This window comes from Ambystoma mexicanum, chromosome 5q, assembly GCF_040938575.1.
Source record: "Ambystoma mexicanum isolate Mex_15411 chromosome 5q, UKY_AmexF1_1, whole genome shotgun sequence".
NCBI classification, from domain to species: domain Eukaryota; kingdom Metazoa; phylum Chordata; class Amphibia; order Caudata; family Ambystomatidae; genus Ambystoma; species Ambystoma mexicanum.
Genome location: NC_090933.1, coordinates 1,035,536,663 through 1,035,680,841, shown reverse-complemented (window position 1 = coordinate 1,035,680,841; position 144,179 = coordinate 1,035,536,663).

Genomic DNA, 144,179 nt, shown 5'->3' with positions numbered 1-144,179 from the left:
ACACACTTCCTCCTTTGGGCACAAATCTCGGGTTCTTAGCCCACACACAATCACCAACCTTCACTCCAATTAAATGTATGGGTGGCTGGGTGTGCATGTCGAGTGTATGGTGAAAGGATGCACACTTAAATGCATGGGTGGTTGCCTGGGTGTGCCTGAATGATGAAAGGATGCAGACTTAAATGTATAGGTGGCTGCCTATGTGAGTGTATGGTGAAAGGGTGCAGACTTAAATGTATGGGTGCCTGCCTGGGTGTGCCTGTATGGTGAAAGGGTGCACACTTAAATGTATGGGTGGCTGCCTGGGTGTGCCTGTATGGTGAAAGAGTACACACTTAAATGAATGGGTGGCTGGGTGTTCATGTGTGTGTGTGGTGTATGGTGACATACATTTTGATGGAGCACTAACAGTGAAATGCTTTACATTAGTAATTGCTGGGCCTTTTTTAATAGCGAAACCCATGTGCTGTTTAACATCTGTGTTCTGCTCTGTCCGGCAACGGCTCTGTAGGTCAGCCAGGTCGAGTCAACATAGCCCTAAATTTCAAGGGGGAGGTGGGATGGGCAAGAGCTGAAGCCCAGTCAGCTCAATGATGTTGCGCCACTACTTGTGTTTAATCCCTTGGTTGCTTATTGGTAATTGTCATTACTCAGAGCCCTATTCTTCCTCGTCCCAGTACTTCTGTATGAGGCACTTTGACTCATACGCAAGTACTGGGATGAGGTAGAGGGACATGGAGGTAATGCCTGGCTTAGTTACTTGTGATCGTAATTACTCCTAGTTCCACCCTTTCTCATCCCAGTACTTACATACGTAAGCACTGGGACAACGAAAAGGGATGTGGAGGTAATTCTGGGCCAAGAGGCTGATTTTGGGGAAGGGGGTGGGAGGGAGAGGGGATGTGTGAGGGGTGGGATGGATGGGGATTGTGTGATAAATCGTAATGGTCATCCATGTCCAGGCTAATCAGGCATGATATGTGGTATTAGTGGCTAGAGAGGCATTTTGGTGCAGCCAGTCAAGTAATTTGTTAGTTTGGCTTGATAAAATTGTTTTAACTGGGCATCTCTGATAAAGCAGTCCTGCTAACTGTAATTACCTGGCTAGACTGGCATTTAGGTGCTGCCAGTATAGCCATTTCTTACTGCAGCATTGTATATTTTTCTGGGCATCTGTGATAAAATAACTGTGATAAGTGTTATTGCTTTGACTGGCATTTTGGTGCAACCAGTCTAGGAATGTATAATTGTGGCCAGGCATGCATTACTTTAATATGTTATTACGTGTCTACAGTGGTCTACATTGCGCAGCCAGTTGGGCATGACATTTTTAATAGCAAAGCATTATATTAATTAAAGCATTCATGTTCATGTGCACTGTTGGTGACTTGCATGTATAGGATCTTTGGATTGGTGTTATCCCACAAAAATAATTGCAAACGCTCTGGCCTTTTTGCCAATCTTTCTCAGAATGTGTGCTGTATAATGCATGTATATCTTTCTGCTAGTGCAGTGTGTGGCGTACCCAAGCAGCAGCACATATGTGTGTATTGCGCAAACATAGTAATCTAGGCCGGCCCGCAGAGTGACGCGACCCGTAATTTTTTGCTTAGTTGGGGGGAGGAGGGCACCTCAGCATGGCTCGCAGTGGGGGGTCCACATTTTTTGTTATGCCACTGCCCACACGCCTAGTAGTGGACCATCAGTACTGCTGTGCCGACCTTCATTGCTGGGTAATTTTCTGTGTACCTACACTCTATATCATCTTCAACCCTCACTGTTCCTTCATTCTTGTAGCACAATGCTTGTTTCTTCAGAGGTGTTATGGTCATCGACCCAGGTTCATTGTCTACCCAAGTGAGCAATTTGGCACTTGCATCCCATTCTTTTAGGAACTTATCATTCTCTCCTTGTACTGTGTTAACTGGTGATTGTACTAGGGTGTGTGTTTTTCTTCCTAATACTCCATCTTTCCATTCTTCCTTTGTGTATACTTGACCATACACAAGCGTCTGTGGTCTTTCACAACATCCTGGTTCTCCTCCTATTTCTTTCACCCCCCTCTTCGGGCAGGGTCATTTCTTCTGTGTTATTGTTTTTGTCTCTCCTTTCTGCTGACCCTCAGTTATGTATTGTATAGCTTGGTCTAACTGCCAATAATTATTCATCATGTCAAGAGTCTTTATGTAACTTTCCTCATAGGGAAATGCTGTTTGAGACATCCATCTCAGAGTTGCTGTTTTCCCTTGAAATTTTCCTCGGGTTGTAACCATGGATAGGTATATAAGGCAGTGTGCTCTTGCTGCTGGTATTTCAGTTGCTATAACTATTCTGGAGGCACTCATGGCATAGGGGATTCTTGAGCAGATATAACAGCTCTCACCAGTGGTTTCTTTGCCTACTTTGGTCATGTGTTTATACCACATGTTGTTAGGCACTCAAGCAGTGTCAGTGAGATATAGGTCTACTCCCCACATGGCTGTGTCAGCACTGCGCTTACTTCTCCTTACCGTGCTTACAGTGCTTTCCTGTCCCCCTGACATGGTCGTTCCACCTGCTGGGGCTGGGGTAACGTTAGTAGAGGGTCCTTGTGCAGCTTGAAGATATCAGTTGCCCGCCTGAAATGTGCAAAAAACTGTGCGTTTATAGATCAGTGGAGTATTAGGTTTAAGCCCCGTGGATCATGTAGTCAGACATTGCAAAGATAAACAGCTGTTCCCACACCGTTCTAATTCTAGAGTCTCTGAGTACTGTGAGGGCAAATGGGTTGCCTCGAATTGTGGGTAAGTTTGGGCAGAACATGCTACACAAATGTGGTAGTACACACTAGGAGGACATGCTCGGAATCTGTTGGACCGTCTAATGAAGAGGACAAATTGGCTCTGAAAAGTGTCAGGTTGTGAATCATTGGGCAGCATGAAAAATGATGCAATGAAACAGTAGCACTTGCACGAAGAATGTATGTACAGAGAAAAATAATAAACAGACAGTGTTTCCTCACTCTGGATGTATAGGAAATCTTTGCCCTAACTCTGCTGCCCGTGAGTGAGTAACCATTGTGTGTCCTCTACTCAGCAGTGCTGGTTGGTTCCAAATGATCTTCTTGCTGACGGTCGTTGGCCCTGTCGATCCCGTTGCCACAGCTTTGTAGGACTTGATGTCGTTGATGTGACAAGACTGTTTCCAGACTGTATTCCCCCTCGAGCCTCACTGCTCTCTCAGTCGCTGCTTCTACAATAATATGGGGACTCATACATCTGGGTGCGTCCCAGCGCCGGGTGAAATTGCGGGGGAGAACACTGTCCCCAGGCAATACAGGTGGCTGCTTAAGTAAGTCCCTTGTGTTGTTGGCACTGTCGCTTCCCCTGCCGGCTTCGGGGCCACCCTGGTGTTGTTGTATCTGGCGAGAGATAAAAGAAGCACTAGCAATCAAGGAAGTAATATAATCATACATTTACTGACCCAAAATATTTGCAGTACTCTGCGCATCTTTGATCACCTTAGTGGCAGGAGTCAGGGGAAGTTGCATGCGCTGTCCTGTCATCACCTTGTGTGGGGTTAAATGGTGGCTGGACCCAGGCTTGTTGGGCAATGTGAACAGGGCTAGAGGCAAACAATGTAGCCAATTCTTATTGATACACTTTTTAGTTTTGGCTATTGATTCTTTCAGGAGGCCATTGAGGCGTTCACGCATCCGGTTTGCTTGTGGGTAATAAGCACAGGAGAATGTGTGTTGGATTCCCAGCAATGTTGCAATTTATTTATTTATTTATTTATTTATGAGTATAGTTATATTTTAGTTCATAGAACTTTAACAACTGTAACATCAAATAAAACATTTACAAAATTACTCAGTAATCATACATACATCATATTCATTATTGTCTAAAAAAATACATTGCTACTAATTTACTAATTTTTCATGATTTCATCGCACAAAACAAACATAATAGCTCTTGAATAAAAACGAAATAACATCACAATACATTATTAAACATATAAATACTATTACACTCAAAAACTATAGAATTCATTAATTTGGTGATATTATCACTTTTAAATAGTACTAAATATTAATACTATTCTCATGATCTCATAAGTTAATAATTAGAAGCAACTTTTACTTTATAATTTTCCAATGCAATTCAGCCACAGACCAAATCCCTTAAAGTGCAATATGTAAAGAGTTCATTGGAGAGTTTACGCAAAATTGCCAGAAATGGACAGTGGCTATAGTAGAGTGAAGGTATACATATTTGTCATACAAATTGTGATACAAATTCTCTATCTCAGGGCAGTTTGTAAGGATGTGCTGAATAGTTTCAAGAGATTCCTGTTCATTGCACATCCTATAAAAACGTTGATTAACATCAAGTTTCCATTGGGAGCCGTATGTAGCTCTATCGGGAAGTTGATAAGTTTGCATCATAAGTCTAAAATGACGCACTGCAGGATTAGGGCATCTGATTAAATATATTTGAGGCTTTAGATATGTGTACACTATGCCTTCGATATATTGACTATTACGAAGGCCTTTCCTGTATTTGAAATTTCTGAACCAATCGATCTTCTGCAGTTTCTTTTTAAAGACAAACTTGATGTCCTGAAAATAGCCTCTTCTAGCAGTGTCTATAGTCCAATTCATTTCATCAAAAAGCTCTCTACATTTAAGATCATAGATACTAGGGGTGTCCTTGTTCTGAATTTGAAAGATGTCAGTCGCAAAATGAACAAAATCAAGCTCACAGGGTGGCATAAGGCTTTCAGGACAAAGAGACCACGTTGTTGAAGAATAATACCCTTCAAGGAGGTCAGGCTAATTTCGATGTGAATGTACTGAATTGGGCATGATCGGGGTAGATGGAGAACAATGCGCCAAAAATATCCTTCAATCTGGTTAAGCCAATCAAAGTTTTTAATAGTGAGAGCTTCTAACCCATAGGCAACAACAGGAATGAGCCATTGGGAATAGGGCATTATGATGCCTCTCAAAGAATAACCAGCATAATGAAGAACAAAGCTGCAAACAAGCATAGAAATTTGTTCGGCTTGTCGAATCTTCTTAGTTATTAAGGTCTCATATCCTTTATCATAGTCAATTTCTACACCCAGCTATTAAGGTATAGAAGTATATTCAATATACCCCAACTAAGGGACATTCTAGGGCGATTCACTTGTTGTAATTTGGCGAAGTGTGGGCCATTGTCAGACTGCAGGACCTCACATACGCCCCATCGTGGGAGCACTTTACGGGCCAGAAATGTCACCACTGTGAGGGCGTCAGTATGAGGTCAGGGGCCCGCCTCAATCCACCAGAAATATGGGCATACAACCACTATCATGTAGCGGCATCCTTGACAGAAATGGATCATGTTGACATAGGCGACGTGGAGGTATTGAAATGGATCAACTGGGCGAGGTATGGCTCCTCTCTCAACTCTCAATGTATGCCCTGCAGTAAACTGTTTGCAAGTCAAACAGTAACTCATGAATTCAGCCATGTGTTCTGCAAAGTTAGGACAGAACCATGCTTCTCCAATATGGGCGACAAGCACCTCCTTTCCTGTATGTGTTGTATAATGTAGCTGTTGTGTTGCTGTGTGCAACACTGCGAGTGGCATAACCACTTTCCCTGTGTAATTCTGCCACCATAGGGCATCTGTTGGGGATATTGTAAATCTCCTCCTACGCCACATGTCCTTTGCCTCCCTGGTTGCAGCTCCCTGCAACTCCATCATTAGTGCTTCTGGCAATAAATTGTACCCCTCCTTAAGTATCATTGTTCTTGCATAGTCACAGGCATGTGATGGGGCCTTGTTTACAAGAGCTCTCCAAAATATGCGGCGCAATTTGCTTCTGCGTCTGCTGCTTCATTCCCTCTTGAGACAGGATCCTTCCCTCGTGTGTGTGCTGGGGATAATGTATGATGTCCACTAGTCTGTCCAATCGTGAAAGTTCTGAATGTGCTGGGGATGTCACGTAGGCTGAATCTGAGTAAATCGTCACCTGCCTTTTACTGCTGCGTTCTAATGCCAATATTAAGGACACTAGTTCTGCTGCCTGTGCTGAATAATGTGACAGCAATCATGCACTGACCACTACCTCGCTGGTTCTGTCCTCCCTTATTGCTTACCACTGATGTCCCTGAATGTCTGACCCCATCTACCTGGTCAATTGTTGACAACCCGTCAATCTAGAGCACGTCTCCCCCCTCAAGTGCATCTTCCTGTACCATGCGAGTGTCACTGAATTCTTGTAAGTTTGCTGTGCAGTCATGTGCGTAGGCGTTGGCGAGAAAGGTCAACAGATTGACAAGTCTACACCTCACTATCGTGAGAGCTGGATTTGATAGTAACACCTCATACCCTGATACTCTTTGTGTTGTCAGTGTGCACTTTGGTCTCTCCAGTATTGCAAAGAGGGCATGCTCCACATAAGAGTGCTACTGCACTCCATGGTAATACTTGCTGACTTGTCCACTACGAATGTGGCTGCAGCCAAAGCTTGTTTGCACAGATAATGCCCTCTCATTACTGGGTATAGCTTGCCACTGTAATATGCTAGTGGCTTGTGCCCCAAGATTGTCTTCTGGGTCAGTACTGCTGTCATCACTACCCCATCAGAGTGTGAGAACAAAATTAATGCCTTTTTATAGTCAGGGTTCCCCAAAACTGGAGCTGTGCATATCGCTTCCTTCAGCTCATTGAATGTTTCAGTCATTTGTCCACTGTAATATCTTACCCCCTTTTTGTGCTTCCTTCAGTGCACTCAATAGAGGCCTGGTGTAAGTGCGGTAGTCGAAGACTCATGCCCCACAGTAATTGCATAACCACAAGAACTGCTACATCTCTCTGACTGTAGTGGGTGTTGCTGTCCTGCGTATTGCCTCTGCCCTTTCTGGAGTCACCTGTCAGCCATTTTGCGAAATCATCTGTCCAATGTAAAGCGCTTCTTTCTGACAGTACTGTAGTTTTGCCTTGCATCCCTTGTCAGCTAACACTGTCAGCATGTGTACTGAGTCATTTCTACTCTGTTCTTCAGTCGTGCTGCAGATCAATGTGTCATCTACATACTGTGTGACCGGGCTCTCCATCTGTATATTACCTGAGTCCATCTGGAGTACCCTATTGAATATGGAGGGTGATTCACAGTACCCTTGAGGAAGTCTTGCATAGTTCCACTTTTTATTTCTGTATAGAAAATAAGTCATGTCTGGGTGTAGTGGTATAGAGAAGAAAGCATTCTTCAAGTCTATGACTATGAAACAGACAGCTTCTGCTGGAAAGCTGCTCAAAAGTGTCACTGGATTCTAAACTAAAGGATATTCTGCTTCTACAATATGATTAAGAGGGCGCAAGTCCTGTATAAAATGCCACAAACCCCCTATTACTTTCTTGATGGGGTACACAGCCGTGTTGCATGGTGATTCTGATGGCACTAGGATGCCCTGCTTCACTAATGCTGCAATTGTCTCATAGATGCCCTCACCCGCCTCCCTTGAGAGTGGGTATTGTTTGACTTGGGGTAAAAATACTCCTGGCTTCAGCTTGATCCTCACTGCTGCCACCCACTTCAGAAGTCCCACATCATAGGGACTAATGGTCCATAAGATGCTGGGTACCTTGGCCAGATCCTCCTCAAGAAAGGTCGGTGGTGCCATCAGCGCCATCTCCATGCTCTGTAGTACCTCTCTATAATGTATCTTCACTGCTCGCCATGGTCGTCCCGTGTCATCTGTCCTCACCACTTGTCTCCCACAATCTCTGCCTCCAATTCTAGTGGCACTATCGTCTCTTCCACTTCATCCAATGGTATCTCTGGCCTGAACAAGTACTCATTTGGAATGCACCACATCTTCCCTTGGATCCCTGGGAGCCATGCTATTGCAATCTCAGTCCAATATTGGAACTGTTTCTCATCCACTGGTACCCCCTCTGTCCCCTTCACCCACAATAGACTTGAATGATTTCCCGTACGATGAGAAAATGTCTCCCTGGTTTGGAGCACACTATTCCCTTGTCTATGAATGAAATGGTCATGTTAAGTCTGCTCATAATGTCCCTCCCAAGTATGTTTACAGGTGTCTGCCGGGAGTAAAGTAGAGGCAGGGATAGATCATGGTCCCCTGTTGAAAGTGAAATATTGTCTGTGCAAGGAACCACTTCCGTAGCCCCAGAAAATTCTTGAGTATTCATGACATCAACTGACAACCTATATCTCCCCTCCCGAATGCAGGATTTAGTGGCCCCTGTGTCTACAAGAAAGGAACATTTTTGTCACCTACCGTCACCCCTATGCATGGTTCCTCCACAGGGTTGGGTGTAATCGACAGGATGGAACACATCAATTCCGTCTGTGGGCTGTCCTGTTGAGGGTATAGAGACATCCCATTCCCTGAAAATTGAGTTTTCCCTACCATGGTGACCCCTCCCAGGTTCCTAATGGGGGCTGCTGCTATGGAGTCGGTGTGTGCCACTGTCCTGTAGTTTGGCTGTATGCTATTCTGTGTCTGGACCCCTGCTGTATGTTACCTTGAATCTGGGGCATCTGTAGTGACTGCAAATATTGCAGTATAGGTGCTTGTATCTATGATGTCTGTGACATGGGTTGATGTGGCTGTGGGTATGTGCTTGGTGCCGGTCCTTGTTGTTGTGCTTGGTCCTGTGTGAAATACTCATCTTTTTCCCCTTGGTATGCTGGCTGGTATTACATCCCCCCATTCTGTTGCACCCCCCTGCTCCTGTACATCCTCAAAATGTACCATATCTGTCTGCACACCCAGCACTGTGGTGGCTCCCTCCCCTGCCCTTGGAAAGCCCCAGAAAACTCCCCAGGGCCATGCTGCACCTGCTGCCCATATCCTCGAAACCCCCCTAGAAATCTCCTTTGATTGTGATGTATCTGTGCCCCATACCTGCATCCTCTAGGTGGTCCCCTCTCCCTCAAAACCTGTGCAGCATGTTCCCCCACCCTATGAATCCTCCCCCTGCAGGTGGCGGTGCGCATTGTGGCTGCGGTGTCCCCTATCCTCCCATTCTCGTCAGTACTGCCCCTTCCATGGCATATTTGGATAACTTCCTCTGCGCTAACTTCGCTTCCTCTTGCTTTCTTTCCTCATGCTTTTTCCTCACTTTTTCTTGCAGTAGCCTGCAAGGGTGTACTATCGTGAGCTGTATTTCCGGCCATGTTTTTGCCTCCTTGCCTACCAGTTTCTTAAGCTGCTTCTGTACCGGTTCAGGCAATCCATGGCACAATGAGTTGTAAAATAATGCTACTGTTTTATCCCATGGTTCTCGCGTTTCAAGGCACCAGCGCTCTTGAATCGTCTGAATATAGTGTAAGAGGTCTTTGTCTACCCCCATCTTGCGTGCCATAATCGCACTAATGTCTGATGTGTCTGGGTATTGTGTCCTTAGAGCTTGTCATATGGCTGCTTGGCAGTTTGCAAATAGTGAACCATCGTGCAGCGTGTCCTGGGTGGTTACTCCTGGGTACCCCACCCTTCTCCATACATCATCAACTGACTCCCCAAGGATTGCTACTAGTAGTGCCTTTACATTCACCACTGCTAATTTCTGCCCTGCTGTCATTCTTTCCCTTTTGTATACTCATATCCCCCGCACCCATGGTTAACAAGGGTACCCTACACCTCAAGGTTTCCTTGTCTATGTGTTTCCATGGTATATATTGTGGTTGCCCCCCTCCATTTTCCAACAAGGGCAGCCATGTGAACCATCTCTTCCTGTTCGGTCCTCGTGTCACTCTTGCACATCTATCCGATCCCCCAGTGGTCTTAGTGTTAGTACATGCTATGACCGTCTCCCCCTTTGCACCGTCCTGGGAGATCCCTAAGTCTCTCAAACTATGGGAGCAGGTTGTCAGAGTTGTGTGACGTGTCTCTGGTCCGTGGCATCTGATCGTCCCTATCATTCTTAGCCGTCTCTGTACTCCTTCCCCCTTCCCATGCCATGCTTCTCTCTGCGCTTTCTTCCGGAGACATGTGCTTAGATTGCCCTCTTTCCTTGTCCCCAATTTCCCCTCCATCCTCTTCCGAGTCAGTTTCCATATCTCTACAAAAAATAGTCCACAAAGCTCAGTCTCCTAGAGGTTGTGTCTTCCCTGGAGTTCCCTCTAGAGTTGATCAAGTCCATGTCACCCCTGTCCCCGGAGGACCCCATACCCATTCTGTCTGATACTGCAGAAGTCCTGATAAGCGTGGTTGTGCTGCCTGGCTCAGCTCACCTACCTCCTCTCCCTTTGCCATCTCCAGTGCCCATTTCCCATTGTGCCCTTATGTCTCTCGTTGCATGCTCCTCCTCCACCTTCTGATTGCGCTCTCGCATAAGCCGCTCTATTTGCCACTTCCTCCGTTCCCTGTCCACTAACTCTTGCTTTGCCTTCTCATCTGCTTCCCTTCATTTCTCAACCGATCCTTGCTCCTTCCTTCTCCTCTCCCGCTGTTCCTGCTCTTTCTCTTCCTCCTTTGTCTGTCTCTGCGCGCTCTCGCGCGTCTCTCTTCTGCTTCCCTCTCTCTTCGGTCTACTTCTTCCATTATTTCTGCCAAGTCCTTTGCTTCACTGCTTCCCTTAAAACCTCCCATTTCTTTGGTTGCCCCTACTGCCTCGCTTGTTGTCTTCCCATCTAGCTTCAGGGGAATCTGCCCCCTTACCCACTAGTTTGTGACTATGCGCTCTGGCCCCTCCTTCGTGTGCTACAGCACTTCATTGCTTGTTCCCTTTCTGCTAGTCACTTGCCCAATCCCTTTCTGCTCCCTCCTTCTTGGTCTATGGTGGTGGTTGAAATAATGGGTTTTAATACCCCTCAGCTGCTTTTAACTCCCGTAGTGGGTAAAGCCCTTGTTCATCGTCTGTGTCCTCTGCTTTTTCGCTCACAGCAGAGGGTGGAGGTGCGGAGGGTGGGGGTGCTGCCCCCGGTGCCTCCTGTTGGTTCAGCATCCACTGACGCCTCACTACTTCCTCCTCACCATCCTGAAACATCTGCAACAGCTCGAATATTGCTGTGCGGTTAGTTAACTTCTTCACCTTAAAAGTGTCCTTTAAGTGTGTCAGTAGTGATTGCTGCACATTCTTGAAGAAACGTCCAGAATGTGGCCATGGTTTAGTCAATTTACCCTTGGTGTTTTTTGTCCATTCCGTGCTATATTTACAAATCTTATCCTTATAGGATGGAAGGGTCTTACATAAATGATGTAGGGGCGAGTCACCCCTGCACTTCCCTTAATACATTGTGTTTATTCTTACTTGACCTCAAGTCGAGGTTTTCGACAATCCGCAGTTAGGAAAAAAACACAATACAGTGGCAATTCTTTCAATTTTCTTTGAGCTTCTCTGGCCCCATAGCAATCTATCAGGCTTGTTCCACACACCGCCCTTCCACAATTCTCTACCTCCTCAGGCACACCCACCAATCATGCGCATTTGCCTTCGGCGCATTGCACTGGACAACCTCCTCTGTCAATCTAAGGGCTCTGAACACTGTGTCCACAACACCTTGTGCTTTCCAAGTCCTATGCAAAATCCTAACGGGTGCCGTCACCAACTTACTGAACAAGGTAATGCTAAAGATCACTTTCAGTGCCTACAATGCTAAGGTCTCACTTACATGAACATTTATAAAGAAAACCCCACATAAACCCATAGCTGTCTTCCTGCCTCCTAACAGGGGATACCAATATTCTGTTATGTTTGATCTGTACCTACAGCGTCACCTTGTAGATAAATGCCTTTGCAAGACTTTACCAGACGTATCACCTTCCGCAATCTGGTCCAGCTCCTTTTGCTAAACCTTACGGGGATACCACCATCTATGACCGAGCTAAAACACCCAACCCACAGGAAATCCAATATTCACATAATTTTATCATCTGTGCCCTTGAGTCAATAACCTAGGTTATTTTCCAGAACCTTTTACCTCAAAACCGTATGTGCCCTAACCACAAAAATAAGATCTACCTCCGCTCCTGTCCCTACTAAATTTGCTGGACAATACGATACTCAACAACACTCAATTCCACCCTAGCACCTCCCATTACTTTCCTGTTCCCCTCAATTGCTGTGTGCTGAATCAATACTTACACTCTGTGATCTTCTGACGCTGCTCGGCTGGCGCGTCTCCCAAAGCTGCTGCACCATCTGTCTGGTCTGCTGGACTCCTTACAGAGTGCAGGCAGGTTATTTCCCAGGCTGGCTCCTGAAGGCCTTTGCACAGGACGTGCCTTCCCCAACTTATCGAAAGCCGCAAGGCATCCCGCAGCCCTCCAGGTGGTATCACGGGAGAGTCAGCTTCATGCCGGTCTGACATAGCCCACCCCAATCCTCTGCTGCCAACTTGTTTGGGAGGAAACCAGGTATACCAGAGGCCTGGGGATTGCTCTCCTGAGGGCCTCACAACCATCCCCCAGAATAACGGAGGACTCAGCCAAAGGAAAATCAAGTTGTAATTTATTACAGAAAACCGTCAGGGAACATACAAGATAATCACAATTCTACAGTACTTCTCCACTCCCCAAGATGTGCCCCACAGTTTTGACCTCAAATGACATAATCACATGCAAGGGCCATATAGAGGTTATTCTACTGGCCCTCGCATGTCAGGTGACTGACCTGCCCCGTCCCCAAGAAACAATCTATTAAATTGTTGCAGGGTCATAGACTTACTATTGGCCCATGCCCTCTGCCATCCACCCCTGTATTTCTGTCTTGTGATTGGTTAGACCTGGTCTCCCCAGGCCTGGGACCCAGTTCGGTTCTCAGCCCTCTGTGCACCTCTTCAAGGTGGTGTGAAATGACTATGTGTCTCAATTGTATCTGGTAGTAGACCACCTTTGCCCATGAGAGTGTGCTCCTCGTTGCAACATTTGTTTCACTTCTCGCTTGGGTTGATTACTTGTCTTCTCACCAGGGGTGAATGCCCATTGTCTACTGCGGCTGCATCACGTGGTTGTGGACCACAAAATGGATCTCTTTGGGTCTGCATTTATGAGGATTTATTCAGTTTTCCTGCAGCTGGCCCCTTGTCGTTTGGAGCTTGGAATGCACTTGTTTTATCTCTGTCCTTAGCTGTGAGCTTGGCCTTCCCGCTTGGTGCAGCCTGGCCTGCTTCTCTTGTCCAAAGTCCTGTAGCTGAGGCCTTATGTGATTTTCCTTAGACTCATAATGTGATATCTACATGCTCATGCTCTTCTGTGTTTCCTATATGTTAGTCGCACATGGTCCTTCCAGGCTCCATATTTACTCCTGTAGTCCCAAAAGGTTAGTTGCCATAAGCATCTGCAAGCTTGCTCAGGATCTCTTGTCACCTTGCGTTTCAGTGTTACTGCATTTGGCTAATGAGAAAAATAATAAAAGCTTTGGCAGTATGTATATGTATCTGTCCTCTATCGACAGAACTGTGTAAGCATCTTCTTCGTGTATACACGTGTGTGTTTGTGTGATGCGGTGCACGGCAGCGAGTGTGCTTCAAGACTAACGCTGCTATGTCATGGTGTCACTAATGACATCGGACTAGTGTTTTCTTGGCATTTAATCAATGCAGTCCATTATAGTGTTCGGATCCACGATCTCCATCGAGTCCCCTGGATCTGGAAGGATATGCACTGGATTTGTTTGGAATGGCTGTCTGAGGGGATACCTCTCTGCATACGTGCCAGTCAGTGGTGCACTTGGGGTTTGTCCAAAAAATGAGTGACTTTGAGCGTTCTTGACTCTTCGACACGTCATGTTCATGGGGGGTGAGGAGGGGCATTCCTGGGCCCCTCTCTTCACTAGGCTCTGGGGCCATCCTGACAGATAAAACCATCCCACAGGATCAAAGTGATGATGACAGAAATCCCCCCCACGGCACAGGCCACCAGTAAGAAGACCATGAATGCCACAGGGCGATGGGCTGTGGTGATACACAGGCCCACATGGCAAACAGGGCCATCTATAGAAGGAACAATATGGAGGTGTGCAGTGTGATGGGTCACCCCATGTGGTGAACAAGGCCACCCAAAGAACAACATGCAAGGGGGACAGACAGACTGGGTTAAGAACAGTTTTTTGCATCAGATGCAGATCCCCATCCATCAACAGACAGCACCCACATGTATTGAAAAGGGGTGGCTGACTGCAGCAGTCACCCATGTGTGCTATGACATGATTTTTATTCCATTGTTTGTCCAATGTTTACATGTATATGTATAAGTGTGTCTATAGGTGATAGGTATAGGTGTTTATAGTTATTCATATATAGTGCATGTATCAAGATTGAGTTGTGCAATGACCTTGTTCTGTTGCAGGACCTGTAGAATTTACTAGCAGCCCGAGAAACACTCAAGATGCTGAGTTTTACAGAGCCTTGAGGGTAATACAGGACACAAGTCAGGGAAAAACCCTTTTTATGCAGAAAAAACCCTGTTCAGAGAATTTGCCAGTGTCTGGAGGTGAAGGGCGGATCCTGTAGTGAAGAGAAGACTACACAGGCTGAGGATTCTCATACAATGCAACTTCAATGAGGTAGGGACTGTTCACAGTCTTCAGACAGCCCGCAGTGGCTGGAATCAGTGATGAGGTATACGTGCAAAGCAACAGGACAGGAGAAGGAGCAAGCCAGGAGATAAATAAGGATAGAACCGTTAATAAGGCAAGCTATAAGAGAACCGAAAGAGCTGTTTGTAAACATTCTGTCAGAACGGGGGCTCAAAAGAGCAGCCCATCACTCAAGCGCATATACAGGCATGTGGAGCGGCAGTGCCGAAGGAGCCGGGTGCTTCGGAGACAAAGCACCGAGAGGATGGAAGGCTGTGGGAGAGGGCTGCCGTACAAAGAGGAAGCCAACCTGGAACAAAATAGAAGGGGCAGGGAAGAGAACTCAGAAAGAAAGAAGGAATAAATTGAATTATACAGCGTCAATGCATCCAAGAAAGAAGTGATGCATTCGCTTACCGTGCCACTGGCATGTCACAATCTGAGAAACCAGCCGAAGTGCCATCTGGAGGCAGGAATAGTCTGCCAACTGCAGAGCAAAATGGTGGAATAGATGAATGCCATCTTGCGAGGGATCGAACAGTATATCTCTGATGTTCTTTCCATCTCCATCAGGAGGGTGCAGAGTTCCTGACAGCATGTCCGTAGTTAAGTAGGGGGATTAGGCCTGGGTAGTGGGTAAAGCAGGAGAATGAATATAGTGTGAGTAGTTGTTTAGATAAAGGAGGAGGGAAGGACCATGGAAGTGCTATCCTGGCGTGAGGCAGTTAAGAAAAGTGACAGCCTGCCAGAGGTCGCCTAGTGGGTAGGACTGCCTACTGATGACATCTACTGGACTCTATCTTCGGTGGGTGAAGACAGGTAGAGGTTAGGGTTCTGTTACATCAAGCCCCCCTATGGGTCTTCCTGTGACCCTTCTAAGGGAGGATGGGCTAACGAGGTAGATCCCTCAGAAATAAATCACCTGGGGAACAGAAAATAAGGTTATTGATAGGATTAAGAGTTTAGAGAATAAGGTTATTGTGAATATGAGGTGTTTAGGGAATGTTCACTGTGAAATGGCATTTTATGTTTTTATAAGTAGTGAGGGGCCCTCATTGGGATCTATAAAATCCACTTTGGTATCTGTATCCCATTGGTGCACCCCTTTCTAACCAGCTGGTCTGGGTGGTGGTGGTGATTGGATCCTGTGGGGACTGCCCCTGGCCTGGGGTGAGGCCGATGTGAACCTTTCCCTGGACCAGGGCATGAAAACAGGTGTTACACACGATGAAATGTTTCTCATAAAACTCGCCCCTCCTTTGAAACTGGTTATACATATCTACAAGAATGGAACTATTATGTTCCATGGAACCCATAAATATCGCATTGCCTTCGACTCTTCCCTCGCCACCTTGCCTTATTTCCCAACCATGGACCTGCCCCTCCCCTACCCACTAAAATACACCCACCACCACATCTCTTCAAAGATGTCTCACATAGCCTTTTTTCAGCTGCGTACTAGCCCCCTGTAGTCACCCCATCTCCTCGGCACAGCACAATCTTTCAGCCAAAGAACCCCACGAAACCCAAGGGTTGCTTCAACATAGGAACTTGCAATGCTAGATCTTCCAACAAACACACCACTAGCATTCACAATGTCTTGAATAATTAGGTCCTGGACTTCCTCGCCATAGCTGAAACCTTGTTTACAGACAACAGATATCAACACCTCTCGTTACAATTTGGAGAGGTACTCCCAAATATCTAGTAGAGTTCCATAGTTGGCTCATTGAAATGGATGTGAATTTAAAATTTACAAAAAGTCAAGACACATGGGCACTTCCTTTCCTAGATATCTGGGTATAAGAATCAGAAGGAAAACTCATCACCAGACTGTATAAAAAGCCCACTGACAGAAACAGTGTCCTGCATTTTGAGAGTTTCCATCCACAGGCCCTTACGAATAATTTACCCTATGGAAAATTCCTACGGATTAGAAGAAACTATTTGGTGAAAAAAGACTTTATAGTTGAATCAACATGACTGGAGTCCAACTTGATCTTCAGAGGATATCCGAAGAAGACAGTCAAACAGTGTCGTAAAAGGGCATACAACACCAGTAGAAATGACTGTCTCCAACAATGCCTATGAGAAGAACAGGACAAACTAGTATGCGTAACCACATGCAGCCCATTGAGTAATCTCATTAGAAAAGAATAAGAACAAATTGGAATGTTCTCCAAATGACAGAAAAAAACGAGCTTTGCTTTCAAGAAAAACATCAACATTAGTCAAAAACTAGCCAAAGTGGAACACAGCAAGCAGAAAAATTTGAAGGAACAACCCCTTTGGGGTGTGCCGCCAGTAGTTGGGCATTTCAAATGCGGACAATCTTCTGTATGCAGTGCAACAAAAAACCTTAAAAACATAGAGATCATTGGAATGACCTGGCAATGCAAGTCGTTTTCTAATTGCAAAAGCAGGTATGTCATATGGCATTAAGTGTCCATGCAATCTTGTATGTAAAGGGAAGAATAAATGGGAGGTTCAACAAAGATTTGTGAACACTGGTCCTGTGTCAAAAACAAGGTGGCTGACAAACCATTAGTGCAACATAATCAGGCAAAGAACCATGGTTTGGAAAATAAAAACGGATGAAGGAAGGAATCAGGAAAGCTTGCTTCAGAAGACTAATAAAAAAATGTGACACTGTGCAGAACGGTTTAAACATATGCATTGAGTGGGGCCATTTAAGTGGATCCAAATAACAATGATTAGCTGAGCAGGTAGGGGTCGCAAAAAGGGCTGACATTCACTCAGCAAATTACTAGACTCTGAATAGGGCACGTCACAATATACCAGTGATGGACACATTCAGCTTAGGTATACATGGAGTGATATGGTACAATCTATGTTTTGTTTTTAACACTGTATGTAAACAGCATCTGATAGCCCATGCAAGCAGCCTGGTAACAGGTCGTTGACTCTCCTTAGGGAAGAGTGACCGGCTGTGGTGTGCGGTTGTCTAGGTTGCTTGTTGCCGATACGGAAAGGGGGGTGACTCCCCTTGGGGAACTAGATACAGCGGACATCTATAATCGAATAAATCGACTTGCTCCACGGAACTGAGCCATAGGTTCACCATCGTTACCATTAGTTCCCGTGGAATTGGCGGTCTAACAGCAACAATGGAGGTGAGCACATCCCACCATGCTCTGTAGAACGGGAGCTCACGATTTGACAGATTGTTTCCAGTGGTTACCCTGGCATTCCGTGAATCTCACGCGTACGATGCAGATGAGAGGAATCAAGGTGCAGCTGCGCAGACTTCCTTGCAGTCGACACAGAAGGCAAGAGGAGTTCACCGGCGAAGTCTGATTAGTTCAATGACCAGGTAACAGTGACACATCTCTAGCCGTAGAATGTACAAGAACAGAGTGATGCAGGAGTAGACAGATCACAGCCTCATTCCACAAACACGGTTTGTGTTTCTTCTGATTTTGCGCAAAAGATAAATGGGAACTGGATGCTTGTAGCAGAAGTGGAGAAATAGGGACAACTCTGTATCCAGTACCTAGAAACAGCAGGTGCAGGCACGCTATTAGTAGACCGGGTAGGCACAGAGTTCTGGAAGTTTGCCCTTGTTCTAAATTAATAGCGTGTGTTCTCTGACAATGGGAGACAGGCACCACATGGGGCAAAATGCGACCACAAGTAATAAGAAAAATGGGTGAGGTTAATACATCAAACCCCACAGCAAGTGTTGCTATCCACATGTGTACTAATTCAGATATGATGGAGTGAGGCACAACTGGGTGGGAGACATCCACAAGAGTCTGTGTGTTTGGACCACTGGCCAGAGTTGTGAGGTAAAACAACGTGCACATAGGCCTCGGCAAAATAAATCCACAAAGGCAATGGGCCTCATTACGACCCTGGCGGAAAGTGACTGACCGGACCGCAACAGCGTAAATAGCGTTTCCGCCATTGCACGAAGGAGCAAAGTGCGGCTAATCACGACCCATCGGGCACGAGCATTACGCCATGGCGGAATCCGAAAGGCTGCGATGGCGGAAATGACCCCAAAACGGCCCTTACCGCCGCCGTACGCTGCACCAGGTGCAATACCGCCACCCATCTTAGCGGTCACCGTAATGAGCGGTCACCGTAACGAGCGGGCACCGCAAATTACGGCCACCGTAAATATACGGAAACGGAAGTAAAAGCATGTGGCCGGAACGGGAAACAGCACGCCGCACAACTATAAAAACCGAATCCCAACACAACCATTAAAAATCCGGCCCTGACACACATCCCAACCCGTTAGCAACCCCAGTTAAAAAAATAAATATGGGAAAGGTAGCCAAGAAAGCGTGTGACCGCAAGCGGCAGGTACACTTCTCCCGAGAGGAACTGACCGTGCTCACCGAGACCCTCCAGGAAAATGCCGCCGTCGTCTTCTCCAGTCAAATGACCAGGACGGCCCTTGCCAACAAGAAGGCCATATGGGCCCTGGTGGCACAGCGCGTAAGTGCGGTGGGGACAACACCCCGCACGCCACAGCAATGTCGCAAGCGGTGGGACGACCTGCGGATCCGCGTACGCAGCATACTTTCTGCGAACAGGAACATCGCCACAGCTACCGGGGGGGGATCAGAGTCGCCCATCAAGTTGACCCCCTGGGAGGATATCTGCGCCTCCACCATAGGAATGGAGAGCATAGAGGGAGTCGGAGGGATGGAGAAAGGAGTGCCGACATCCGGAGAATCAGGTAGGTTGGCCAAGAGAAACAATGCGAAATCCACAAACCACGAACATGTGCAGTACCATGTGACCCCATAGTGCAATACATACTTTGCCCTGACAGCGCCCTCTAAAAGTCAGAATGAATAAACTAATCAATCAAGATGCCATAAACAACCCCTACATGTGCAGCATGCACCCCTTAACTGCAGGCAGCCAAATGAATGCATCCTCAATCCACACGAAAATGAGACCACCTCCAAGGCCCAGTCCCAAATCAGCCTCATGTACCACCCCAATGCATTTGATACGTTGCCATTCCAAATCCGACAGACCCATAACTAACGCTCGCCCCTCTTTACTCCACCACAGGGTCCGATACCAACGACGAGCTGCAGGACACCCCTACCAGCACGCCTGCAAAGAGGGCCAGGACCAACGTCCCAAGAGCCTCCACCTCAGGTGCAAGGATCAAGACACGGCAGCAGCAGGAATCAAGTTGCAGCACACTGGAGGGGACTGCAACAGGCACCCCAGCAGCCAGCAAGTCCACAACCCCAGCACCACAGGTCCCCCCAAAGAACGTATCTGATGGCACTGCCTCTGGTGGTAGCAGCACCATAGGTGACACAGCTGTCATGCCAGCATGCTCCGACACGGAAAACAGTGCTGGCGACGTAGATACCATCCATGACCTTTCCCAATCCCCCTGCATGTCCCATCCCCTACACCATGACGAAACCACGCAGGGGCACCCTGAAGACGACGACTGGCCAACCCCCACAAGTCCTGTGCCAAGGCAACATGTGTTGAGCAGCCCCCCTGTCACACCACCGCAAATGTCCATGGCCCAGCAGAGGCAACAGTCCCTCGACCTGCTGATCGAGCAACAGCAGGAAGTGTCCACGCTACTCAAGGACCATGCAAATGAATGCGGGGGTTCCAGGGCAGCCATGGAAACATCCACCGAGACACTCAGGGCACAAATAGAGAAAAGTAGTGAGAGCCTCAGGGGAGAAATGGAGAGAAGCACCGAGAGCCTGAGAGCACAAATGGAGAGAAGCACCGAGAGCCTGAGAGCACAAATGGAGAAAAGCACCGAGAGCCTGAGAGCACAAATGGAGAAAAGCACCGAGAGCCTGAGGGGGGAACTGCATGCGACGTCCAAAGACGTTTGTGCTGAACTTGCTGCTGTGCGCCGTGTGCTCTCGGAGCTCTCACAAACCCTCAGAGACATGCATGGACGCGAGCAGGCAGAGACATCATCCGTGGCAAGTTCCGTCCAGGGCAGCCCCCAACGCAGATCTGGCAGGAACCTGCGCTCCACGGGCAGGGGTGCCCCTGATACCCGTAGAGGGGGCTTGCAATAGCGTCCAACCACGGACAGCATGCATATTTGGACACTGGTGTTGGGGGGGGAGGTAGTAGGGTGGAGGGGGTGTGTTGGGCTTCACTGGGTGGCGGGTCCTTAGGGTGTATAAATCAAATCACATTAACAATACAGCATCTCATAATCATCCAATGACATGTGTGGACATTGATATTTGCGTACGAGGCCTCCATAGGCGTACAGTCCACAATGTGCCTGTACTACACACACACAGTGCCACAGGTCCCCTTTCCGTGTAATGGGTACCATGCGTGGTTGCTAGAAGCATGCATCTATGATGCTCTGTCGGATTGCACGTGCATCCTGTGCCTCATGGACTCCTTGAGGTGCCTCCACATCCCCACCCTCATCATCATCATCATCTTCAGGTGCATGCAGTACAGCGTCAGGGGGCATGGGCACATTCCTACGTATGCACATGTTGTGCAGCATGACACATGCCATGACCATCTTAGAAACCTTCTCATGGCTGTACATGAGTGCCCCGCCAGACCTGCTGAGGCTGCGGAAACGAGCCTTCAGTAGGCCGAATGCCTGTTCAATGACCACACGGGTACGTGAGTGGGCATGGTTGTAGTCCTCCTCATGCTCGTTCTGGGGGTTCCGGATTGGTGTAAGGAGCCATCTCTTCAGTGGATACCCGGCATCACCTGTATGAGACGAATAAAGGGTGTCAGTGGAATGATAGTGCTAAGTAGCCCCCCCCCCCTCCTGCAAGGTCATTGACGCATCAAATGGGCCACGTTGTCATGCATGGAATGAGACTCACCGAGTAGCCAGGATCTGTGCCCTGCGTGTCGCTCCATGTAGCGTGGTATTCTTGTGTTCCTCAGGACCATAGAATCATGGGTAGATCCTGGAAATCTGGCACAACAATGCGTAAATATCTTGTTGGAGTCACACACCATTTGCACATTGATTGAATGAAATTGTTTCCGGTTGCGGTACTGGACCTCCATGGCATGTGGGACAACCAATTCAACATGGGTGCAGTCGATGGCACCAATGCAACCCGGGATGCCGCCAAGTGCATGGAATCCCACTTTTGCGTTGGTAATCTCCTGGTACGTGCGTGGTAGTGTGATGTGGTCGTCGGCGTGCTTCAGGAGGGCATCGTGCACTTGGAAGAGTGTCCGTGAGAACAGTGGCTGTGAAATGCCATGCAACTGTCCCACTGTGTGCTGGTAGGTGCCTGTGGCCAGGAAGTGGAGTGCAGACACCACCTTCAGTAGGGGTGGGATGGCGGTTGGGCTATCTATCATGCTCACGAGGTCAGCATGTGTCATGTCCACAATGGCGATTATGGTGTCCCGGTCCAAACGGTAGAGGGTGTGGATCTGCTCAGCAGTGAGGTTGAACGGATCGGCTCGGAGGCGTGGGATTGCGGGCCGCCTGCGTGGTGGTAGTGGCAGTGCTTGTGGGGCTTGCTGACCCTGCCTTGCCCTCCTCCTCCTCCTTCTCCTCCGTCTCCCCTGTGCGCCCGGTTGTTGTACCTGTTGTTGTTCGTCGTCTTCTTGTAGTTGTAGCACTTGCAGTGCTATCTGGTCCCCCAGGCCCAACATCGCTAGTCCTGCCGGTAGCATTTTGGAGTGGGAGTGGTTGTGGGAGGGGTTTGGGTCTGCAATATATGTGCTGTCGGCCTGTATGGCCTCCACCTGTGCTGATTGAATGAATCTGTGGCAGATGCTATCCCTTCTGGCCGAGCACGTCCCGCACGTAAGGCTGCATTTGGCCGCATGGCATCTTGGGATTGGAATCATGTATCAAATCCCGATGGCAGTGTGATGTACTTTGACTGATTTTCATGCTATGCTCCCATTGTTACACATGCTACGATTGCAGCCGCTTACATACCTGTGAAGAGTCAGTGGTATGTAGGGCTCGATCGATGGCCGACCCTCATGCAGCACAGTAACGTACTTCACCGACGGGCGTGGCGTCCCATTTGTGATTGCAGCCAGTTAGCATTATGACACACAGCCGCACCACATTGATGTAATTGTGAATGCAAGCGTTCACAGAAGCCTTTTCGACGTAATGTTGCAAGTGAGGAATTCGAAGGCCAGCATTTTTGGTTTTGAAGTAGCGGCGAGGATACGCCCACAGGTCTGGCTGGAAATGTAACGTTCTATTGTAGAATGTCCTTGGGACATGGCCCATAACGAGCAGGCAATGAATGATATGAATTGAATGGGATGCGCAATAGCGTAGTGGACGATAAGGCAGGACGTTCCCAAATCCATCTTGCTTCACAACACTACAGATCCGGCCAGGGGCACAGTGGTTTTTGCGGACTGCATTACGCACAGACGCGATGGAAGTTTCACATATAATGTGAGTGAATATTCATGCGTTTTCATTGCGGGATGAGGGAATGATGAATGGATGCATGGACTGATGATTCCGTTTAGGGTCTGCCATGTACATGGGTTTTTTGAATCACTCCCCTTCCCCTGCGCTATGTGATGCAAGGCTGCCATAGTGGGACATTCGTCTATCTGCCCTTGTCGGATCCTCCCTGTCTCGACGCGCCTTCATACACTTGTCTCTAGGCACGTTACTAATCCCATGTCATGGGTTCTATCTTGACGGACGCATGCACAGTAACCGACGTTGCCAATGGTGTATTTAGCTCGATTGATTTCGTTATGATTCGATACTGATTTAGGGTTGTGTATATTCCTTTGGAGTGGGCTAGCATGCATATGGGTGTGGATTTGGTGTGTTGAATGAAGATTGTAATGCATCATGAGTCCCGTAATGCAATCGGTTAATTTGTGTTTCTTTTGGGTGACAGGTATCTCCTGCCCTATTGCAGATGCCATCTCTACGCCACTCCTCCAGATGGTTTTTACTCTCGACTCCTGCAGCTTCGGGTGAATCAGTGGAGCACCATTTCGATCTTATGGGACGATCGCCAATGGGCCACATGCCCTTACGCTGTACTGGTGGCTAGGTGCAACATTTCGGCCTTTCAGCTCGACTAGTGCCTGCCTCATGGGACGGACCTGCGGTTCTTGCCGCTTCCATGTTGCCTTTTGGAACGTTGATGTAGGCCCTGTGTGCCATGATGGTACAGGGCGTCACACAAGTGGAAGCTGGTCAATTATTGCAGATGCAGCCCTCGGTGATGATGGTTGTTTTGGTGTTATTTTGCAAATTGCTGTGGGGCCTTTGTCATTTGGATGTGCATTTAAATTGTATTCCGATATTTGTCGTGTTGCGTTGTTCTTTGCAGGTGATGTGGCGATTTTCGCTTTGTGGCGGTATGTATTGCGAGATGATCTGCATTGTGTTCCGCCTTCTGAGTTGAGTTGTGTGGTACAGTACTGGCCGCGTTTGCCTACGTAGCACAGTATGGTCACGGATAGGGGCTGCCATTGTGACTGTTTACATGATGTGCTGTTCAGGGGCGGGGGATTGGATTTTGGCCGACTGGTGCCTGTCAGCCAGGTCGATTGGTGGAATGATGGGATGTTCAGAATGTGGCTGGTCACAGGTGACTGTGTTTGCGTGCGTTTGTTGGAGGGGGACTGGGGTCATGTCCATTGGAATAGCTTCTGTATTGATGCCATCTGTGCCCTGCAGCTCCCATCGGCCCCTCTTGGGATGAGCCTGGCTGCTCAGTCACTCTGCCAACTTGTGTGGTACATGCTTCTGCTGATGGTTGGTTTGTTTACTGGCAAGAGTACAGGGCTGGTGCAATCCCCCTCAGGATGCTGTTTTGGATGTTGCCTTGCGCTGGTGGCAAGCGATGGGGGACTACTGTTGTTTTGTGTCATGTGTTCTTGATTTTCATTTTGATGTATTGTACCTTCACATGCCTGTGCTGCGTCAGTACGGCTATGGTGACATGCCGTACATGGATGCCCACTCACGGGGCGCTTTGAGCCCCTGCATGCTTTTCTACGTTGGCATGCATGGGTGATTTGTAGATTTCACTGGTTGCATAGTGTGGGTACATTGCGCCTGCCAGGAGTTGTGCAATGTGGCCAGGGAGTGGAGTACAGGCACTCAGTGGGCCATTTACGGTTGGTTCACGATGCCGTATTTCTCGCCATGGCGGAATGGTACTTTACGACGTGCTTGATGGCGTTCAGTACATGTCCGCTAGGGTCAGAATTCGCGTACCGTTGCGCCATGGCGGTGATTCCGGTTTTGCAAGGCGCGCGTGCGCGTACTTGGTGCAGTTAGCGTTGCCGTTCACTGCGGTGTCGCTAATGGCATCGTACTTTACGGTGACGGGTCATGATCGCAACGAGCGGTGTTCGATGGCGGTATTGCATTTCCGCCATCATTTTTCCATTTCCGCAAGGGTCGTAATGAGGCCCAATATGTTTAACCACTGCGCTACAGATAAAAAATATTTTTCTCTCTAGATTCATTCCATGATGAGAAACACTAAACAAGATGAATCACACAGATATAATTAACATATAAAGCCTTTGAAAGGACTCACAGTGTGGAGTCCCAAGTAAGTTTTTTTTTTACCATTTGAAGGCAAACAGGAGTTGGTTGGAGTGATTGAGTGTTGAAACTGATCAGTTTGTTTTCTTGCAGGAAAAGATTGTGAACAAAAGGACCCATCCGTGCTAGAAAGTGAGATTTCACCATGGAGCGCATTTTGTCCTGATGAAGGCCTAATCAAATTATGGGGTGAGTGAGGTAAAACCACTGCATGAAAGGCCAAGACACACGTTTGTCAACATTGTTCTGTTTTATGTAGACACAGTGCATTAAGACCAACAATGTGGTCTGAGACGAAGCACGTGACAGTAAAATCATGTTGTCACAGTGACGCTAGTTACATTAGTTACAAAGGGTAACTTATCAATTTCAAATGGCTGTATGAAGAATTGAAATCAGAGGCTATTCGTCATAGAAAAGTGTTTTGTGTTTATCCATATAGTTTTTAATATTGTGTTCATATGAGTCACTTTTTTAATATCCCCCAACATGTTGATCTGTGGAAAATTCCTCCACCTAGAGTGGATGTGAGATTGCTGAGACTATTCTCTATTTTACTTTTTTTATACAATTAAAAATCTATTTTTCAAGCACGGAAGTTAGTGTTTCCCTTTCCTGCAAGATTGAGTTTTGGAGAGTGGAGCAAGAGAATGAATGCCTGAATGACACATACAGACGGTTTTACTTTGAAGTGTCTCCCATAGGAGCTTTTTTGGGTAGACTTTTTCATCCCGATAGAGGGAGAATCTAGTTTGGTCCCCACCTATGTTAGGGACACCCTTTGTGACATAATGACTATTGCTCAGTAATAATAATAATAAAGGGGAGAGTGATGAAGCTGAATAAGGCACCCAAAGGAACTATATACCTCTTCCGCCTCTAAGAAAGCAGGGATGAGGGCAGGCAACCTGCTGCGGGGATGTGCGCCTCAGTATGGACGCATCCAAACAACACAGTCGTGTCAGAATAAAATGAGTGTTCACAGTCAAAATAACAGATCAAGTGAAAAGTACGGCTTTGTGCTGATGACTCGGTTTATGAATGACAGGAAGGGAAGATAAACAACAGAACTGCAGAAATTCAAAATGATTACTTTCTGAATGTCTTATAAGGTAGGGAATGATGCCCTAACTGTCTCTACGGCACAGGTATTTTGGCTAGTGAGTAGAACCTTGAAAAGCCTCTTTACCGCCATTCAGCACATTCAGACACTACCTTAGTCGTTTTGTTTTATAGGGCTCGAGTCTTGGTTCGAAGAGGTGTGCAGCTCAGCTGGGTTCCAGCACTGTTCATGGGTAGATCAAGTAGCTTGACTGTGCCCAAATGCAGGCGGCACCAATCCCAATTGTAGGAGCTTGCTAGACCAACGGTTGACTCGAAGTTGAAGAAGTGGTGATTGGATCACACACAATAAATCAGCTTTGTCTGGCATTAGAGCTGTAATTAAATCTAAGGCTCTTTGCCTGACCCATAAAGTCCTGTACAATGAAGGACTGTTATGGTAATACATGCACAAGTCTCTTTAGAACCTCGTGCATGTATATTCCATTTGAGAGTGTTTTCGCCAGTTGGTGCCTCCACTGTGACTACCCCGGGGGCCTCGAATAAAGCTCTTACTCACCTCCATTAAAGTGTGCCTCTTTATTACAATGGCGACGAGGCACCGTACCCCGAGGCCCCCGGGAGTGTATCATGCCACCTGACTGCGAGCACAGCCCCCCCCCTTCCGCTGCCGCCGACTTCTGCTGACAGCTGACAGGCAGGCCGCTGTGGGCGCCACCAAGAGAGGCCTCGACATCCTTTCCCCCCACCTTCAGTTCTACACTGAAAAGGGTGCCGCTCCTCCCCGCTGGGAGTTCAGAGCGGCGCACATTGCACTCCTGCCCTACTCCAAAAGTGTTTCAGACAGCAGGAGCTGTCCACCTATCAGGTCAGAGGAGGGGGGAGGACGAAGTGAAACTTACACTTTCCTTTCATCGGGCATTTTATTTGTAAAACGGACGAGGTGAAACGTGCGCTTTTCTTTTGCTGGCATTTGTTTTGTGTAAAACCCTCACCGCTGCCCTGAGCAGAACCCTGCATCGTTTTCAAAAGCTGCTAGCTGTTGCCCAGCAACGCACACACAGCATTAGCAGTCTTCATTCTCTCAATGGCTACCCTGACCTTCTGGGACTAATCACTCACTACCTTGGTCCACTGTGACATCACAACTGAACATTCCATCAGGTCTTCCCCGAACCAGCCAGCCTGCGCTCCCAGCCCATTGTGAGGTCACAATCTGTACTAAGGACCATCCATCTCTGAAGCCTAAAGACTCTGCAGTACAGATACACCTGGGCATTTTCTGAATGGGGTCCCACCCTGCCATTCTAGCAATTCTATAAAGACTGTATCCCAGCGCCTCCTTGCTAACTGCCAAGAGTACTGCAAACCTCTGCCTATCACTACAGCAACGGGTGCCACTCAACGCCATTCCTCACCACTTACTGGCCAGTGGTCGAAGTGTATGAAAAGAAGTAGTGGAACTATGTTACCTGCTGGCTTATGCCCGCTCCACACAAACTCCATCGCCATGCCCCATCACACGCATAATCCAAACCCGCAAACAGATACACCTGCTGTGTAAGGGAATTCTGAGTGCAGTGCATTGAGCTGCAAGTTTGAACTTCTTCCTACACTTTTACTTTAAAATTAAACCATTCCAGAACAGTTTCTTTTTTTTTTTTAAAGTATAGGTACAGGAACACTTTTTTTCAAAAGTAGAGGCGAACCGCTCCTACCCACTTCGACCACTGCTACTGGCCAATTCCAAATACTGCCAAAAATAACTAGCTCCCATACAGGCAGCAGAAGTTCCCCTTTCCTAGTCAGAGGGATATGGAATTATTTGCCATTATATTCAAACACCAGAACAGACCTTCTACGTTTTCAGAGATCGGTAAAAACCAGGATCTGTATCCCATTATCAGCTGACCTCATGACTCTGGCACAGATGCTATACAGCCTTGCCTAAGCACCTAGTAGCCACAAGGTGAATGTTTGTGCTCTACAAAATAGTGTGAATAAATAAATATCAATTATGCACACATCTATTCTGGGCTCCAGAAATCGAAATGATTAACATTTGGGCATCTGCTTCTCTGGATGGTAAACGGAGAGGCGGCGGTCGTGCTGTTGTTCTGAGACCTAGCAGGACGTTTGCTGCTAAAGACCATTCCACTCTTCTTGGGAAACTGGACACACTGGGAAGATTGTATGCCTCTATGATGTGGAAGTTCCAGAATCATCTTACTCAGCTTCATGATGTTCTAATCTACTTCCAATTCCATGATGTGTCTGATGCCACAGAGGTTTCCACTTTGCCCAGTAATATTTAATGATTACATAAAACCCTTGTACAAGATAATTTCAGAGTTTAACATCAAGATGCATCTATATGCTGACAATGTACAGATTATTCTACATGCCTCTACTATCCCTGACAAACTGAAACCTTGTGGTTTGACTTCCAGTGCCAGCAAAACAGACACCGGGAGGATAGCTCAGGGGCAACTTGCTCGCATTGGAAGCAAGACAACATGGAGCACCAAAGGTTTGATCCTCGGGTCTGCACTTAGAAACCTCTGGGTATTAAGCGAGTTATAAATAACCTATCATCATCACCTCATCTTGCACGATAGTAGAAGCCATTAATTATCAGCCAATCAGTGTACCGCCTGCCTGTAGGGGATTTTATTTTGATAGCAAGCAAAGTTTGGAAGTGCATAAGGATCTGTTTTAAAAGGGATCATTTGTTGTGAATTTAATAATGAGAGTAAATATTTATCAACATTTTTGATTATTACTATTTATTACTATTGCTTCATACTCCCTTTTTAAATTTAATTGCTTTATATTTTATGGTTTCTCCATTATCGGTATTGTACAAAAACACTGAAACTTCAATTGCGCTATCACAGGGTCATTCAGATGATGAACCTCATGAGAAAATAATGCAAAAACTGTAGATGGGTTACAATACTGCCATTGGAGGGTTGGCCTAAGGGGGTACCATGTAGGCTGTACCTACTCTAAGGAAGGCATGGTATCAAAATAAGACAGGCACAATTGATCACAGTTCAAAGTTGTTTATTGAACGTTTATCAGGTGTGTGAAAAACGCCTATCTAAACCTTCTTAGATGGATGCAAGCTACAACCATCAAATAATAATAATACAGTCTTAGTGGAGTCAAGTCAAATAAAAAGGGCCTATACTAAAAAAAAACTATTGCCAATCCTTACTGCTATGCTATATAATAGTGTGGGATAATGTTCACAAAAAGAAAGAAGTGTCCACAAAATGATAAGTCAGGATGCTTAGGCCGTGGGCCTCCTTGCCCATCTATTTAGCACAGGACAAGTCAGTCACTTGAGCAAAGGACACTCTTATTTTTATTTTTTTATTAGTTTTTATAGCCAGCAGTTCGCAAGCATCAGGGCACTGACATGAAGACGTAGGGACAAAAACACATAAAATCACAATTCAAGGTTATCAGGGGTATCAGTTTCCTAGGACCGGTTTATCATTTGAACAAATGAGTCTTGAATTATCTCTGGAAACTTGTGTATTTCTGTTCTAGTCTTAAAGAGATGCATAGGTTGTTCCACATTGTGGCTGCTTTAATATGGAAGGCTTTCCCGAGTCCGTTGGCCTTTTTGAATCTGGCAATTTCGATTTGACCTTTTGAGTCCAACCTGAGTGCCCGTTTTGGTACGTTTGTGACCAGTTTGCTTTTCAGGTAGGACGGGGAGTCCCGTGGATGCTTCTGTGTGTCAGCATCATAGCCTTAAATGCGATTCTTTCCTCGACGGCTAACCAGTGTAGATTCCTTCTATCCTTTCTTATGTGTTCCTTTTTGGACTTCCTTTTTATAATCCTTACTGCATTATTTTGGATAGTTTAGCATTTGGCAATATGACCCTTATTTGCTCCCAGAACAAGAGCATTGCCGTAATCCAGCCTTGATAGCATGGTGGCTCTGGCTATTGCTGAACAATTGTCTTCGCTCAGATAGGGGTGGATTGACTTTAGGAGACGAAGGTGGTATCCACAGTTTTTATTTCATTAGAGAACATGGGCTTTGGCACTCATGGACAAATCCATGTACATCCCTAATGTTTTTACTCTGTCTACCACCTTGATTTGGATGTTGTTTATTGATATGAGCTGTTAAGTTTGGCTCTGCCATGACTTGGACCGAAGACCACTAGCTCTGTATTATTTGCATTTAGACATAACCAGTTGTTATTCATCCAGTTCTCTATGGATTTGTAGACTTCTTCCACCCTTGTGCTACCCTGTTCGTAGTTCCTGCTCAATTCCACCACCAGCTGAGTGTCGTTGGCGTAGTTGGTGAAAAAGGCACCCAATTTGTCAAGCACCAGTCATACAAATCTTATGTACAGATTAAAGAGTAGTGGAGACAGACAGGCTCCTTGAGGCAAGCCGCAGCCAATTGTCTCCATGAATGAAAAGTTGTTACCCCAATGAACCCTAGATTTTTTGTCTGACAAGAAGGAGTCTAGCCAGTTAATTGCTTCAGGGGAGCAATTAGCGACCTTCGCTAAAGCCGATTTGAGTTGATTATGGTCTAATAGATCGAAGGCTGCACTAAGCCGGTCTGATAGCATAGCGAGTAGAGCACTCGCATTGACATCTGTGCAGCCCCTTGCTGACGTAGGTTCGAATCCCGGCAGGGCCAAACTCAGCCTTTCATCCTTCTGAGGTTGATAAATGAGCACCACACACTGTGGGTAATAATAAGAAGCACTCAGATACCTGAGGGTTTGTAGCACTATTTAAATGCTAAATTATTATTATTATTAAGGTCTAGCAGCATGAGGAGACCAGTGTTCCCCTTTTACGAGATCAGAGTTCCTTTACCAACATCAGGGCATTCTGTGCCCAAGTCGTTCTCCTGCAAACTCTCTTGCTTCAGAGGGCCGGATTCACCATAAACAACAAAGAACAGTTCCTTCCTTAATATTCATGTTGGGCAATTTACTCTTCACCCTGGATCCCCCTCTTCTGGTGTCAAATCCCCAATATTCACAATTTGGAGCTCAGACCAATTTCAGTTCATAGGCATCCCTCGTTCGGGTTCACAGTTGCCACAACAATATCTTTTTGAGTGAGTTTACTATTCACCCCGGATGCCCCACTTCCTGGTTCAGATCCTTCTTTCACAATTAGTCCCCCTCAGCCAGGCTGAGACCAACTTTAATTTGCAGGCATCCCTCAGTCGGGTTCACATTTGCCACAACAATATCTTCGCGGGTGAGTTCTACTGTTCACCCTGGTTCCCCCTCTGCCGGGCTCAGATCCCCTTTTGCACAATTAGTCCCCCTCAGCCGGGCTCAGAACAATTTCAGTCCATAGGCATCACCTGGTCGGGCTCACAGAGTTGCCACAACAATATCTTCTTAGGTAAGTTTACTATTCACCCTGTATCCTCCTCTTCCTGGTGCAGATACTTCTTTCACAATTAGTCCTCCTCAGCCGGGCTCACACCAACTTTAATTTGCAGCCATCCCTCAGTTGGATTTACATTTGCCACAACAATATCTTTGCGGGTGAGTTCGATTGTTTACTCTTGGATCCCCCTCTTCTGAGCTCAGATCCCCTTTTGACAATGAATCCACCTCAGCCGCGCTCAGACCAATTTCAGTTCATAGGCAATCAAAGACTTTCAAATGCACACAGGCTTCCACTTAACCTGCTGCAGGACCACTTCGATTTCACTGTTCAATTATCTTTTACTGGGGGGTACCAAACAGAGACCATCAAGTGAGCACCCACGTGGCACCAGGCCACTCTGTATCTGGTACCTATTTGAAATTTCAAAGTTCAATTGCACACAAGTTCTTTGTTCCTACAATTTTGCTGCTTGCAACCTTGAGCATCACGTGTCCGGTCTGTTATCAGTTTCTCCCGACTCACCGTCTGTGCTAAACTCGTTGACATTGCTTTTCTGGTGGAGCAAATGACAGTACCACGGAGGCAATTGCTTCTCCCCGCCTTAGCTATCAATGCGGGAGGGCCCTCTATACCTTTGGCACACGCTACACCGTCAGCTGTAATTCCTGGTCTTATATGACTTTTCGTTGAGGCTTCTAGAAAGTCACAATCCTTTCTTGAAAAGGGCAAGGGTAATTCCCTCCTTGTCATCCTCTCTGGTCTCGCCGCCTTTCTCCTCAGTCTAAACTACCATCACGTAATAGCTGCTTCCTAGTGTATTTGGCCTTGCTCAGAGTGTGCTTTCCTGCTACGCCTTTTATCCATGTGGGGAAGTGTGATGGAAGTCAGGTGTGTGTAGTTATGTTAGGAATCACCGCCAAGGAGGACTCGACTTGGGGGGGAGAGCCGAATCAAGAACGCCCGAACAGTAGCTGAAGAATTCGTCCCCGTATTGTAACCCTCTGCTGTAAGTGATAAATAGACAGAGGGATCTAGTAGGTGGAAGAGGAGACACACGCCCACGAATCAACGGCTGTAAGGATGAAGAAAGAATTATCATACAACTGGATGTCAATTGAGGAACCCTGCCTCCCATACAGAGACAACCCACCTCAAACTGTGGAAGGTAGGCTAGGCTGGTATATTAGGTGGGCGGTATATGATGGTAGGTCCCCAATCTTATCCCAAGGGGTATCTAAGGGATCAAGAACAAGCAAAAACACAGACAGGATGATGAAAAAATAGTGTGAAGAGAAACAGAAAACAGAACGCTTCTTACCAAGACACCAGAAGGGCGAGGGAGTAGTCCAGTATCCAAGAAGTTCCAGACTCCTATCCCGGCGGCACGAAGATGCCTGAAAGAGTTACAATGGCACGAGTCAAGAAATTCAGGAGGCCTATCCTGACGGCATGAGGACGCCTATTTGGAGAATGGCACACTCAGCAAGCATCTCTAGTCCCTGTGCCTTCAGTGTGCAGTTACACTGAGAAATGTTCCGGGATAATAGCAGGCAAAGCAGAAGCAATCCAAAAAGCAAACCAACTTGTGCAATTGGAACGTTAGGCGCTACCAGTCCGGGAAGCAGACCAGGTTTGTTAACGTGCGAGCAATGACAAGTATTGGAACGTTAGGCAGTTGCAATCCAGGAAGCAGACCGGGTTTGTTTAACATGCTGGCAATGACAGGTATTGGAACGTTAGGCAGTTGCAATCCGGGAAGCAGACCGGGTTTGTTTAACATGCTGGCAATGACAGGTATTGGAGCGTTAGGCAGTAGCAGTCCGGGAAGCAGACCTGGTTTGTTAACGTGGGGGCAATGATCAGGTATTGGAAACTTAATGTGGAGAGGTTCAAGAAGCGGACCGGATCAAGGCCAGAAACAAGGAATCAGAGGCGAATTACAAGGGGGCAGGCAGACAATCCAAGAAACAGGCAGAAGTCAAAGAATATACTTGGCAAACCAAAGCTATGAACATGGACGTCCAGGTTACCTCAATCAGAAGCATTGGTAGTGGCGTGTGGGCAGGCTTTATCCTTTTGGTGGACGTCTCTTTGTTGTCACATGTGTAGAACAGCCACGCTTTCTTCTCCCTGCAAGGTGACGCGCAGGGAGACACGTGCACCGTCGCCATGGTAGCAAGTACCGTGAGAGGAACGGCGACCGCCTTTGCAGCAAGGAAGCCGGTGATCCACTTCTGTACACCGAACTTTGTCGGCAGCAGCGATTCCTGACAAGTTATAAGTAATTGCCTGACTCTGCCTGTGCCTGGCCCTTGTGTTGGCACATGTCAGGTATACGGCTCTGGTGTTAGTCCGTTGTCGCTCACGATGAACTGTCCGTGAGAAAGTATTTGTGTCGGAAAGAGGAGGGTTTCATTTTCTAGATATCCTACATGGTGGGATGGGAAAAAGGTGTCATAAGGAAGGGGATACCGCGTCTCACCCTTTGGTGTCCCACCTCCCCTCCTTGAAGGCCCCCCATCCAGGTGATCCTCCCGCACTGATCCACCCCAGGAACTGGATCCAATAGCAATGACCGTTTCCTCGCCACCTGGATGAAAGATCCCCAGGGACTAGTGGGTCAGATATCTTCAGGTTTCTCACGCTCCCGCTTTGGTCAGTGCTTCCAGAGGTGATATTCCAGATCTACGTCCAGCTTCTGACAATAAACAGTATCATAGGGGTGAGAAACTCCGGTGCACAAACTGGTGTATCAGCAAAGCTTCCCGACTGCCCAGGCTCCCACCAAACATCTGAAGGATTGCCTTCTGGTAGGGATGTAGAAACCCTAGCTTTTTTATTTTTCTAAAATAATTAAATGATGTGGGTAATTCATCTCAGAAAGTGTGGTCAGTTAATCAGAACCCTATCTTAAAAGTCGATGCCAAAAGCATAGTACCCACATGTGCCCTGATGCATCAGTCTCCAGATCGGCTGTGCATGACCTTTTGTTGTGCAGAGCAGGTTCAGAGGTCATATGTGCCCTTTTTGACAGCTGCTGTACATCAGATTAAAATGTTTGATAATTGTGCACCTATCTGTCTGGTGGCAGGGTAATCTCTAATAATAATCATTGCCTGGTTTTGGTATGATGGCTGATGCTGTACACAATTATTAAAGCCAACCAAATTGGTATCATAAGTTATTTGCACATTGGAGTGTTTAATTAAAAGTATATGCATGTTTATAGAACCTTAATTGGACATTCCATTATTTTGGGGTCTTGTACTATTGCTGTTTGGGTTGCTCATGTCATCACATTCACACTCCTCCTAAGAGAATATCCTGCCCATGGCCCACGTTCCCACAAAGGCAAAGCCAGTTTATCTCTTGACTGGGATTGTTTCAACTTTATAATTAGGATCACTATTAGTAGTGTGAGTGTTAAGTAGGTAGTTTAGCCACTACTCACCCTTGCACACCTGTAGAGCAGTAGTCATTTCTTCACAGGCTCGGGGCACCTTGGGAGCCTTGTAAGAGGCTGCCTGTACTACACTGACAGGGCACAGTCTCGTATTTAGAGTGTACCTGTCTGTCTTGGAGCGACAACTTGAGGTCAGGGGACTGTGGCAAAATGAGCCTATCTCAGAGGCTACAGCACGTATCGCCCCCTGCTGAATCAAACATTCCTGTTCCACGCGGCCCATGTAACTCCCAGTATAGAGTTGTGTTTCCGGACTCCTGCTCATGCTTGAGACCCCCGGGTGTCTGGCATCCCCGGAGTTGAGTTTTTCAGAGGAGTGTGCATGTGTATTTGGGGCCTTTGAGGGGTGTCTACACCCTCCTCTTAATAGGCGTGGTTTTGTTTTGATTTACAAATCTGCAAACTTAAAAAGGTAGAATAAACTGCCTCTGGGAACAGATTGAAAAACTTTGTTTATAGAATAGGATTAAATGAAATTAAGTAAAAAGATAACTTTCAAGGGTTTTCTGAAGGAGTGAAAGTCAGGTAAAACCTTGGAGTTGAAAGTGAGGATAATTTCACAATTGGGAGCCAAGGACCACACACCGTCTGTACCCTTGTATCTTGCTGCAAGAAAGGAAGAGCACTTTTTGGGTGGCTTATAACTTTGCTCTCCCTGGACGAATCCTCAAGCAGGAATAGACACTTTATAAAACTATGGCAGGATTGGTAGTATGGACGTAATTAAGAGTGTTATCAGCATACAAATGATATTTAAGAATATGCTAGGTAAAGAATGAAATAAGAGTTTGGATATTTATATTGAACAAGAACAGTAAAAAAAAGAGTCAAGTGGGTGATCCCACAAAAGGTCAGGGTAGGATTGGCAAGAGAGGAAACAATCTTGACAATCTGAGATCTCTCTTCCAAGCAAGAGCAGAATCAAACTTGGCCTTGATCAGAAACTCCAGCTATCAAAACAACAAGTTAATGTTATAGGCAACAGTATCAAAGGCTGCAGATATGTCTAATATGACGAATAATGAAAAATGGCCCTCATCTACATTACTGAAAATATTATCCTAGACCTAACAAGTGCTGTTTCAGTACAAGGCATATCACAAAGCCAAATTTAAGTGAGTGAAAGATCTGATATCATCCGACATGATTCTGCAGCTGTACAGTCACCACCTGCTCCAGTATTTTGGCCTATCATGGAACTATGGGAATAGTGTGAAAGTTGTTTAAAGCATCAGGGTCAAGTGATGGCAACTCTTACAAAGAGGAGTAACAGTCAAAGCATTCAAAGACAAGGGAACACAACTGTGGAATAAATTAAGATTTATGAAGGTAGTGAAGGATGAGACACAGAATTGAAACAGGAAAGAGTGACGCTGGCAAGCAAGGCAACACATTTGTGACTTGTAGGTTTTAAAGCTAATAGCAAGGTGGTAACTGTATGAAGGCCCACAGGTTGAAAGTTACACTTGGCCCTAGCAGAAACAGGGACGGTGATGCAAGACGAGGTTCCCAGAGAAGAATTACAACAAATGGCAATTTTGTTTTGACCACAAAAATTGTTTCACGTCATTTAGCAGATTATCAGAAGGCACAAGGGATGAAATTAAACTCGGCACATTGATAAAGATTTAATGGAGATAAAAAGGATTGTGTAGGTTTATTAAGAGCTGGAGCAATATATTCTGAAGAAAAAACTATTTAGCTTAGAAGATTGCCTTCTTGTAGCTGTCTCTGTAGAAATGTGGGAGGAGGGATCCCTTGATTTTCTCCAGATTTTCTCTTTCTTACAATATTCCCAACATTTGATGAGACGAGGAAAACCTGGTTTTGCAATACTTACTATATAGAAAGAAGCCTAGAGGAGCAAACAATCACATACCATGTGAACATTTGCAATACATATGTCAAGATAGTGCTCACAAGGCATATCCGTCACAAACCTTGGAAGCACACTCAGAGGATCTTCAGCAGAGATCTCTTTTAAGTCTTTTTTGCTACATAACAATCACTGAATGGAGAAAGATTGAGAACCAGTAAGGTGTATCCACAAAGGTAAAAGCAAAAAGCCTAACAAAATGACAGTGCAGGAAACAGGTATTGTATTTATACGTTTAATTTATTGTCCACTGACCAGCATGAAACCCAGGCAATATCCTAACTTAAGTCGTTAATGATGAAAGATCATAGTAGCCTACCCTCCTTTGTGCCCTCTTTGCTTGAGTGTCATTAAAATAACAAGAGAGATGCATGATGCCATAGAGTGGCTCAAGCTTTAAACTTTGTATTTCTTTTATAGGTTCCGATCTTAAGTACCTTGGATGACATTTCCCATAGCATCAATATGCTTAATTTCTTCAGCCAAGTGGTTCAACTGACTACGCTCATGTTTGGTGTCAATCAGTCTATATGTTAACACTTCCCTGGGTGAATCAAGAGTATCACACAACATATTATTTTACATGTTCGAACCAAGATGGGCTTCTTCCTTCCCTCTTGAACTACAGTGCTAAGGCAAGACTGCATGACTGATTTACAGTAGATAAGGTACACAAATATGCAGGTCCAATCACAGCGGGCTCACAAAGTAGTGACTATCCTCTCACTCATGAATGTGTGTTAGGAAAGATTCTATTTTTGGTGCTTTCCCTCCATTGACAGCAAAGGGACACCCACATTTTTGGTATTGTTTTGAACCTGATCTGCCTTTTGGAGGCCAGTGAAGCGTTTTGACATCACTGGCCTTGCAAAGCTAATCCGGTCAATATGCTTATCAGTGCAGGAGAACACTGTTTTCCATAGTAAAATTATGTTTGTTTTTCTCTGCACACATAACCTACTGTGAAGTGCGCTGAGGACACTTTGTGCACATGTACTTTGTTAATTGTAACATTTTGGCAACACACATGGTGTGTAAAGGGTGGGCTGGTGGCAGCAGATATTCTTCTACCATTTACTATTTAGTGGTCTGATACACTTTGGCCATCTTGTACTTTGGCATTTTTTTAGCACTTCCGGGGCTGGCTCACCATATATGGTAACGGGGGAAAGCTCCAGCTTTCGCAGACAAAGTGGCAGTTCATGTGTGTGGCTGAATGTGGGTTGTTGTGACTTTTTGGTCAAAGTCCACATGCACGCCAAAGCGTGTTTGTAACTAAGAAGATGTGTTAGCCAGAGGCTGTCCATAATTGGACAGCCCCTGCCATTTTGAATGGTCCAGATGCTTAACATTGGTGAGCTCGGGGACAACTCCAGATTGAATCCCTGGATAAAAGGGGGACTTCTGCCGCTTTTCTTGTTGTCCTGTTTGAGGACCCTGCCCTTGGATTCTGTCAGAAGCATCCCAAAACCATCCTGTAGGCTGACCAGTTACAAATTGCGGTACCTCGCTGCATTCGTCATCGTCCTTAAACCTTGGGACGCTGTAGATCCTCGACTTATGAAACAAGAGGCATATCCCTGTAATTGCAGCTCTCCACCAAGAAGAGGGTCCTAGTAGGGGCTGTTTTATATGTTTTCCCTAACGGATCGACCTCCACCATTTCTTTGAAATGGACATCAATGCTTGAAGCCTCCATCATTTCCTGCGCATCATCTGAAGTCGTTGATAGCATGGGGGACCTTTCTTGAGTCCAGTGAAGCTGTCTAGTATCCAAAATGGATTAATTGGAGCACATAACCGCAAACTAGCCGGGCCCAAAAACCTGACGCTGTAAGTGACCTCTGCACCCGAGACCCTGAGTTCAACAGAACCAAGGTATGAGACAAGGGGATCCAGTGATGTCAGAAACGTCTAAATCATTCCCTGAGTGAATCATAATGCAGTGGGTGAGGAAACATACCTGTCCCCCTACCTACATAGGGGTTAACAATCATAAGGTCCTTACCCTCCCGCTCCCTTGCCTCAAAATGAAGGGTGGTACCCTGGTCAGGAATCCTCCCCTGGACTTCCCCTAATGTGGTTGGATTGGGAGAGGACCTGCTAAGAACTTTTCTTCAATTGTTATCTAACTTTGGGACACTTACAAACTGCCTGTTGGCTTGGCCAACTCTTGTGCAGACTTTTAAAAGTATTCACAGCCTGCTGAGGAGAACTGTATTGGCACTAGGGCACTAAGTCCTGTCTTTTCTAGTCAGAGTAGGGCCTTTTAAGGTGCAGTGCTCCATTTTACAAGGTATTGTATGGTGTTTCTAACTCCTGCATTTCCAACATATTAGTTATCTAGATGGTGGATACTTATCTGGTTCTTTTTTATTCACTTGCTTTACTATTCTACAATATTCTAAAACTGCTTTTACTGTAATCTAAAAAGGTGAAGTGCTAGTTCTCTTAGCAGAGCATGCCACACTGAACGTCTATGTAGTAGTATTGAATGTTTTAGTTTGTTTCTTACCTGTGTTTTTTTCATTTCTAAGAATATATCTAAGGCCTAAGTAAATAACTGTATTGTGTCTAATGAAAGAGTGCTCTGTGTTTGTTTAACTGAACCATCACCACTCACACACTCCAGAAGTCTAAGCCTTGGTGCTCAGTCACATTACCCAAAAAGAGTCTGACTAGACATACGTTTTGAGAAAAGATCCTTGGGGTGCCAATGGGGATTTAGGCCTGATACACCAATAAACCCTGTTATGGGGAACATTAGTTGTTTATGTTTAACATCCTCAAGATGGTCCGTTTTGTGCCCTACATTTCTGAGCTTGGCCAGCCCAGACCAAGGTGTCGATTCATGGAATTAATGTGCGCCGAAAATTCCCGCGCAGAGGTGCCAAAACGTGCGAATCGCAGTAAAAGTGCGAAAATCGCAGTGCAAGTGCGAAAATCGCAGGGAAACCAGCGCACATCGATTCATGGAAGTCCATGCGCGAGAAAAACATTGGATGAGCGCTGAAAAAGTGCGCCCCGCACGCCGGCGCACAGGTCATCCAACAGCGTGCGCTACGGCCACTGTGAAATCGCACATAGCGCGGCGCACATCACAAAAGTAGGCGTAACACGGGGCGTAACACTCGGAATGGGGAACAACGCGTGAAAATATGGGCGTCACAAGGGAAGTACAGGAGGCAAGTGCGCGGAACGCCCACACGCTCGCCTACAACTCGTATTCATGGAATCGAATAGGAGAAACCAGCGCACGGTGAAAGACGCGCACAGGGCCAAACAAGTATGCCACAAGAAAGCAGGCGGTAGCGTCCCTGCGCCTGAAATAAATGTGCGCCAAAATGTGCGCTAACAAAAAGCACCCATATACAGCCATGATGAATGGTCCATACAGTGGCCCTCTAGGACAAATGAGGTGCAAAGGGGTACCGACAAACACGGACACCCGCTGTGTGAAAAATAGCGTGTGCGTGTGTTTCTGGGTGCGCGGGAAGTTCCACACGCGATTGGCCTGGGTACGTGTGTTTCGGGGTGCGCGGGAAGTTCCACACGCGATTGGCCTGAGTACGTGTACTTCGGAATGCGCGGGAAGTTCCACACGCGATTGGCCTGGGTACGTGTACTTCGGGTGCGTGGGAAGTTCCACACACGATTGGCCTGGGTACGTGTGTTTCGGGATGCGCGGGAAGTTCCACACGCGATTGGCCTGGGTACGTGTACTTCTGGGTGCTCGGGAAGTCCCACACGCGATTTCAGTAGGGTACGTGTATTAAGAGGTGCGTGGGAAGATTCACACGCAATTTCAGCAGGGTACGTGTATTTCGGTGGTGCCGGGGAATGCTACACGTGATTTGGCCATGTGGGTCCTCCCAGGTGTTCCCTCTACACCCTCCACGGCCCCTGCAGGCAGCCCACACCACAGGGGACTACCCTGCACACCTGCTCATGTCCCACAGGCAACCCATCCACCATGGCCATGCCCCCCAGCCAACCCACATGTCACCTTGCACTACTGATCACCAACACATGTCTCCCAGCACCCCCAACCCCCAGCACTGTGGGGCACCCTCCACCAGGCCCCCACTCATGTCCAACTCATGTGTCCCATCACCCCCACCCACCAGCATCCAGGGGCACCCTCCACCAGGCCCCCACTCATGTCTCCCATCACCCCCACCCCCCAGCAGTGCAGGGCACCCTCCACCAGGCCCCCACACATGTCCCCCTGCACCCCCATCCCCCAGCATCCAGGGGCACCCTCCACCAGGCCCCCACTCATGTCCCCCTGCACCCCCGCCCACCAGCATCCAGGGGCACCCTCCACCAGGCCCCCACTCATGTCTCCCAGCACCCCCACCCACCAGCATCCAGGGGCACCCTCCACCAGGCCCCCACTCATGTCCAACTCATGTCTCCCGGCACCCCCACCCCCAGCATCCAGGGGAACCCTCCACCAGGCCCCCACTCATGTCTCCCATTACCCCCACCCCCCAGCATCTAGGGGCACCCTCCAGCAGGCCCCCACTCATGTCTCCCATCACCCCCACCCCCCCAGCAGTGCAGGGAACCCTCCACCAGGCCCCCACTCATGTCCAACTCATGTCTCCCAGCACCCCCACCCCCCAGCATCCAGGGGCACCCTCCACCAGGCCCCCACTCATGTCTCCCATCACCCCCACCCCCCAGCATCAAGGGGCACCCTCCACCAGGCCCCCACTCATGTCTCCCATCACCCCCACCCACAAGCAGTGCAGGGCACCCTCCACCAGTCCCCCACTCATGTCCAACTCATGTCTCCCATCACCCCCACCCCCCAGCATCTAGGGGCACCCTCCAGCAGGCCCCCACTCATGTCTCCCATCACCCCCACCCCCCAGCAGTGCAAGGCACCCTCCACCAGGCCCCCACATATGTCCCCCTGCACCCCCACCCCCCAGCATCCTGGGGCACCCTCCACCAGGCCCCCACTCATGTCCAACTCATGTGTCCCATCACCCCCACCCACCAGCATCCAGGGGCAGCCTCCACCAGGCCCCCACTCATGTCTCCCATCACCCCCACCCCCCAGCAGTGCAGGGCACCCTCCACCAGGCCCCCACACATGTCCCCCTGCACCCCCACCCCCCAGCATCCAGGGGCACCCTCCACCAGGCCCCCACTCATGTCCCCCTGCACCCCCGCCCACCAGCATCCAGGGGCACCCTCCACCAGGCCCCCACTCATGTCTCCCAGCACCCCCACCCACCAGCATCCAGGAGCACCCTCCACCAGGCCCCCACTCATGTCCAACTCATGTCTCCCGGCACCCCCACCCCCAGCATCCAGGGGAACCCTCCACCAGGCCCCCACTCATGTCTCCCATTACCCCCACCCCCCAGCATCTAGGGGCACCCTCCAGCAGGCCCCCACTCATGTCTCCCATCACCCCCACCCCCCCAGCAGTGCAGGGAACCCTCCACCAGGCCCCCACTCATGTCCAACTCATGTCTCCCAGCACCCCCACCCCCCAGCATCCAGGGGCACCCTCCACCAGGCCCCCACTCATGTCTCCCATCACCCCCACCCCCCAGCATCAAGGGGCACCCTCCACCAGGCCCCCACTCATGTCTCCCATCACCCCCACCCACAAGCAGTGCAGGGCACCCTCCACCAGTCCCCCACTCATGCCCAACTCATGTCTCCCATCACCCCCACCCCCCAGCATCTAGGGGCACCCTCCAGCAGGCCCCCACTCATGTCTCCCATCACCCCCACCCCCCAGCAGTGCAAGGCACCCTCCACCAGGCCCCCACATATGTCCCCCTGCACCCCCACCCCCCAGCATCCTGGGGCACCCTCCACCAGGCCCCCACTCATGTCCAACTCATGTGTCCCATCACCCCCACCCACCAGCATCCAGGGGCAGCCTCCACCAGGCCCCCACTCATATCTCCCATCACCCCCACCCCCCAGCAGTGCAGGGCACCCTCCACCAGGCCCCCACACATGTCTCCCTGCACCCCCACCCCCCAGCATCCAGGGGCACCCTCCACCAGGCCCCCACTCATGTCTCCCTGCACCCCCACCCCCCAGCAGTGCAGAGCACCGTCCACCAGGCCCCCACACATGTCTCCAATCACCCCCACCCACCAGCATCCAGGGGCACCCTCCACCAGGCCCCCACTCATGTCCCCCTGCACCCCCACCCCCTAGCATCCAGGGGCACCCTCCATCAGGCCCCCACTCATGTCTCCCATCACCCCCACCCCCCAGCAGTGCAGGGCACCCTCCACCAGGCCCCCACACATGTCCCCCTGCACCCCCACCCCCAGCATCTAGAGGCACCCTCCACCAGGCCCCCAATCATGTCTCCCATCACCCCCACCCCCCAGCAGTGCAGGGCACCCTCCACCAGGCCCCCACTCATGTCCAACTCATGTCTCCCATCACCTCCAACCCCCAGGATCTAGGGGCACCCTCCACCAGGCCCCCACTCATGTCCCCCTGCACCCCCACCACCCAGCAGTGCAGGGCACCCTCCACCAGGCCCCCACACATGTCTCCCAGCACCCCCACCCCCCAGCAGTGCAGGGCACCCTCCACCAGGCCCCCACTCATGTCCAACTCATGTGTCCCATCACCCCCACCCACCAGCATCCAGGGGCACCCTCCACCAGGCCCCCACGCATGTCTCCCATCAACCCCCACCCCCCAGCAGTGCAGGGCACCCTCCACCAGGCCCCCACACATGTCCCCCTGCACCCCCACCACCCAGCATCCAGGGGCACCTTCCACCAGGCCCCCACTCATGTCCCCCTGCACCCCCACCCACCAGCATCCAGGGGCACCCTCCACCAGGCCCCCACTCATGTCTCCCATCACCCCACCCCCCAGCATCTAGGGGCACCCTCCACCAGGCCCCCACTCATGTCTCCCATCACCCCCACCCCCCAGCAGTGCAGGGCACCCTCCACCAGGCCCCCACTCATGTCCAACTCATGTCTCCCAGCACCCCCACCCCCCAGCATCCAGGGGCACTCTCCACCAGGCCCCCACTCATGTCTCCCATCACCCCACCCCCCAGCATCTAGGGGCACCCTCCACCAGGCCCCCACTCATGTCTCCCATCACCCCCACCCCCCAGCAGTGCAGGGCACCCTCCACCAGGCCCCCACTCATGTCCAACTAATGTCTCCCAGCACCCCCAGCCACCAGCGTCCAGGGGCACCCTCCACCAGGCCCCCACTCATGTCTCCCATCACCCCCACCCCCCAGCATCTAGGGGCACCCTCCACCAGGTCCCAACTCATGTCTCCCAGCACCCCCACCCCCCAGCATCCAGGGGCACCCTCCACCAGGCCCCCACTGATGTCTCCCATCACCCCCACCCCCCAGCAGTGCAAGGCACCCTCTACCAGGCCCCCACACATGTCCCCCTGCACCCCCCGGCATCCAGGGGCACCCTCCACCAGGCCCCCACTCATGTCCAACTCATGGGTCCCATCACCCCCGCCCACCAGCATTCAGGGGCACCCTCCACCAGGCCCCCACTCATGTCCCCCTGCAACCCCACCCCCCAGCATCTAGGGGCACCCTCCACCAGGCCCCCACTAACTACTCCCATCACCCCCACCCCCCAGCATCCAGGGGCACCCTCCACCAGGCCCCCACTCATGTCTCCCATCACCCCACCCCCCAGCATCTAGGGGCACCCTCCACCAGGCCCCCACTCATGTCTCCCATCACCCCCACCCCCCAGCAGTGCAGGGCACCCTCCACCAGGCCCCCACTCATGTCCAACTCATGTCTCCCATCACCTCCACCCCCCAGCATCTAGGAGCACCCTCCACCAGGCCCCCACTCATGTCCCCCTGCACCCCCACCCCCCAGCAGTGCAGGGCACCCTCCACCAGGCCCCCACTCATGTCCAACTCATGTGTCCCATGACCCCCACCCACCAGCATCCAGGGGCACCCTCCACCAGGCCCCCACGCATGTCTCCCATCACCCCCACCCCCCAGCAGTGCAGGGCACCCTCCACCAGGCCCCCACACATGTCCCCCTGCACCCCCACCCCCCAGCATCCAGGGGCACCCTCCACCAGGCCCCCACTCATGTCCCCCTGCACTCCCACCCACCAGCATCCAGGGGCACCCTCCACCAGGCCCCCACTCATGTCTCCCAGCACCCCCACCCACCAGCATCCAGGGGCACCCTCCACCAGGCCCCCACTCATGTCCAACTTATGTCTCCCAGCACCCCCACCCCCCAGCATCCAGGGGCACTCTCCACCAGGCCCCCACTCATGTCTCCCATCACCCCACCCCCCAGCATCTAGGGGCACCCTCCACCAGGCCCCCACTCATGTCTCCCATCACCCCCACCCCCCAGCAGTGCAGGGCACCCTCCACCAGGCCCCCACTCATGTCCAACTCATGTCTCCCAGCACCCCCACCCCCCAGCATCCAGGGGCACCCTCCACCAGGCCCCCACTCATGTCTCCCATCACCCCCACCCCCCAGCATCTAGGGGCACCCTCCACCAGGCCCCAACTCATGTCTCCCAGCACCCCCACCCCCCAGCATCCAGGGGCACCCTCCACCAGGCCCCCACTCATGTCTCCCATCACCCCCACCCCCCAGCAGTGCAGGGCACCCTCCACCAGGCCCCCACACATGTCCCCCTGCACCCCCACCCCCCGGCATCCAGGGGCACCCTCCACCAGGCCCCCACTCATGTCCAACTCATGTATCCCATCACCCCCGCCCACCAGCATTCAGGGGCACCCTCCACCAGGCCCCCACTCATGTCCCCCTGCAACCCCACCCTCCAGCATCTAGGGGCACCCTCCACCAGGCCCCCACTAATTACTCCCATCACCCCCACCCCCCAGCATCCAGGGGCACCCTCCACCAGGCCCCCACTCATGTCTTCCATCACCCCCACCCCCCAGCATCTAGGGGCACCCTCCACCAGGCCCCCACTCATGTCCCCCTGCACCCCCCCCCCCCAGCATCCAGGGGCACCCTCCACCAGGCCCCCACTCATGTCCCCCTGCACCCCCACCCCCCAGCAGTGCAGGGCACCCTCCACCAGGCCCCCACACATGTCTCCCAGCACCCCCACCCCCCAGCAGTGCAGGGCACCCTCCGTCAGGCCCCCACTCATGTCCAACTCATGTGTCCCATCACCCCCACCCACCAGCATCCAGGGGAACCCTCCACCAGGCCCCCACTCATGTCCCCCTGCACCCCTACACCCCAGCAGTGCAGGGAACCCTCCACCAGGCCCCCACACATGTCCCCCTGCACCTCCACCCCACAGCATCCAGGGGCACCCTCCACCAGGCCTCCACTCATGTCCCCCTGCACCCCCACCCACCAGCATCCAGGGGCACCCTCCACCAGGCCCCCACTCATGTCTCCCAGCACCCCCACCCACCAGCATCCAGGGGCACCCTCCACCAGGCCCCCACTCATGTCCAACTCATGTCTCCCAGCACCCCCACCCCCCAGCATCCAGGGGCACTCTCCACCAGGCCCCCACTCATGTCTCCCATCACCCCACCCCCCAGCATCTAGGGGCACCCTCCACCAGGCCCCCACTCATGTCTCCCATCACCCCCACCCCCCAGCAGTGCAAGGCACCCTCCACCAGGCCCCCACTCATGTCCAACTCATGTCTCCCAGCACCCCCACCCCCCAGCATCCAGGGGCACCCTCCACCAGGCCCCCACTCATGTCTCCCATCACCCCCACCCCCCAGCATCTAGGGGCACCCTCCACCAGGCCCCAACTCATGTCTCCCAGCACCCCCACCCCCCAGCATCCAGGGGCACCCTCCACCAGGCCCCCACTCATGTCTCCCATCACCCCCACCCCCCAGCAGTGCAGGGCACCCTCCACCAGGCCCCCACACATGTCCCCCTGCACCCTCACCCCCCGGCATCCAGGGGCACCCTCCACCAGGCCCCCACTCATGTCCAACTCATGTGTCCCATCACCCCCGCCCACCAGCATTCAGGGGCACCCTCCACCAGGCCCCCACTCATGTCCCCCTGCAACCCCACCCTCCAGCATCTAGGGGCACCCTCCACCAGGCCCCCACTAATTACTCCCATCACCCCCACCCCCCAGCATCCAGGGGCACCCTCCACCAGGCCCCCACTCATGTCTTCCATCACCCCTACCCCCCAGCATCTAGGGGCACCCTCCACCAGGCCCCCACTCATGTCCCCCTGCACCCCCACCCCCCAGCATCCAGGGGCACCCTCCACCAGGCCCCCACTCATGTCCCCCTGCACCCCCACCCCCCAGCAGTGCATGGCACCCTCCACCAGGCCCCCACACATGTCTCCCAGCACCCCCACCCCCCAGCAGTGCAGGGCACCCTCCACCAGGCCCCCACTCATGTCCAACTCATGTGTCCCATCACCCCCACCCACCAGCATCCAGGGGCACCCTCCACCAGGCCCCCGCTCATGCCCCCCTGCACCCCCACCCCCCAGCATCTAGGGGCACCCTCCACCAGGCCCCCACTCATGTCTCCCATCACCCCACCCCCCAGCAGTGCAGGGCACCCTCCACCAGGCCCACACACATGTCTCCCAGCACACCCACCCCCCAGCAGTGCAGGGCACCCTCCACCAGGCCCCCACTTATGTCCAACTCATGTCTCCCAGCACCCCCACCCCCCAGCACCCAGGGGCACCCTCCACCAGGCCCCCACACATGTCCCCCTGCACCTCCACCCCCCAGCATCCAGGGGCACCCTCCACTAGGCCCCCACTCATGTCCAACTCATGTCTCCCGGCACCCCCACCCCCCAGCATCCAGGGGCACCCTCCACCAGGCCCCCACTCATGTCTCCCATTACCCCCACCCCCCAGCATCTAGGGGCACCCTCCACCAGGCCCCCACTCATGTCTCCCATCACCCCCACCCCCCCAGCAGTGCAGGGCACCCTCCACCAGGCCCCCACTCATGTCCAACTCATGTCTCCCAGCACCCCCACCCCCCAGCATCCAGGGGCACCCTCCACCAGGCCCCCACTCATGTCTCCCATCACCCCCACCCCCCAGCAGTGTAAGGCACACTCCACCAGGCCCCCACATATGTCCCCCTGCACCCCCACCCCCCAGCATCCAGGGGCACCCTCCACCAGGCCCCCTCTCATGTCCAACTCATGTGTCCCATCACCCCCACCCACCAGCATCCAGGGGCAGCCTCCACCAGGCCCCCACTCATGTCTCCCATCACCCCCACCCCCCAGCAGTACAGGGCACCCTCCACCAGGCCCCCACACATGTCCCCCTGCACCCCCACCCCCCAGCATCCAGGGGCACCCTCCACCAGGCCCCCACTCATGTCCCCCTGCACCCCCACCCCCCAGCAGTGCAGGGCACCCTCCACCAGGCCCCCACAGATGTCTCCAATCACCCCCACCCACCAGCATCCAGGGGCACCCTCCACCAGGCCCCCACTCATGTCCCCCTGCACCCCCACCCCCCAGCATCCAGGGGCACCCTCCACCAGGCCCCCACTCATGTCTCCCATCACCCCCACCCCCCAGCAGTGCAGGGCACCCTCCAGCAGGCCCCCACTCATGTCCAACTCATGTCTCCCATCATCTCTACCCCCCAGCATCTAGGGGCACCCTCCACCAGGCCCCCACACATGTCTCCCAGCACCCCCACCCCCCAGCAGTGCAGGGCCCCCTCCACCAGGCCCCCACTCATGTCCAACTCATGTGTCCCATCACCCCCACCTACCAGCATCCAGGGGCACCCTCCACCAGGCCCCCACGCATGTCTCCCATCACCCCCACCCCCAGCAGTGCAGGGCACCCTCCACCAGGCCCCCACACATGTCCCCCTGCACCCCCACCCCCCAGCATCCAGGGGCACCCTCCACCAGGCCCCCACTCATGTCCCCCTGCACCCCCACCCACCAGCATCCAGGGGCACCCTCCACCAGGCCCCGACTCATGTCCAACTCATGTCTCCCAGCACCCCCACCCCCCATAATCCAGGGGCACCCTCCACCAGGCCCCCACTCATGTCTCCCATCACCCCACCCCCCAGCATCTAGGGGCACCCTCCACCAGGCCCCCACTCATGTCTCCCATCACCCCCACCCCCCAGCAGTGCAGGGAACCCTCCACCAGGCCCCCACTCATGTCTCCCATTACCCCCACCCCCAGCAGTGCAGGGCACCCTCCACCAGGCCCCCACACATGTCCTCCTGCACCCCCACCCCCCAGCATCCAGGGGCACCCTCCACCAGGCCCCCACTCATGTCCCCCTGCACCCCCACCCACCAGCATCCTGGGGCACCCTCCATCAGGCCCCCACTCATGTCCAACTCATGTCTCCCAGCACCCCCACCCCCCAGCATCCAGGGGCACCCTCCACCAGGCCCCCACTCATGTCTCCCATCACCCCCACCCCCCAGCATCAAGGGGCACCCTCCACTAGGCCCCCACTCATGTCTCCCATCACCCCCACCCACAAGCAGTGCAGGGCACCCTCCACCTGTCCCCCACTCATGTCCAACTCATGTCTCCCATCACCCCCACCCCCCAGCATCTATGGGCACCCTCGAGCAGGCCCCCACTCATGTCTCCCATCACCCCCACCCCCCAGCAGTGCAAGGGACACTCCACCAGGCCCCCACATATGTCCCCCTGCACTCCCACCCCCCAGCATCCAGGGGCACCCTCCACCAGGCCCCCTCTCATGTCCAACTCATGTGTCCCATCACCCCCACCCACCAGCATCCAGGGGCAGCCTCCACCAGGCCCCCACTCATGTCTCCCATCACCCCCACCCCCCAGCAGTGCAGGGCACCCTCCACCAGGCCCCCACACATGTCCCCCTGCACCCCCACCCCCCAGCATCCAGGGGCACCCTCCACCAGGCCCCCACTCATGTCCCCCTGCACCCCCACCCCCCAGCAGTGCAGGACACCCTCCACCAGTCCCCCACACATGTCTCCAATCACCCCCACCCACCAGCATCCAGGGGCACCCTCCACCAGGCCCCCACTCATGTCCCCCTGCACCCCCACCCCCCAGCATCTGGGGGCACCCTCCACCAGGCCCCCTCTCATGTCCAACTCATGTGTCCCATCACCCCCACCCACCAGCATCCAGGGGCAGCCTCCACCAGGCCCCCACTCATGTCTCCCATCACCCCCATCCCCCAGCAGTGCAGGGCACCCCCACCAGGCCCCCACACATGTCCCCCTGCACCCCCACCCCCCAGCATCCAGGGGCACCCTCCACCAGGCCCCCACTCATCTCCCCCTGCACCCCCACCCCCCAGCAGTGCAGGGCACCCTCCACCAGTCCCCCACACATGTCTCCAATCACCCCCACCCACCAGCATCCAGGGGCACCCTCCACCAGGCCCCCACTCATGTCCCCCTGCACCCCCACCCCCCAGGATCCAGGGGCACCCTCCACCAGGCCCTCACTCATGTCTCCCATCACCCCCACCCCCCAGCAGTGCAGGGCACCCTCCACCAGGCCCCCACACATGTCCCCCTGCACCCCCACCCCCAGCATCTAGAGGCACCCTCCACCAGGCCCCCACTCATGTCTCCCATCACCCCCACCCCCCAGCAGTGCAGGGCACCCTCCAGCAAGCCGCCACTCATGTCCAACTCATGTCTCCCATCACCTCCACCCCCCAGCATCTAGGGGCACCCTCCACCAGGCCCCCACTCATGTCCCCCTGCACCCCCACCACCCAGCAGTGCAGGGCACCCTCCACCAGGCCCCCACACATGTCTCCCAGCACCCCCACCCCCCAGCAGTGCAGGGCACCCTCCACCAGGCCCCCACTCATGTCCAACTCATGTGTCCCATCACCCCCACCCACCAGCATCCAGGGGCACCCTCCACCAGGCCCCCACGCATGTCTCCCATCACCCCCACCCCCAGCAGTGCAGTGCACCCTCCACCAGGCCCCCACACATGTCCCCCTGCACCCCCACCCCCCAGCATCCAGGGGCACCCTCCACCAGGCCCCCACTCATGTCCCCCTGCACCCCCACCCACCAGCATCCAGGTGCACCCTCCACCAGGCCCCCACTCATGTCCAACTCATGTCTCCCAGCACCCCCACCCCCCAGCATCCAGGGGCACCCTCCACCAGGCCCCCACTCATGTCTCCCATCACCCCACCCCCCAGCATCTAGGGGCACCCTCCACCAGGCCCCCACTCATGTCTCCCATCACCCCCACCTCCCAGCAGTGCAGGGCACCCTCCACCAGGCCCCCACTCATGTCTCCCATCACCCCCACCCCCAGCAGTGCAGGGCACCCTCCACCAGGCCCCCACACATGTCCCCCTGCACCCCCACCCCCCAGCATCCAGGGGCACCCTCCACCAGGCCCCCACTCATGTCCCCCTGCACCCCCACCCACCAGCATCCAGGGGCACCCTCCACCAGGCCCCCACTCATGTCCAACTCATGTCTCCCAGCACCCCCACCCCCCAGCATCCAGGGGCACCCTCCACCAGGCCCCCACTCATGTCGCCCATCACCCCCACCCCCCAGCAGTGCAGGGCACCCTCCACCAGGCCCCCACTCATGTCCAACTCATGTCTCCCAGCACCCCCACCCCCCAGCATCTAGGGGCACCCTCCACCAGGCCCCCACTCATGTCTCCCATCACCCCCACCCCCCAGCATCTAGGGGCACCCTCCACCAGGCCCCAACTCATATCTCCCAGCACCCCCACCCCCCAGCATCCAGGGGCACCCTCCACCAGGCCCCCACTCATGTCTCCCATCACCCCCACCCCCCAGCAGTGCAGGGCACCCTCCACCAGGCCCCCACACATGTCCCCCTGCACCCGCACCCCCCGGCATCCAGGGGCACCCTCCACCAGGCCCCCACTCATGTCCAACTCATGTGTCCCATCACCCCCGCCCACCAGCATTCAGGGGCACCCTCCACCAGGCCCCCACTCATGTCCCCCTGCAACCCCACCCCCCCAGCATCTAGGGGCACCCTCCACCAGGCCCCCACTCATGTCTCCCATCACCCCCACCCCCCAGCATCCAGGGGCACCCTCCACCAGGCCCCCACTCATGTCTCCCATCACCCCCACCCCCCAGCATCTAGGGCCACCCTCCACCAGGCCCCCACTCATGTCCCCCTGCACCCCCACCCCCCAGCATCCAGGGGCACCCTCCACCAGGCCCCCACTCATGTCCCCCTGCACCCCCACCCCCCAGCAGTGCAGGGCACCCTCCACCAGGCCCCCACACATGTCTCCCAGCACCCCCACCCCCCAGCAGTGCAGGGCACCCTCCACCAGGCCCCCACTCATGTCCAACTCATGTGTCCCATCACCCCCACCCCCAGCAGTGCAGGGCACCCTCCACCAGGCCCCCACACATGTCCCCCTGCACCCCCACCCCCCGGCATCCAGGGGTACCCTCCACCAGGCCCCCACTCATGTCCAACTCATGTGTCCCATCACCCCCTCCCACCAGCATCCAGGGGCACCCTCCACCAGGCCCCCACCCATGTCCCCCTGCACCCCCACACCCCAGCATCCAGGGGCACCCTCCACCAGGCCCCCACTCATGTCTCCCATCACCCCCACCCCCCAGCAGTGCAGGGCACCCTCCACCAGGCCCCCACACATGTCTCCCAGCACACCCACCCCCCAGCAGTGCAGGGCACCCTCCACCAGGCCCCCACTTATGTCCAACTCATGTCTCCCAGCACCCCCACCCACCAGCATCCAGGGGCACCCTCCACCAGGCCCCCACACATGTCCCCCTGCACCCCCCCAGCATCCAGGGGCACCCTCCACCAGGCCCCCACTCATGTCCCCCTGCATCCCCACCCACCAGCATCCAGGGGCACCCTCCACCAGGCCCCCACTCATGTCTCCCAGCACCCCCACCCACCAGCATCCAGGGGCACCCTCCACCAGGCCCCCACTCATGTCCAACTCATGTCTCCCAGCACCCCCACCCCCCAGCATCCAGGGGCACCCTCCACCAGACCCCCACTCATGTCTCCCATCTCCCCCACCCCCCGAGCATCTAGGGGCACCCTCCACCAGGCCCCCACTCATGTCCCCCTGCACCCCCACCCCCCAGCATCCAGGGGCACCCTCCACCAGGCCCCCACTCATGCCCCCCTGCACCCCCACCCCCCAGCAGTGCAGGGCACCCTCCACCAGGCCCCCACACATGTCTCCCAGCACCGCCACCCCCCAGCAGTGCAGGGCACCCTCCACCAGGCCCCCACTCATGTCCAACTCATGTGTCCCATCACCCCCACCCACCAGCATCCAGGGTCACCCTCCACCAGGCCCCCACTCATGTCTCCCATCACCCCCACCCCCCAGCAGTGCAGGGCACCCTCCACCAGGCCCCCACACATGTCCCCCTGCACCCCCACTCCCCAGCATCCAGGGGCACCCTCCACCAGGCCCCCACTCATGTCCAACTCATGTCTCCCAGCACCCCCACCCCCAGCATCCAGGGGCACCCTCCACCAGGCCCCCACTCATGTCTCCCAGCACCCCCACCACCCAGCAGTGCACGGCACCCTCCACCAGGCCCCCACACATGTCCCCCTGCACCCCCACCCCCCAGCATCCAGGGGCACCCTCCACCAGGCCCCCACTCATGTCCCCCTGCACCCCCACCCACCAGCATCCAGGGGCACCCTCCACCAGGCCCCCACTCATGTCTCCCATCACCCCCACCCCCCAGCAGTGCAGGGGCACCCTCCACCAGGCCCCCACACATGTCCCCCTGCACCCCCACCCCCCAGCATCCAGGGGCACCGTCCACCAGGCCCGCACTCATGTCCCCCAGCAGCCCCACCCCCCAGCATCCAGGGGCACCCTCCACCAGGCCCCCACTCATGTCCCCCTGCACCCCCACCCACCAGCATCCCGGGGCACCCTCCACCAGGCCCCCACTCATGTCTCCCTTCACCCCCACCCCCCAGCCGTGCGATTTGCCTGGGTACGTGTATTCCTGGGGTGCACGGGTAGTCTCCCACGTGATACCAGCAGGCTAAGTGTATTTTTTTTTATTTTATTTTATTTTGATATAGCTGAAGAATTCAACTTTTCAAAATCACTAACAAAATAATATAACAATTTCATTTAACACAATAAAATCAATCATGATACAGAAGGAAAAAGTTTACAAAAATGGGACACATAAAATAAGATAAAAAAGATAAAACGGAGCAATTAATGTACAGCTAACATGGTTAAAAGAAACGAAACAAAACAACAAAACAAGACAAGGCCAAGGTATTGATGATTAGTTTAGGATTTAGCAACCACTCTATGCTATACTAGCGATATGGCAGAATTTGGTATGTATCTCATCAGGTAATACAGCTTCTAAAAAATGTACCAAGGCCTTTATAACTGAAAATCTGACACTCTTGAATAAAATGCTCCATATTTCATTATCATCCTTTTCCATATACAAACTCAACAAATTATTACAAAATTTCTCTCGAATAGCCTTTAGATTGGGGCATGACACAATTATGTGTTGCAAAGTTTCCTTTACAGTTTGATTCTCACAGAAGCGACAGAAGTTAAAGTCAGCATCAATAATTTTACGCCTGACCAGCACTTCTCTCGTCAACCATAGGTTTAGCCTCATCCGCAGCAATTTGTTACGAACGTTTGCAGATGGACATTTCAAGAGATAGCTAGCCACTTGACCCAAACATTTTGTTCCAAAAAGATTGACATGAAAATCTCTGTATGTCATACACCGATCATAGTTTGTGATCCAATCCCAGTCATAGAACTTTTTTTTTGCACGAACCGGATTTTCAATGAGGAGCTGGAAAGAGATGTTGGCTTCAACTAGGGTGTCCAAAACAAAATTTCGCCATTTTGAAGGAAAAGCAGCAGGGGAGGCAGACAGATGGCGGGCTACCGTGCTCAAAATGTTATTATTGGCCAGTACAAGGAGGCTTTTACGAAAAAAGGAGCACATTCTCCATTTAAGTCTGCTATGCAGAGAGTTCAAACCCAACTCGAACCATAATATGGGCAGGGGCGAACAATTCGGAAGACGCAGAACCCTTTTCCAAAAAGTAGCCTCCAATCTATTCCAAGTGCTGTCATTCGAGTATAACTTGGCTTCAGCACCATAGAGTAGAATGGGAACAACCTTCTGCTCATAAAACATCAAAATATGTATTAGCGTGAATTTCCCATACTTATGCATCAGAATTTTGGCTTGGGATATCAGACTCATTAATTTTGAATATAACATGTGCAGAGACTTGCCATCACAAACTGTGTTCTGAATAAAAACGCCCAGATATTTGTATTCACAGACAATTTCCATAGTTTCTTGTTGCAGAGACCATAACCCTTTGTAAGTTTTGCAAATACCAAATGGCCTGCAGACCAGGATCTGGGATTTGGACAAATTTACTGTTAAATGATTTATCTCAGCATAATCTGATAAGGCAATTAACAAATTCTGTAAGCCTCTAGGAGTCTGAGAAGCCAAAACCAAGTCATCGGCATAAAGCACCCACAGGATGCGCTGGCCATCCAGCTCTGGAGCGTCAGCTGTGATTCCCAAGAATGATAAACCCATATCAAGAATGAACAGGTTGAACAATATGGAAGCCAGTATACAACCCTGCTTAAGTCCCACAAATGTCGGAAAAGAGGCAGACAAAAGGCCTTCGAGTGTAAGCCTGACTCTCATTGTGGTGTCCGTATGTAAATGAATGATTAAGGCCAAAAGTGAGGATGGACAACCAAGTGTTTTTAACTTAGAGAAAAGAAGATCGCGATTTATGGAGTCGAAAGCTGACCTGAAATCAATAAACGCAAAATATAGAGTTTGCTTCCTTGAGGCATATTGAGACTTGAGCATATTAATGGTAATTATGTTGGGGATCGTGCCCAGACCACTAACAAACCCAGATGAAGAGGGTCTCGTTTGAAATGATTCTTTGTCCAATTGTTCAGTTCTCTTAGAATGAGACGACAAAAGATCTTTCCCGAGACATCAAGTAATGAAATGGGTCTATAGCTGGCCGGGTCGGCACGGTCACCCTTCTTATAAATCGGAATGATAATTGACTGCTTCCATGATATCGGGATTTTTTGCGAGGTGTTAATCGATTCAAACATAAGATGTAAAATGTCAGCCCAGATATCCGGGAATTGCTTCAAATGCACATTCGAGAGGCCATCAGGGCCAGGTGCCCTAGAGTTGCTAGCTTGATTGATGAAATATAAAATGTCTTCTTTCTCAAAGCATAGATGGAACGGTAGCTCAGATTTCGAAACAGGAGCAGGAGAATGTGCTCGAGGGATAGCGAATAGGTCAGAATAATACCGTACCCACATATCCTCCGACACATCATTTGTTTGAATGGCTACCTGGTGGCCTGATATTGCTCTATTTATAATATGCCAAGACTTGGAAGAGTTTTTAGATGCCAAAGATGTTAACATGTGACTCCCATCAGTTTGGAATAATTTGGCCTTCATACCTCTAGCCCAGTTCCTATAGTGAGTTTGTATGCGAGACAGGGCAGCTTGACATTGGTCTGGAGGAAGCTTTAAGGCTTTCCTTTTTTCAGCCCGAACCATAGATTTTTTGAGTCTGATTTCATGATCAGTAATGTGCAAATGCGGTGTTTGTCTCTGTTTATGTTTAGTAGAGCTAGGTCGAAATAGCTGCATTAGATCGTAATACACCATATCTGACGGAAGGTCATTCGCTACGTTACTCTTTAATTCAGTATGATAGCGTAGCCTAAATGTTTCCAGGGAATTTTCAGACCACATTAGGCGATTTCTAGTAGGATTTACCTCATGGGACCCCTTGAGATAGGACAGTTGAGCATTGGGTCTAGTCATATTAGAACAGCAGATTGTGTGCAAAATGTTGTGATCACTTGCTTTTGATTCAATAATTTGAAACGATGTAACCATATTTAACATATGCGTATTGACATATGTAAAATCAATAATCCCCTGGCTACGTGCACGATGCCAGATAGGTCTAGGTGGAATGTCTTGTGGAAAGGCACAATTTAACATGTAAAGATTGCGTGATTTGGTGAAAGTAGACCACATGTCAAGGCGTTTTTGCTCAGATTTAGAGTGAGGACCCAAACAGTGTAAGTTTAAATCACCCGCTAGGTAAATCAAATCTATACGCCCATCTAAGGTGATGATATCGAAGGCCTTGTTTGTCGATTCCATAAAACAGTCATCAGAAATGCCCATAGGGTTCCAATAGATGTTAATTACGGCACATAAAAGGCTTACCCCCACAATTCTGGACATTTGTACAAAATCGTTTGGACAGAACCACGGAGCAATTTTTAGACCAGAAGACTGCTTGACAGCTGTTAACAAGCCAGAGGATGGACGTCCCGATTGGTGCTTCACTGCAGGTACTAAACAAACTCCAAAATTGTTCCAAGAAGGTGGACTGGACAACCAGGATTCTTGGAGTAAAATCACATCATGATCTGACAAATGCAAAATACAATTGTTCAATAAGTGTCGATTTCCTCTGGAATTCCAGCTGACAATGGACAGATCTGATGTTAAAGGATTTAATAGCTAACGTTATTTGCTCTGACAGTCACAACTGCAGGGTTGTACAGCTCGAACTTGGGACTTATTTGGATGTTGGCTCGGGTGTGCATCCTGCTGATGCATAGATGATCTAAGTGATGCGTCAGGCGTAGGTAGTAGGGTAAAGCCAAGATCAACAAATTGGGACTTCACGGCCAAAATTGCATTTACCACCACCCTCGAGTTGATCCATAGATTAACAGAGGACCGATTTAATGGGTCTACAAACTCAACGAGTTCTATATCTATGGTGCCAATGTCATCGAGCTCAGGGATCTCACGAAAAATCGACAACACAGAGGCCCGATTAAGATTATACTGTTTGGCAGGCAAAGGTTGACAGCTAAGGGTCAAGGAATGTACCGCTGGGCGCTTAAAACGTGCGGTGGAAGGTTTCTGTTTGGATGATGATGGTAATTCATTTGGGTTTGGATGAGAAATGTTACATGCTTTCAACTGTGGGGCAGATTTAGAGGCGGAAGATGCTTCCAAAAACTTACTCAACATTGTATGTAGGAGTCTTTCCATGTCATCAGAAGTGACAGGGTTAGAGACGTTAGCAAATTTTCCCTTCTGTGAAGGCGCCAGAGACCCAGCAAACACTGCATCAGTCAAAACCTGCACACTGGCTTTCTTCAAGATCGGAACCACGGGGGGTGATGGTTTATGGGAAACTACAGGAGCCAGCGATGCAAACGTTAGATTTTTGGAAACAGATTTAGAGGATAGATATTCATCAACAGCCTTTCTTATTTCTTTGCAACGATTTTCTCCGTTTAGTAAGCTCTGAGTCATAGAGGCATTAAAATTGAAACAATTTGCTGGTGGATTACAGGTACTGGACGCATTAAAGGAGGGGCAGCTTGTAGTTGACTTGATGGAAGTTTTTTGAGACATCTGGTCAACACTTATCAATTTGCTCAAAGGGCTGTAAGCCATAACAGGATTAGTAGGAGCAGGACATATCTTGGCTTTTTTTGCCTTCATTTGTTGGGAATATTTTCTTGTGATCGCTTGAGAGGCCAAAGCAGTGGGAGTAATTGTAGTTGAAAGCTTATTTACAAAGGCTTTAGTTTGAGAAGTGCGGTTAGATACTGATTTGATATTTTTCGTTTTCTTTTTCTGATTTACCAAGGGAGTATTTTTGGGAACAAAACCACCCTTAACGGAAAGGGAGGACTTTGCCTCAAAAAGAGAGTAAGTGGGTTTCTTCTGCGGGTCAGATTTTGTTTCAAGTGCATTATCCATAATGTCAATTATAGGATCAGGTATGAAGGGTATGGGCTGATAAGTTTGTATAGACGGGACAGCCAAAAGGGATGTCTGGGAAAATACAGACTTTTTGCTAATTGATACTGCTTCTGGGGGACTCAGGCTCTCAAGTCTATTCGAAATTATAAATTGGTTAGCAAGTAACTGGTCAAGCTGATTAGAATGAACTTCAGCCTTTATAACTAATACTTCAAACAGCTTAGCCAGTGCTAGGATGGCATTATTCATAGATGTGAGGGCAATACTAGCCCTCACAGTCTGGGATTCAGTGCCACCCACATCAGTGGAGCATTTTACAACCACTTTTCTCGGGGTCAGAGCAGTAAAGGACAAGTTCGTGACAGAATTAACAGCACTAACATTTGTAAAAAGTGTGGGCGATTTAGACAAATTTTCGGAGATGGTGTGAGGTGAGAAAGCCGAGGCATTTGTGTCTAAATCAATTACAGGTATGTCCTGAAGAACAGGACTGAGAGATGTATTAGCAATGGATGTAACACTTACCATTGAGACAGAACTATTGAGTGCATCAGAGGGCGGGACCGGAACACCAGTTAAAATATTTGTTAGTATGATGCTATCCGTAAGGGAAACATTTTCTTTTGCAAAAGTAACTGCAGGACCAGTCATTCTCACAGATTTTGAAATTGCGCCGTTTGTGCCCTCTATCGCAGCATCTTGGGGCAATTTTTGACCACTTATATCTTTCCCAAACATGCTGGTTTTTGTGGCAGATCCATGCAAAGAGTCTTTTAACTCCGTAGCTGCCAAGACCGGATGTCCAAGAGTTGAAGCTGAAGGATTTCCAGTAGTTCGTGGGATGCTTTCTACACGAGTAGAGTCCTTACAAAAGGAGCGAATATCCATTCCTAACAGTAGCTCTGCTCTGCTCTTTTTGGAACTTATGGCGCTTGAGCGCGGGGTAGAGCTGAGACGTTGTTTTTTTGTAGCTGCAGGAGAAAAGGTTTGGGAACTGCTCATAGCATTTGTGCTATGTAACGCCGTTACCGCCGGCATTCAAGCTTTCAAAGAGTTTATGCCTCGTTTCATGGCTGGGAGAGTGAAAATATAATCTTAGTGCTCTAAGAGCTCAAAATAATACCAGTGATACAAAGGGAAACAACCTACACCGCTTTGCCGCGACGAGCGCAGCGAAGCGGCAAAGCGGGACTTAGACCGGGACTTGCTCCGGTGCGCGCGCGCGGTGCGCGCGATGGCGATTATATGGAGCCGCCCACAGGAGATTGCCTGCAATGCCTAAGAAAAGAAAATTACTGTGAATACAAAGTCCATATGCAATCGTGGTATACTTGTAGTATACTGATAATTAAGGTCACCTTCTGGTCACTGTGGTGCAAAAGTCCAAAGTCCACAAGAGATCCAAAATTCAGCGTGCACGAAGTACAAAACACGCAGAAATCACCAGCAACAACAACAGCGTGAGCGGCAAAGCGGGACTTAGACCGGGACTTGCTCCAGTGTGCGCACGCGGTGCGCGCGCGATGGCGATTATATGGAGCTGCCCACAGGAGATTGCCTGCAATGCCTTCTGGTCACTGTGGTGCAAAAGTCCAAAGTCCACAAGAGGTCCAAAATTCAGCCTGCACGAAGTATAAAACACGCAGAAATCACCAGCAACAGCAACAGCGTGAGTGGCAAAGCGGGACTTAGACCGGGACTTGCTCCGGTGCGCGTAGGCTACGTGTATTACGGGGTTGGCGGGAAGTTCCACACGCGATTACCCTGGGTACGTGTATTTCGGGGTGCGTGTGAAGTTTCACACGCGATTTTGCAGGGTGCGTGTATTTCGGTGTGCGCGTGAACTTCCACACGCGACTGGGCCAGTGAAAGTGGGGTACATGTATTCCAGGGGTGGCCGGGAATATTTACTCACGACTGGACCTCGGAGAGCGTGTTACGTGTATTCCTGGGGTGGGCGGGAAGATTCACACAGTCGCCTACAACGTGCCGAAAAATAAATGGTCCAATCCTGAAACACGTACGCCAGCATGAAGCAGGCGTACATCGACCCGCGCAGCATAAAAGTGCACGCAAGCAACAAACAAGCTCAGACGCCAGAATGAATATACCGTTCCTAGCAGCAGTGGCCGTGGGTTACCAAAGGAGAAGGAGGAGGATAGTGAGGGCCCGAATTTTCACTCCCAGAACCAGCCTTTTTGGAATGCCTGATGACCAGGTGTATGGGAGGTACAGGTTTCCACCACACATAATACTGGACCTGGTCAGTGAGTGGGAGGATGACCTCACATCACCCACCCTGTGCTCCCAAGCACTCAGCCCCCTGGAGAAGGTCCTTAATGTACTGCACTTCTTGGCCACTGGACCATTTCAGCGGACAAGTGCCATAGTGGGTGGGGTGTCACAGGCCACGCAGTCACGCTGCCTACACCAGGTCTTGAACATCATCACTGCACGCCCATCAGTCCGCAGGCACATATACCTGCCCAGGACACCTGCAGAAAGGCAGGCTGCTGCCCTGGATTTCTATGTGTGGCACAATTCCCCAAAGTGCTAGGTGCCATTGACTGCACCCATGTGGCACTACGTCCCCCCAGGGCATCTGAGCACATCTATAGGAACCACAAGCACTGGCATTCCATGAACGTGCAGGTAGTATGTAATGCCAAGGGAATCATCACCTCAGTATATGCCAACTATCCAGGCCACCCACGACAGCTTCATTTACCGAATGTCTACCCTAAGCTGGGACCTAGAAGCTGGGCGGCATGGCGATACATGGCTGCTTGGTGAGTATGAATGCCACTGCACATGCATGCATGTCAGATGCAGAGTTATGTCACTACCAAACTAATGATACCCATCACCTCCTCACCAGGGGACAGTGCCTACCCTCTGAGCACCCACATGATGACGCCAATTCGGAACCCCATCACGCCTCCCGAGGTAAGATACAACAAAGCCCATATTGCAACCCGGGGCATAGTGGAGCGCACATTCGGAGTGCTCAAGTCATGCTTTCACTCCCTTGACCGTTCTGACGGGCAGCTGTTATATGCGCCCCCAGTAGTGTGCAGGATCATAGTGGCAGCATGTGTCCTGCACAATGTTGCAACACGCCGGGGCCTGGCCGTGGACATGGTGGTGCCCCCACATCCCCAACCACATGCACGCCTGCTGCGCATGGGAGGGGGAAAGGGCACGGGATGAGGCAGCCCGTACGCAGCTGGTGGCTAATTACTTCACATAGAAATCACACCCCTGTGGAGTGCACACAGCCCTGGCACATACCATCTGATAAGCAATGATGACTCGACCTGACAATTATGACGAACAAAGGGACAGTCAACTGTCAGAACCATAGCAGCCTGAGATTGTTCATGTGGAAGTGTCACAATGTGTGCATCCCTACCTACACAAACACCACCAATGCAGTGTCATCAAAAGACACACTTCCATGCTGCAGAAATGAATACCCACTTGCAAAATACTACATGAGAACAGTGCCATGTCCCCCAACCCCTCCCCGGCACGGCCACACAACACAACATGGAATGTCATGCAATGTGAGAGGAAACAAATTAATCCCCACAACATGCCCCAAGTGTCACCAACTACAGTGTCCCTAATGGAAACTGGCCACACATGAAATGCTCACAGTAATGCAGGACCTACAACACACATTACCAAATACTTACCAAGAATACCAATCACCTACACAACCTCCAACCTACCTTAAACATGATATTACAGACTTATAAAATTGGTAGCCTCGCTACCTAATAATGCCAGCACTTCGAACACTTCCAAGTATACAGTGTTAGCGCCACGCAAGAGTGTAGGTGCACTGCTTACAACATGGACTCCAGTTCCAAGGTAGACCGCCTTGTGAAGACATGAGAAATGGACCTGCAAATTAGGAGGATGAGATGGATGCAGAGGCACATATCAATACACGATGCAGTGTACAAAACAACAACAATATGCACTATGAATGTATACACAGTATTGACTACAGACTGCCCACACATCAAATGGGAGTCCAACGTCACCATGTACGTCACTGTCACTTGGGCACACCCTTTGCAAGCCCATGGAAACGGGAAGCAGGAGGGGTGTGTATCACACAAACCCAAGCATCTGAACCAAATTCATGACAAGCCTGCATGTGCCCAGCCACAATACAGCGTATGCCCACGGGAGCCACACAAGGCAACACACTGTCCAAAAAACAAAAATAAAAAAAATAAATTAAAAAAAAATCAAAATCTAAAATGGCCATGAATGGGCTCGGGGGGGTGGGGAGGCCACCCAGGAGGTCCGAGGACAGGGTGCACCCCAAAACCCACCTGTGTGGATCTTGCGAAAAAAAAACACCCCCATGGGCTCATGGCCTGCACGGCTACCCTATTGTGAGAGAATCACTGCTGTCACTCTCCTCACCCTCTGCAGCTGCAACAGGAGGTGGTGGCACTATGGGAGGCAGCCCACGCAAAGCCCTAGTCTGGTCCTCCATGGCAGCAAGCATGCGGGTGTGTAAGGTCTCGTTCTGGAGGATAATTGTGCGTAGGTCCCCATGCAACAACTCACGGGATGCCAGGACCTCCGCCCTAGTTGCCTGCATCTCAGCTGAGAGCGTACGTGTGAGACGCTCCAGCTGCTGTTCTGTCCTTCTGTTTGTTGAAGCCTCAAGCTCAACAAGAGTCGTCCTGAGGTGAAGGAGTTCCACCCTCAGGGCTTCCCTGTGGCCCTGGGACTCTATGGAAATGGCTTCCCGCAGAGTCGCCAGTGCCGCCCGCCTGTCCCTGTCAGACGCCAACATGTCCTCCCTGTGTGACTGGCAGATGGAGTCTGTTGCCTGCTGTAGTCGCTCCATAAGCCTTTCGGGGGGGACAATGGAAATGGCCACCCTATGCATGGCCTGAGCCATCATCTCTGATGATGCTGCCTGTTGGGTTGCCATACCGTATATGGATTGCTCCCATGCGGTATTACCAGGTGGTGTACGGCCACCACGTCGGCGGGCACCACACCTGTCTGGGGCAAGGCGAACTGCGCCTTGCTGTGCCGGCACTGCCTGAGGCTGCAGGACTGCATTCCCCCTCTGATCTGCTGGCCCAGGAACAGGATCAGATGTTGCGGAGTGTGACCCTGCATCCGTAACCACCAAAGACGTACCTGCCAACACTGACATCCCCATTGAGGGTTCTAACCCTGGTGCAGGTGGGTCGGACAGAACAGAATCCCTCCCAGGAACCATCACCTGCGACGGTACATAGGTCTCATCATCCGAATCAACACCTGAATACAGCTCGGGGGAGGTGCAGCCAGAGACACCCCTTGAGAGCACGACCTGCAGCAGTTGTGGATTCTCACCCACCACCACACCACGTCCCTCACTGGTGGTCGGTCGGGCCTGAGACCCCTCCTGGGTCTGCACCATCTCCACAACCCCAGCAGTATCAAGTGCATCATCCCCTGCAAAGACATGAAAGAAAACAAATGGAAACAGGCATTAGCACTATGGCACGCAATTAGGGCTGAGAAGCTACAGAAACAGTACTTGATCGACACATGTCCCACATGACTAAAACCCTCCCATGCATGCACCGTCACTGCGTGTGAAGGGGAGGCAGATGGCACACATTGATGACACCAAGTTGGAAGATGAACACATTTGCTGCATGCTGCCTAGCAGTGGCATCACACATTGGCCTGTGATTGGCAGTACAAATACACATGCCATCACACAGATGGCATGTCCCCTAGCCATAAAGTGAAGAGGGAGAGGAGGGCACCAATTGTTCATTCAGTCTAGTTTGCTCATGAAATTGATTTTTTCATTGAAATGGTTCAAATGTTTAACCTGGAGCTGCCAGTCCAAAATGGTCCTATAGCACAGTGACCTGTCTAAACAAATCATGTCCAGGAAACAAAGCCAGTCCACTGTACCATAGCCATGTCAGACATGTGACAATAGGACTGAGAAATGCCTAGTAAAAGTGGTGGTATGCAAACAATCTGCCTGAATAAACAGGAAAATAAGCAACAATGTTGTGGCAAGATGACACTTCAAGGGCAACTGGCGTGGTGTTGGGCTGGATGTCTAATGTTGGCAGAAGGGATACTGCTATACCCAAATGCTGGTGCGCAGAATGTATTGGATGAGGCACATGGGTGACCCATACCACTCAGGCACAAACACCCTCACCTGGCACCCAAACAGAAGCCCTCACACACACACCATGCACATGGATGACACACATATGCATGTGCACTCACCGGACAATGCCTCGTAATCTGCCAGTTCTCCCACGCCTTGGATCTGTTCCTCCGTGACGTAGGTCCCAGCAACCTGCTCATGTGGAGTGAGTTCTATGTCCTCTGCTGGAGACCCACCTCCAGTCACTAGAGTAGCGGCATGACTTGAGACCAGCTTATTCTTTGCCCTGCGCTTCAGGTCATTCCAGCGCTTGTAGCATTCAGTAGCTGTGCGCCTCACGATTCCAAGGGCACTTATGATGTCCACAATGGTCTGCCAGTGTGCCTGACGTTGTGCAGGTGTTGTCTTGGATCCTGCAACAATCACCATTTCACGGTCATGTGCGGACACATACTCTACAAGTGCATTCAGTTCGTCCTCATTGAAGCTGGGCTTCCTTGACAGGCCGGACTGTGTAGCCGTGTCTGGGGCATCAGCCTCTACTGGACGAGCACTCTTCCTCTTCCGCTTGGAAGGTGGTTGGGATCCTGATTGTCCTACGCTGCTCTGGACACTAGGGGCAGGAGCCCCGGTGGTCTCTGTACTAGGAGTGTGGGATTGCACACTCAGCATGGGAGTTGGTGCAGGCATTAGCTCAAGTGTGATGGTGTCAGGGGGAATGTCAGCAGGATGGACTTGGACCGACACTGTCCTGGCTGGGTGTGTGAGAGGTGGGGTGGATGGAGCCGCAGCTGCCCCTGCAGCCTCCCCAACCTGCCTACGCAGGGCAGCAGATGACCTAGCTGCCCCTGATCCACATGGCCTGATGACACCAACGTGCACCGGCGCACGTGGCCTAGACCTGCTGACCTGGAAGTCAGCCATGGAGTCACCCTGTGCCAGATCTGGTTCCACAGTGGGCTGGTCCAACAAGGGATGGATGGTGTCAGCCATGTTACCCTCAACCAGGCGGGGGGGGCATGGGTGTCCCTGACTGCTCCTCCACACATGGGGGGTTAGGGGCACCCTGCAGGTCACGGCCACATCCCCTACCGGATCCACCACGGCCACCACTTGGGGCTCGGCCACCTTTGCCACCCTTACGGCTTGTTCGCCTCCCAGCCATGGCACTGATGTTATTATGCGTATGGGAGTCGCTGTGAACTATTGTCCTGGGCAATTGGGGGTCAAAGGGGTTTGGTACCAGATTGTAATCGTACCCTAGTGCTCTAGCAAGGCTGTATGTCACCCCTGGGGAAAGATGACGGGTCACGCAATGCACAGGCACCCCAAAAAAGGGAAGTAAGGTGCACACAACCCCTCCTAGACCACGTGTGTGGAAAAATTAAACCTGCACTACACTGTGGCACCCAGAAACACAAGAATGAACGTATGCGTGTCACACGCAACCTAGAATGACCTCTGAAGGGGTATGCGACACACGGGGCAAGCACAGCTGTTAAATACGTGCGCGACTCACCGTCTGCCAGGAACAAAAGCGTGAAAAATATGCGCGTGTGCGCGTTGGCAACACCCCCGCCAAAAGAAGAATTGTACGCTGTCTGAGGAGACAGGACAACAGTAGAAGGGAACGCTGTTTGAGGAAACAGGCCCAGGAAAAAGAGGAAAAGAGAAAAAGCTGTCAGAGGTAACAGGGAGTACGAACTTGAAACGCCGTGAAGTAAATCGCGAGTGAACCAACAAGAAGTACAGATTTCACCCCACGCTCTCCACGAAAAGCACATACAAGGAAATGGCGTTCTACACGTACCTTTTATACACACGTCACAGACACGCATACGCGATGAGGCCATTTCCACCAATTACACGCTTTGACACTCGGACGTGTATATTTTTTTTTACACGCGCCATTCTCTACGGCCATGCGCGTGATGTCATAGCTGCGCATGGGGGCCTTTGGGCCAATAAAATCGCGTATGCTGCAGACGCGCTTACGCGCTAAGGGCCTTTCCTCAAATTACATGCAGACGTGCAGGATTTTCACGTGCCAAATCACTCCGTATCAAGCTGGCCACGCGTAAGCACACGGAAGACCACGCTCCTGCCCAGAGAGCCGATTTACTGCCCCCCAAAGCCCCGAGCATGCTCCCACCTGCCATCTGCTGCTGCCTGACTGCCTGCTGCCCACTTGCCCTGCCATTTGCTGCCTGCACATCAACCAGGGGTGCTGTTGCTGTGACCACCCCTGCTGGAACCGAAGACTCCCGACTGGGATTCCATCGCTCCACAGCCCAGCCCCAGGACCCAGTTGCCCACCCACTCCTGCCTCTGGGGTTGTCATGTCGGGCACTGCAACATCTGGCACCACTGATAACCCCCGGCCAGAGAGGCAGAGGGGCACCAGCTTCAGTGGCAGGGAAGTTGGTGTCCTGGTGGAGCAAGTCCTGGGGCAGTATGATGCCCTCTTCGGAAGTGTGCGCACCGACAAGGAAGGACAGACTCGGATCTGGATGGACATCGTGACTGCCATCAACGTGGAGGGGGTGGCAGTCCGCGACTTCCTACATGTCAAGAAGCGCTGGGAGGACTTCAGGTCCAGGACCCTCAACAAGGGGCCACTTGTCGGAAGATCAGATGAGGGTCCTGGAACGCATATCCCCAGCGCTCCACGTCCAGGTCCTTGAGAGGCAGACCCGTCTGGAGTCGAGCGGTAAGTGTGCATGCATCATGATTGTAAGCTGTGCGTGTGGTGATGTGCCAGTAGTGTGCAGGTTGCACATCTGTTTGTATGGGGCAGAGTATGGGTGGGGATGTAGAGGGCGGTGAGGCTAACACATGCGAGGGCTGTCATGTGTGAGACATGGATGGTGCTTGTGTGTGTAGGCTTGCATGCCAAATGTAGTTGTGTGGGCACACATGTTTGGGTGAATGTGTATGTAAGTAGGCATGTTCATGATGTCACGCATGTATGTTGTTTTCAGCTGCATGTATCAGCACTGTGTACATGTGCATGTGTGTGTATTTGACAAGGGTGCAACAGTGATGCAACATGGATGCATGTGACAGCAGGATGTGGAAGCCTGATTGGCAGATGTGACATGGATGCCCATCTGAACACTGCGACAGTTGGCTGAGGTGTACACATGCATGCAAGTGTGGTGGTGTGGGTGCATGTGTAGTGCACTCCCTGTGTTGCATGTGATGTCTGGCTCACCTTTGCCTGCTCATGCTGTTGTATGTGTATGGATGGTGCTGGCAGTTGCGATATGGCTGTGGTATGGCTCATGTGTGCAAGTTGAAATTACATGTGTGTTGCCAATTGTGATGCCATGTCTGAGGTTTGCCAATGCCACTCATGTGCAACTGTCATGTGTGTATGTGTCCATTGTACAGTGCCCTTATGCCTGTGTTTTATTTCTCCCTGTCTGCAGCGTCAACTGATGAAGAGGGCGGAGAAGGTGCTGTGGAGCACAGCGGCGGGGATCGCACCTCCAGCCGGAGACACAAGGCCCGGCTCCCCTCCCAGGTTGTGATCTCGTCGGGGAGTGAGGAGTCCAGTGCCGCGTCCCAGGCCGCAGCTGCTGGGGGGAGGTCCAAGAGGCGGAGGTCGGAGTTGGACTCCTCGACAGCAGAAGGGGCAGCTGGGACCCCACAGGGCCCAACGGGGGAAGACGGCACGGAGTCATCCAGGTTGGTGGGGGGTTTGGTGGAGGAGGAGGCTGTGCAAGCAACAGAGACGGGGTCTGGAGGTGGGGATTCCACTGGTGCTAGTGGTGCAGTGCAGGACCAGGGACAGTAGGCAGCACAGGTCGCCGCGGAGGTGCCTGTGTGCAATCCTGTCCCTGATCCTGTCACTGCATCATCTTGCACCAGTAGGGATATGCCTACGTCCAGACCCGTTTTCAGGCAAGGGTTGAGCTCACGACAACTGGCCTTCCTCTGCCTGCGGACGTGGCTATCCGGGTCCAGGTTGAGCCTGTCCTGACTGGTGTGGCGTTGCATCAACGGGCCATGCGAGGTGACCTGCAGTCTTTTCATGAGGAGACTGCACGTCATCTCGAATGGCTGGTTGACTGCGTCGGCCTACTGGGACAGGTCACTTAGGTCGGATTCCTCCGTTTGATGGGGCTTGCTCAGACCCCCTCCTCAACTGAACCCCCTATGTGCCAGTCATCCTCTGTGCCATCTTCCGACCCATTAGTCACCTGGGTGCCCTGTGGAGCTGCCTCTGACGGTGCGGCCAGGCTGGTGGAGGAGGCATCCCTGCCACAGTCGGGAGTCGGACGTCCAGCAGGGGTGGCCACATCAACGACTGCACCCCAGCCAGCAGAGGATGTGCAGTCAGCAAGAGGCAGTTCACGGGCAGAGGCACAGCAGCAGCAGCAACGTGGTGGGAGCCATGATGGCTCGGAGCCTTCGACATCGGTGGGGCAGGCATCGGCCGTAGGGCAGGAGGACCCAGGACGGGAAGTGTCTTCCGTGTGGCAGCGGTTGGGCCACGCCATAGATGCAGAGTGGCAGCGGGCGGAAGAGGCACGGCTCACGATGGTCAGGGCGGAGAACTCCATGCGGAGGGTCCTGAGACGGGCCAAGTGCCTCGAGGCAATCCGCAGGGAGTTGGGGGTGAGCATGTCGACGGCCCTGCGGACCCTCGGGGCCATGGAGGAGGACCGCCTCCGGGACATTGAGCAGGAGTTCGATGATGCCCTGGATCGGAACATCCCTAAGTGAGCTGTCGGACTAGCCCGCTGCCCTTGTAAATAGTTCTGTAGTTAGTGTTAGGTTTCCTTTGGTTTTGCATTTTTTTTGGACCTTTTGGACAATGGGCCACATTTTTGTATATAGTTTTTTTTTTTAGGTAGTGTTATTAGATAGGTTTAATTTCTTCTGTTGGGATCATGGACCCTGGATTGTTTATCTGTACATAGTTGACTTTTGGATTTTCATTTTTTTTCATGATTTACCCATGGAGCAATGGTTTTCGATTTTAATTTTCCATTGGATTTACTTTTGTGGACTGTGACTTTGGACACCTTTCCTTTGGATTATGATTTGTGGTTTTGCATTATTTCACGGACATGCTGGTTTATTTTTTTTTAATTTCTATTATTGTTTGTTTATTTTTGATTCAATTTATGTTGCTTTTAATACATATTTTTTCTTCAAACTTCAATGTGTAGTATCATCTCATTGGGGTTCTATCATGTTATTGCCATTTCTAAGTGGGTGGATGCTATACACGGGTGGGTGTTTGGCATTTGGAGGCTGACCATAAGGGCCAGGGATCTAGATTGTGATGACATGTTGACTGGGGGATATGAGTGGGGGCCTGGTGGAGGGTGCCCCTGCACTGCTGGGGGTGGGGGTGCAGGGGACATGAGTGGGGGCCTGGTGGAGGCTGCTCCTGCACTGCTGGGGGTGGGGATGATGGGAGACATGAGTGGGGGCCTGGTGGAGGGTGCCCCTGCACTGCTGGGGGGTCGGGGTGGTGGGAGACATGAGTGGGGGCCTGGTGGAGGGTGCCCCTGTACTGCTGGGGGGTGGGGGTGGTGGGAGACATTAGTGGGGGCCTGGTGGAGGGTGCCCCTGGATGCTGGGGGGTGGGGGTGCTGGGAGACATGAGTGGGGGCCTGCTGGAGGGTGCCCCTGGATGCTGGGGGGTGGGGGTGCTGGGAGACATAAGTGGGGGCCTGCTGGAGGTTGCCCCACAGTGCTGGGGGTGGGGGTGGTGGGAGACATGAGTGGGGGCCTGGTGGAGGGTGCCCTGCACTGCTGGGAGGTGGGGGTGATGGGAGACATGAGTGGGGGCCTGGTGGAGGGTGCCCCTGCACTGCTGGGGGGTGGGGGTGGTGGGAGACATGAGTGGGGGCCTGGTGGAGGCTGCCCCTGCACTGCTGGGGGGTGGGGGTGGTGGGAGACATGAGTGGGGGCCTGGTGGAGGGTGCCCCTGCATTGCTGGGGGGTGGGGGTGCTGGGAGACATGAGTGGGGGCCTGGTAGATGGTGCCCCTGGATGCTGGGGGGTGGGGGTGCTGGGAGACATGAGTGGGGGCCTGGTGGAGGGTGCCCTGCACTGCTGGGGGTGGGGGTGATGGGAGACATGAGTGGGGGCCTGGTGGAGGGTGCCCCTAGATGCTGGGGGGTGGGGGTGATGGGAGACATGAGTTGGACATGAGTGGGGGCCTGGTGGAGGGTGCCCCTGCACTGCTGGGGGGTAGGGGTGGTGGGAGACATGAGTGGGGGCCTGGTGGAGGGTGCCCTGCACTGCTGGGGGGTGGGGGTGGTGGGAGACATGAGTGGGGGCCTGGTGGAGGCTGCCCCTGCACTGCTGGGGGGTGGGGGTGGTGGGAGACATGAGTGGGGGCCTGGTGGAGGGTGCCACTGGATGCTGGAGGGTGGGGGTGCTGGAAGACATGAGTGGGGGCCTGGTGGAGGGTGCCCCTGAACTGCTGGGGTGTGGGGGTGCTGGGAGACATGAGTGGGGGCCTGGTGGAGGGTGCCCCTGGATACTGGGGGGTGGGGGTGGTGGGAGACATGAGTGGGGGCCTGGTGGAGGGTGCCCCTGCACTGCTGGGGGGTGGGGGTGGTGGGATACATGAGTGGGGGCTTGGTGGAGGGTGCCCCTGCACTGCTGGGGGGTGGGGGTGCAGGGGGACATGAGTGGGGCCCTGGTGGAGGGTGCCCCTGGATGCTGGGGGGTGGGGGTGATGGGCGACATGAGTTGAACATGAGTGGGGGCCTGGTGGAGGGTGCCCTGCACTGCTGGAGGTGGGAGTGATGGGAGACATGAGCTGGGGCCTGGTGGAGGGTGCCCTGCACTGCTGGGGGTGGGGTGGTGGGCGAAATGAGCGGGGGCCTGGTGGAGGGTGCCCCTGGATGCTGGGGGGTGGGGGTGATGGGAGACATGAGTTGGACATGAGTGGGGGCCTGGTGGAGGGTGCCCTGCACTGCTGGGGGGGTGGGGGCACTGGGAGACATGAGTGGGGTCCTGGTGGAGGTTGCCCCACAGTGCTGGGGGTAGGGGTGGTGGGAGACATGAGTGGGGGCCTGGTGGGGGGTGCCCTGCACTGCTGGGGGGTGGGGGTGATGGGAGACATGAGTGGGGGCCTGGTGGAGGGTGCCCCTGCACTGCTGGGGGGTGGGGGTGGTGGGAGACATGAGTGGGGGTCTGGTGGAGGCTGCCCCTGCACTGCTGGGGGGTGGGGTGGTGGGAGACATGAGTGGGGGCCTGGTGGAGGGTGCCCTGCACTGCTGGGTGGTGGGGGTGCTGGGAGACATGAGTGGGGGCCTGGTGGAGGGTGCCCCTGCACAACTGGGGGGTGGGGGTGGTGGGAGACATGAGTGGGGGCCTGGTGGAGGGTGCCCCTGGATGCTGGGGGGTGGGGGTGATGGGAGACATGAGTTGGACATGAGTGGGGGCCTGGTGGAGGGTGCCCCTGGATGCTGGGGGGTGGGGGTGATGGGAGACATGAGTGGGGTCCTGGTGGAGGGTGCCCCTGCACTGCTGGGGGGTGGGGGTGATGGGAGACATGAGTGGGGGGCCTGGTGGAGGGTGCCCCTGACTGGTGGGGGTGGGGGAGCAGGGAGACATGAGTGGGGGCCTGGTGGACGGTGCCCCTGCACTGCTGGTGGGTGCGGGTGGTGGAAGACATGAGTGGGGGCCTGGTGGAGGGTGCCCCTGGATGCTGGGGGGTGGGGGTGATGGGAGACATGAGTTGGACATGAGTGGGGGCCTAGTGGAGGGTGCCCTGCACTGCTGGGGGTGGTGGGAGACATGAGTGGGGGCCTGGTGGAGGCTGCCCCTGCACTGCTGGGGGTTGGGGGTGATGGGGGACATGAGTGGGGGCCTGGTGGAGGGTGCCCCTGACTGGTGGGGGTGGGGGTGCAGGGAGACATGAGTGGGGGCCTGGTGGAGGGTGCCCCTGCACTGCTGGGTGGAGGGGGTGGTGGGAGACATGAGTGGGGGCCTGGTGGAGAGTGCCCCTGCACTGCTGGTGGGAGGGGGTGATGGGAGACATGAGTGGGGGCCTGGTGGAGGGTGCCCCTGACTGGTGGGGGTGTAGGGAGACATGAGTGGGGGCCTGGTGGAGGGTGCCCCTGCACTGCTGGGGGGTGGGGGTGGTGGGAGACATGAGTGGGGGTCTGGTGGAGGCTGCCCCTGCACTGCTGGGGGGTGGGGTGGTGGGAGACATGAGTGGGGGCCTGGTGGAGGGTGCCCTGCACTGCTGGGTGGTGGGGGTGCTGGGAGACATGAGTGGGGGCCTGGTGGAGGGTGCCCCTGCACAACTGGGGGGTGGGGGTGGTGGGAGACATGAGTGGGGGCCTGGTGGAGGGTGCCCCTGGATGCTGGGGGGTGGGGGTGATGGGAGACATGAGTTGGACATGAGTGGGGGCCTGGTGGAGGGTGCCCCTGGATGCTGGGGGGTGGGGGTGATGGGAGACATGAGTGGGGTCCTGGTGGAGGGTGCCCCTGCACTGCTGGGGGGTGGGGGTGATGGGAGACATGAGTGGGGGGCCTGGTGGAGGGTGCCCCTGACTGGTGGGGGTGGGGGAGCAGGGAGACATGAGTGGGGGCCTGGTGGACGGTGCCCCTGCACTGCTGGTGGGTGCGGGTGGTGGAAGACATGAGTGGGGGCCTGGTGGAGGGTGCCCCTGGATGCTGGGGGGTGGGGGTGATGGGAGACATGAGTTGGACATGAGTGGGGGCCTAGTGGAGGGTGCCCTGCACTGCTGGGGGTGGTGGGAGACATGAGTGGGGGCCTGGTGGAGGCTGCCCCTGCACTGCTGGGGGTTGGGGGTGATGGGGGACATGAGTGGGGGCCTGGTGGAGGGTGCCCCTGACTGGTGGGGGTGGGGGTGCAGGGAGACATGAGTGGGGGCCTGGTGGAGGGTGCCCCTGCACTGCTGGGTGGAGGGGGTGGTGGGAGACATGAGTGGGGGCCTGGTGGAGAGTGCCCCTGCACTGCTGGTGGGAGGGGGTGATGGGAGACATGAGTGGGGGCCTGGTGGAGGGTGCCCCTGACTGGTGGGGGTGTAGGGAGACATGAGTGGGGGCCTGGTGGAGGCTGCCCCTGCATTGCTGGGGGGTGGGGGTGGTGGGAAACATGAGTGGGGGCCTGGTGGAGGGTGCCCTGCACTGCTGGGGGGTGAGGGTGATGGGAGACATGAGTGGGGGCCTGGTGGAGGGTGCCCCTGCACTGCTGGGGGGTGGGGGTGGTGGGAGATATGAGTGTGGGCCTGGTGGAGGGTGCCCTGCACTGCTGGGGGGTGGGGGTGGTGGGAGACATGAGTGGGGGCCTGGTGGAGGGTGCCCTGCACTGCTGGGGGGTGGGGGTGATGGGAGACATGAGTGGGGGCCTGGTGGAGGGTGCCCTGCACTGCTGGGGGGTGGGGGTGGTGGGAGACATGAGTGGGGGCCTGGTGGAGGGTGCCCCTGCACTGCTGGGGGGTGGGGGTGGTGGGAGACATGAGTGGGGGCCTGGTGGAGGGTGCCCCTGGATGCTGGGGGGTGGGGGTGCTGGGAGACAAGAGTGGGGGCCTGGTGGAGGGTGCCCCTGCACTGCTGGGGGGTGGGGGTGATGGGAGACATGAGTGGGTGCCTGGTGGAGGGTGTCCCTGCACTGCTGGGGGGTGGGGGTGGTGGGAGACATGAGTGGGGGCCTGGTGGAGGGTGCCCCTGGATGCTGGGGTGTGGGGGTGCTGGGAGACATGAGTGGGGGCCTGGTGGTGGGTGCCCGGCACTGCTGGGGGGTGGGGTTTATGGGAGACATGAGTGGGGGCCTGGTGGAGGGTGCCCCTGGATGCTGGGGGGTGGGGGTGGTGGGAGACATGAGTGGGGGCCTGGTGGAGGTTGCCCCACAGTGCTGGGGGGTGGGGGTGGTGGGAGACATGAGTGGGGGCCTGGTGGAGGGTGCCCTGCACTGCTGGGGGGTGGGGGTGATGGGAGACATGAGTGGGGGCCTGGTGGAGGGTGCCCTGCACTGCTGGGGGTGGGGGTGATGGGAGACATGTGTGGAGGCCTGGTGGAGGGTGCCCCTAGATGCTGGGGGGTGGGGGTGATGGGAGACAAGAGTTGGACATGAGTGGGGGCCTGGTGGAGGGTGCCCCTGCACTGCTGGGAGGTGGGGGTGGTGGGAGACATGAGTGTGGGCCTGGTGGAGGCTGCCCTGCACTGCTGGGAATGTGGGGGTGGTGGGAGACATGAGTGGGGGCCTGGTGGAGGGTGCCCTGCACTGCTGGGGGGTGGGGGTGATGGGAGACATGAGTGGGGGCCTGGTGGAGGGTGCCCCTGCACTGCTGGGGGGTGGGGGTGGTGGGAGACATGAGTGGGGGTCTGGTGGAGGGTGCCCCTGCACTGCTGGGGGGTGGGGGTGCTGGGAGACATGAGTGGGGGCCTGGCGGAGGGTGCCCCTGGATGCTGGGGGGTGGGGGTGCTGGGAGACATGAGTGGGGGCCTGGTGGAGGGTGCCCCTGCACTGCTGGGGGGTGGGGGTGGTGGGAGACATGAGTGGGGGCCTGGTGGAGGGTGCCCCTGGATGCTGGGGGATGGGGGTGCTGGGAGACATGAGTGGGGGCCTGGTGGAGGGTGCCCCTAGATGCTGGGGGGTGGGGGTGCTGGGAGACATGATTGGGGGCCTGGAGGAGGTTGCCCCACAGTGCTGGGGGGTGGGGGTGGTGGAAGACATGAGTGGGGGCCTGGTGGAGGGTGCCCTGCACTGCTGGGGGGTGGGGGTGATGGGAGACATGAGTGGGAGCCTGGTGGAGGGTGCCCCTGCACTGCTGGGTTGTGGGGGTGGTGGGAGACATGAGTGGGGGCCTGGTGGAGGCTGCCCCTGCACTGCTGGGGGGTGGGGGTGGTGGGAGACATGAGTAGGGGCCTGGTGGAGGGTGCCCTGCACTGCTGGAGGGTGTGGGTGATGGGAGACATGAGTGGGGGCCTGGTGGAGGGTGCCCCTGCACTGCTGGGGGGTGGGGGTGGTGGGAGACATGAGTGGGGGCCTGGTGGAGGATGCCCTGCACTGCTAGGGGTTGTGGGTGGTGGGAGACATGAGTGGGGGCCTGGTGGAGGGTGCCCTGCACTGCTGGGGGTGGGGGTGGTGGGAGACATGAGTGGGTGCCTGGTGGAGGGTGCCCTGCACTGCTGGGGGTGGGGGTGGTGGGAGACATGAGTGGGGGCCTGGTGGAGGGTGCCCCTGCACTGCTGGGGGGGTGGGGGTGGTGGGAGACATAAGTGGGGGCCTGGTGGAGGGTGCCCCTGGATGCTGGGGGGTGGGGTGCTGGGAGACATGAGTGGGGGGCCTGGTGGAGGGTGCCCCTGCACTGCTGGGGGGTGGGGGTGCTGGGAGACATGAGTGGGGGCCTGGTGGAGGGTGCCCCTGGATGCAGGGGGGTGGGGGTGCAGGGGGACATGAGTGGGGGCCTGGTGGAGGGTGCCACTAGATGCTGGGGGGTGGGGGTGATGGGAGACATGAGTTGGACATGAGTGGGGGCCTGGTGGAGGGTGCCCTGCACTGCTGGGGGTGGGGGTGATGGGAGACATGAGTGGGGGCCTGGTGGAGGGTGCCCCTAGATGCTGGGGGGTGGGGGTGATGGGAGACATGAGTTGGACATGAGTGGGGGCCTGGTGGAGGGTGCCCCTGCACTGCTGGGGGGTAGGGGTGGTGGGAGACATGAGTGGGGGCCTGGTGGAGGGTGCCCTGCACTGCTGGGGGTTGGGGGTGGTGGGAGACATGAGTGGGGGCCTGGTGGAGGCTGCCCCTGCACTGCTGGGGGGTGGGGGTGGTGGCTGACATGAGTGGGGGCCTGGTGGAGGGTGCCACTGAATGCTGGAGGGTGGGGGTGCTGGAAGACATGAGTGGGGGCCTGGTGGAGGGTGCCCCTGAACTGCTGGGGTGTGGGGGTGCTGGGAGACATGAGTGGGGGCCTGGTGGAGGGTGCCCCTGGACGCTGGGGGGTGGGGGTGGTGGGAGACATGAGTGGGGGCCTGGTGGAGGGTGCCCCTGCACTGCTGGGGGGTGGGGGTGGTGGGATACATGAGTGGGGGCTTGGTGGAGGGTGCCCCTGCACTGCTGGGGGGTGGGGGTGCAGGGGGACATGAGTGGGGCCCTGGTGGAGGGTGCCCCTGGATGCTGGGGGGTGGGGGTGATGGGCGACATGAGTTGAACATGAGTGGGGGCCTGGTGGAGGGTGCCCTGCACTGCTGGGGGTGGGAGTGATGGGAGACATGAGTTGGGGCCTGGTGGAGGGTGCCCTGCACTGCTGGGGGTGGGGTGGTGGGCGAAATGAGCGGGGGCCTGGTGGAGGGTGCCCCTGGATGCTGGGGGGTGGGGGTGATGGGAGACATGAGTTGGACATGGGTGGGGGCCTGGTGGAGGGTGCCCTGCACTGCTGGGGGGGTGGGGGCACTGGGAGACATGAGTGGGGTCCTGGTGGAGGTTGCCCCACAGTGCTGGGGGTGGGGGTGGTAGGAGACATGAGTGGGGGCCTGGTGGAGGGTGCCCCTGCACTGCTGGGGGGTGGGGGTGGTGGGAGACCTGAGTGGGGGCCTGGTGGAGGCTGCCCCTGCACTGCTGGGGGGTGGGGTGGTGGGAGACATGAGTGGGGGCCTGGTGGAGGGTGCCCTGCACTGCTGGGTGGTGGGGGTGCTGGGAGACATGAGTGGGGGCCTGGTGGAGGGTGCCCCTGCACAACTGGGGGGTGGGGGTGGTGGGAGACATGAGTGGGGGCCTGGTGGAGGGTGCCCCTGGATGCTGGGGTGTGGGGGTGCTGGGAGACATGAGTGGGGGCCTGGTGGTGGGTGCCCCGCACTGCTGGGGGGTGGGGTTTATGGGAGACATGAGTGGGGGCCTGGTGGAGGGTGCCCTGCACTGCTGGGGGGTGGGGGTGGTGGGAGACATGAGTGGGGGCCTGGTGGAGGGTGCCCCTGGATGCTGGGGGGTGGGGGTGGTGGGAGACATGAGTGGGGGCCTGGTGGAGGTTGCCCCACAGTGCTGGGGGGTGGGGGTGGTGGGAGACATGAGTGGGGGCCTGGTGGAGGGTGCCCTGCACTGCTGGGGGGTGGGGGTGATGGGAGACATGAGTGGGGGCTTGGTGGAGGGTGTCCTGCACTGCTGGGGGTGGGGGTGATGGGAGACATGTGTGGAGGCCTGGTGGAGGGTGCCCCTAGATGCTGGGGGGTGGGGGTGATGGGAGACAAGAGTTGGACATGAGTGGGGGCCTGGTGGAGGGTGCCCCTGCACTGCTGGGAGGTGGGGGTGGTGGGAGACATGAGTGTGGGCCTGGTGGAGGCTGCCCTGCACTGCTGGGAATGTGGGGGTGGTGGGAGACATGAGTGGGGGCCTGGTGGAGGGTGCCCTGCACTGCTGGGGGGTGGGGGTGATGGGAGACATGAGTGGGGGCCTGGTGGAGGGTGCCCCTGCACTGCTGGGGGGTGGGGGGGTGGGAGACATGAGTGGGGGTCTGGTGGAGGGTGCCCCTGCACTGCTGGGGGGTGGGGGTGCTGGGAGACATGAGTGGGGGCCTGGCGGAGGGTGCCCCTGGATGCTGGGGGGTGGGGGTGCTGGGAGACATGAGTGGGGGCCTGGTGGAGGGTGCCCCTGCACTGCTGGGGGGTGGGGGTGGTGGGAGACATGAGTGGGGGCCTGGTGGAGGGTGCCCCTGGATGCTGGGGGGTGGGGGTGCTGGGAGACATGAGTGGGGGCCTGGTGGAGGGTGCCCCTGGATGCTGGGGGGTGGGGGTGCTGGGAGACATGATTGGGGGCCTGGAGGAGGTTGCCCCACAGTGCTGGGGGGAGGGGGTGGTGGAAGACATGAGTGGGGGCCTGGTGGAGGGTGCCCTGCACTGCTGGGGGGTGGGGGTGATGGGAGACATGAGTGGGAGCCTGGTGGAGGGTGCCCGTGCACTGCTGGGTTGTGGGGGTGGTGGGAGACATGAGTGGGGGCCTGGTGGAGGCTGCCCCTGCACTGCTGGGGGGTGGGGGTGGTGGGAGACATGAGTAGTGGCCTGGTGGAGGGAGCCCTGCACTGCTGGGGGGTGTGGGTGATGGGAGACATGAGTGGGGGCCTGGTGGAGGGTGCCCCTGCACTGCTGGGGGGTGGGGGTGGTGGGAGACATGAGTGGGGCCCTGGTGGAGGATGCCCTGCACTGCTAGGGGTTGTGGGTGGTGGGAGACATGAGTGGGGGCCTGGTGGAGGGTTCCCTGCACTGCTGGGGGTGGGGGTGGTGGGAGACATGAGTGGGTGCCTGGTGGAGGGTGCCCTGCACTGCTGGGGGTGGGGGTGGTGGGAGACATGAGTGGGGGCCTGGTGGAGGGTGCCCCTGCACTGCTGGGGGGGTGGGGGTGGTGGGAGACATAAGTGGGGGCCTGGTGGAGGGTGCCCCTGGATGCTGGGGGGTGGGGTGCTGGGAGACATGAGTGGGGGGCCTGGTGGAGGGTGCCCCTGCACTGCTGGGGGTTGGGGGTGCTGGGAGACATGAGTGGGGGCCTGGTGGAGGGTGCCCCTGGATGCCGAGGGTGGGGGTGCTGGGGGACATGAGTGGGGGCCTGGTGGAGGGTGCCCCTAGATGCTGGGGGGTGGGGGTGATGGGAGACATGAGTTGGACATGAGTGGGGGCCTGGTGGAGGGTGCCCCTGCACTGCTGGGGGGTAGGGGTGGTGGGAGACATGAGTGGGGGCCTGGTGGAGGGGGCCCTGCACTGCTGGGGGGTGGGGGTGGTGGGAGACATGAGTGGGGGCCTGGTGGAGGCTGCCCCTGCACTGCTGGGGGGTGGGGGTGGTGGGAGACATGAGTGGGGGCCTGGTGGAGGGTGCCACTGGATGCTGGAGGGTGGGGGTGCTGGAAGACATGAGTGGGGGCCTGGTGGAGGGTGCCCCTGAACTGCTGGGGTGTGGGGGTGCTGGGAGACATGAGTGGGGGCCTGGTGGAGGGTGCCCCTGGATGCTGGGGGGTGGGGGTGGTGGGATACATGAGTGGGGGCTTGGTGGAGGGTGCCCCTGCACTGCTGGGGGGTGGGGGTGCAGGGGGACATGAGTGGGGCCCTGGTGGAGGGTGCCCCTGGATGCTGGGGGGTGGGGGTGATGGGCGACATGAGTTGAACATGAGTGGGGGCCTGGTGGAGGGTGCCCTGCACTGCTGGGGGTGGGAGTGATGGGAGACATGAGTTGGGGCCTGGTGGAGGGTGCCCTGCACTGCTGGGGGTGGGGTGGTGGGCGAAATGAGCGGGGGCCTGGTGGAGGGTGCCCCTGGATGCTGGGGGGTGGGGGTGATGGGAGACATGAGTTGGACATGAGTGGGGGCCTGGTGGAGGGTGCCCTGCACTGCTGGGAATGTGGGGGCACTGGGAGACATGAGTGGGGTCCTGGTGGAGGTTGCCCCACAGTGCTGGGGGTGGGGGTGGTGGGAGACATGAGTGGGGGCCTGGTGGAAGGTGCCCTGCACTGCTGGGGGGTGGGGGTGATGGGAGACATGAGTGGGGGCCTGGTGGAGGGTGCCCCTGCACTGCTGGGGGGTGGGGGTGGTGGGAGACATGAGTGGGGGCCTGGTGGAGGCTGCCCCTGCACTGCTGGGGCGTGGGGTGGTGGGAGACATGAGTGGGGGCCTGGTGGAGGGTGCCCCTGGATGCTGGGGGCTGGGGGTGATGGGAGACATGAGTTGGACATGAGTGGGGGCCTGGTGGAGGGTGCCCCTGGATGCTGGGGGGTGGGGGTGATGGGAGACATGAGTGGGGTCATGGTGGAGGGTGCCCCTGCACTGCTGGGGGGTGGGGGTGATGGGAGACATGAGTGGGGGGCCTGGTGGAGGGTGCCCCTGACTGGTGGGGGTGGGGGAGCAGGGAGACATGAGTGGGGGCCTGGTGGAGGGTGCCCCTGCACTGCTGGTGGGTGGGGGTGGTGGAAGACATGAGTGGGGGCCTGGTGGAGGGTGCCCCTGGATGCTGGGGGGTGGGGGTGATGGGAGACATGAGTTGGACATGAGTGGGGGCCTAGTGGAGAGTGCCCTGCACTGCTGGGGGGTGGGGGTGGTGGGAGAAATGAGTGGGGGCCTGGTGGAGACTGCCCCTGCACTGCTGGGGGTTGGGGGTGGTGGGAGACATGAGTGGGGGCCTGGTGGAGGGTGCCCCTGGGTGCTGGGGGTGGGGGTGATGGGAGACATGAGTTGGACATGAGTGGGGGCCTGGTGGAGGGTGCCCCTGGATGCTGGGGGGTGGGGGTGATGGGAGACATGAGTGGGGGCCTGGTGGAGGGTGCCCCTGCACTGCTGGGGGGTGGGGGTGATGGGGGACATGAGTGGGGGCCTGGTCGAGGGCGCCCCTGACTGGTGGGGGGTGGGGGTGCAGGGAGACATGAGTGGGGTCCTGGTGGAGGGTGCCTCTGCACTGCTGGGTGGTGGGGGTGGTGGGAGACATGAGTGGGGGCCTGGTGAAGGGTGCCCCTGGATGCTGGGGGGTGGGGGTGATGGGAGACATGAGTGGGGGCCTGGTGGAGGGTGCCCCTGACTGGTGGGGGTGTAGGGAGACATGTGTGGGGGCCTGGTGGAGGCTGCCCCTGCATTGCTGGGGGGTGGGGGTGGTGGGAGACATGAGTGGGGGCCTGGTGGAGGGTGCCCTGCACTGCTGGGGGGTGGGGGTGATGGGAGACATGAGTGGGGGCCTGGTGGAGGGTGCCCCTGCACTGCTGGGGGGTGGGGGTGGTGGGAGATATGAGTGGGGGCCTGGTGGAGGGTGCCCTGCACTGCTGGGGGGTGGGGGTGGTGGGAGACATGAGTGGGGGCCTGGTGTAGGGTGCCCTGCACTGCTGGGGGGTGGGGGTGATGGGAGACATGAGTGGGGGCCTGGTGGAGGGTGCCCTGCACTGCTGGGGGGTGGGGTGGTGGGAGACATGAGTGGGGGCCTGGTGGAGAGTGCCCCTGCACTGCTGGGCGGTGGGGGTGGTGGGAGACATGAGTGGGGGCCTGGTGGAGGGTGCCCCTGGATGCTGGGGGGTGGGGGTGCTGGAAGACAAGAGTGGGGGCCTGGTGGAGGGTGCCCCTGCACTGCTGGAGGGTGGGGGTGATGGGAGACATGAGTGGGTGCCTGGTGGAAGGTGTCCCTGCACTGCTGGGGGGTGGGGGTGGTGGGCGACATGAGTGGGGGCCTGGTGGAGGGTGCCCCTGGATGCTGGAGTGTGGGGGTGCTGGGAGACATGAGTGGGGGCCTGGTGGTGGGTGCCCCGCACTGCTGGGGGGTGGGGTTTATGGGAGACATGAGTGGGGGCCTGGTGGAGGGTGCCCTGCACTGCTGGGGGGTGGGGGTGGTGGGAGACATGAGTGGGGGCCTGGTGGAGGGTGCCCCTGGATGCTGGGGGGTGGGGGTGGTGGGAGACATGAGTGGGGGCCTGGTGGAGGTTGCCCCACAGTGCTGGGGGGTGGGGGTGGTGGGAGACATGAGTGGGGGCCAGGTGGAGGGTGCCCTGCACTGCTGGGGGGTGGGGGTGATGGGAGACATGAGTGGGGGCCTGGTGGAGGGTGCCCCTGCACTGCTGGGGGGTGGGGTGGTGGGAGACATGAGTGGGGGCCTGCTGGAGCCTGCCCCTGCACTGCTGGGGGGTGGGGGTGGTGGGAGACATGGGTGGGGGCCTGGTGGAGGGTGCCCTGCACTGCTGGGGGGGTGCGGGTGATGGGAGACATGAGTGGGGTCCTGGTGGAGGGTGTCCATGCACTGCTGGGGTGTGGCGGTGGTGGGAGAAATGAGTGGGGGCCTGGTGGAGGGTGCCCTGCACTGCTGGGGGGTGGGGGTGGTGGGAGACATGAGTGGGGGCCTGGTGGAGGGTGCCCTGCACTGCTGGGGGGTGGGGGTGATGGGAGACATGAGTGGGGGCCTGGTGGAGGGTGCCCTGCACTGCTGGGGGGTGGGGGTGATGGGAGACATGAGTGGGGGCCTGGTGGAGGTTGCCCCACAGTGCTGGGGGGTGGGGGTGGTGGGAGACATGGGTGGGGGCCTGGTGGAGGGTGCCTTGCACTGCTGGGGGGGTGCGGGTGATGGGAGACATGAGTGGGGTCCTGGTGGAGGGTGTCCATGCACTGCTGGGGGGTGGGGGTGGTGGGAGACATGAGTGGGGGCCTGGTGGAGGGTGCCCTGCACTGCTGGGGGGTGGGGGTGGTGGGAGACATGAGTGGGGGCCTGGTGGAGGGTGCCCTGCACTGCTGGGGGGTGGGGGTGATGGGAGACATGAGTGGGGGCCTGGTGGAGGGTGCCCTGCACTGCTGGGGGGTGGGGGTGGTGGGAGACATGAGTGGGGGCCTGGTGGAGGGTGCCCCTGCACTGCTGGGGGTGGGGGTGGTGGGAGACATGAGTGGGGGCCTGGTGGAGGGTGCCCCTGGATGCTGGGGGTTGGGGGTGCTGGGAGACAAGAGTGGGGGCCTGGTGGAGGGTGCCCCTGCACTGCTGGGGGGTGTGGGTGATGGGAGACATGAGTGGGTGCCTGGTGGAGGGTGTCCCTGCACTGCTGGGGGGTGGGGGTGGTGGGAGACATGAGTGGGGGCCTGGTGGAGGGTGCCCCTGGATGCTGGGGTGTGGGGGTGCTGGGATACATGAGTGGGGGCCTGGTGGAGGGTGCCCTGCACTGCTGGGGGGTGGGGGTGGTGGAAGACATGAGTGGGGGCCTGGTGGAGGGTGCCCCTGGATGCTGGGGGGTGGGGGTGGTGGGAGACATGAGTGGGGGCCTGGTGGAGGTTGCCCCACAGTGCTGGGGGGTGGTGGTGGTGGGAGACATGAGTGGGGGCCTGGTGGAGGGTGCCCTGCACTGCTGGGGGTGGAGGTGATGGGAGACATGAGTGGGGGCCTGGTGGAGGGTGCCCCTGCACTGCTGGGGGGTGGGGTGGTGGGAGACATGAGTGGGGGCCTGGTGGAGGCTGCCCCTGCACTGCTGGGGGGTGGGGTTGGTGGGAGACATGGGTGGGGGCCTGGTGGAGGGTGCCCTGCACTGCTGGGGGGGTGGGGGTGATGGGAGACATGAGTGGGTTCCTGGTGGAGGGTGTCCATGCACTGCTGGGGGGTGGCATTGGTGGGAGAAATGAGTGGGGGCCTGGTGGAGGGTGCCCTGCACTGCTGGGGGGTGGGGTGGTGGGAGACATGAGTGGGGGCCTGGTGGAGGGTGCCCTGCACTGCTGGGGGGTGGGGGTGATGGGAGACATGAGTGGGGGCCTGGTGGAGGGTGCCCCTGTACTGCTGGGGGGTGGGGGTGCTGGGAGACATTTGTGGGGGCCTGGTGGAGGGTGCCCCTGGATGCTGGGGGGTGGGAGTGATGGGAAACATGAGTTGGACATGAGTGGTGGCCTGGTGGAGGGTGCCCTGCACTGCTGGGGGTGGGGGTGGTGGGAGACATGAGTGGGGGCCTGGTGGAGGGTGCCCTGCACTGCTGGGGGGTGGGGGTGATGGGAGACATGAGTGGGGGCCTGGTGGAGGGTGCCCCTGCACTGCTGTGGGGTGGGGGTGGTGGGACACATGAGTGGGGGCCTGGTGGAGGGTGCCCCTGGATGCTGGGTGGTGGGGGTGCAGGGGACATGTGTGGGGGCCTGGTGGAGGTTGCCCTGCACTGCTGGGGGGTGGGGGTGATGGGAGACATGAGTGGGGGCCTGGTGGAGGGTGCCCTGCACTGCTGGGTGGTGGGGGTGCAGGGGGACATGAGTGGGGGCCTGGTGGAGGGTGCCCATGGATGCTGGAGGTTGGGGGTGGTGAGAGACATGAGTGGGGGCCTGGTGGAGGGTGCCCTGCACTGCTGGGGAGTGGGGGTGCTGGGAGACATGAGTTGGACATGAGTGGGGGCCTGGTGGAGGGGGCCCCTGGGGGCTGGGGGTGCAGGGGGACATGCATTGGTGGGCAGTAGTGCAAGGTGACATGTGGGTTGGCTGGGGGGCATGGGCATCGTGGATGGGCTGCCTGCGGGACATGTGCAGGGTAGGCACCTGTGGTGTGGGCCGCCTGCAGGGGCTGTGGAGGGTGTAGAGGGTACACCTGGGAGGACCCACACGTGCAATTCACGTGTGGTGCTCCCCGCGCACCCCTGGAATACACGTACCCTGATGGAATCGCGTGTGATACTTCCTGCGCACCCCTGTAATACACGTACCCTGCTGCTTTTGCATGTGATACTTCCCGCGCACCCCTGGAATACACGTACCCTGATGGAATCGCGTGTGATACTTCCTGCGCACCCCTGAAATACATGTACCCTGCTGCTTTTTCGTCTGTTACTTCCCGCGTACCCCTGGAATACACGTACCCTGCTGCTTTTGCGTGTGATACTTCCCGCGCACCCCTGGAAAACACGTACCCTGATGGAATCGCGTGTGATACTTCCCGCGCACCCCTGAAATGCACGTACCCTGCTGTTTTTGCGTGTGATACTTCCCGCGCACCCCTGGAATACACGTGCCCTGATGGAATTGCGTGTGTTCCTTCCCACGCACCCCTGATGTACACGTACCCAGGACAATCGCGTGTGAAACTTCCCGCGAACCACTGAAATACACGTTCCCCGCTTGGCGTTTGCTGTTTGGCAGCCCTGTGAACTGGTCCAGGGTTGGCGCAGCCCTTTGCGATGATTTGGGAATTTTGAAGGCTTTTCCTTGCGCGAGGGTGTTCTTGGGGGCGTAACTGGCGCTGCTGCAGGGTCGCTGTGCCACTCTGCGCCACGGCTGGTTTCGGAGGCTGAAATCCATGAATACGCTGTGCGATGAAAAGGATTTTTTCGCATTCGGCTGGCGCAGTGTATCGCACGGGGATACTGTGCGCCAGCCGCGTGCGCCACTTTTGTGCGAATTTCTATGAATTACCCTTCAAATTCCATAGACCCTCACAAAGACCTGTTTGAATGGATTCTATAAGCATCTCTAGAGCAGTGGTCTTCAAAGTGTGGGGCTGGCCACCTTAGGGTGGCTGGAAGGATGTCCAGGGGGGATGCAAGGCGCTTCAAAAAGGCATTATGGGTTCTGCTTTTAATAGAAAATGTAAGCAGATATATCTTGTGGGGGCCTAAAAACAATATTTTACTCAAGGGGGGCATCGGATAAATAGTCTGAATACAACTGCTCACGAGGGACCCATCAAAGCCTGTAGGGTTTTCTTCTGCACGCTAAAAAAGATTATCAGCTGGTTCCCTGTTCTGGTTATGCAGTGGTTTGCATGACAGATTCTTTGAATACTCTTGAAGCTTATGTGGGGTGCATTCAAAGTCCCCAAACAGAAGTCCGTTTCAAATGAAAAGCAGGATTTTTCAACACTGACACAAAAATACTTTGCGTGTGGCTGTAAGTGAAAACTGAAGGTCCCTTTCACCTGAAGAGCAAAAGGTTTAAACACTGACCCCAAAAAAAGCTTGACATGTGTATCTGCAGTTTAAATGTGAAAATATACCACTGCCAACAGGAAAATTGTCAGGGAAAAAGACGTGATTGCGTGTTGACAAAAAGTAATGCATATTAGGTTTCACATACAAAATACCAGTGACATTTGAAAAGCCATTATGTTTTCATGAAAAAGTGTCTCTAGGCAAACCCTTTTGCTGGCTGTTGGACACATGTCACCATGAACTCCCCCACTGGAAAGTGACATCCCCATCTAATTACAACTGCAATAACGTGTGTCCTGCTAAAGGTGTGGAAAGCCCAGTGTTCCCCAGATGTGCTGGCTCTGAAGGAAGTTACTACAGGACAAGCTCCCCTTGGCTGAAGAATAACTAAAAGCTGTGAAGATTAGTGGCTATAACTTTGAACAGGCAACCAACTTCATAGTGCAAGCTCCAAACACAAAGACAATAATAAAAACTCTGGTTACAGGCTTACCCAGTGAGACCATATGGTCTGAAGGCAGGTGAATTGTCATTTGTCCCTCAATTAATTTAAAAGGAGCATTATCATTTAGGCCTTATTCCCAGCAATCATAAGGAAGATTTTCTTCATTTATTGTACCATTTGTTAGGTAATTTCCAGGAAATTTTGTGGATATAAAATTCATCCACCTACGAATCAGGGAACTGTAATGGCCATCTAAGATATGTTTCTGGCTGAGAGTTGATGAAAGGGTGGAGGGTGAAATTGGGAATATGGGTAATAATGTACATAGTCATAACTGCTATACTTTTTGTGAAAAGGGCAGAAAAGTTCCACACAGCCGTGCAAACTGGTGCAGACCTGTCTGTCGTCTTATTCAATTCCCCATGATTAGCGGAATCAGAAAATATGAATGTTATGACAGTTATTAGTAAAATTATAAAGTTTTGCCACATTACCAGATTTTTGCAAAATGTTTACATTAGAACAAATGGGGCTTGTAAATTAAGCTGCCATATGTCGGCTCCAAACCCCTAAACCAATCCTGACTGGGAGGAGAGAGAAGGATAACTGTCCAATCCTATTTGTGTGACCTCTTGCACAGTACTTCCCCAAGATTGTAAAATTGTTGGTGTCATCACTGCTATATAAGGGGGTCTGCACTAGAAGGAGGGGACAGAGCTGGTGAAATTTACCATCAGAAGGTCTGCTGAAACATACCATCTGACAGATGTAAAGAAACAGCAGAGGAGATTGCTCAGAGTGTATCTGGGGCGAAGCTGTCTATTTCTAGAAAGGTCTCAAATCTGACTGGGTCCTATGGTGGAGAGCGGGAGGCCAGACCCCTGGCCTATCTTTCCAGAGTGTCCTGAGATACAGATGGCTTTCCTGAACTTTAAACAGAGGCTTTCTATGTAAGTTGAACTGAGCCCTGAGAAACCAAAAGGTGGGGAATCGGCTTGCCTTAAATCCTATCCCTTTATGGTGGGCGGGGACGGGGGGCAAAACTATGTAGATCCTTAGCCTATTTAACTAGAAATATTAATTTAATTAATTCCCCATTTGGCAAAACCCTACGGGGTGACTTTTGTTAAAATTTGAAATTAACAAAACTCACTTCCCGGCGTGCGCTGAAAACTCTGGCCTATAATTTAATTGGGTAATCCGTTTTGTCCTGCTTACCCAACTTCTTTAAGGAAGAGGGGTATCTTTGTTCTTAAATCAGTCCAACCTTTTTATCCAGCTTCCCCAACACAGGCCTTTCAGTGGTGGGGGGGTCTGAAATCCAAAATTCCTCAAATCATTCAAATTTTTCGGTCCGACTTTCCCAACACATACCAAAGTACGGGGGAGTCTGAAAAACAAACCGATAAATCACCTTGTGTTTATTTTAAAGCAAAAGTGTGGGCGTAATCATAATTGCCATTTGTATTTGTACCAATCTATAAATCCTACTGCTAGCCTTTTAAGCCCGGTGGAAAATCAAAATTGTACCACACATTTATAATTGTTTTGGTTATCAGTTTAATTATTTCTTGAAGTGAAATTTGTAGAAGTTGAACAATTGTGATTTTGTTCTTTTCAAATCACTTTTGTGATTTATTTATGCTGAGAGAAGTTGATTGTGTTGTGCCACGTATAAAGTGGTGTTTGACATTTTCATGCAAATTTCTATTACTTTTAAGTAAAATAAATACCAATATATTTCCCATACATCCACCTGGTTCTAGGCTCATTGTTAGCTCAGGGGGAAGAATCCAAAGGGCATGATATGCGTCTGAAGTAGGGTTGAAAAAAATAATCCGTTAAACAGTTTCTTGTGTGACACCTTCAGTGGGGAGGGGAGGAACTCCCTGTGTTGAGGGTGGTCTCTCAATAAACCGTTACACTTAGATGGGCTGAGAAGGGATGGCTCATCCATAATGGGCAAGAGGTGCCGACACACCAGAATCCTCGGCCATCAGGGAGAAGTTGTGCCAGCTCAGGAGAGACATGAGTCTCTCCGCCGCTGCTTCTTGCAGCCGAGGGAGAGATCCTGGGCTGGCTTGTACTGTCACAGTGAAACATGGCTATTTTGCATGCCTACCCTTGTATAGCCCATTTAGATTGCTGGCTGGGGTACTGTACATTGGTAAGTGCGAGGGGGTGCTCCTGTGCCTGCCTGCACATACAACCTAAGCGGGGCACGGCATCATCAGCGTTTCGCTCCTGGACATATGAACAGAAACTAGGAAGCGTTCTGCATTCTGGTTCCTGTTCATGCCGTGTTGGAGACAGAGGGCTTTCTGGAGGCTGTGGCGGAGCTGAATCTGGACCGGAGCTGCATGCAGGAAAGATTTTTGTTTTCCATGTATAATGTATTATGTGTCGCAGAGGTGTTGCTAGGTCTGGAAAAGACCCGGGGCTATGCTAATATCGGAACTGTCAGGACTGGGGGCTTGCTAGCCTTTTGGTTGTAGCTCCTGAGATTCTATCCGGGACTACAACCAAAAGGCCCGGGGCTATAGCCCCTTAGCCCCCGCCTAGCAACGCCTCTGTGTGTGGGAATGAGTGAGTGTATGATGTATGGATATACTGTGAATGCTGTGTGTGAATATGTTGTGTGAAGGTGCATGTGCATGTGTGTTTGTGCTGAGCCGGGGAACGAGTGAGAGTGGGAATGCGGGAGAGAGACTGGGGGCACAGCAACAATGAATTTTGTACTGGCTTTTATCATAGATGCCTAATAAAAAAGCATCACCCTGTATTTTATCAATCAGTGGTTTAAAATAAAGGGTGATGTGTTATTATTTGGCTAGACTGGCATTTTGGGGCAGCCCGTCTAGCCATTTCTACCTGTGGCATGACGTTGTTTTACTGGATATCAGCGAAAGCAAGCATGTTAAGTGTTATTAGTTGGCTACACAGGAATTTTGGGGCAGCCAGCCAAGCCATTTCTTACTGTGGCATGACATGTTTTACTGAATATCTGAGACAGCTAGCATGTTAAGTGTTATTAGATGGCTAGACCATCATTTTGGGGTAGCCAGTTAAGCCCTTTCTTCCTGTGGCCTGACATTTCTTTACTGGATATCAGAGAAAACAAGCATATTAAGTGTTACCAGTTGGATAGACTGGCATTTTGGGCCAGCTATTCTAGCCATTTCTTACTGTGGCATGACATCTTTTACTGGATATATGAGACAGCAAGCATGGCATGTTTTATTGCTTGGCTAGGCTGGCATTTTGGGGATCCAGGCTAGCCCTTTCTTACTGTAGCATCACATTTTGATCCTGGGTATCTATGATAGAGCAAGCATGATATGTGTTATTACTTGGCTAGGCTGACCTTTTGGGGTGTCAAGTCTAGCCCTTTCATAATATGGCATGACAAGTATACTGGGCATCTATGATAAGCCAAGCATGGTATGTGTTATTACTTGGGTAAATTGGCATTTTGGTGCATCCAGTCTACCCCTTCCTCACTGTGGCATGTTTTATTAAATATGTGCGTCCATAATACTGCAAGCATGTTAAGTGTTATTACGTGGCTAGACTAGCATTTTGTTGCAGACAGTCTAGCTATTTCTTACTGTGACATACCATTTTTGAAGGCAAATCCAACAGGCAAATGTTCCTTTGTGGGTATACTGCCATATATTGTCAGAACCAGTGTGGACATATTTTCTTATAGTATCATTAAAGTATCATTACTGGTATATTGTGCAAAGTACCCGCTGAGTACTGACTGCATGTCTGCACCATCCTCTGCATCTCTGCGCTCTTTCGTTCATCTGTGGATATATTGCTTGTATTGTTGTCACTCCTCTTTGTGACCAACAACCTATAAATTTGGATTCTGCGTGCACCTGCGCACCCAGCCGAGTACCTGCTGAGTACTGACTGCACGTCTGCACCATCCTCTGCATCGCTGCGCTCCTTAGTTCATCTGTGGATATATTGCTTTTGTGAGTGAACTGGACGCTGCAGTCTTTACTGACATTCTACTGATACTATTGCTGGAACGATTGTTACTACAAACCGCTTCAATACTTTAATATTTATACTTTCTTTTGCACTTAGATTGTGGCCACTCCCCTTTGTGACCGACAACCTACAAATTTGGATTCTGCGCGCACCCAGCTGAGTACCCGCAGAGTACTGACTGCTGACCGCTGTGCCGCGGTGCAGCGAGTCTGTGGGTTACTCTGCTGGCTATACTTAACTTTCAAATCCTTGCAAGCCGGTGTTTTACGAACCCCTAGTAGCCCAAACAAGGTTATTCGACATTCGTACATCTGACCTCGTCAGTCTCAGCTTGATACCGTTTACTGTGACGGAATAATGAACGTCAAAGTCTGACTAAATCCCCAATGAATATAGGCTTGCCCAAACCCGGATCTGCCTCCAAACGAAATATTGGGTTTTCACCAGACATCCGGCAGTTTATGTTGAATCCTGATTCCAATCGAGCGGTCGTTTCAAATGCACAACCGCCACATGCTGAAACTAACATCCGAATTCAAACGCTTGAAACTGCCCAGCCTATAATAAATAGAACTAACTGACCAGTTATTCTGTCGGACTCAACAATACAACGCTGCATTTCCACAGCATCGAGCCCAACAAATGCAGATCAATACCATATGCCTAGTTATTTTCCTGAATTTTCTATTGAACCTGTAGTTAACAACTCCATTCAATCTTCACAAAACTGCGTATCCCAGGCACTATACTCCCAGGTGGCTAGACCCGCATTTGGAGATAAACCAATAACCAATCAAACAACTTGCATTCCTTCTGACCATATCAAACCCTCTCTCCCCTTACCATCACCACTCTCCTCGTCTACTCAAGCGGCAGCTACGATACCTCCAGATTCTATCCCGTACCTAACAGCTCACCTCAATGTTATAAACACCTCTGACCTCTCCAAATCGCCCGAGCTTTATCCAACTGACACCCCTGATGGAATGATTTCACCTGGTGAGTCCCATCTATCTTCAGTTACTTCTTTTTCTAAACCACTCCCACGTCCGTCCTTTGGATTCCCATCCATTAATAATCTGCCTTAGAAGCTGTGTTAACAGCTATCAATACTTCAATTTTTTCCTTAGTCAAATTTTTCAAAATATTGGACCTCAGAACAGTCACAAAAAATTGATTTGGCTGCTAATCTCAGAACCAACAGCTCTACACCTGAGATATCCATAGAGCCTCATATTGTAATGCCTTTGGAGACGCCACCAACCGAAGAGGTGTATGTCGAATATCAATTACCTTCCTCACCTCCCTCAGCTCCTGATTTGGACGAGACTAGAATCAATTCCCCTGAGATTCAAATTATAGATAAACCTCTATAGGAGGTATTCTCAAGACCTACACAGAACAGTAGGTGAAAGAGGAGCGGTAATAGGAATCGCTCCTCCCACATTTTCAATGATTCAACCCGAAATTTGAATATTGAACAAAGATCAACCAAGAAAACAAAAAATTCTGCCTCTCCAACGAAAAACAAAAATTCAAAATCAAAAACTAAGAAATTCATTGCTAACCTCACAAATTGTGATCGAGTGACCTTTGAATTGTCAGAACATCAATCTGTCCACGCGGCAAATCAACCAACTGCCCCGTCTGCTGCAACCAAGCCTCTTGAATTGGATTCTGGCATCTCCAAAAGTAAAAAGCTTGAAAGTGTTCAACCTGCTTGTAGCATCTATAAAGATGTAAGGCAATCAAATTTGAACAATACCCATGAACAACTTATGGATCTATCTGTTTATCCTAATGACCCAATTACTGAAGATGGATATCATGGTCTGCACATTCCCTCGGTTAGTAATTGCCAATTAATTCCAACTTTTCATGTGAACTTTTATAAGAATTTCACATGTTTCAAAACTCTAGATCAGAGGAGAAATGATTTACAACCGAGTGCAATCCACTCATCAGAGAGATCTACCTTTCAAGCTCCTACTCTCTCAACTCTTACTAACATTCGCCTAAACTCAGCCGACCAACATTTAACTTCTCAACTACCTACAATTGAGATACCTGAATGCACAGCCTCTCAAGTCAAGAGCCCCAGCTAGATCTTCCTTACAGTTACCATCAGATATAATTCACAAAGAATTTAGACCTACCGTGTATTTGCCAGATCCCCCTATACTTGAAAATGAAAGCATTCGTATTACAATGCTTGATAGGGTCTATTCTGATCCATTCCCGAACCAAACAACAATTCTTCTAATTCTTAATTCAATTCCATCATTAGAAAAGATTAATTCCAGTGACATTGAATCAGTGTCGTACCCCATTCACGCTCAACAAGACATTAGCGTAATCAACATCCATTCCAGAATTGTAAGAAATCTCATATCGAGCGAAAGACAGCTATTATTTACTAGAGGATTATGCCTTGAAGCCTTTATGCCTCCTCCCCTAGTTAAAGAGATCATCCGGGGGAATTTACCTCACCAAATTACATCGTCCTATCCCAATCAAAATGACAATAAAGAAAAATCATGCTGCACATGCAGGTCCGAGTCTCGAACCAACAACATACCCCTCCTTCAAAGTGGGACTGGGTTAAAAATGCGACTACGAATCAATTAGCTAAGACAACCCACTATGATAAGCACTTGAGTAAACTCCATGGCTGCTCTTTAGCATCCTGGAATACTAGAGGATTCTCCCATTTGTTATTTACTAATAAATCAGAATTAAATAGCTATGATATAATTCTTTTACAAGAAACATGTATGCTAACTACACCAATTTGGAAGAATCACCAGGTTAATACTATACCGGCATCTAAACCAACCAAAGGACGCCCAGCAGCAGGCCTTTTAGTTGCTGTGCGAAATGACAGTCAGTTATCACTCACAGCTTGGCCCTCGCCTGACATTGGTATCCAGATTGTTGAACTTGCCACCACCAACATTCACCACCCTTTGTTTCCAAGCTGCCTATTATTAAATATTTACTGGAATCCGCTCTCTCCTTCAGAACCTCAATTCATCAACAAAATTGATAGTGTTTTGAATCAGCCCTTATTGAAACCTAAGATTAAAAGAATAATAATTGCTGATGATTTTAATCCTAATTTTATCACCCCAAACACTAACTTCAACTCGAGTGCTTTGAGATGGCTAAAGCTGACAAATACAAGAAATCTGTCAATGTTAAACGGCTCCATGCCAGAAGACTCACCACTAAATCCGACATGGAATAGAAAAACTAGCAAGTCCATACTAGATTATGTCTATATATCCTCTGAAGCAAATAAGCTGTTAGCGACATTTCAGGTCCTCTTCACCAAACTTAGTGATCATAATATATTCAAAGTTACCTGGGTGCCTCGTTGTATAGATAATTTTGAGTTCTTTTCCTTGAATCTTGACATAAATAATGCGGGAAATCGCCTTAAATGGCATCCTGCACAAATAATGAAATTACAGAAAAAAATCACACAAGCTAATGCAAAATTATCTACTACTCCAATGACTTTCGATGAAGAATGCATACTAATGATAAGTCAAGAGACCTATGGCTTGCCTCGCCCGTCCTATATACATAAATATCCTTGATTACTACATATCTCAATCTTAAAAAGAGAAATGAGGAGGGCCTTAAGATCCCCATCTGTAAAGTTGTGCAACTCTCTAAAAAATCAAATAAAACGGTAGTACAAAAGTAAAATTAAACAGTCCTTATACACGCATAAACAAAAACAAGCAGAACTTATGTTCAAAGCTTTGATGACTAAATCTTTAGGGGAAATATGGAAAGTGATGAATTACGTGCCCTCTAATGCTCATAGATCCATCTTGCTGAACCCTATTTCAGAAGCCACATGGACTACCCACTTTTAATTACTTTGACAAAAATTGGATCCGCCATATAATGTAGATCTCACAAATAATTCGAGTTTAACAGATCTCAAATTTGACAATCTGGATATTTTATTAATAATTAAGAAATCAAGCTCTTCAAGAGCACCAGGACCTGACCAACTATCAAATGCCGTACTTAAAGTCAACCCTGAGAAATGGGCATCTGTATTGGAAATCATCTTTAGAAGAGTCATAGAAACAAATCAGATTACACCTTCCTGGCAACAGGCCATTGTGATACCTATATTTAAAAAAGGTGATAGGTCTGACCCTAGCAATTACAAACCCATAGCTCTTTGAGATGCTCCTGGGAAAATATTTGCTAAGTTGATACTTTGCGACTTATCCAAATGGCCTATAAGTCGACAACTATTAGATATCAACCAATCAGGGTTTGTTCCCGGTATTGGAACTTCATTACATTTACTTATTTTGTCAACTATAAAACAACAAGTAATTTTATCCAAAAAGCCAGTATTTATTGCTTTTATAGATTTTAAGCAAGCTTTTGAGTCAGTTATGAGACAAGTTTTCTGGCGGAAACTTTTTGATGCAGACTGTCCTTTATGCATCAGATTTTTTATTTTCAAATTCTACTCGAATACATTGATCCAAATCAAATTGGCATCCAATGGCTTGTTATCACAACCAATCAGAACTGATTCTGGCTTAAAACAAGGATGTCCATTTGCTTCAATTTTATTTTACTTGTATATTAATGACATGCATCTTGCTTTTAATTCTATACGTTCATTCCCTCCAAAATTGATTGATCATGAAATATCTTATCTATTATATGCGGATGATCTCATGTTACTAGATGGAGCTCCTATTGGCCTACAGAGGAAACTCTCTGCTCTTTCTGAATATGCACAGAAAAATTAGTTAATAATCAACACCTCTAAATCCAATATTCTCATTTTTCAACATCAACGACCAGTAACCAACTATAAATTCAACTGGAAATTGGGAGATTCCTCTGTAAAGCAAGTACAAGAATACAAGTATCTTGGAGTAAATATAAATACACACCCTCTAGATCTACCGTACAAAGGAGAACTGGCGACTAGAATGAGGCTATTAGCTATACAAGACAAAGCACTGCCAAACTAAGACAAACCCTAAGACTGTGAAATGGGATATTCTGGAGGACATCTTCTGGAAACATATCTTACCTGTACCTGCATGTACCCCCATCTCCCTTATTAGGTTTGAGCTGGGTCTTGTTTCCTTGGAGGCCTCAGTCTCCTGGCTTATGTTAGCCTTATACAGGAAATGTTTAAATACTCCTGACACAACCAGGAACTTGTTTCCAGTATTGAAGAAAGTTCTTGAGAAACCAAATTCTACACCACTCCAAGAGTGGAAAAAATCATGCATCCAGATCTTACAAGATGATGAAATTCCGATTCAGCTGTTACTGGAATTCCCAGATAAAGCAAAATTGAAATTATGGAGACATGACTGGATAAACACAATTGATAAAAATAAACTGTATCAAGCAACAAGCAATAGCGTGCGGTTAATGTTCTACCACAATATCTTATTAAATTTCCCGGCAGAAGGTATGCAGACGCTTTCTTGCGCCTTCGACTTAATCTGCTTCCCACTAAAGATAAACTTGCTACATACAGCAGTACTTTGAATCTATCTAGATCATGCACTTATTGTAAAGCTGATGATTCCATTGAAACAGCAAGGCATCTCTTAATAGACCTTCCATGATTGATAGAAGAACTCGTTATCTTTTTAAACACTTCAAACATCGACCACTCCTTACTATAGATGATTTATGGGTTGCAACATTCAATGCTATTAACACTTCACTTATTATAGATATTGTACCATTTTTGAAAGAACTCAAACTAGTTTTGTGTGAGTAAATATTGTCCGCCATTTATCAGCTTTATTGATTTTGATGAAATGTGGAGATTCATTCATAATTCAATTGCATTGTCTTTTGATGCTCATTTAGTTTGTCTTGCTTTAAATTTTAATTTATAGAAACGTAAATTGATCTAATTTTAAAAATATTACCAATTTATGAATGACTTTTGCAAACGAATGTTTTCGAACCTTGTACATTTAGTAGTAATAATCATTGATATAGAAAGTATTGATAATCGAATCATTGTGCAATGTGAAAAGATGAATTGTAATCAATAATGTAAATATTTGAAAAGGTTGTTAATCCAACCAAAACACATTTTTACAAAATAAAAATAAAAATTTTGTGCAAATCAAACAGGAGTATGATCTTATATAGGAATTCCAGAATACATTGGTGCACCCAGCAGGGAAATCTATGGGCACATCCAGTGTGAACATCTTTTTATACAGGCATATATTCTGGGTGAAGGAATCATGAAAATGCTCCTGTGCACTGTTGGTGAATATTTCATTTTTGGATTTGAGTTACCCTACAAAACCAATTTCAAACTGTCTGGCTTTTTCTTCAGTTTTTCACAGAAAGTATTCAGAATAGTGCACCAGTTTAACCTCAGTATATGAAAATATTTCTCAATAAGAGCGTTTTGAAAAAAGGACAGCACTGCAGTTAGGTTGATAATTGGAAAAGCACAAACATGGGCAAGCACCTCTTGTCAGATGTTCACTTCATTGGCCCCCTGTTGCCTACCATGGTGCTTTCTTTCAGTCTAGGGAGCTGGCTTCCAAATGCTTACATCACATGATGTTTTCCCCATACTCAGAGGGCAGCATAAAGATGCCATTTTTCAATCAGAAAGACATGACTGGTCAACAGGCTTGAGCACATCTCGAGAACATCACACAGCAATGCACTAAAAGTTATTAATTCCTTATTGGTCTTTGAAACCTGCCATACACAGAAAGTATTTTTGATTCCAGAATTATAGACGTATATACAACAAGGCCCAGGGCCGACTAGGACCAGGGCAGCAGATTACCAGAGGAGGACATGTTATTGCAGTTAATTTTCAATTTACTGGTTGTCATTTTTTAAATTTAAAAACAATGCTGTTCCTTCGTCTGGTTGTTCAACAACTCTGTAAGTAATGTTGGGCTGTTAGCAGTCATTCCACTCTAACAGCTTAAGTTCTTGATGGCCAAACGTGTATATATGCTTGATATTTGCAAAAGCCTTATTGTTAGGGTGACTTTATTTTTTAAAGAACAACAAAAAACGAAACGCGTACCAAACCCAGTGTGCTTTTGGTATTTAGTGATTCAGTCATACAACTCTCACCGACATATATGACAGATATAAAGCTCTTTGATCATTCATATCTTCCCAAAATGTTCTTTAATATGCAAAACAGCCCAAATCTTGTTGCTTTTATTGGTGCCACTTCATTTCAAATCAATACATACATACACTGTGTTAAGCAATCACTTTTATATTCAAATACACAGCATGTATTTGTTTAAACCATCACAATTATTAGGGTTTTCCCATCAGAGAAGTAACAGTAAAAAATGATACATCATTTTATAAAATTAAACGCATGCCTATGCTTAAGTCAAGCACAGGTGGCACCAAAATGATGTTGAGAAGCAAGCACTAATTTTCCTCCCCGAGCCCCCATTTCAGAAGTCTATGGCTGCCCAAAAATTGCAAGCATGAAATAGATCATGGAGAAGTTAAAAAGGTGAAGAGGAAATCTGAATGCGCGAGTGCATCAAGAAACCTGTAAAAGGATACCCAAAGCCATAGAAGGGTGAGAAAAAAAACTGTATGTCAAAGGTGTACACTGTTTCACAGCTGTAAAGGTGTCCCATATAAAAATATCCATTCAGCCATCTTCACAGAAGCTGCTCAGTGCTTAGCAGGCAAATGGCATCCCTGCTAGGCTGATCATCTGCCTTTCAGACATTATGATGCATGCTCAATACTACCAGGAGAACCAACTGCAAAGTATGTCACACAATGCATGACTGTGATGCTTATCAGTAATATTTACATTAATTATATTTCAAATACAAGCTAGGACTTTTACTGTGAAACAGTACTTCAAACAACAGCAGGACATCTATATGTATAGCCACACATCTCAAAATGTTCTTATGTATTGTACAGTCCAACCAACTTGACAGAGTTAATAAACATTTAAAATCACCTTAAACGCTTGCTGGCAAGACCACAGACTAGACCACACCCACAAAGGTAATATTGTGCTGGAACACCCGATCCATTGCTCAATTTTACTCTTCGAATGTTGGGCATTTTAAACAATTGCGCAAACAGGAATGATGTAAACAGTATGTACCACTACATTTGTTATAAAAGGTGCCTGCATTGTGAAGATATGATGAATGCTCTTGCTTCCCACTCATGCTCAGTGTCGCCCTTATCCATTACTTCACCGTGAGAATGCACAGCCAAAGATTCCTTCTCTAACTGCCTTTACCCTACTGAGGTGTTAATACCCAGGCAGAGTTTCCAAATTTCACTTGAAAATTAGTGCTTGCTTCTCAACATATTTTAATGGTGTTCCAGCCCAAGGGATTGGAGGTACTTCAGCTGCAGCAAGTAACTTGCCTTATTTCCATTTTACCCCCTGCTAACACCAGAGCTGTGACCATGAGAAGGTGGTTGAGTTCTTTTTATTCAACATTTCTATAAAACGTGCCTGTACCACTTGCATATATTTCATATGTAAAAATTACCATTTGACAAGTCCGCATGTAGAAATGTAGTTATATTGCATTAATATTACAGACCAGTCTAGGTGCTTCTCATAGAGTGACAGCAGGCAATTTGTGAGAGAAAACAGCATTCCTCATTCCAACCATCTCTCACTTGTGTCCAGTTCGCAGACAGCTTATGTTGTTATCACTTCGTCTAAAAGATTGATTTCAGACTTAACCAAAAAAGGACAATTAGCAGTAACAATTACCTCTAGTGCATTCAACTGTAGAACACACTGCCTTCTTCAAATCTTGGGCAGCAGAGATCTGAAAACACTGTTTCAGTTAAGATAACAGAAGATGGCAGGCTTGAATGAATAGAGAGGAAGCAATAACATTCTAATACCTGCACCTTAAAAACGTCCTTATAATGTTGTGGAGGCAAAATGTGACACAAATTGGGGGCGATGGGGTGTAGTTTGGGAAATGCTGACAGAGTCTGTTGAAGGGGTGGAATCTGATGAAGGAGCAGAGTTTGGCAGAGGTGGAGTAAAGTGCGGGAGGTTCATACACTTATTTGGGCCCAGGGCAGCAGAAAGCCTAAATACGCCTACTGCCAGACATGTCAGAATGTGTCCTCCTTTCTGCAATACTGCTCTATTGGCCACCGTAGCTTGATCTACATAAACCCAAGCTATGACATACCATACCCTACCCCTGTGCATCTATCCTCCTGCCTGATGCAGATGCACTCTCTTCTCCCTTTCTATTTATTTCCTCTCTGCTCCTTTTCCTCTGAAGATAGATACAGTAGGTGTCCACATTCCAGACAAGCTCTGAGAGCTCTGAGACCACTACTATAGTGATTTGGTATAATGTTGATGATTTGTAACAAAACATATCATATGTACAATCTCACAGGCCCATGTCTTGCTATCACGTATCTTGTGTTACCTTGTATGCCACATGGTTTGAGTCCTGGTTCATGCTCTGATTGAAATTGTCAGAATATTCCCCAGATGAATGTTAGCTCACTCCATTGGTTACCCATAAGGTAATGAGTGGAATTCAAATATCTCTACATTATTCATAATAAAATGCATAGCCGGGTCCATGTATATCTTGAAAAAAATGTGCTTCCTGATCTCCCCCAATAGTCAGCTTCCCAAAATAATCTATTGCTCTAAGAAATACAATGTAATGTAATTGTCATTTTTTATAGCACCTTTCACCACTGGTATTGGCCCAAAGCGCTGTAGGATGAACACCCTTAAAGGGCAGAATTCCAGTTACGGGAAGTTCATCAGAGAGTTATAAAATGCTTGTGTGCATTTTAGCCAATACAAAGGTAGGTAGGGGTGGCCAGGGTCCTGCTAGTCACCCATGTGGAGCAGGCACGTGGATGTGTGCAGAGAGGTAGTCTGGAGAGTATGCCAGAGAAACGTTATGTGTGCAGCTAGACCAAACATCTATCGTGCAGGATAGCTGCATTCTAATGGCATAGGTCTTGTGCAATGTGCCTTAGAGTAGTGCATGTAGTGGATTGGTGCGGAAAGGTAGTCTGGAGAATGTGTTCGAAAAATGTGTGCAGCTAGACCGAAATGTATTGTGGGGGATAGCTGCATTGTAATGTCAGAGGTGTTGTACAATGTGTCTTAGAGTATTTTGTGTAGTGATAGAGTACTGAGAGGTAGTCTGGAGAGTATGAGAGAGCAGGAGAAAGATTATGTGTGCAGCTAGACCACATTTGTATTGTGGGGATAGCTACTATGAGGCATCAGAAATGCGAGATGTGCACAAAGGTAATGTTTTTCTCAAGGTCTGCCATTTATTCAAAATAAAAAGGGTTTTTTATAAACGCATAACTTTCCCTAACCTAATAGAGAGTGCCCTGCCTAGCAAACCAAAACTAAAGAAAATACACACAGCAAAATAATGCAAGTAAAATATGTCTAACTTTAGTTCAACAAAACAGTTTTGAAATTCAAACTTAAAAGTTCTTGAAAGCACTCCTTGTGACCAGGGCTGTATTCCCTTCCGCTGGATCAATTCAGGAACACTTTGATTACAGTTCTGATTCCACAAAGTTCTGTTTAAGGTAAGAAAAATGTCTTTTCAACCACTATGTCTTTCTCTGGGATACAAAAATTGTCTTCTTCCACCACAGTTGGTTGATAATCCTAACAATTCAATGTTCTTCACAATATCCCTCTTGAAAGGATGTTTGACTTTCATTCTAAAACACAAGGTCAACCCAATGTAATTGTTCTATCACCATGTAACACTTTCTTCAAAGGAACTACTTCTTGTCAAGATAGCACTTCAATCTTTCTCAAAATGAAATACTTTTTTTCAGGATAGCAAAAATCAACATGTCTCTTGATGCCACTAATTGTCAAACAAATGATAAAGTACATGGTTTCTCTTAATTCTACAAAGTTTCTTTCAGCACGTATTTTACCACAAAGATATCTTATCAAACCACCACCTTCTTTTTTGGCCTGCCAGGACTAATCACCATAAACCCTTTCCTCGTATGCTTGTCTGCCAGGAAGAAAACCTCTACAACGAACTTCAAACTTGATGGCAGTATTGATTCCAGTGTTCTGCACACCAATCTCTCTGTGGAGGAGGGCTGACCAATAACTGCTTCTCCTTATAATCTCTTGACTCTTGATATGTTGTTTTCCAGTTTTCCCTAAACTGAGAACAAAATATAGAATTGTTATTCTCAAAGGGTCTCTCAATAACTCCTAGATATCCTCTTCACTGATGGCAGTTTGGGTTACAGGCTTCCTCCAGTTGAGATCCCAAAACGAAGAGTTGCGCCCTTGTCACTTTGGTATAGTTTCACTGTCACTTGGTTGTTGGCAACGTGAGATATAAGCATTCCCAAAAGTATATCTCTAATATGGGAATGTATTCCTTGGTTACTTTATTGAGGTTTCCTCACAACTTCTTGGCTGATTGTAATTCTGGTTATGAGCCTCTTGGCTGGGGGTAGTATTGGTTAGAGGCTTTCCCCACTGTTAATTCTCCAAATGTTCTTTGACAGCCTCTTGGCTGTTTATAATGCTAGTTATAAGCCTGCCTCTGTTTTAGTCCGTTATAAGGGAACTTTCGTCTTTGCCACTATGCTTCGTTTTCTTTAATCATATGGTATTCAGAAAATAAGTTTTGCTTAGACTCATCAATTGCTCAGTATTCAAAATTGTGACTTTGTAACAGCTTTTGTGTAGCGAGTGGCCGGGGTCAGTATTCACACTCTGCCAACTCACCAGTCCTCTGTGCCGGCTCCCTCTTGCTGTCAGGCTTTGCAGGGGTCCCGCAGCATTTTGTCTGCTCCCTCTCCCGCTTCTGCGAACCTCCGATAAGTCGCATGTCAGTCATCGAGAGCGATGACAGCTCTGTTGATCTTCCACAACTTCAGTGGTCTGCCACACACTGCTCTCCTCCTCTTCTTAGTACACCGCTTCCCGCTGCGCGTACTATGCAGTTTTCAACAGTTTCACCCTTTGTGGTGACCTCTGATGGCAGGCTTCTTTCCATTACTGCTCCTGAACCTTGGATGGCTTTGGCGTCCCCAGTCATACATTCCTCATGGCCATTCAATGCTCTGTGGCCTTCTTCCTCTGCTTCACCTGCTCCTGAACCTTGGATGGCTTTGGCGTCGCCAGTCATACATTCCTCATGGCCATTCAATGCTCTGTGGCCTTCTTCCTCTGCTTCACCTTCATTCTCTTAATTTCCTTCATTTCACAGCTCTGCTTCATCTTGGATTTTAAATATCCCCCTCAGGTGCTTTGAGTGGCATCAACTAGACCACACCTTGGAATGTTCACTATTCTGAGTCCTCATCGCCTCTGAGCTCTTCTTCCTCATCCCAGTACTTTTAGCATTATGGGAACTGAAGTCCATAGAAGAATATGTGACAAGCTGGTCCATGTTACTTTTAATTAGTTCAGATTGTTCTATGAACTGAGCATTATTAGAATTAGGGGAAGATTTCTCATTAAGGCAGAATTATGACAATTCAAGGTTCTCACCTTTAACTCTTGAATCTTTGAGGCACCAACTTGGTTCTGTTTAAATGATTTCTTATGACAGGTTCTTTGGGCATTGATATTGGAGGGACTGGTACATTGATAGCATGCCATTAAATATTTGGGAATAATTTCATTTTCAGCTGCATTCTAAAGGAAGAGGTGTTCTACAATGTGTCTTAGAGCAGTGGATAGGTGCAGAGAGGTAGTCTGGAAATCATGCGAGAGAAACATGGTGTGTGAAGTTAGACCGAATTTTTATCATGAGGGATAGCTGCATTGTAATGGCATAGGTGTTGTGCAATGTGTCTTAGAGTAGTGTGTGTAGTGAAAGGGTGCTGAGAGGCAGTCTGGAGAGTATGCAAGAGAAACATTATGTGTGCAGCTAGACCACATTTCTATCATTGGGGATGGATGCATTGTAATGGCAAAGGTGTTGTGTAATGTTACTTAGATTAGTGAATGGTAGCAGATGTGTGTGGGTGGGTGGGCATGCCTTTGACTAGTATCCATATGCATGAAGTGTGCCCTCGCTGGTTCTTGGTTGCGTAGATACAGCTGGATTTAGGAAAGGGTGAGATAAAAGCACAGCTTAAATACTATGGTTGCCCTCCAAAATACATATAAATGCAATGCAATGGCTACCCCCCAGAATTCATCTAAATGCAATTCAATGGCCAGCTCAGGAGCACCGCAAGATTTCAAAGAGTAGTGAGAATTGCATGGTAGTGATAAGATAATAAGGTAGTGGCAGGATTTAGGAAGCGCAGCACTGGCTGCTCTCCCAATTCCTGCCACCTTACCTGTTTGTATCAGTAGATGGCGTTGACAGAAAACAGGTAAACAGGCAGTTGGAGATGCCCTTTGTCTCTGGCCCTGACCGACTACCCGGGAAAGGCTGCCCAGGGAGGGCCTCTGAAGTGCAGTTGTGCCGTTCTCGTGGGAGGACATGGACCAAAAAGAACTGGGAGGGTCACGGAATGGATGAAGGTGGATGGCAGAAGGCAGAGGGAAGCAGCAAGAGAAGGCTGTCGAGACAAAAGGAAAGGGACACCTGACTGCCTTAGCCAATTTCTAAGGGGTTTGGGGGAAGGAAGAAAGCCAGAAACAAAGGACTAGACACAAAGTCAGGGCACTCTAGCTGCAAACCAGCTAAGAAATTGGACTGGAAATCAAAGCAAAAACACAGATAGATCCCTGCAAAAAGCTTCAACCGGGCCCTACAACTCCATACCAAGTGGTTGTTGTGCAAAATGGCTACAGATTACAATCAGGAAAGGCAGAGGGAAGCAGTGAGAGAAGGCTGTCGAGACAAAAGGAAAGGGACACCTGACTGCCTTAGCCAATTTCTAAGGGGTTTGGGGGAAGGAAGAAAGCCAGAAACAAACAAAGGACTAGCCCACAAAGAAAGGGCACTTTAGCTGCAGACCAGCTCAATAAATGGATTGAAAATAAAAGTAAACACACAGATAAATCCCTCCAAAAAGCATCAACCAGGCCAAAAAACATATTGGAAAACACACACAAATCCCTCCAAAAAGCACCAACCAAGGATTGGAAATCAAAGTAAAACAGAGCTAAATCCCTCCAAAAAGCACCAACCAGGACCTATAACTCCTTTCTAAGTGGTTGTTGTGCATGATGGCTACAGATTACAATCAGGAAAGGACAACATACATATATAAATATACATGTTTGGGGAAAGATGCCTTTTACCCAAGACTCTTTATGGAGCCCTTTCCTCTTGTTTTATCACCTCACAATTGATTGTGTAAAGCACCACAAAAGCACAACCCTTTAGCCAAGCATCCCCACCTGACTCCAAATGAGTTCATGAAGATGTGAAGACCATTTAGCTCCACTTTCTTTCTTCCTCACCTCACCCCCTTTCCTATGAGAACTCTGAAGTTTTGCCCAGAAGGTTTTGGTCCTATATAAACAAATGGAAATAAATGAATAGGTCCATGTACTATGACAGGTATAGCCTCAGGCACAGTTACCATATGCTAGTACAACCCCACGGGTCCAGTCAATTCAATCATATACTTTGGCAGCTGCATATGCCTGGCATATGGTGGAACTATAAAAATAAATTGTGTTCTTATGTAGCACATCATGCTTCATTCCTCCCACCTCCAACAGCTACAATAGATGTTAGTATTACCCCATTTAATGTTACTAAATGTATCAAGTTCAGAAGGAAGAAGGGCTGAGTAAGTCCTGCCTGGAGATTCAAACTCTGCAAATTGTGTTTCTGCTCTCATGATGGATGAAATGGGTAAATGGTTTACATACCTGACTATATGATCGAATCCCTGATAGTGGCAATGGTATGTGATGTGAGTACCTAGCCATATGATGACAATTGCTTCTATATGTTTGCAAAATTGTCAAATGGGGTGGTTACATAAGCTTATGATGTCAAGGCATGCGCAGGACAAGCGATTAGAGAACCTGGGGATATGATGTCAATACCTGTTGTATAATTACCGTGCCATGCAAATAATGGTGGTGCCTGAACAATTAATGTCTGTGGGCCTCATTACAAGTAGGGCGGTAAGGGATACCGGGCACCGGTAAGGAGACCGGTGCCGGTAATCCTTTACCGCCCTACTACGAGTTCCCTTAGCGGGTCCCTCCTTTAACGCCTGGTCTGACCAGGTCTTATGGACGGGACCCGTTAAAGGAAATCAGAGCCAATAAAGGTACCGCAAATTGCGGTACCGTTATTAGCTACTTCCTCATTCCCATTGAGCCCTATGGGGGCTCAAATGGGAATGGGGAATGGTTTTTTCAATGGGGACTTCCCGGTCCCGCAAAGGTCGGACTACACCGGTAAATCCCCATTGAACGAGACCGGTGCCGGTACCGTTATTGGAGGCAGTCATGGCGCAAATAGCGCCATGACTACCTCCAATCTCGGAATGAGGGCCTATGAGTACCTGGGCACATGATGGAAATATGTGCTATTTAATAGCAGTACTACCATATGATGTGAGTGCCACTGTATACCATGGAATACTTGGCAAATAGTATAAAATGGGCATAGGATGTCAATCAGTGAAAACTGTTGGTTGTAAGTATATAGGCACATGATACCAATTCCTGGAAACACATAAATCTCACCATAAAAAGATAAAACTATTAGCTTTTTCAGTGCTTGTCCTATTGTGTGCCTGATGTCACTTCTTCTCTTTAGGATGTTACTGCATGGTGTCCTCCATGATGGATTGTTTAACAATACATAGTTAGGTAGTAACCAGGAAGTGTTTGTTTCAGGATATGAAAGTCTCAAGCATGGTGGGTCGCAAGCATCCCATTACATGTAAAGTGCATTAGATATCAAAGGTACAGTGGAAGGGCCCGTGCATTAAAAGTTCTATGGGTCTCAATATGAGTCAGGTGGTAATTCGTCAGCAAATCCACTGAATTACCACCAAACTCATTTGCTGTTACTTCCACTCTTTCCCATGAGTTTACCACAGAATTATAAGTGCTAGAAGGGCAGCAGTAATCCACATTTTTGGAGTCTGTACGACTCTATGGGAATTTAGGTTGAATTACCACAAACAGTATCTCCACTACCCCTAAGGTAATTCCTCCAATCAATTATTTACCTTAAACTGGGGGAGGTAAATCCTCCACTACAAGGTCAAACGTGGAATTTGAGGGATGTGGTAAAAATGTCAAAAATTCCTTTACCACCCAAAAAAGTAGTGGCAACAGAATTACACTATTGTTTTACCACACCAGCAAACTTGTAATGAGGCCCTATATATTTATTTAATTGGGGGTGTTTTCTTTTGAATGGTCCAAGTTTGAACTACTCTAGGCCATTAAATACTTTTAACTGGTTTAACGACACAATACAAAATAATGTCGGCTTCCAGTCTCCTTGAACATAAAGTAATAATCTCCTCTGCTTCTTCTCAGCCTTCAAAACTTCACAAACTTTTCTTCTCTGTATCTACGAAAACGTCTTTGTAAAAATCTAAAAAGATTATATACAAATAAATAAAAAAATAAAAAATAATAATCTCCTCTGTGGTACCTTCAAGACACAAAACCAAAGAAAATGTGTGATAAGGGTATCAGTGTAGTCATTGTTTGATAAAGGAATGCAACTTGTTGTTGAGTAAAATATTATCAGAAATTTGAAATGCTACAAAAAAGCAACGCAGATTCACTTTGCCAATCGTTGTGTTGTCTTGGAGGTTTAGATTGCTAAATGGTGATTGTGGGTGCTTTAAGAAAAAATGCACCTATTGCAGTGTTTATGACTTAGGTCTTCACTCTTACCAGAAAGAATCTTCACAAACACATGAATACACATAGTTACATCACAGTGAGTACCAGAACATTCACAACATTTTAAATAATACATTTTAATGTTACCCGCCTTAACAGTATCCATTGTATTGACTGAGTACATATAAAAGAAAGAGTTGACCCTGGAAAGATTCCAGTACATGCATCTTTCTCTTCTGGGTCATAACAGTAAAGGGCATGCAAAGTAACTTCTAAATATGGAAAGCAATAATCCACATTTCTCACCTATCAGCCTTACACACAACCCAGAAGAGTCTGCATGAGAGTCAACTTCTTATAGTCATTGCCAGACACTTCCAAGTATCTTGTTACTCTGCACAATGTTCATGACATTTGCAAATCCTCAATTAAAAGTGTTAAATCCGCCACAAGAGATGGCCAGTGAAAGACTTCTGCTAGGGTTGAGCTGATAATATCACATGAATCTTTCTTAGTGTCTGCGTTAGCAACAGGGTCTTTCTGTAGAGGCTCCCAGTGCTTTCCTATATGAATGAGGACTCCATGTTGGAAAGAGTTCTTAATATCGAAGCACAGCTCCTGTCTGCACATTGCAGCATGAACATCCAACATCCTGTATCCAGAAAACGGAAATACCTCAAAACAAAATGTCTGTTTAATCCGGTGCATAGGCTCGATTTGCATCCTTGGACGGTACAGAAATTGATGGCATTATTTTATTTTACCTAATGGAGCAAACCAAACTGCAACCAGAGCTCTGACATTGATGGGACTCAGGTGGTTTATTTCTCCCCACTCCTGACCTTTACAAATCTGGTATTTCTTAGGCATTGGGCACAGACAATTTTGTGGAACCAAACATAAAAAATGAAATGACTCCAGGATTCTCTGGTCACACCCCGTCACCACAATGACAATCCATAGCTTGATATATTGCCATGGTTGTGATCAAAATAAGCGTGAGTACTCCCTTGATGTCCCCACATGCTCCTTCATCCGTGTTGAAACTCGGGTACTTGTGTTCTAGAATAATACAGGACATTTTTTAACAAAAGCAGCCATAAGGAATGTATACAGGCTGTAGAGCAGATGCAGCACACAGATCAGTAGCAACATGACAAAGGTAAACATACTCCAGAATACGTACAAAACTCAGGTTGGCAGCCTTAGATAATGCACAAGTGCTGAAACATTGATGAAGAAGACAGACATTGCACAGCATAGGCAGAGGATACAGATTCGAAATGATCAACATTGGAAGCACAGCATCTCCCCAGAGTACGAGCCACCAGAAGTAAAGATATGTGCAGACTTGGACTCTGCTAATGCAGGAAGGGAAGAGCCAGAAAACAGGCCTTCGCTGTCTATGTCCCCAGACACAGGAACGTCCTCCACATCAACTCAAACTCACCCTTTAGCTTCTACATTTCAGGAAACAGCTCTAGACCTTCCCCTTAAAGGAATGGCCCATCCCTAACACCACTCTCAGTTTTGCTGCATGTTGAAAACACATTTGTTTCAGGTTAATTGTTAGGCATATCTGCAGGGGGTTCTGTTTTTAGTGACAAGTTGCCTTCTCGTGGTAGCTGTGCTTTACAAGAAATCCAAAATAGAGGATAGGTTCAAACACCCTCCAATCCCCAGCAAATTTGAGACCAGCAATCTGCTTTGTCCTGTTTCCTCCATTGGTTGCTTGTAGATCCCTTGCTACCAATTTTCCTGCACTCCCCAAAACCCATTGCTAGTTACCGCAGCTTTTTATCTTTATTTTCCCCACTGTGTACTTTACCCTATGACTGTAAGATGCCCTGTTGCTTCCCAAAGCTAGGTGTGTGCTCAATAAATACCCTAATCATGATAATAATAATAATACCAGAAAAGGTGCAGATACTTAACGTAGACTGAGATTAGAAGAGGACTTGTTTTAAGTGGCATTGTCATGAGTGTGCCAAGAAACAAATTCTGGTATTCAATGTACCAGTGGCCACTATGATTGTATATGACACAACATTATGTGTGGATTTTATGAAGAGCACACGCTTTGAAGTATGTTAGTGTTAGAGGATGAACATTTTAAACCATAAGGGGCATACAATGTTAACAAGTTAGGTACTATGAGATTAAATGAGTTTCAGGATCACATACTTTTGCCCAGCTGTCAATGTTGACACTTGACCACATTGTTTATGTGTTGTAGACATGACTTTCAAAGTTCTTACATCACATGATAAACCAACAAGACAATGGGCCTCATTACAACCTTGGTGCTAAGTGCACCAACTTTACCACCATGGTGTAAACTCCGTTTACACCATGGTGGATGGCGGATTTACCGCCCCATTCCAAGGTGAGTGGGGCGGTAAATCCCCATTTCCCATTTTCCCTTCCCCATTCCCATTTTTGCCCCATAGGGCATAATGGGAGTGGGGAAGGCGCTAATTACGCCGCCGTAAATTACGGCGGCGTAATTAGCACCATGGCAGGTTAGCGCCATGGATTTTAACGCCTGCTAAAAGCAGGCATTAAAATCAGAATCAGGCGTTAAGGGTTAACGGTGGCGTTAACCCTTAACGCCTGAGTTGTAATGAGGCCCAATATCCTTTAAACCTAATCTGTGTAGCAATATGGTATGCAAAATGAGAATTAATACACTTATTTTCTCTATCATTAATGGAAGTCTCCAAGTGTCAGATACTTATTGATGTGAAGCTAAACTATATCATATGGGTTGTCTACTGTATTGTAAATATCTGACTACGCCCATCATAAAATAATTGGTGATATGTTTCCATACTTATTCCCATTGTGTGACACATACTTGCAGACTGTTATTCATGATGTGAGGGATAACTTGCAGAAAAAAGCAGTGTGTTTGTGTCAAATAATAATTATTAATACATTTTCCCCTTGATTCTTCTTTGCACCGGAGCGCAAGGATGTTTTACTTCCATCTGGCCAATTCTACTGCATGCCTGGACGTTGTGCTGTCCTTCTGTCCTCTCCTGCATGAGGTAGGAGTTCTCTGTAAAGAGGTTGAATCTTCTTTGCACCCTTCCCAAAAACTGGAGAAAAAAAGATGTACTTTTTATTTTGATTTAAAAATTGTGAAAGCGTGCACATTTCTACTGCGCCACCTGGGATTTCCTTTCTCTGATGACCTCATTCTCCTATTTTGGCTGCAACATACTGAAGATCGCTGTTTGTGTGTGCATCTGGCTTCTTTGTTGGACTCGCTGCATTTTCCAAGATGGCCGTCGCCTTTGCTTAGTTGCAGAGGCTATGAAGTGACTTCCTACATGCCCCCTGCACGCAATCCTATTGGTCACTGACCAGTTTATCCTTCCCAATAGAGGACCGGCAGGCTTTAGCCGGCCCTCTCATTCAAAGGCCCACTTTCTAAGGCTCTGTCTGCTCCATGTACACTGCCTGCACGGGTCTATGGTGCATTCTCTTACACCCTACCCGCAATCCTGGGATGGATTCACTACTTGCTCCTGCACCTGCACCAATGGAATAACCAACCTCACTTGGTAAGGTAGTTCCCCTTACACATCACTCTTTTTCCTCCTCGCTATACGGCATCGGGTGCCTACCTGTAACCACCTAATGTGACACCTTATTTACCCCATCGGCAACTACATCTTTTGATCTAGCCTCCTCATCCCATTAGGTTGTGTAACTTTGTATATGCATGCCTTGATTTAGCCGCCTTGCAACATGGGGTTAGGCTTTCCATTGCGTGTACCTGGACTTTTCACTATATAACTGCATGCCTCGATGTAGCCGCCTTGCAACATGAGGTTAGGTTTTCCTTTACATGTACCTGGACTTTTCACTATATAACTGCATAATTTGATGTAGCCACCTTGCAACATCAGGTTAGGCTTTCCATTACGTGTATCAGGATTTTTCCTTATGTACCTGCATGCCTTGATGTCGCCGCCTTGCAACATGAGGTTAGGTTTTCCAAGCTGTTTACCTGAACATTACTGCATGTTGTGCCTGTTGTAACCACTTTGTTAAGCTTAAAACGCCTAGATGCCTCCGGGTCCTGTGCACTATATAAATGTCTAGATAAATAAATAAATAAGCAGACGTTAAAAGAAGTTTGCTGCAGGCCTGTGATAGCTGGTCGGCTCTCTAGTGGGTCTTTCCCCTCCAAGGTACTACATGAAAAGAAAGAGCAGGCAATCGTCGAAACAATGCCAAAACAATGTCATCAGAATGTAAGATGAAAAACCTTTTTACCAAGGACTGAACATTACTGTACAGAGAAACAAGACGATCTGTCCCAGATCACAGTATCTTGCATTGGTAAATTCGGCATATGGGCCATGATACTTTGTCTCCACTGCCTTTAATTTAGCTACCCAATCATCTCTTGCAAGGCATTATGCTCTTCAATCGTGGTGGCGAACCAGTTTTTACAAACCTCATTTGGAGGGACCATGTCGAGGCTTGAACCAAAAAGATGCTTTACTTTTTTTATAACTAGCATTTTCTGGTGCAAGTAAGTTGTGCTGTTTCGCAGTAGGTGTTACGAGCACACTCAGCGCCTCAGCAGTTAATTATACATTGTTATTTGTTCTTTATACAAAATATGCTCTGACTTATTTGCATCAGACAGCCATTAAGAGGGCTTCACCCCAGGGTTTTAAGTGTGTTCACTTATCAGCACAACAGGATCCATATTCCAGTTATCTCCAGTGGAGCTGCAGCCTGAACCGGCCTACTGTATTTATTTTAAACGCTACCGACCCACTAGCCCTGGCCTTCATCCATTTTCACTGTAGATGTCCCCATTATGTTTTTTACTTGTCTTTTGGGCCCATTAGTCAGGGCCTTTGGCCTTGGCAAGTGAGAATGGGCTTCGGTCGTGCAAACTGTATATTATAAAACACTACTGGGCCACTAGCCATGGCCTTTGGCCATGGCCCCTGGCCACGGTCTTCGGCCGTCTCCACTATGCATGTTCGCCCAATACATTTCTCTACATGTCTTTCGGGCCAGTAAGTCAGGGCCTTTCGGCCCTGGCCGTGGCCACTGTACATTATAAAATGCTACCAAGCCACAAGCCATGGCCTTGAGCCATGTCCTCTGTACATGATCAATCAATAGGCTTTTTACATGTTTTTCTGCCCCATTAGTTATACGTTTGGCCCTGGCCACTGTATATGTCAAAACACTACTGGGCCATTAGCCATGGCCTGTGGCCATGGCCCCTGGCCATGGTCTTCGGCCATCTCCATTATACATGTTCCTGCAATACATTTCTTTACATGTCTTTTGGGCCAGTTAGCCATGGCCTTACAGTCCTGGCCGTGGCCACTGTATATTATAAAATGCTACCAAGCCACTAGCTATGGCCTTCAGCCATGTCCACTGTACATTCTATTCTATTGTATGCTAATTTATTTTTGTATAGCGCCAACTAACCCGCAGGCCTCTGAGCGCTCAAACAGACAATACAACATGAAACAGGTAGGGGAAGGCAACAAACAGCAGGAAACATCAGTAAGCCATAGTCAACGGGTAACCGGTGTAGCAGACGGCCTACATGCTGCCACCGTCGAATAAGCGAGTCTTAAGTGCTTTCCTAAATTGAGCCAGAGACAGCATTTGTCTAATAGACAAAAGGAGACCATTCCAGATTCTTGGCCCCCAGGCATCAAAGCTCAGGTCCCCAGATGTCCTCAACTTGAAGCAGGGTTGGTGTAACAAATCCTTGTTATTGGATCGTAAAGTGCATCTAAATTGTTGCTTCATGATCCGTGACATGAGATACCTTGGGGCAATGCCTACAAGGCACCTGTGAACAAGGCATGAAGCCTTAACATGTTCCCTCAATATGCTTTTTACATGTCTTTCGGGCCCATTAGTCTGGGCATTTGGCCCTGGCCACTGTATATATTAAAACACTACCGGGCCACTAGCCTTGGCCTTCGGCTGCAGCCAGTGGCCATGACCTCCGGCGGTGTCAACTGTACATGTTCCCCAACATATTTATTTTGGCCTCACTAGGTGGCCAAGGCCTTTGTCTGTGACAATTTACATGTCTTTCGGCCACACTAGCCACAGCATTTGGCCCTGGTCAATGAGCTCGGCCTCACTGTAGCTTTAAATTTCACTTTTCTTTGTATTAATCTATTTTTTTTAACTCTGTATTTTAAAAACTTTTTTCACGTAAACGTGGTTATATTAGCAATATACTACAAATAACACCCGTTATCCACAGATGCCTGCAAATAACCCCAGTTATTTTCGTGTGACGCACTTTAATTCCTGCCAAATAACCCCACATTGGGGAAAATGGGGAAACAATGGGGAAAATTCAAGCTCTGAACTTGATCCCCAAAACACCCCTACCATTCAACTCCCAGATTTCACATAGTGATGCCATTTCATCCTTCTTCCTCCGCCAAGTGGCATTTTGTCAAATGTTTGTTTTTGGTAACCCCAGTTATTCCTGTTATAACGGTAGAAATCTAGTCAATGCTTCGTGCCCATGTTGATTCACACCTGGTCCAATTCCGCCCAGTGTTTTTTGCTCTGTGCTGCGCAGAATGGGAAAGGAATGAGAATAGGCTGGAAACATCATTTATTTTACTTTCTTATTAACTTGTTAATTTTTTAACAAATCTTTCCCAAAAAAGCGGTGTGAGGTGCCATGACAAACATTTTGTTTGCATAATATCAGCCAAATTTGTCATGCAAGTCAAAAGTAATTAGCAATTACATTTTCCGGGTACATCTGTATCTTAATATGTGGCTGTTAGTTCTTTCCACAGATAGGTCTTCTATAAATACATATCTATATGTCTATGGAACCCACTTGGGTTACAGTAGATACCGTATCACAATTATAAATTGTTGCAAACATGGGTTAATAGCAGATCTTGCTATAAAGCTCAACCTCAATACATAGTACATGTGTCTAATAACTGTTTTGAACACGCCAAACTGCAGTACAATGCGAATACCTTTTTTTCTGCTAAATGCACATATTATTTATTGTTTTGTTTTTAAACGCTGCTGATTGCTATGACGGTTTTTTCTTTCATTTTCATCCCGCGCTAAAGTCTAGGTTACAGTAATACACAACTTGACGATACTCATGTTGGATTTCTCGAAAAGATGAAAGGCTGAGTTAGCCCGATACATTCCAATACCTACAGCAAGAATGTACTCACTGAGCTATCTCACGAGCTGACCGGTCATGATGGTATCTGTGCAGCTCTCGCACCACAGCAGGACCGTGTGTAAACGTGATGGCGAAATCGTTCAATACTGTACCTCAGTGCCTCGCTCCCCATCTTCAGGTCCTGAAAATACCAACAGGAGGCTCAGCCGATCAGCGTGCGCTGTGCACCTGAGACTCTGGGCAGGAGGTTAAACTTGTCCACATGGGTGTTATTACTATCAAATCAGAACATCCCCAAAGTCTGAGACTTTTGGACCTGTCTCCTTGTTATTTTTTATCTCCCCTCTAAAAGATTGATGTGGATCTTATCTGCGATATAGATCAGTGGTGTAAGTATTTTTATTGCTTTTTAACAAAATAAATCTCCAGTGTGAAATATTCTTAGCTAATAACTGGTATGAAGGGGGCAAGCATTTTACAAGGGCCATAAATTGTATGTTAATTTTATGGCTGTGCTGGAGTGAGGCTGGTTTAATTATTCATTCCATAATCTTTTGTTCCTCAGCCTGCCAAAAGGCTCTGGTCATCAATCTGAACCATGCTAGGAAAGGACAGTGTACCCTTCTTGACACTTTCCACTCATCCTACTTGGTCCAAAGCATTTCAAGATATGCTGTTTTATGTGTTGGGATGTTACATGCTGCAGTAATGCCAATTTCAAGCTCTCTTGGCACATTATCTCGGAGATTGGCACGAAAATGGATACATGTATGTATTGTCTGTATTAGCAGACATGTGAAATGCAGTCCCCATTAATGAAGAAAGAGATTTGTGGTTAAAAAGATAAAAGTGGTATTGCCTTTTACGAATATCATTTCATTATTTTAATACGAACGAATGAGAAATAAAAATTACTAGCTCTACCTAGCATACCCGTTCTCTCTCGCTCGCGCACGCTCTCCCTCACTCTCTCTCTTTCTCTGGCTCTAACTCTTTGTCTCTCTCTTTCACTCTCCCTCGATCTTTCTTCCTCTCTCATATCCGCTCCCTCTGCGCTATTTCCCTCCCCGTCTCACTGTGCCTGCCTTGCTCTCTCTTTTCTTTGGGCCAGAGTCGTGTTGCCAGGTGCTGGTTTGCTAGAGTCACCCCAGCTAATGTTGACTGCAGTTCGACCAGAGAAAAAACATAGATACGAGAGGTTCGGGTGCTGTGTTTTTTAATGGTTAACACGTAGAATGAAACATAATTAACTGAGGCATTCCCCGAGATGGTGATATGTCGGGTGTTAGGGACATATATTGGCATTGTGCATGTCTTGCAGGAATGTTGCAGTCACGCTGAGGGTGCCTTGATCATATGTGTGGTTGTGATGGGATGCGGACAAGCTCTGAGGGGAGTGTACGGGGACAGAGGACCAGGCCTCAGGATCAACAATGTTATAAGTAATTTTCAATGGTTTGTTTATTTGTGCATAGTGTAACAATTGAGTTGGTCCAGCAGCATTACCAACGCATCAATGGTCAACATGCAAATTAAACATTACCCTAGTTTTCGCAGATGAAATGTAGACATTATTTTATGAGGGGGTATCATTCCAAGAGGCACAGTTTGCTACATACTTATTATACTGAGCCTCATTACAAGTTTGGCAGTAACCTTGCCGGTAAAACCGGTAGGCTGCCTCCAAACTTGCATTATTTTCCAGCAACCGCGAATGGGACTTACGACCCGGCCGGACCCTGTAATTGCCCATTCGCGGGCACTGGAAAAAATATGCTCCCCATTACCATTCGGCCCCATAGGGTTATTAACGGTGCCGGTGCATCCGACATGCGGTGCTCGCGGGTCCCTTTCTGCTCGTCAGGTCCGAACTAGCAGGCACAAAGGCACCCGCGGGCACAACTCATAGTTTGCCGGTCCGAGAACTACGGTACCAGCAAACTTACTGGTACTGTAGTTCCCGGACCGGCAAACTTGTAAGGCCCACTGTTTCCTAATACCGCTATGAAAAATTGTTAGGAGATAAATTGGCTGCTTTGCATAGAATCAAAGAACATTTTGGGAACATAACAATTAAAGCAAATCTTCATATTTGGCAAATATATATGATTAAACGGTTGTATGTTTGAATCACTAAGTGCATAATGCACACTGGAGTTGATGCTAAATTCATTTATCATAACATTTACCCAAATATCAAAGTATTTCAAAACATAGACCATATATCCTCATTTAGAAACCCTTTTGATTTGGTTGTGAGAACCAATTGACTGTGTCATTTGTCCTCCTGTTGTGATATATGGCCAGTCACGATTTCCATTTCTGGAGATAATGTTTTATCTCTCCCATATGACACTCACAGAATTTTAGAAGAAGAGAGGCTTGTTCTCAGGGTAGAATATCTGTACACGTGGGGCATCACAGACATTCTTATATTACATGGACCCAGTAGCGTCCATGTAGTTATGGTTAACTTGGTGTTTCCATAGGAAGAGCATTTTTTGGGTGGCTTATAACTTCGCTCCCTCTGGACGAATCCTCACCAAACCTTGCAAAAAAAGTATATGGCCCACTCTGAATTTTTTTGTAAAGTTTGTAGAGGTTTGGTCCAGGGGGGCAAAGTTATAGGGGGGTCCCAAAACTTTTGTTTTTCCCATAGACATAATGGGAAAAAAAATTGCGCACGCCTACAGCCCAAACTGCTGGATGGATTTACACCAAATTTGCGGCAGGAGCGGGGGCTTGGTCCCGAAAGCGTGCTTTTGCAAATTTGGTGTAAACCCGTCCAGTAGTTTTTTTTAAAATGACCAAAATGTAAGGCAAAAACATTTGTGATATCTCCGTTCGCTCCACGGATGGACTTCCCGGTTCGCTCCGAGGACAGTGCCCTGATTGGCCGAGCGGCTTGCGTGATGTCCGCGGACATGTGACGTGTTCGCTGATTGGACGGCGTGGTGCGTGAAGCGCGTCAGATTTTCTGTGGTGCCCGCCATCTTGCATTCGCGGACGACCACGGACAGCGCGGTGAAACTTGGATTAAAAATTGTATTTAGTGGAGTGTGTTGGTGTGTAAGAGTGTTTGGGGAGGGTGGGGGAGTATGAGATAGGTTCAATGTTCTGGTTTTTTTATGTGCTAGACACCTTTGTTGTGTTCGATTTTTCTGCGGACAACACGGCTGTTCTGAAATGTTCGTAAATAAACAGAATGGATTTTGTGTCAAGTTGAAAGTGTTCTAAGAAGACTTGTGGGGTCCTGGAATGTTCGCAGGGGGTGTCCTGAAGACGTTGTCTGTATTGTTCGTTGTCAAGCTGAAAGTGTTCTAAGAACACTCGAGGTGTCCTGAAATGTTCGTACATAAAGAAAATGGGGGTGTTCTGAGGACGTTATCCGTATTGTTCGCTGGCAAGTTGAATGTGTTCTAAGAACACTCGCGGTGTCCTGAAATGTTCGAAAATAAACAAAATGGGGGTATTTTGAGGACGTTCTCCGTATTGTGTGCCTGCTTAGCTGTATCCAATGAGGGAATGGCACAGAGAATGAAGTGGAAATGGTAGAAGGGCTGTCTAAGAGTTATGCGGTCTGCGGACAGGGCGTGCTACATCCAGGGTTTTCCAGCAAATCTAGCATGGAAAGAAGACTGTAGGGGTCAACCAATCAGATGTTGAGGTTGTGGATTTGTGTTCAAAGAGACTGTGTGTAGTGAAGATGGCAGAAGTGGAGAAAGTCAGGGTGTTGGTGCTTGGAGATATGTTTGTGCATGGTTTACAACAGTATGCTCAATACAGGCATGTTGCAAAGAATTTTGATGTTAAAGGAGTGGAGGTGGTGTGGAGCACTGTGCCTGATTGCAATGTACAGGGAATTGTACAAGTTTGTGAAGATATGGGCAGGATCAACAGTCCCCATGTGGTAGTTTTGCACTATGGTGCTTTCCATTTGGGCTATGTCAGTGCCCCTACTTTGTTGGCAGATTTGGAACACTTGGTTCAAGCAGTAATGAACATCCTTCCAAAAGCCAAAGTAATTTTTTCTGGATTAGTACCTAGGGCAATATGGGACAATAGCTCAGTTTTATTTCCTCAGCAAAACAATGCTAGGTGTGTAATCAACCGAGGCATGTGTGCCTTTATGCTTAGAGCTGGTATGTTCTTCTGTAATAATGAGAATATTGATTCCAGCAATGCTGTTTATTTTAAAGAAGATGGCATTTCCTTATCTTTTACAGGAAATGCCATTCTGTTTTGGAATGTAAGGGTTGCTTTGCAGAAGGTTATGTGAAGATTTTAGGAGTAAAGTAAGAAAAATAAAATAAAAAAAATACAAAATAACAGGTGTCTCTCAAGCATCTGCAAAAACCCCCAAAAAACAGCTCTTTTTAGAGCCAACCTCAAAGGGGAAATGGGGCACACTATTTAAATGTACATTCACCACACTCAGATTTTCGATATGTCCGCGGACATGGCGGTAGTCCGCGGACATCGAAATCACTAGCTAGGGGTTCAGTATGTTCTATGTTACATGTATATAAAGTCAGGGATATTATGGTTAAGTTGTGCTACTAAAAACATATGAAATTCAGTAAAAGAACTTTGTTAAAGGGATGTTATGGTTAAGTTGCGCTACTAAAAATCGATCAAATTCAGTAAAAAAAACTTTGTTAAAGGGACGTTATGGTTCAAAGTAAAACCGAAAAACCCCTGAAATACAGCAGTTATGGTAAGATAAGCAACCATAACTCACGCCACCGTGCACTGCTAACACTAAGCCAGTTACGCCCCCAAGAACGCCTCTCGCGCAGGGAAAAGCCATCAATATACCCAATCCAGCGCAAAGGGCCGTGCTAACCCTGTACCAGCACGGCAAGCGGGCTACGTGTATCACTGGGGTGCGCGGGAAGTACCTCACGCGATTGGCCCCGTGCAAGCAGGGTACGCGTATTTCAGGGGTGCGCGACAAGTTCCACACGCGATTTCCGTAGGGTACACGTATCTCAGGGGTGCGTGGGAATTTCCACACGCGATTGGGCCCGTGCGAGCAGGGTACGTGTATCTCAGGGGTGCGCAGGAAGTGCCACACGCGATTTCAGCAGGGTACGTGTATTTCAGGGGTGCGCGGGAATTTCCACATGCGATTGGGGGTACGCGTATCTCAGGGGTGCGCAGGAAGTGCCACATGCGATTTCAGCAGGGTACGTGTATTTCAGGGGTGCGCGGGAATTTGCACACGCGATTGGGGGTACGCGTATCTCAGGGGTGCGCGGGAAGTGCCACACGCGATTTCCGCAGGGTACGCGTATCTCAGGGGTGCGCAGCAATTTCCACACGCGATTGGGCAGTGCGAGCAGGGTACGCGTATCTCCGGGGTGCGCAGGAAGTGCCACACGCGATTTCAGCAGGGTACGTGTATTCCAGAGGTGCGCGGGAAGTTCCACACGCGATTCCATCAGGGTACGTGTATTACAGGGGTGCGCGGGGAGCACCACACGTGAATTGCACATGTGGGTCCTCCCAGGTGTTCCCTCTACACCCTCCACGGCCCCTGCAGGTGGCTCACACCACAGGGGCCTACCCTGCACATGTCCTGCAGGCACACCATCCACCATGGCCATGACCCCCAGCCAACCCACATGTCAACTTGCACTACTGCCCACCAACGCATGTCCCCCTGCACCCCCAGTCACCAGGGGCACCCTCCACCAGGCCCCACCCATGTCTCCCACCACCCCCACCCCCCAGCACTGTGGGGCACCTGCCAGCAGGCCCCCACCCATGTCCAACTCATGTTCCCCACCACCCCCACCCCCCAGCACTGTGGGGCACCTGCCAGCAGGCCCCCACCCATGTCCAACTCATGTTCCCCACCACCCCCACCCCCCAGCACTGTGGGGCACCTGCCAACAGGCCCCCACACATGTCCAACTCAAGTTCCCCACCAGCCCCACCGCCCAGAAATGTGGGGCACCTGCCAGCAGGCCCCCACCCATGTCCAACTCATGTTCCCCACCACCCCCACCCCCCAGCAGTGCAGGGGCACCCACCACCAGGCCCCCACCCATGTCTCCCAGCACCCCCACCCCGCCAGTCACCAGGGGCAGCCTCCACCAGGCCCCCACCCATGTCTCCCACCACCCCCACCCCCAGCAGTGCAGGGGCAGCCTCCACCAGGCCCCCACCCATGTCTCCCACCACCCCCACCCCCCAGCACTGTGGGGCACCTGCCAGCAGGCCCCCACCCATGTCCAACTTATGGTCCCCACCACCCCCACACCCCAGGACTGTGGGGCACCTGCCAGCAGGCCCCCACCCATGTCCAACTCATGTTCCCCACCACCCCCACCCCCCAGCACTGTGGGGCACCTGCCAGCAGGCCCCACCCATATCTCCCACCACCCCCACCCCCCAGCCACCTGGGGCAGCCTCCACCAGGCCCCACCCATGTCAGACCAACACCACCACCACCCCAGCCACCAGGGGCAGCCTCCACCAGGCCCCCACCCATGTCTCCCACCACCCCCACCCCACAGGAGTGCAGGGGCAGCCTCCACCAGGCCCCCGCCCATGTCCAACTCATGTCTCCCACCACCCCCACCCCCCAGCACTGTGGGGCACCTGCCAGCAGGCCCCCACCCATGTCCAACTCATGTTCCCCACCACCCCCACCCCCCAGCAGTGCAGGGGCACCCACCACCAGGCTCCCACCCATGTCTCCCAGCACCCCCACCCCCCAGCCACCAGGGGCAGCCTCCACCAGGCCCCCACCCATGTCTCCCAGCACCCCCACCCCCCAGCCACCAGGGGCAGCCTCCACCAGGCCCCCACCCATGTCTCCCACCACCCCCACCCCCCCAGTCACCAGGGGCAGCCTCCACCAGGCCCCCACCCATGTCTCCCACCACCCCCACCCCCCCAGTCACCAGGGGCAGCCTCCACCAGGCCCCCACCCATGTCTCCCACCACCCCCACCCCCCAGCACTGTGGGGCACCTGCCAGCAGGCCCCACCCATGTCCAACGCATGTTCCCCACCACCCCCACCCCCCAGCAGTGCAGGGGCAGCCTCCACCAGGCCCCCACCCATGTCTCACGCCACCCCCACCCCCCAGCCACCAGGGGCAGCCTCCACCAGGCCCCCACCCATGTCTCACACCACCCCCACCCCCCAGCACTGTGGGGCACCAGCCAGCAGGCCCCCACCCATGTCCAACTCATGTTCCCCACCACCCCACCCCCCAGCACTGTGGGGCACCTGCCAGCAGGCCCCCACCCATGTCCAACTCATGTTCCCCACCACCCCCACCCCCCAGCACTGTGGGGCACCTGCCAGCAGGCCCCACCCATGTCTCACACCACCCCCACCCCCCAGCCACCAGGGGCAGCCTCCACCAGGCCCCCACCCATGTCTCCCACCACCCCCACCCCCCAGCCACCAGGGGCAGCCTCCACCAGGCCCCCACCCATGTCTCCCACCACCCCCACCCCCCCAGTCACCAGGGGCAGCCTCCACCAGGCCCCCACCCATGTCTCCCACCACCCCCACCCCCCCAGTCACCAGGGGCAGCCTCCACCAGGCCCCCACCCATGTCTCCCACCACCCCCACCCCCCCAGTCACCAGGGGCAGCCTCCACCAGGCCCCCACCCATGTCTCCCACCACCCCCACCCCCCAGCAGTGCAGGGGCACCCACCACCTGGCCCCCACCCATGTCTCCCAGCACCCCCACCCCCCAGCCACCAGGGGCAGCCTCCACCAGGCCCCCACCCATGTCTCCCAGCACCCCCACCCCCCCAGTCACCAGGGGCAGCCTCCACTAGGCCCCGACCCATGTCTCCCACCACCCCCACCCCCCCAGTCACAAGGGGGCAGCCTCCACCAGGCCCCCACCCATGTCTCCCACCACCCCCACCCCCCAGTCACCAGGGGCAGCCTCCACCAGGCCCCCACCCATGACTCCCACCACCCCCCAGTCACCAGGGGCAGCCGCCACCAGGCCCCCACCCATGTCTCCCACCACCCCCACACCCCAGCAGTGCAGGGGCACCCACCACCAGGCCCCCACCCATGTCTCCCACCACCCCCACCCCCCAGCAGTGCAGGGGCACCCACCACCAGGCCCCCACCCATGTCTCCCAGCATCCCCACCCCCCAGCCACCAGGGGCAGCCTCCACCAGGCCCCCACCCATGTCTCCCAGCACCCCCACCCCCCAGTCACCAGGGGCAGCCTCCACCAGGCCCCCACCCATGTCTCCCAGCACCCCCACCCCCCAGCCACCAGGGGCAGCCTCCACCAGGCCCCCACCCATGTCTCCCACCACCCCCACCCCCCCAGTCACCAGGGGCAGCCTCCACCAGGCCCCCACCCATGTCTCCCACCACCCCCACCCGCCCAGTCACCAGGGGCAGCCTCCACCAGGCCCCCACCCATGTCTCCCACCACCCCCACCCCCCAGCAGTGCAGGGGCACCCACCACCAGGCCCCCACCCATGTCTCCCAGCACCCCCACCCCCCAGCCACCAGGGGCAGCCTCCACCAGGCCCCCACCCATGTCTCCCAGCACCCCCACCCCCCCAGTCACCAGGGGCAGCCTCCACCAGGCCCCCACCCATGTCTCCCACCACCCCCACCCCCCCAGTCACCAGGGGCAGCCTCCACCAGGCCCCCACCCATGTCCAACTCATGTTCCCCACCACCCCCACCCCCCAGCACTGTGGGGCACCTGCCAGTAGGCCCCCACCCATGTGCAACTCATGTTCCCCAGCCAAATGTCACCACAATCTAGATCCCTGGTCCCTATGGTCAGCCTCCAAATGCAAAACACCCACCCGAGTATTGCATCCACCCACTCATAATTTGCAATTACATCACAGAACACCAATTGCAAGTTCCGAAACAAACACATTTCCCTCACATACACCCAATGGGTGTCAGTGAATCTCAAAACACATATCATGAAATGCATGAAACCAATGAGATACCACACATTGAAGTTCACCAAAAAAAATATGTATTAAAGGAAACATAAATAGAATAAAAAATGAAGAAACAGAAACGTGAATGTACAAAAATGAAAAGAAGCATGTCCGTTAAAAAAAGCAAAACCAAAAATAAAATTCCAAAGTAATGTTGTCCAAAGTCAATGTCCACAAAACAAAATCGAATGGGAAATAAAAAAGAAAGCCATTGCTCCATGGTTAAAAAGTGAAAAAAAAATACAATCCAACTGTGAACTATGTACATCGGAACAAGCCAGGGTCCATTATCCCAACAAAATAAAGGAAACCTATCTAACTACACTAACTAATAAAATAAACTATATACAAAAATGTGGCCAATGTCCGAAAGGTCCAAATAAAATAAAAACAAAAATGAAACATAACACTACCTACATAACTATGTACAAGGGCAGCGGACTAGTTTCACGGCTCACTTGTGGATGTCCCGGGCCAGGGCATCATCAAACTCCTCCTCAATGTCCCGGAGGCGGTCCTCCTCCATGGCCCCGAGGGTCTGCAGGGACGTCGACGTCTCCACCTCCAAACCCCTGCTGATTGCCTCCAGGCACTCGGCCCGCCTCAGGGCCCTCCGCATGGAGTTCTCCGCCCTGACCATTGTGAGCCGTGCCTCTTCCGCCCGCTGCCGCTCCGCATCTATGGCGTGGCCCAACCGCTACCACACGGAAGACACTCTCTGTCCTGGGTCCTCCTGCCCTCCGGCCGATGCCTGCCCCTCCGATGTTGAAGGCCCCGAGCCTTCATGGCTCCCACCACGTTGCTGCTGTGCCTCTGCCTGTGCACTGCCTCCTGCTGCCTGCACATCCTCTGCCGGCTGGGGTGCAGTCGTAGATGTGGCCACCCCTGCTGGACGTCCGACTCCCGACTGTGGCAGGGATGCCTCCTCCACCAGCCTGGCCGCACCGTCAGAGGCAGCTCCACAGGGCACCCAGGTGACTGATGGGTGGGAAGATGGCACAGAGGACGACTGCCGCGTAGGGGGTCCAGTTGAGGAGGGGGTCGGAGCAAGCCCCATCAGATGGAGGAATCCGGCCTGGGTGACCTGTCCCAGCAGGCTGACGTGGTCAACGAGCCATTCGAGATGACTTGCAGTCTCTTCATGAAAAGACTGCAGGTCACCTCGCATGGCCCGATGACGCAACGCCAGACCAGCCAAGACAGGCTCAACCCAGACCTGGATAGCCACGTCCGCAGGCAGAGGAAGGCCAGTTGACGTGAGCTCATCCCCTGCCTGAAAACGGGTCTGGACGTAGGCATCCCTGCTGGTGCAAGATGATGCAGGGACAGGATCAGGGACAGGATTGCACACAGGCACCTCCGCGGCGGCCTGTGCTGCCTCCTGTCCCTGGTTCTACACTGCACCACTAGTACCAGTGGGATCCCCACCTCCAGACCCCGTCTCTGGTGCTTGCACGGCCTCCTCCTCCACCAAACCCCCCACCAACCTGGATGACTCTGTGCCATCTTTCCCTGTTGGGCCCTGTGGGGTCCCAGCTGCCCCTTCTGCTGCCGAGGAGTCCCACTCCAACCTCCGCCTCTTGGACCTCCCCCCGGCAGCTGCGGTCTGGGATGCGGCACCGGACTCCTCACTCCCCGACGAGATGACAACATGGGAGGGGAGCCGGGCCTTGCGTCTCCGGGTGGCGGTGGGATCCCCGCCGCTGTGCTCCACAGCACCTTCTCCGCCCACTTCATCAGTTGACGCTGCAGACAGGGAGAAACAAAACACAGGCATCAGGGCACTGTACAATGGACACATACACACATGACAGTTGTACATGAGTGGCATTGGCAAACCTCAGACATGTCATCACAATCCCCAACACACGTCATTACAACTCGCACACATGAGCCATACCACAGCCATATCGCAACTGCCACCACCATCCATACACATACAACAGCATGAGCAGCGAAAGGTGAGTCAGACATCACATGCAACACAGGAAGTGCACCACACATGTACACACACCACCACACTTGCATGCATGTGTACACCTCTGTCAAGTGTCGCAGTGTTCAGACGGGCATCCATGTCACATCTGCCAATCAGGCTTCCACATACCGCTGTCACATGCATCCATGTTGCATCACTGTTGCACCCTTGTCAAATACACACACATGCACATGTACACAGTGCTGATACATGCAGCCAAAAACAACATACATGCGAGACATCACGGACATGTCTACCTACATACACATTCATCCAAACATGTGTGCCCACACAACTGCATTTGGCATGCAAGCCTACACACACAAGCACCATCCATGTCTCACACATTACAGCCCTCGCATGTGTCAGCCCCACGGCCCTGTACACCCCCACCCATACAAACAGATGTGCAACCTGCACACTACTGAATAATAACCACACGCACTGCTCACAATCAGGAAGCATGTACACTCACCGCTCGACTCCAGACGGGTCTGCTTCTCAAGGACCTGGACGTGGAGCGCTGGGGATATGCGTTCCAGGACCCTCATCTGTTCTTCCGACAAGTGGCCCCGGCGCCCCTTGGCATCCGCTGCCTTCAAGAGGCGCCGGGCCTTGTTCAGGGTCCTGGACCTGAAGTCCTCCCAGCGCTTCTTGACATGTTGTAAGTCGCGGACTGCCACCCCCTCCGCGTTGATGGCAGTCACGATGTCAGTCCAGATCCGAGTCCGTCCTTCCTTGTCGGCGCGGGAACTTCCGAAGAGGGCATCATACTGCCCCAGGACTTGCTCCACCAGGACACCAACTTTGGTGGCACTGAAGCTGGTGCCCCTCTGCCTCTCTGGTCGGGGGTTGTCAGTGGTCCCAGATGGTGTTTGCCCCGACATGACAACCCCAGAGGCAGGAGTGGGTGGGCAACTGGGTCCTGGGGCTGGGCTGTGGAGCGATGGAATCCCAGTCGGGAGTCTTCGGTTCCAGCAGGGGTGGTCACAGCAACAGCAACCCTGGCTGATGTGCAGGCAGCAAATGGCAGGGCACGTGGGCAGCAGGCAGTCAGGCAGCAGCAGATGGCAGGTGGGAGCATGCTCGGGGCTCTGGGGGGCAGTAGTTCGGCCTTCTGGGCAGGAGCGTGGTCTTCCGTGTGCTTGCGCGTGGCCAGCTTGATACGGAGTGATTTGGCACGTGAAAAATCTGCACGTCAGCGTGTAATTCGAGGAAAGGCCCTTAGCGCGTAAGCGCGTCTGCACGCATACGCATTTTCATTGGACAGAAGGGCCCTCAAGCGCAAGTGCCCCTTGACGTGACGCATACAGACGTGCATGGGCATTTCAGCACGCGTGAAAAACTGCACATCCGCGTGTAATATGAGGAAAGGGCCCATGTGCGTAAGCGCGCGTGGAAACTGCACGTCCGCATGTAATACGCGGAAAGGGCCCATGCGCGTAAGTGACGTGACTCGCGCGTGCGTTTCCCTCAGCACGGGTTAAAGGTGAGCGGGCCCAGCAGTTCGCTGTACGTGCCTTTCGTGGAGACGGACGTGTGTTGCTGCTTCCTGTTGTTTTGCGCGCCATCACAACTTCACAGCTATCAAGGACGTATCTCTTCTTTTGGCGGGGGTATTGGCTACGCGTGTTTTTCTGCATCGCGCTAGTCAGACGGTGAGTCGCACACGCTCTTTTTCCCACTGCGGGTGCCCCTGTGTATCGCACCCATTTTCGATGTCATAGTAGCCTGCGTGTCCCACGTGTACGCGTTATTCGTGTTACTGGGTGCCACCGCGTACTGCGGGAGGTTGAATCCATGCACATAGGCTGCAGGGTTGTGTACACGGTTTTACTGCAGTTTTGGGGTGCCTGAGCGTTGCGTGACCCGTCACCACATCACCGGGGTCACATACAGCCTTGCAGGTGCAGGGGGGCTGTTAACATCTTGCTTCCCACCCCCTTCACCCCAATTTCCCAGGTCAATTGTGGTGTACACCTCCCATTGGCACCACTCCATCTGTGCCAGCACTACTACATCTGTGCCATGGTTGGGAGGCCACCAAAGGTGAGGGGCGCCTCAGCTGGGCGTACTCCTCGTGGCGGGCGTGGTCGGGGACGTGGCCGTGGTGACCAGGGAGTAGGGGGACTCCAGGGTGTCCAGGGCAGCCACAGAGGGGGAAGAGGCAGGTGTGCGCCACTTGAGCACAATGTTGTGCCATGTGTCGGTGCAGCCATGCCACCACCCCCTGTGGTTCCGGGGGATGCAGCTCCTGCATCTGGCACTGGCACCCATATGACCCGGCAGTCCGTTCCATCGACTGCCACGGGCCCAAGGGTAGTGGTAGCTGCAAGTGCAGCTGTGGACACCGCCACCCAGGCTCAGGGTCTGCCAGCGCAGGCTGCGTTGGCACTTGAAGAGCCCTTGGTAGATCTCCAACAGGCCAGGGGGGAAACCATAGGGGCAGGTCGGGGTGCTCAGACCAAGACACGTGTCCCTGGGGCAGTCATGTCATCTGCTGCCCCGAACAGCCGGGTGTTGGCAAGTGCAGGGGCAGATGCACCCAACAGCACCCCGGTTGTGAGTCTGTCAACCAGGACCGTTGCAGTCAATGACCCTGCCACAGCTGATGTTGCTGCGCAGAGTCCATTAGTGGGCACCCAGCTGCCACTGACACAAGTCAGGCCTTTGGTCATCCCTCCACCTGCCACTCCCTTGGCTCAATCCACCGAACCCACTGGCCATACTGGTCAGGGCGGCATTAGCCAGCCAGGGTCTGCGCCACAGTCCTAGAGGAGGAAGGTTGCACCTGCAGCACAGGCTGGGACCCCACACACAGCCACGACCTCCTGCACGTCGAGGAAGAAGCCTTTCTGTAAGCAGGAACTGGACTTCCTCATGGACTACGTGCGGGGCCACAGCCGTGACATGCTAGTGGGTGCCAATAGTCAGACTACGGCTGCCCAACGTGACACCCACTGGAAACATGTTGCGGAACATGTCAGTTCATTCGGCCATGAGGTGCGCACGGCGCAGGAGTGCAAAAAGCGTTGGAATGACATGAAGCGCAGCACTAAGGCCAAGCGTGCCTCAAATTACAACTTGACTCTGGTGACTGGCGGTGGGCCTGCACCAGAGGAGGAAGAACTCACTCCGCATGAGGCTCTCATTGCGGAGTTCATACCACCTGAATTGGTCGAAGGAGTGGGAGAGATGCTGGACTTTGATGCCCAGTCCAGTGAGTGTTGATGCGTGTTTGTTGAGGACGTGTGTGTTTCACTTGTGGGATGTGTTGTGCATGATTGCTGCTACATGTGACGTGTACATGGTTCTGATGTGTAAGTAATGCAATGCTACCGTCATGCATGTCTCCTCTGCCTGCATGCGGGACTCCATGTAGGCATGCTCCCTTGCCCCTCCTCCGCCACTCTGCACCCCAGTTCCACCTTTGCACTGGTCTGCTTCAATCTTGCCAATGTGTACTTTCTTGTTCATGTGTCCTGTGTAGATGCTAACTTCCAGCGTAGAATCTGCCAGACATATGCCGTGTGGTACAGCCTTAGTACTCGATGCAGGGTATCTCACTTGTACTGTGCATGGGTCAGATGTCCCGCAGGGACATGAGTGCCCATTCATGCTCCATGTGCATTGCACGCTTGCCCCTATGTGTCCTTGACTGGATGATCACTGTAATATAAGTCCTTGGTTACATACATTGCCTGCCATCTCATCAGCCTTCCCATGTCAACTGTGGCTCAGTCCTGCGTTGCACACATGTTTAGGCTCTGACAATCTGTGTGGCTCACAGGCCTCAGCCTGTTCAATGGCCAATGACTCTGTCCAACTCTTGTTGTGTCTTCTTCACACGTGGGCGGCCTCCGGAGTTTCCATCATGTGTCCTGCCCACTGTCCCAGCATCATTTGCAGTGTTGTAATTTGAATCACATTAAGATGTTGATGCCAGTCAACACTGCCTGTCAATACACAGGTGTATGGTCAGCCTTTTGATACCATGCTAGGCATCCCTGCTTTGGTACTGGGGTGGAGGGGTGCTTGGCTTCTAGACATGGTACACATTGAATGCACAATGCACGTGATGTCTGAATTTGACATTGCACTGCCTTCACATTTCCTGGCACACACCATGTAGTGCTTGTACATGTAGGTAGTGAGTGGCGTACACATTTTCTGCACTGCATAGACCCACTTCCATGGAAACTGCCACCTTTCAACAGGTCTGATCACAGAAGCTATTCGAAGTAGACCCAGCATGCATGCCAGGTCATATGTTATGTGTCACATGTCTGCTGGATGCCTTTGCTGTCGGTGTGTGTGTGTGTGTCGTGTGCTTCTGACATGTGTATTGACCCTTTTCTCTCTATTTTTCAGGTGATGACGCAATGGAGGCGGAGGATGGTGTTGTCATGCCAGACACAGGGTTGGTAACACCACATCAACCCGGCACTAGTGGGGGTTGTGGGGTGGTAGGCCACGAAAACCCCCAAGTGCTGCAGTCCATCTTGTCTCTGGCTGCCTATGAGTCCAGCCTTGATGACGACTCTGACGTCCATGTTGAGTTGGATGAGCATCAAGTCCATGTGTCAGGGGTGAGTGATTCTGATGTGGACACTCCTCTGTCTGCGACACCTGCACTGAGGGATCATACAGTCTTGGTTCCTCTGCCCATGGTGGATCGGGACGCAGGGTCACCCTCCACACCAGTCACTGATGTGCCTCGGACATCACGTCGACGGGGGCATGTAGTCGTGCAGCCGCAGGCGGTGCCAACACAGCGAGGACCCCCGGTCCTTGGGTCCCGCAGGGGTCAAGCCCAGCAACGCGGTCGCCGCGCGCAACCGCTGTATACTGAGTGGGAGCAAGACATGACTGCCAATTCCGAACGGCAGGGGGCAGCAATGGAGAACATCGCTGAGAGCATGGAGCGTGTGGCCCGATCTGTGCTCCCCACTGCTAGGCAGGTGCTTCTCCAGCAGCAGGCGGCACGGTCCACGGCCCGCTCGCTCAGGCTGGGCATGGCGGCCTCAGACAGGGCACGCCAGGCTGAAATGTCGTCTCTGCGTCAAGCAATTGCTGCTCACGCAGAGGCGCACATGGATGCCCTGAGGGAGGAGTATGCTTCCCTCAGATCCACTCTGGGTGTCCTTATGATGTCCCAGAGGCAGCAGGCAGAGGAGAGGTTTGCACAGCTTGAGCGTACCATCTCGGCTGAGCTACAGGCTTGCCGGGAGGTGCAGCGGTTGTCCATCCAGGCCTTGCAGGAGGAACTCTGTGTTAAACGTGCTACCTTACAAGAGGAAGCACGTGTATCACGTGAGGTTCTGCATGCAGACCTACGTCACATCGCCACACAGAACCAGGCTCACCCGTCTGGCAGACTTGCTGCCGACGAGGGGCAAGCTGCGGCTAGGCGTGGCCAGGCTACTGTGCCACGTCCTCCTTTTCAGGATGAGCCAGACTCGGACGACCATCTATCTCCCACATAGGTCGTGCTGTGCAGGCGTTGAGCCCATGGAGGATTTTTTTTTTGGCTCTGCATCATCGCATGTGGATGTTGAGCAGCACCCTGTACCTCCCCCCTCCTGGGTGCCTCCCCTCCCCCCCGGGTCGTATGTGGCCATTTTTGATTTTTTTTTTAGTTTAGGTAGTTAAGTTTCTGTTTGATAGTTAGTTTAAATAGGTAATGTAGGTTTTCCATAGTTAGTGTAATTAGTTAATAGTTGAGTTAGTTTAAAATTGCTAGTCTATTGTGCTTTCATGTGACGGTGCGGTGCTTTGTGGCTTTTGAAGGCATCCACTGTCTGTTCCAGGTGGGCCCTTCATGGTTGTCTTGTGTATGTGTTTGCTGCTTGGGGTCCTTGACTCACATATGCCACTCCTGCCTCCCTTATCCATGGGCTCGCAAGGATGGTTCGGTGCTCCAGCATTTTACACAAGGGCTTTGGACTGTCATATCTGTGGCATGTCTGGTGCTGTGTGACTTGTGTTGACACCCCTAGTGGGGATGATTTAGGTGTCATTGTCCACTGTTCAGCTTTTGCTAGATGGGGTGTGTCATGATTAATGTGGACATTGATTGCTAAGCATTGTGTAGTATGTTTCATATCTTTCCTGTACATGTGCTTGTTGCAATTCATGCTGTAGATAGTGTTCCACAGTTTGGAGGTGAAAGACGGACTGATGGTGTGATTTGTGATGTGACTCTCTGACATGGTCAAGTAATGAGATGCCTGATGAGACACACACAGATGACTTTGAAGCATTAATCATGTGTTTCATGCCCTTTCTGCAGGGGGATGAGCCTCCAGAGCACCTTTGCCAGCAGACATGGCCCATTGGACGACGGAATTCTGGACCCGTTTGTTGGTGCCCACAGGCACATGTGTGCACAAGCAGAGGCACAGTGATTGCAGACCCACATCCTAGAACTGCTGACATGTTCCAAGGAACTCCAGGCAAGGTGAGCATCACAGGGGGGCCAAGACACAGCAAAGCTTGCACCAGGCGAGTTGCACATGCAGGCTTAGTCACAGCACTGAGGGTGAGCTTAGACGAATATTGGTGTTGAAGCACACAATGCAGCTCAGATGTGTTTGTGGACTGATGGCTGTTGATAGTACGGTTGTCTGGGACACATGCAGGGGCAGTGGCACATACCCTCCGGTACACCAAGGTCCATTGAGTCACTTGTATCAACCATGTAGCCTTCCAAGACATGGAAAGGGGCAGCTCACAGGGACATACATCAAGGGACATACTTGCGTGCAGTGCATGTCTTTTCCACGTACTTCATGATAAATGCACTGCCAACTTTGTTTCGGTCATGGTGGTACGCAACTTGCTCTGTAGTCATGGCTTGCTATATGGGTCTGTCTGCTTACCCAGGGAACATTGCATGTTGTGTGAATTGTGACACATTGTTGTTCCATTTGCCACGCACCCACCAGCGGCTGCCTTACTGCATTGACTGTGTATGACCCGTCACAGGGGTGATGTTATATATGGGTACGAACCATCAACCACAGATTGTCTGTTTGTAGAGTAGTTTGTTGCTATGGGGCATGTTTGGTGTTGTGTTTTTGTGTAATTGGCACGTACAGGTTGTTGACTGTGGCTCTCTTTGCAGCATTGCAGTGCTCCTGTAACCGGACCCGAGAGTGCGCAGGCAGGAGGCCAGCACTCAAAACCAGAGCTAAGTGTCTTGTTGTTTTTCTTACGAACTGCTCTGCATAGGCTTGCTGGGGAGTGTACTGATGCATGGATGTATGTGTGGTTCAATTTGGTATGTTTTTTTCTCCCTAATCACCCGTGATCCTATGCAATTTTGAAACCTGTACCCTCTACCCGGTGTTCCTGCTTCCCGTGCCTATCCAAGCAACGTTCCCTGACCCTCTTTCCCCACTGGGGTTGCAGATGACTGTGTAAGCCCCGAACTTGCGGACCAGGGGGTGGTTGGTTCGTACCACTCCTGAGCCTGGACTACAGAAGGCCATGACAATGATGTCCAAGTTTGTTTGGATTGTGTATGTGTTCATGCAGGTTGTACATTTTCGTGCATTCCCTAGTTTCATGTGTCATTCCTCCTCTCCTCTCCTGCCACTCATTCCAGTCATCCAGTGTGTCAACACCTGTCCCGACTGCATATCCCTGAACCTCATTCCCCACCAGGGTCTCAGGGGCCTGTGTGAGTTTGACCTTGCAGGCAACCGGGACATGGTGGGGGTGGTTGTTTCGTGACACTCCCGTGCCTGTACAGGGGACCTGTGACAGTACACATCCATTCATGGTGCATCATCCTATGTCATGTACCACACATGTCTCACATCCTGTCGTGACATTGTTTTGCTGTGCTACCTTGGTTGTTGCATCATTGTGGTAGTACTTGGCCTTTGTGAGGTACTGCTACGTCAAGTCATCTACTGGAGGGTGTTCGGGTTCGTTTTTATGCCTTGGATTTTGTGATTTTGGAAATGAGTGTGGGTTCTGAGGGTTCAGGCATCTTTTTACACACAAGGTGGGAGATGGTGACGAAGGGTAAAGGTGATCCTGTGGCCTGGTGGAATTGAGGTTTGGAGGCTCCATGACCCAGGTGCAGTTGTTCAGTGGGTCATGGTCATTTGTGAGGGAGGGGGGGGTTGTTGTTGATAGTTTCCTTGCCCTGCAGTGTGATGGGAACTCTGACATAGTAATGGTGGTATCCTATGTACATGTTGTGTTCTGCTGATCAATGCCTGTTCATGTGTTGTGTTTTCCGTTCAGGTGCGAGGGGATAGTTGTGGTTTGACATGCTGGGGTGTACACATGGTGGATGTTCACATGTGATGTGTAGGGAACACTGATGGTCACTTGAGTGCACATGCATATGTGGAGTGCATGTCCTTGCAGAACCACACACTTGCACTCTGATGCACTACATGTACTCCCACCGTTGCATATCCACGTGTACACTGTTTGCCTTCTGGTGCCCACTGTGTCCCGGTAGCACATGTTCTGTGACCGATCATGGATCCAGTACATGCCTAATTCGATGTTTGACGTGGTCTGTCACTTAGATGTGATGCTCAGGGTGTGCATCACACACAATGGCTGTTCACTGTGCTGTGCGCTGAGCAGTGTGATGCAGGAGTAGGACACTGCACACATGAGCTGCAGTGTTGATTTTGCAATGCATAATGTGCATGTAGACAGGCATTCATTGTGATGTTACGTCTACGACTGTTGTAATGCATTTGGAAATGACTTATTTTGGGTGGGAGATTTTGTTGGTTTGTCATTTCATCTGATTCCGGGTCAGGCAGCAGTGTCCGATGCCACTGTACATTTAGGACATGGCAATGTGTACCTTATCGTTACTGCATTGGTGTATGGGTATTACTTGCCATGTCATGTTGATGTTTGGGAGGGTTTGAGTGACATGACAGTGATGGCCATGGCCTGTTTTGCAGGTGTGTGTGATGCACACCTTGCATGTCCGGGTCACCCGCTTCTCAGAGCAACTAGCTGGGGGTAGATTTCTCTACGCAGAATGGCCCTCCCACTGGAACAGACTTCCGGCCTGACTTGAACTTGAGGGGAACCATCTCCAGTTCTGGAAGCACCTCAAGACCTTCCTCTTTGCTTCTGCTTACTGTCTGCCTCTCCCTTGCAGAATTCTCCACTGGAACTGCACAGGAACTGCAACTGGGCCACTCTCACCGACCTCGGACCCTGGCCCAGCCACTCTCCACTTGCACTGCCTCCCTGGCAAACCCTGCACTGCAGTACTGTCTCTCTATCCCTACAGCCCTCCCTTCCCAGCACTTGTCTGCACTTAACTTTGTAGTTGCCACCAGGCGACCTATGTATTATTTTTTTGGGCTACTTCCCCTGTACTGGACTCCCCCCCACCCTTCCCCTTGCACTTTTCCCATTCCCCCTACCCCTGCACTTGCACGATCTCAATGACACCTGGCCTAGTAGTACCGTTCTCTGTGTTCCCTTGTTCCCCCTCCCTGCCTCATTGCGCCTTGGAATACTTGTGTATGGCCCATATCATGTCATATGTCATATGTGGGCCTTTTGGTCACACAGGATAGCTTGTGTTTAAGTAGCTAGGGATGCAGACGATGTGGCACTTCCATGGCAACTATCTCAGGGTGGTAGGGTTGTGACAGTTGACTGCCTCTTTGTCATCATCGATTGTCACCTGGTATGTGCCAGGCCTGTGTGCACTCCGCAGGGGTGGGAGTTTAGGTGAAAAATGTGGCCACAAGCTGGGTCCGGGCTTCCTCGCCACGTGTCCTGTCCCCTCCCATGGGCAGCGCCTGTGCCTGTGGTTGGGGATGTGGGGGCACCACCATGTCCACCGGGATGCCCTGCCGTGTTGCAACATTGTGCAGGACACATGCTGCCACAATGATCCTGCACACTACTGGTGGTGCATAGAGTAGTTGCCCACCAGAGCGGTCAAGGGAGCGGAAACGTGACTTGAGCACTCCGAATGTGCAATCCACTAAGCACCCTGGTTGCAATATGGGCGGCGTTGTATCTTACCTGGGGTGATGTGGTGGGGTTCCGGATTGGCGTCATCATGTGGTTGCTCAGAGGGTAGGCACTGTCCCCTGGGGAGGTGATAATAGTTGAGATTATTAGGGTTTGGATATTTGTCTATGTGTGACTTGCATGCATGTGCAAGGGCATTTGTACTGACCTAGGAGCCATGTGTCGCCATGCTGCCCAGCTTCCAGGGCCCGGCTCAGGGCGGACATTCTGTATATGAAACTGTCATGGGTGGAGCCAGGGTAGTTTCCATAGACAGAGGTGATGATTCCCTTTGCATCACATACCACCTGTACATTGATGGAATGCCAGTGCTTGCGGTTTCGGTAGATGTGCTCAATGGCCCTAGGTGGACGTAGGGCCACATGGGTGCAATCTATGGCACCGAGCACTTTGGGGAAGTGTGCCACCCTGAAAAAATCCAGGACAACGGCCTGCCTTTGTGCGGGTGTTCTGGGCATGCATATGTGCCTGCGGACTGAGGGGCGCGCTGTCATGATTGCCAGTACCTGGTGTAGGTAGCGTGACTGCATGGCCTGTGAGACCCCCCCCCACTATGGCAGTGGTCCGCTGAAATGACCCAGTGGCCAAAAAATGCAGGACATTGAGCTGCTTCTCCAAGGGGCTCAATGCCTGGGAGCAAAGGGTGGGGGATGTGAGGTCATCTTCCCACTCCCTGACCAGGTCTAGGATGATATGGGGTGGAAACCTATACCTGCCATAGACTTGGTCGTCAGGCATCCCAAAAAGGCTTGTCCGTGGTGTGAAAATGCGTGCCCTGGCTATTCTCCTCCTCCTGCGGTGTCCCACGATCAGTGCAGCGACAAATGGGGCATTCATCGTAGCTGTATATACGCGTTTGTTGTTTGCGCGCACTTTTATGCTGTGCGCGGTGACGGCTCCGCCTGCCTTCGTGTGGGCGGACGCATTGACGCCTGTGCACGTCTTTTGCCGTGCGCGGGTTTCCCGTATTCGGATACGGTCCGAGTGTCATCGCGTGTGATCGGAGGAGAGTGAGCGTACACGCAACTGGCCTGGGTACGTGTGTTTCGGGGTGCGCAGGAAGTTCCACACACAATTAGCCTGGGTACGTGTGTTCCGGGGTGCCGGGAACTTTCACATGCGATTGGTGGAAATCCATGTGTGTTCTGTCATCACGTGCAATGAGGGAAACACCTGCGCGCGTCACGTCACAGACGCGCTCACGCGCTAAGGGCCTTTAGTCCAATGAAATCGCATATGCGTGCTGCCGTGCATACGCGCTAAGGGCCTTTCCTTGTATTACACGCGGACGTGCTGTTTTCCAAGCGCGCTTATGCGCATGGGCCCTTTCCTCGTATTACACGCGGACTTGCAGTTTTTCACACGCGCTGAAATGCCCATGCACGTCTGTACGCGTCACGTCACAGGGGCGCTTGCGCTTGAGGGCCCTTCTGTCCAATGAAAATGCGTATGCGTGCAGACGCGCTTACGTGCTAAGGGCCTTTCCTCGAATTACACGCTGATGTGCAGATTTTTCACGTGCCAAATCACTCCGTATCAAGCTGGCCACGCGTAAGCACACGGAAGACCACGCTCCTGCCCAGAAGGCCGAACTACTGCCCCCCAAAGCCCCGAGCACACTCCCACATGCCATCTGCTGCTGCCTGACTGCCTGCTGCCCACGTGTCCTGCCATTTGCTGCCTGCACATCAACCAGGGGTGCTGTTGCTGTGACCACCCCTGCTGGAACCGAAGACTCCTGACTGGGATTCCATCGCTCCACAGCCCAGCCCCAGGACCCAGTTGCCCACCCACTCCTGCCTCTGGGGTTGTCATGTTGGGGCAAACACCATCTGGGACCACTGACAACCCCCGGCCAGAGAGGCAGAGGGGCACCAGCTTCAGTGCCACCAAAGTTGGTGTCCTGGTGGAGCAAGTCCTGGGGCAGTATGATGCGCTCTTCGGAAGTTCCCGCGCCGACAAGGAAGGATGGACTCGGATCTGGACTGACATCGTGACTGCCATCAACGCGGAGGGGGTGGCAGTCTGTGACTTACAACATGTCAAGAAGCGCTGGGAGGACTTCAGGTCCAGGACCCTGAACAAGGCCCGGCGCCTCTTGAAGGCAGCGGATGCCAAGGGGCACCGGGGCCACTTGTCGGAAGAACAGATGAGGGTCCTGGAACGCATATCCCCAGCTCTCCACGTCCAGGTCCTTGAGAAGCAGACCCGTCTGGAGTCGAGCAGTGAGTGTACATGCATCCTGATTGTGAGCAGTGTGTGTGGTGATTATTCAGTAGTGTGCAGGTTGCACATCTGTTTGTATGGGGTCGAGTATGGGTGGGGGTGTACAGGGCTGTGGGGCTGACACATGCGAGGGCTGTAATGTGTGAGACATGGATGGTGCTTGTGTGTGGGCTTGCATGCCAAATGCAGTTGTGTGGGCACACATGTTTGGATGAATGTGTATGCAAGTAGACATGTCAGTGATGTCACGCATGTATGTTGTTTTTGGCTGCATGTATCAGCACTGTGTACATGTGCATGTGTGTGTATTTGACAAGAGTGCAACAGTAATGCAACATGGATGCATGTGACAGCGGTATGTGGAAGCCTGATTAGCAGATGTGACATGGATGCCCGTCTGAACACCTGGTGGAGGCTGCCCCTGGGGAATGGGGGGTGGGGGTGGTGGGAGACATGGGTGGGGGCCTGGTGGAGGCTGCCCCTGGTGGCTGGGGGGTGGGGGTGGTGGGAGACATGGGTGGGGCCTGCGGCAGGTGCCCCACAGTGCTGGGGGGTGGGGGTGGTGGGGAACATGAGTTGGACATGGGTGGGGCCTGCTGGCAGGTGCCCCACAGTGCTGGGGGGTGGGGGTGGTGGGGAACATGAGTTGGACATGGGTGGGGGCCTGCTGGCAGGTGCCCCACAGTGCTTGGGGGTGGGGGTGGTGGGAGACATGGGTGGGGGCCTGGTGGAGGCTGCCCCTGCACTGCTGAGGGGTGGGGGTGGTGGGAGACTTGGGTGGGGGCCTGGTGGAGGCTCCCCCTGGTGGCTGGGGGGTGGGGGTGCTGGGAGACATGGGTGGGGGCCTGGTGGAGGCTGCCCCTGCACTGCTGGGGGGTGGGGTTGGTGGGAGACATGGGTGGTGGCCTGGTGGAGGCTGCCCCTGGTGGCTGGGGGGTGGGGGTGCTGGGAGACATGGGTGGGGGCCTGGTGGTGGGTGCCCCTGCACTGCTGGGGGGTGGGGGTGGTGGGGAACATGAGTTGGACATGGGTGGGGGCCTGGTGGTGGGTGCCCCTGGTGGATGGGGGTGCAGGGGGACATGCGTTGGTGGGCAGTAGTGCAAGTTGACATGTGGGTTGGCTGGTGGGCATGGCCATGGTGGATGGGGTGCCTGCAGGACATGTGCTGGGTAGGCCCCTGTGGTGTGAGCCACCTGCAGGGGCTGTGGAGGGTGTAGAGGGAACACCTGGGAGGACCCACACGTGCAATTCACGTGTGCTGCTCCCGGCGCACCCCTGTAATAAACATACCCTGATGAGATCGCGTGTGGAACTTCCCGTGCACCCCTGGAATACACGTACCCCGCTCAATCGCGTGTGTAACTTCCCGCGCACCCCCGAAATACACGTACCCTGCTCAATCGCGTGTGTAACTTCCCGCACACTCCCGAAATACACATACCCCGCTCAATCGCGTGTGTGACTTCCCGCGCACCCCTGTAATACACGTGCCCTGCTCAATCGCGTGTGTGACTTCCCGCGCACCCCCGAAATACATGTACCCCGCTCAATGGCGTGTGTAACTTCCCGCGCGCCCCCGAAATACACGTACCCCGCTCAATCGCGTGTGTAACTTCCCGCGCGACCCCAAAATACACGTACCCCGCTCAATCGCGTGTGTAACTTCCCGCGCACCCCCGAAATACACGTACCCCGCTCAATCGCGTGTGTAACTTCCTGCGCGCCCCCGAAATACACGTACCCCGCTCAATCGCGTGTGTGACTTCCCGTGCGCCCCGAAATACACGTACCCCGCTCAATCGCGTGTGTAACTTCCCGCGCGCCCCCGAAATACACGTACCCCGCTCAATCGCGTGTGTAACTTCTCGCGCGCCCCCGAAATACACGTACCCCGCTCGCACAGGCCCAATTGCTGTATGTTGCCACTTTTGTGATGCGCTGGGACTCTACCGCCTGCCTTCGTGTGGCGGACGTGTTTCAGCTTGTGCGTGTCTTTGGCTGTGCGTGGCTTTGCCCTATTCGTTTCCATGAATACGTGTGGTTCGAGTGCGTGTGGGCGTTCCGTCTGCTTCCCTGCAGTACATCCCCAGTTACGCCCTTATTTTCGCGCGTTGTTCCCCATTCCGCGCGTTACGCCCCGTGTCCCACCCACCTTCTGGTGTATGCGCCGAGGTTGTGCGCTTTCACTGTGCGCATCGCGCACGGCTTTCGGGATGTTGCAGTGACTTGTGCGCCATGCACGGGTTTGGCGCACATCCCGAGGTGTACACGCACAGGGACTTCCATGAATCGCACGCGTGCACGTGCGCCTGTTTTTTTCCGCTTGCGCCTGCTTGCGCCTGCTTGTGCGAAGATTTTCGGCGCACGTTTGTTCCATGAATCGGCCCCTATATTGTAAAATCTCCCAAACCTAGGTCCATGTTACTATTTAGTTTCTCACAAAAAGCCAGCAACCACAGGAGCCAACTGTCTCCAATCAGCCACACAGTTTTCAAACCAGTCATGATATTTGCAGTATTTCTCTCTTTCCAGGAAAACGGTTCCTAGTTGAGTTTCTAGTAGTTTGTATGAGATGGGTATGAATGATGTCTGTGTGTTTCTAATTTGGTTGATGGAGCTGTTGTTATTATTTGCGGCTATCCAACAGCTGCCCAGTGCATTGCTATTTACGGGTAGATCCTCACCCCCCGTTTTAGCCGTGGCTATATTCGAGCAAGTGACACGTCATGTGTTTGTGGAAATGTGGTTACCACGGCTATCAGAAATTTTGGGTGGGGTGGCATGTTATATACATTGAGTCTTTTGGGGGATAAGAGACTAGAGGAGTGGAGGAGGCCTATGAGGAATGGAGGGGGGATTGTAGGCATGTTGGGTGCAGTTATTGGAGTTTGGTGGAATGGAAATGCAATTTTGAATTCATAGTTTTTGCAAATAGTCACGGTTATCAGAAAACGTTTAGGAGGGGCTCTTGTATAGCCACGTCTATAAAAAAGCATGTACATAGGCGCATCAATACTATTCTGCATTTCATTTGTTGTGGTTAGAACCACGGGTATATTAAAAGTTGCATCTATAAATATAAATCTTCAGTAAAATAATCATACTTTTATGTGGATGATACAGTACAGAAGTGTATTTGTGTGTGTTATTTCATGTACTTGGTTCACTTATTTGATTTGAAGGTTTGAAGGCCAATTAAGTTTAATTTGGGGCTAGCAGTAAAATGTGCGTGTAGCCGCAGATACACATCAAGATTGGTAGCAGCATTGAATAGCCGCGGCTATGAAAGATGCTAGGTGGGTAAAAATGGGTTTGTTTCAGTTTCATTGTTTGTTATTGGTTGTTGTTACTTTTGCATTTGTGTAGGGCTTAGTGATATGTTTTGCATTCTTGGTGAGGGACTGTTTGTGATTACACCTGCTGCAGTACCTATGCGCCCCGTTAAATTAAAAGGGTTTGTCCATGAGAGTTGAGGTGATGTTAAAGATCTTGCGTCGCACCAGGTTTAGCTACTAGGGAGACTTAGAGTCCCTCCACTCCGTTTGTGACAATATATAATGGTTGTGTTGAGCTATCCCTTGATAGTGCGCCGAAAAATAATGGAATGGCAAGTAGTGATGATTAATCAATTCCTGTTTATTTTTGTGATGTTAGAGCCTTTGTGGATGACACGTGTTTCGGCAGAGCTGCCTTTATCGAATCCAGGCTATATAGATAGCTCATAAGTCACTGCATAATGCATAAAGGTGCTGAAGTTCACAGGGATGAATCCCTCCTGATACAAAGAAGTCCTCCGTATGTACGAGTGTCCTGTGTTTACCACATTGGGTGTAATGAAAGTGATATGTTGTGATGAAAATATGTCAACCATCTTTGTAGTTTTATTGGTATACAGTCCTCTTTTTTTGGTGTTTGTTTTGGAAAGTATAAAAGCCAACATTTTCTGCAGTTTTATCCTTTTGATTCCTGAACTATGTCTGTGCACATGGCAGGAGTGTGGCTGATGTGAACGTAAGTGTTAATCTTTATTTATACATTTGAAGGTTTATTTGAAGTGTTGTGTGTGTTAGTTGTAGTGACCATCGCTATCAGATGGTGTTTATTATTATTTTCTTCATTTGCTGTTCTTGTACTTTTAATGTATCTTGAGGTATGCAGTACTTGTAGGTGTTTGGAGTGTTTTGTAATGTAGTTCAATTGCTGGTGTTGTGTATTTTTGTAATATGCTTATTTTTTTATTTTCTTGTAGCTGCATTGTTATCATCATCCCAGTGGATTTGCGCTAGATGTTGTACAGTTAACTCCCGTGAAAGGTCAACCTATATTCAAAAGATAGTGGTAATGCTGCAGATGGAAGCAGGAGTGTATGGAAAGCTTTCTTAGTGACCTTTGTAGTATTTATAATGATTGTGCTTAACTGTGGCATCTCCAATGGATTTGCACTAGATGGTTAATCATAACTCTCACTCATCCAAGTGGTACTGCTGGAGATAGAGAAGCACATCTGTAGACACTTCATGAAAAATATCCTTTCTAAATGTCTCAACCATTTCTAATAAGACTTCACATAGAGTGTCCAAGTGCTACCTGTGTTGGAAGACTCTGTCTGTTGCTAGCAGCACCTTTAATGGGTGGAGGTTGATTCTGCATAAGCACCACTCATAGCTTCAATGAAGATATAAGACCACATATAACCCAAAAAAGACTACAGCCCAGCATAGTCCAAACCATATAATGCAATTTGTAATACCAAACGTCCACAACCTCCTAGGAGACTCGCACCAAATGAAGACAAAAAAGACAATGCTGCAAAAAATTGAAAAGTAAAAAGAAAAAAGAAAAGTAGTTTGATAAACTAGATCTGTTTGGTGACTTGTTCTCCAAGTATACTTACCCTACACAATTTTCTCCTGTTCTCCAAGTTTAGTTAACCTTCCCATCATTTTCCCTGCGCGCAACACGCATAACGTTCTTTGTTTATTTTCACCCAGTTTATATAGCCCTGTTTGTTTTTTGTAGTGGTATTTTATAATTGTTTTTTATATTGCTGTATGTTTTTTTTAATCAAGGTCGGGTATTTTTCCCAATGACCCAATGATTAGTATGTGCAAATAGAACAGTGTACTATGCACTAATGTTGTATCTTTTATATAGTGCATGTGATGCACTGCATATAAAATATGAGGGTCATTAAAAAACATATTTAGTAAATTGTGTTTATTAAAGTATGTGTGTCATTGAACTGATTCTGTTTTCTTTTTTTCAGATGAAATGATATCATTTTTTAACATAGATATATAACCACGGCTGCGGCTTAGCCCAATATGCTATTGGCATTTGTAGATGCGGGAAACCGCAGCAACGACTGGGGAGTGTCCTAGGCACGATGTCACATACACATGGCAATAGCTGTAATGTGTGAAAAGTGCATTCTTTACGTACTCCTTTTTTACTGTGTCTTTTGTTATTAATATTTTGCTTTATATTTATGAAAAGAAAGACACACAATCACATAGCCGTGGTTATAAGATTTGGGGCATAATTGGATTTTTGGTTACCACAGTTATACATAATTTTTAGGGGGAAAATTAAATGTGGAACTTTTTTTAATATGCATTGAGTGTAGTATTTGTAAACAGTTATTGTAACATTTGAAATACTTTTTAATCCTTAATAATGCATATAATTTTACATACTTGAAAAGGTTAAATAAATATCCAAACACAGTTTGTTGAAAACAAGTTTATTTGGGAGGAGATGTGGTTGTGGGTTTTCTTTTAGTTAGAGTAGATGATATATCTTCTTCTTCTTTAGCCCAATATTCTGTATTTTTACTGTCCATGATTAGTCTTACATTTTCAATGTCTTTTTTCATTGATTGCATGTCTTTTTGAATATTCATTAATAGTTATTTTAATTCTGTCAATTAATCCATAATTAGATTGGTGGGTCCTTGTTCTTGAGACTTGAATCACTTCTTCATCTGTTTGAAAATATTTGAAATATCTTTAAATAATTGAAGATATAATACACTTTCAAAATATGTGTGTTGGCTGTATACACATTTGATAGTTTGTTAATAGGTAGATAAATGATATGTGTTTGGTGATTGATATTTGTTCCTTTAAATATAACTGTTAGTCTCATTTTACATTAATGTATATAATGTACTTGCAAAATCCAGATTGTGGTGTATTTTCTTCTGGAGCATTGTTTTCAGCGTCTTCTTTTTTTAATTTCTTCCTCTGTAGGGTAATTGTCCCTGAGCCATTCCATGTACTGTTCCATTTTAGTAGTGGTACTGAGAATCACATCTT